General features: G+C 44.5%; 1 protein-coding gene and 3 pseudogenes across 2 annotated transcripts; 1 reads left to right on the top strand and 3 right to left on the bottom strand.

Moving 5' to 3' along the window:
- Nucleotides 1-4,741: 4,741 nt before the first annotated feature.
- On the top strand, nucleotides 4,742-5,667 carry LOC123464402 (annotated as a pseudogene).
- A 4,652-nt stretch (nucleotides 5,668-10,319) lies between these two features.
- Nucleotides 10,320-10,593, bottom strand: LOC123464394 (annotated as a pseudogene).
- Nucleotides 10,594-11,258: 665 nt separating this feature from the next.
- On the bottom strand, nucleotides 11,259-11,680 carry LOC123453330 (annotated as a pseudogene).
- Nucleotides 11,681-43,786: 32,106 nt separating this feature from the next.
- On the bottom strand, nucleotides 43,787-131,925 carry Rbm47 (RNA binding motif protein 47). Of its 2 annotated transcripts, none has more exons than XM_004658666.2 (6): nucleotides 131,856-131,925; nucleotides 88,722-88,839; nucleotides 56,775-57,961; nucleotides 55,629-55,835; nucleotides 51,495-51,706; nucleotides 43,787-46,508 (listed from the first exon to the last, which is right to left on the bottom strand). In XM_004658666.2, exons 3-6 carry the CDS (start codon nucleotides 57,928-57,930, stop codon nucleotides 46,275-46,277), a joined length of 1,809 nt encoding a protein of 602 aa, XP_004658723.2. In that variant the 5' UTR covers nucleotides 57,931-57,961; nucleotides 88,722-88,839; nucleotides 131,856-131,925; the 3' UTR covers nucleotides 43,787-46,274. The 2 variants fall into 2 exon arrangements, with proteins under 2 accessions (XP_004658723.2, XP_044986276.1); XM_045130341.1 differs by having other exon boundaries at nucleotides 55,629-55,832.
- Nucleotides 131,926-144,179: the final 12,254 nt, after the last annotated feature.

Genomic DNA, 144,179 nt, shown 5'->3' with positions numbered 1-144,179 from the left:
GAGGTTGTAATGGTGGGGTCTTAATCCAACAGGACACGTGTCCTTATAAAAACAGGCAAAAGGCAGGCAAAAGGCTCAGTGGAGAAACACTCTGTAAGCTTGCATGAGGCCCTGGGTTTCGACCCTAGCATCAAAAAAGACATGAGGGCCCAGTGTGTTGGTTTATGCCTTTAATCCCAGCACTTGGGAGGCAGAGGTAGGAGGATCACCAAGAGTTTGAGGCCACCCTGAGACTCCATAGTGAATTCCAGGTCAGCCTGGGCTAGAGTGAGACCCTACCTTGAAAAAAACAAACAAACTCATTTGCCATGGCAAGAGGTCCTGGTGTGCCCATTGTTTCCCTCTCTCTGCCTCTTTCAGTCTCCCTCTCAAATAAATAAAAAAATACAAATATTATAAAGAACAGTGATAAATAAATGTCCTTTATGCCATAGTATGTAGCACTTTGTTTTGACAGCCCTAGAAAACATACATTAGGTGAACACTATCCTCCTACATTTTTTTTTTCTTCTTTTTGTTTCTTGAGGTAGGGTCTCACTCTAGCCCAGGCTGACCTGGAATTCATTATGGAGTCTCAGGGTGGCCTCAAACTCACGGTGATCCTCCTACCTCTGCCTCCCAAGTGCTGGGATTAAAGGCGTGCACCACCACGCCGGGCCTTTTTCTTTTAAAAAACTTTATTTATTTATTTGCACATGTCAGTGGGAGGGAGTGCAAGGCGCCAGGGTCTCATACCACTGCAAATAAACACCAGACAAACATACCATTTTGTGGCCATGGGTGCTGAGGAACCAAACCTGGGCTGGCAAGCTTTGAAGCCAATGCCTTCAACCCTAGGGCCTTCTCCTCAGCCCACATTTTATCCCATCTTAACACTGAAGTTTTTCCAGTGACTCACAGAACCCTAAGTCATGGGGTCTGGGTCCTTTCCTCTAAGCTTTTTGTTGTTGTTGTCGTTTCCTTGAGGTAAGGTCTCATTCTAGCTCAGACTGATCTGGAACTCACTCTGTAGTCCCAGGCTGGCCTTGAACTTATGATGATCCTCCTACCTCATCCTCCAGAGTGCTGGGATTAAAGACACATCACCTTGCCTAGCCTCTCCCTGGCTTTTTCTTTTGTATTTTTATTATTATTATTATTATTATTATTTTGGTTTTTCGAGGTAGGGTCTCACTCTGGCTCAGGCTGACCTGGAATTCACTATGTAGTCTCAGGGTGGCCTCGAACTCTCAGAGATTCTCCTACCTCTGCCTCCTGAGTGCTGGGATTAAAGGCGTGCGCCACCACGCCCGGCTTTCTTTTGTATTTTTATCACCTAACTAACATTTTACATATTTGAAGTTCATTTTTAAAAATATTTATGATAGAAAGAGGGAGGGAGGGAGAGAATGGGTGTGCCAGGGCCTCCAGCAAACAAACTCCAGATACATGCACCACCTTGTGCATCTGGCTTACATGGGTTCTGAACCTGGTCCTTAGGCTTCACAGGTAAGTGCCTTAACCACTAAGCAATCTCTAGCCCCATGTTACATATATTTTCTGCTTCTCATACAGGAAGGGAGATTTTCCAAGAACACGAGATTTGCGTCTGCCTTTTGACTGTGGAAGTCCCAGGGTCTGAAAAATGTCTTAAGCATTGTGTCTACCCTTAACTTATTTCATGAATGAATTCAAGCACTTGTGGTGGCTTAAATCAGATGTCCCCTATAAACGTGGGTATTTTTAGTGCTTGGCCCCTGGCTGGTGACAATTTGGGAGGTGGAAACTTGCTAAAGGAGGTATGTGGCTGGAGGTGGGCTTAGGGGTGTTATAGCCAGCTCCCCCTTACCAGAGTTCAGCTCACTCTTCTGCTGCTTTCCACCTGCTGTGGCATAGGTGACGTCCAGCCTCTGCTCATGCCATGCTTTTCCCTGCCATCATGAAGCTTCCCCTTGAGAATATAAACCAGAATAAATATTTTCCTCCCGTCAGCTGCTTTGGGTTGGGTGTTTTGTCCTGGGATTGAGAAGGAAACTACAACACTTTCATAGGCAGGGAAGTTTTAAGTTTAAATTTATTGAGTTATTAATGGTGCAGAACACTTTCCCCAAAAGTATTTAGTCACATCTATTTACTCCTCTATCTTTAAAAAAAAGTTAACATGGCCTCCAGCCATTGCAAATGAATCCCAGAGGCAAGCGCCACCTTGCACATCTGGCTTATGTGGGTCCTGCGGAATCGAGCCTCGAACTGGGGTCCTTGGACTTCACAGGCAAGCGCTTAACCGCTAAGCCAGCTCTCTAGCACAAGAGGTGAACTTTTGAAGGTTAAACCTTCCCCAGGTTCCTACTTATGCTTCCTGCCCCCTGATCCACGCCACATGACTAGATCCTGCTTCAGTTACCTGCCACTGAGTCCTCCCTGCCTTGACAGGCTAAACCCCTCTGGAACAAGGAGCCAAAGTAAAGCTTTCCTCCACTAAGTTGTTTCTGTCAGGTGCTTGGTCACAAAAACACAAAAGCAATGGTGCAAGTTATGTTTTGAAGAGATTAAGCCCTAGTCTAGCATATTATGTACCATTTATGTTATTTCTCACTATCCTTTTTTAAAAATATTTTTTTTCTCTGTCACACTTGTAATTTTTGGTTTGTTTGTTTGGTGTTTCAAGGTAGGGTCTCACTCTAGCTCAGGCTGACCTGGAACTCACTATGCAGTCTCAGGGTGGCCTCAACTTCCTGTTGTAGTTACCGTCTCACTGCTGGATCAAAACACCCAACCGGAAGCAGTTTACGGGAGGAAAGGGTTGATTTCAGAAGTCTTCCAGGTTAGAGGAGAAGATTTGTGATAGCAGAGCAGAGGCAACACAGTTTGCCACAGCAGCGAGCAGGCGGCAGCAAAGGTAAGCTGCACTCTGGTGAGGAGCAGCTGAGCTATAAAACCTCAAAGCAAGCTGGGCGTGGTGGCGCGCGCCTTTAATCCCAGCACTCGGGAGGCAGAGGTAGGAGGATCGCCATGAGTTCAAGGCCACCCTGAGACTACAAGGTGAATTCCAGGTCAGTCTGGGCTAGAGACCCTACCTCATAAAACAAAACAAACAAACAAATAAAAAAATCTCAAAACATGTCTTCTCTAACAAGGCTTTACCTCCCAAATTGTCGCCAGCTAGGGATTGTGGGGTTTAATCCCAAACACATGAGGGTACAGAGTAACATTTCACATCCGAAACACTACAGACCACCTCTGGTTCTCATTGAGTCACAGCTATCTTATGATACAAAATACATTTAGTACAGCCACAGACATATACACACCTCTGTATGATGTGATTTTAAGATGGTATTTTCTTAATTAATGGACTAGTAAGAACATTGCTAATACCTGATATGGACACATCAGAAAACCAGAGGAAGGTGTCAGAACATCATTTTCAGGGGCTGTGGTATAGCTTGGTTGGTAGATTGCTTGCCTAGCATGCATGAAGCCCTGAGTTCAGTTCCCAGCACCTCATAAAACCAGTGGTGTGGGCCGGAGAGATGGCTTAGCAGTTCAGGTGTTTGCCTGCAAAGCTAAAGGATCTTAGTTGGATTCTTCAGGACCCAGGTAAGCCAGATGTACAAGGTGACGCAGGCTTCTGGAATTCATTTGCAGTGGCTGGAGGCCCTGGCATGCTTATTCTCTCCCTCTCTTTCTCAAATAAATAAATAAAATATATTTAAAAAAAACCACAGGAGTGGCAGTACATGCCTATCTATAATCCCAGCCTGAGAGGTAGAGGCAGGAGGAACAGAAGTACAAGGTCAGCTTTAGCTACATATCACATTTGAAATCAGACTGGGATTCATAAGACCTTGTCTCAAAAACAAACAAACAAAAACCACACATCATTTTCAGGGTTGGACAGAGTCGTAGCTGTGGTTCAGACACTTAGAAATTAAATGACCTAGGAGCTCGGGAGAGAGTTCAGGTGTTAAAGTGTTTGTTCCCAAGGTCTGTTGGCCAGGGTTCAATTGCCTAATACCCATGTAAACCAGGTGCCAAAAAAAAAAAAAAAAAAAAGGCACATGTATCTGGAGTTTGTTTGCAGAAGTAAGAGGTCCTGTTGTGTGTGCATATGCACAAAATAATTAACAATTTTAAAAAAAAACTGCTTAGAAATTAAGTGAGCTAGAGTCAGAGCAAGAACATTCCAGAGGTGAGTCCGCGGGCCACCGGCGGGGATGGGCAGGCTGCACCTGTCTGCCCACCCAGTCACTTTGGACCCAGTTTCCAGCGCCTCTTCCTCCCTCCCAGTCCCGGGGTTTATGTCTTTATTTGACATATTTGTTGCACAGCCATTGGTACCTGTATTGGGGAAATAGCATAAAAGCAAGAAGCTTACAGCCTTAGTGGTGAAAATTTTTTCTTATCAGAGATCGAGAATTCTTCCAGTTGTTCATGTCATTCCCTTCTTTTCTTGACAGAAGATACCAAAAAGTTGCAATCAAAGGTCTCTTCATCTTGTGCTGGAGAAGTGGCTTAGCAGTTAAGGCACTTGCCTGTGAAGCCTAGGAACCCAGGTTCAATTCCCCAGTACCCACATAAGCCAGATGTACAAGGGAGCACGTGCATCTGGAATTCATTTGCAGTGGCTGGAGGCCCTGGCATGCCCATTCTCTCTGTCTCTCTTTCAAAAGAAATAAAGAAAAAAAAGTGAAAAAAATTAAAAAAAAAAAAAAAAAGAAAGATCTCTTCATCTTATTGGTAAGGTCACTAATAAGACAAAATGTCTGTTAACGTCAACCACAGCATGTCAGACCAGGTCTATTGTTACGAGAGAACCCATCTGATTGTCAAGGTTGAGGGCAAAGGAAATGGAATCAAGACAGTTATAGTCAACATGGTTGATGTTGCAAAGGTGCTTAGGTGGCCTCCAACGTATCCCACCAAATACTTTGGTTGTGAGCTGGAAGCTCACAGTTTGATGTTAAGAGTGATGGTTGCATTATCAGTGGATCTCATGAGGCAAATAAGCTGCGAGACATGTTGGATGGGTTCATTAAAAAATCTGTTCTCAGCTGGGCGTGGTGGTGCATACCTTCGATCCCAGCACTCAGGAGGCAGAGGGAGGAGGATTGCCGTGAATTCAAGGCCACCCTGAGACTACATAGTTAATTCCAAGTCAGCCTGGGTCAGAGTGAGACCCTACCTGGAAAAAAATAAAATAAAATCTGTTCTTAGAGCCAGCCATGGTGGCACACACCTTTAACCCCAGCACTTGGGAGGCAGAGGTAGGAGAACCGTCATGAGTTCAAAGCCACTCTGAGACTATTGACTGAATTTCAGGTCAGCCTGGGCTACAGCGAGACCCTACCTTGATAAACAAAAACAAACAAACAAAATATGTTCTCTGTGCTGAGTGTGAGAATCCTGAAACAGATCTGCATGTCAATACAAAGAAGCAAACAACAGGCAATTCTCATAAAACTTGTGGCTATTGAGGCGTGCTTGACACATATCATAAACTCTGTACGTTCATTCTCAAAAACCCACCCCAAAACCGTGACAGCGGTGCAGGAAAGAAAGAGAAAGAAAAGAAAAATAGAAAGGGCAAAGACAAGGAAAATGGCTGTTTCCAGCAGTGAGACACCACCACCTCCACCATTAAATGAAATCAGTCCTCCTTCACTTGCTATGGGAGAGGAGGACTGAGAGATAGGAAGTCCAGAGGAGCAGAATGGATGAAATCCGTGACCATGTGATGATTTGGAAAGAACGGTGGAAGAGTGTGTCAAAATCCTATTTGAGGGCTGGAGAGATGGCTTAGCGGTTAAGCGCTTGCCTGTGAAGCCTAAGGACCCCAGTTCGAGGCTCGGTTCCCCAGGTCCCACGTTAGCCAGATGCACAAGGGGGCGCATGCGTCTGGAGTTCGTTTGCAGAGGCTGGAAGCCCTGGCGCGCCCATTCTCTCTCTCTCCCTCTATCTGTCTTTCTCTGTGTCTGTTGCTCTCAAATAAAAATAAATTAAAAAAAAAAAGATTACAGAGAAAATTAAGAAATACAGGCATAGCTGGGCGTGGTAGCTCACGCCTTTCATCCCAGCACTCAGGAGGCAGAGAGGTAGAAGGATCGCCATGAGTTCAAAGCCAGCCTGAGACTCCATAGTGAATTCCAGGTCAGCCTGGGCTAGAGTGAGACCCTACCTCGAAAAAACAACAACAACAAAAAGAAATACAGGTACCATTCCCTAAGATTTTGTCGCAACAACAAAGAGGCTCAGCGGCACCTTCTGTAAGGTTTGGAGTGTGTGGTTGCAATGCATCAAGCTCAGCTCATCTACAAGATTCGACACATCTTGAAGGAGGTGTACGATGCAGACCTTTTAGAGGAAGACGTCATCATCGGCTGGTCAGAAAAGGCCTCTAAAAATATGTCTCAAAAGAACTTGCCAAAGAGATGCTAAAGCTTGTGCTTTAAAGTTTGGTTATGGGTTGGAGGGATGGCTTAGCAGTTAATGGCGTGTACCTGCAAAGCCAAAGGACCCAGGTTCGATTCCCCAGGACCCATGTTAGCCAGATGCATAAGGGGTGCACATGTCTGGAGTTCATAAGTGGCTGGAGGCCCTGGCATGCCCATTCTCTCTCTCCCTTCCTCTTTTTCTGTCAAATAAATAAATAAATAAATAATTTAAAAAATTTGGTTGCTATCTTACCAAAATAGTTGTTACTATGTTTCAAGCTTGACTTTTCCCTCCTTCATTGTCTTATTTAAAGATAAAGTTAAAAATCATTCAGAAAAGCCAGGTGTGGTGGCATACGCCTTTAATCCCAGGTCTTGGGAGGCAGAGGTAGGAGGATCTCTGTGAGTTCAAGGCCACCCCGAGACTACGTAGTGAATTCCAGGTCAGCCTGAGCTAGAGTGAGAGCCTACCTTGAAAAACAAAACAAAACAAAAAAATAAATAAATAAGTCATTAAGAAAAGAAACTAAGTGAACTAAATATTTCTCTTTAATCTGGAAAGTCTCTTTATACTGTAAAGTCCCTTTAATCTGTAAAATGAGTATAATTGTAGTGTCTACTCCCTAGGTCATGTGTGCGGCTTAATAGGAAGCACACTGTGTCCAGCTGCTCACTGTGAATGGAACGTCCCATTAGTCAGTGTTGGGTGTTGGTACAGAAGTAGATGTCCTTCCTTTCATCATCCCTGTGACCCGGAAAGCACCAAGTTCTTAAAAACACAGAATCAAAGCCGGGTGTGGTGGTGCACGCCTTTAATCCCAGCACTCGGAAGACAGAGGTAGGAGAATCACCATGAGTTTGAGGCCATCCTCAGACTACATAGTGAATTCCAGGTCAGCTTGGGCTAGAGCGAGGCCCTACCTCAAAAACAAAACAAAACAAAACAAAACAAAACAAAAACCAGAGTCAAAATCCAAGCTAGGGAGCTAGGCGTGGTGGCGCACGCCTTTAATCCCAGCACTTGGGAGGCAGAGGTAGGAGGATTGCCATGAGTTCGAGGCCACCCTAAGACAACATAGTGAATTCCAGGTCAACCTGAGGTAGAGTGAGATGCTACCTCGACAAAATAAAATAAAATAAATGCAAACTAGGAGTGATTGCATATTTCCTCCTAATCTCCAACAGACAGAGGAAAAGATAGCAATGTTGCAAATCAGGAATGGGAGCATATGGAGCTCCCACAGGCTCTCTTCCAAGTTATTCCATATTACATAGAAGTATATTTCAGGCTCTGCCTTGCCCTGAGTAACTCCATTTTATTACACAGCAGTAGAAGGCACCATTCTGAATTCAAATAGTAACAGCAGGACTCAACATCTTCTCTGTGAAGAAAACAAAACAAAACAAAAACAAACAACAACAACAAAAAACCCACCACCTCTGTCCAACACAAACGATGGCACAGGCTGGTAACTAACTTATTCAAGCAAATAAAGCGTGACTACCATGAACTTACCATGTGGACGTATAGGAATACCAAAGCCATATCAGAACGGCTAGGAAAACACCAGCCCGATGAAGGCTGCAACCCCCTCACCTAGACTATGTAAAAACAGGGACACCTAATATGAATATGGTGACACCAACATCCATTAGGCCATCCGTTGATGGACAGGTGATGAACTCGACAGATCTCAGCATGATCCACCTGGCTGACCCAACCCACTGGAATTGCTGCTGTTCTATCAGAGCAGATCTGGACCTTGAACCAGCTCTACCTTTGTTTTGTTTTTCGAGGTAGGGTCTCACTCTAGCTCAGGCTGACCTGGAATTCACTATGTAGTCTCAGGGTGGCCTCAAATTTATGGCAATCTTCCTACCTCTGCCTCCTGAGTGCTGGGATTAAAGGTGTGCGCCACCACACCTGGGATCACAAACAGGTGCCAGCACATCTAGCTGATTTAATCTTTTTGTGAAGTATTCTGATTTCAAGATTTCCTAGGTGGTTTGGGTAAGTGAGACTATTTTGAACTCTGAAGCATCTTTAAATCTTTTTAAAAATTTTATTTATCTATTTTCAAGGAGAGAGAGGGGGAGTGAGGAAACGGGCACACCAGGGCTTCTAGTCACTGCAAATGAATTCCAGATTCACAGACCATTTGTGCATCTGGCCTTATGTGGGTACTAGGAAATCAAACCTGGGTTGTCAGGTTTTTCAGGCAAGCACCTTAACTGCTGAGCCATCTCTCCAGCCCCTTTTTAAACTTTTATATCCATTCTGTAACCTAAATATATCTGTAGTCTATGAACTGAGACAGAAATAAAAAGAAACTGTGATTGCCAGTGACCACTCTCCCCAGTGAAATGAATACCTGCTTAATTACAGCCAACAAAATTGCTGTAACTTGTGATGTTATTGTTATTCTATAAATCTTTATATTATAGGAAAACACAAATATTGCTAGTTTCTGACAGCGCACTTATGACAGAGAGGCCAAATCAAAGGTCATGGGCAGGATAATGTCTTGTTAAACTCTAGGGATTCCCAGGGTTAACACATGGAAGTTAACACAAGAAAGAGGTAGCTGCATTTGGCTTCCGGAGGAAGAAAATAGAAGCCTCAGTGCAGGGATTTGATTATCCATTGATGTGATTGCAAGATATTTGGAGAGGTTAACAATAATAATAAAATATTAGGGGCTGGAGAGATGGCTTAGCGGTTAAGCGCTTGCCTGTGAAGCCTAAGGACCCCGGTTCGAGGCCGGTTCCCCAGGTCCCACGTTAGCCAGATGCACAAGGGGGCGCATGCGTCTGGAGTTCGTTTGCAGAGGCTGGAAGCCCTGGCGCGCCCATTCTCTCTCTCTCCCTCTATCTGTCTTTCTCTCTGTGTCTGTCGCTCTCAAATAAATAAATAAAACAAAAAAAATTTAAAAAAAATAATAATAAAATATTAATTAAGACCTGTGTTCAGAAGCCCACATTTAGAGTAAGTCTAAAAGTCCAAGTCAAATTTTATCCCTGGCTTTCCCATCACCTCTCTGTGAAGTTTAAGAGGGTCAAAGTAGTAGTGGTTGATTTCAGGATATATAATTTTTATTTTTGGGTTTTTCGAGGTAAGACCTCACTCCAGCCCAGGCTGATCTGGAATTCATTATGTAGTCTTAGGTTGGCCTTGATCTCGTGGCAATCTTCCTACCTCTGCCTCCCAAGTGTTAGGACTAAAGGCATGTACTGTACCACTCCAGGAGGTTTCAGGTTTTTGTTTAATAATTTTTTTTTTTTGAGGCAAGCCCAACAGACTGGTCTTTTTTTTTTTTTTATTTATTAAATGATAGAGAGAGAGAGAGAGAGAGAGAGAAGAGAGAATTGGCACACCAGGGCATCCAGCCACTGCAATTGAACTCCAGACGTGCGCGCCCCCTTGCGTGCATGTGTGACATTGCATGCTTGTATCACTCAGCATCTGGCTTAGAGAGTTGAACATGAGTCCTTAGGCTTCGCAGGCAAGCACCTTATCTGCTAAGCCATCTCTCCAGCCCCCGTTTAATGATTTATCATTAGATTTGAGGCAATGTCTCACTCACTATGTAGCCAAGGCTGGCCTCAAACTCAGGGTCCTTCTGTCTCAGCCTCCTGAGTGATGGGATCACAGACATGTACCAGCACATCTAGCTGATTTAATCTTTTTGTGAAGTATTCTGATTTCAAGGTTTCCTAGGTGGTTTGGGTCAGGGCTGGTGAGGCCAAGGCAGGCCAGGTCAGTGAGGCCAGGCCCAGGACGTGCGCTCATGCTGTGCTGCAGAGAATGTCAACAAGAACAACCTCTTTGGAAAGCAACTCGGCAATGTTCTCACAGTTCCCTGAAAACGGTCATCCATTTGGGTGCTGGAGAACTGACATGCAATGTCAAGAGGCTGTGTTGTGCACTGCCACTGTGAAGCCATCAGGACTCTGGATCTTAATATTTCCATGCTCTGATTCCAGACAACACAGGACTATCAATGGGGCCATAGGTTAGCTTAGCTGCTCACTGGGCTAGGAGAGATAGCACTCCAGCATGCTCTCTAGACAGAGCACCGTAGCAGATGAGACCAAGTCCTTGTGAATCTGTGTACAGGGCTCCTGCAATGGATGGATTCTCCACTATGCCTTCCAGGTGCTGCTTGAAGGTCATCTCCATCTCACTTGCTCATGAGCTCCAGTCCAGGACCTCACACTGCGGAGTGTCCTTCCTTTTCCACCACAAGTCTTGGTCACATAACTATGCCATTTTCCTTATTTTTTTTTTCATTTGAAAATGTAAATTTATTGCTTTTCCTTCCAAAGCTTTGAATTTACAAAGCAGTGGTTCAAAATTTACAGAGTTGGGCTGGAGAGATGGCTTAGCGGTTAAGCGCTTGCCTGTGAAGCCTAAGGACCCTGGTTCGAGGCTCGGTTCCCCAGGTCCCACGTTAGCCAGATGCACAAGGGGGCGCACGCGTCTGGAGTTAGTTTGCAGAGGCTGGAAGCCCTGGCGCGCCCATTCCCTCTCTTTCCCTCTATCTGTCTTTCTCTCTGGGTCTGTCGCTCTCAAATAAATAAATAAATAATTTAAAAAAATTTACAGAGTGTTTAGTTCATACTGAGATTGCCCAGGTGAGGTGGAGGCTGCCTTGCAGGGGCCGTGCACTGATTTAGTTCCAGCGCCCCAGGCTCGGGACCGCCGCGTCCTGAATGCCGCGCTCCGCCACTGACAACGTGCTTGAGTTGTTAGTGAAGTCACTGGAACGATATAGAGGTTTGGTGGTGGTTTTGAGTGCGTGTGTGTTGGGGGGGGGTGCTTTTTTGCCTTTCTGCTATAAAAAATAAAATTTTCAGTTCATTTCTGAAAAACAAACTGGTCAATAAATTCATTTTGTTCTGCTTCTACTTTACACAAAGCTTCATATTCAACCCGATACCTTTTACAGCTGCATTTTCTTTTCCGCTACCAGAGCTTGCAGTTGCTGCTGTTGGGTTTCTCTCTGCTTCGCTATGGATTTGAGCAAGTTCTGGGTACCAATGGCCTTCATCTTCTCGTTTTCTGCTTCTTTTGCTAGTTGGTCAACAAGTTCAATTAGACCACCAACTATTTTCTGAAACTGGCCAATTTTGTCCACAAAGTCCTTGCCCTCTTCCTTGAGCTCTATGGTCTGCTGGGTAACCTCTGGGTCCAACACCCGCAGCTTGTTCAGCTCCTCAAAGTGCAGCCCTGCTTCCCCCAGCATGTCCTTGGCCATAGCTGTTTCCCTTCCACGTTCCCTAGAGAAGTTTTGCTCTGAAGGGGTGACAGTGGCAGTCAGATGTGTCACAGAAGCAAGGGTCAGGAAAGAATAAAGTCCAGTTGCTTGTCATAGGCATCGTTCATTCAACATACATTCTTTTTTTTTTTGTTTTTCGAGGTAGGGTCTCACTCTGTTCAGGCTGACCTGGAATTAACTCTGTAGTCTCAGGGTGGCCTTGAACTCATGGCGATCCTCCTACCTCTGCCTCCCGAGTGCTGGGATTAAAGGCGTGAGCCACCACGCCCAGCTCAACATACATTCTTGAGTGCCTACCACATGCCAACACGGTTGGATGCTGAGGGTACAAAGCTAAGTACAACACGGCGCCTACCCTGGAGGAGCACATAGTTTAGCTGCCGACCCGTCCTAGGATGCTGTCTGCAGGAGCTTCCCTCTCCTCATGCTCCATCACCAGCCCATTTTCCTTATTTTTTAAAAATATTATTTATGAGCCGGGCGTGGTGGCGCTCGCCTTTAATCCCAGCACTTGGGAGGCAGAGGTAGGAGGATCTCCATGAGTTCGAGGCCACCCTGAGACTCCATAGTGAATTCCAGGTCAGCCTGGGCTAGAGTGAGACCCTACCTCAAACCCCCCCCCAAAATTATTTATTTCAGAATGCATGACCCATGTACCTCAACAAGGAGGGGTCAAGGGAGGGGGTAGGTAATGGATGAGCTTAATAATGGTACCAAATTGACTGTATTCGCTGAGTACAAAACTAATTAATAAAAAAATAAAATAAAATAAAACAAAAAAAATATTACTTATTTATTTCAGACACAGAGAGATAGAGAGAATGGTGTTCCAGGGCGTCTAGCCACTGCAAATGAACTCCAGACACATGCGCCACTACCTTGTGCATCTGGCTTATGTGGGTCCTGGGGAATTGAATCTGGGTCCTTAGGCTTCACAGGCAAGCGCCTTAACTGCTAAGCCATCCCTCCAGCCCAACTATGCCATTTTCTATAAGGAACATGAACATCCTTGCCTGCAGGTGTTCTCAAGAATCCTGAAGCCTGTGGATACCTAAGCTTGGCATACTATACTATACTACTTTTGAAAAGATCACTAGAAAGAAATGAATAGAAATTACCTAGAACCGAGGGAAGAAATGAGGAGAGGGGACAAGGAAGAAAGTGAACACTACACAAATTAAGTTTAAAGGGAGAGCATCTTGGGATAGACAGATGGCTTAGTGGTTAACAGCACTTGTCTGCAAAGTCTGATGGCTCAGGCTCAATTCCCCAGTACCCATGTAAAGCCAGATGCACATAGTGGCACGTGTATCTGGAGTTTGTTTACAGTGGCAAGAGGCCTTGGCATGCCATACTCACTCTCTGTCTGCCCCCCCCCTCAAATTAATTAAAAACATTTTTTTAAAAGAGTATCTTGGGCTGGAGAGATGGCTTAGCATTTAAGGCGCTTGCCTGCAAAGCCAAAGGATTCAGGTTTGATTCCCCAGGATCCACGTAAGCCAGATGTGCACAGTTGTTCATGCATCTGGAGGTCGTTTGCAGTGGCTGGAGGCCCTAGTGTGCCCATTCTCTCTCTTTCTCTCTCTCAAATACAATTTAAAAATAAATAAATAAATAAGAGCATCTTGAGCTAGGGAGATGGCTCAGCAGTTAAAGGCAAAGACTGTCAGCCTGGATTTGATTCCCCAGCACCCACTTAAAGCTGGATGCAAAAAGCGGTGATGTGTCTGGCATTCATTTGCAGTGGCAAGAGGTCCTGGCCAGACATACACACACATAAATAATAAATAAATAAAAATTTAAAAGAGAATTCAAAGCCAGGCATGGTGGCGCATGCCTTTAATCTCAGCACTTGGGAGGCAGAAGTAGGAGGATCGCCATGAGTTCAAGACCACCCTGAGACTACAGGGTGAATTCCAGGTCAGCCTGGACTAGAGTGAGACCCTACCTCAAAAAACCAAAAAGAAAAAAGAAAAGAACAGAACAGAAAGCAGTGATGTGTCTGGCATTCGTTTGCAGTGGCAAGAGATCCTGGCCAGCAATACACACACATAAATAATAAATAAATAAAAATTTAAAAGAGTATTCAAAGCCAGGAGTGGTAGTGCATGCCCTTAATCCCAGCACTTGGGAGGCAGAGGTAGGAGGATCACTGTGAGTTCGAGGCCACCCTGAGACTACAGAATGAATTACAGGTCAGCCTGAGCTAGAGTGAGACCCTACCTGGAAACACAAAAAAATAAAAATAAATTAATTAATTTAAAAAAGAGTATCCAATATAGAGTCAGCCAGATATGGGTTATGAAATAACACTTACTAGAACTACCAAGCCCAGTGCCCAGTAAGTAATGAACGCCTAGGTGCCTATAACCAGGGTTGTCATGGGGCAGCAAGACTCATGACCATGTGATGTGTAACTTCTAAGATTCTTGAGTTTTGCAACATGCCCTTTGTGTTTTTCCTATTCCCTTCTTTGTTTTCCTGGAATGCTTAAGCAAAGAATCACTAAAGCAGTAGAGATGTATGTCTTTAGAGGCAGCTTGAATGAGATCTTACTCTGTAGCCATTTGGGGTAGGATAAAGAAGCAATACGAACTCAGGGTAGGGGGGTAGGGACCTCTGGAGAGATGGGTCAGTGGTTAAAGCTCTTGTCTGCAAAGCCTAACAACTGGGTTTGGCTCCCCAGTACCCACGTAAAGCCAGATGCATGAAGAGGTGCATGCATCTGGAGTTTGTTTGCAGTGGCTAGAGGCCCTGGCACATCCATTTTCTCTCTGTGCCTCTATCTGTCTCTCTTCCCTGTCTCTTTCTGCTTGCAAATAAATAAATAAATAAATTGGAGGGGGAGAACTCCAGATAGCACAGTAGATGGGGGAAAAAATGGAATTGGGATGAGTCCCTTGAAAGGGAATGCCAGGGCTTAGGAAATAGACATTTCCCCCAATTCACCACCTTTTAAGATTAGCAGGGAGAGCACAGTTCTGTAAATTTCTCAGTCCGATTTATAAACCTCAAGGTTGCTTGCTTCCAACCAGGAAGCAGCTTGAAAACTCTCTTATTCTCAGTCAATGGCCTATTGTGTATGGAATTGAGGAAGTCTTTGGAGCGGGGTTTTATAATCCAGGTAAGATCTTCCACATGTCAGACCTCTGCAAAGAAACCATCACCCCTTTTCTTCACATTTCAAACCCCAGCTGACCCCATTGTTTGGGAGCATTCTGCCGTTTGGCTACCTGGGTGACCGTGGCCCCACATCTAAACTTCAGAGTTGAGCATGGGTCTGTCCTTAGCAGAGCACAGAAGCAGAAAGATTGGTCAAATCTGTCTCTCAGCGTTACGTAAGCTGTTTGTCCATGCTTCCAGCACATGTTCTTTGATGAACTCTTTCATCTTCCATCTCAGGCTCTTTCCCCTTCTGCCTTTGCAAGATTTAACATCAAAGTCCTGAGAGGCCTTACCTTCTCCCATTGCGGGTAAGAATAGAGTCCGTGTTAATTAGCCAGGTAGCTATTACTTGATGCTGGCCAGTAGTGGCTGAAAAAGTATTTACTTAAGGGCTGGAGGGATGGCTTAGCAGTTAAGGCATTTGCCTGCAATGCCAAAGGACCCAGGCTTGATTCCCCAGGAACCACGTTAGCCAGATGCACGAGGGGACACATGCGTCTGGAGTTTGTTTGCAGTGGCTGGAGGCCCTGGCATGCCCATTCTCTCTCCACGGCCCTTTCTCTGTCAAATAGATAAATAAAATATTTTTTTAAAGAGTATTTATTTAAAGGCTGCTCTTAGCATCAGTATGAAGACACAAGAAATAGACTTAAATAACAGAGGGGAGGCAACAATGTACCCAGGATGCACCACCATTGTCAATGTGGTTACCATCAGTGGTGGTCTGATTCAGGTGCCCCCATAAACTTAGGTGTTCTGGATGCTAGGTTCCTCAGCTGATGGCAACTGGTAATTAGAGCCTCCTAGAGGCAGTGTATTGTTGGGGGCGGGCTTATGGGTGTTATAGCCAGTTTCCCCATGCTGGTGTTTGGCACATTCTCCTGTTGCTATTGTCCACCTTATGTTGGCCAGGGGGTGATGTCCACCCTCTGCTCATTCCATCATTTCCCCTGCCATCATGGAGCTTCCCCTCGAGCCTGTAAGCTAAAATAAACCTCTTTTTCCCAGAAGCTGCTCTTGGTTAGGTGATTTCTACCAGCAATGCGAACCTGACTGCAACACCATCCTTATTATTATTACTTTTAGAGAAAGAGAGAGAGAGAGAATGTAGTGCCAGGGCCTCAGCCACTGAAATCGAACTCCAGGTGATTGCACCACCTAGTGGAAATGTGTGACCTGATTGCCTCACCTTTGTATGTCTGGCTTATATGGGATCTAGAGAGTAAAACATGGGTCCTTAGACTTCGCAGGCAAGCATCTTAACTGCTAAGCTATCTCTCCAGCCCCACTGATTTATTTTTTATTTTAAGGCAGCATCCTGCTGTGCAGCCCAGGCTGCTGGCCATTGGTCTTCATGTTAGATCACTTCAGCCTCTCCCACAGACCCAAAATCATGGGCTCTATGACTTTGCATGGTTCAGAGTCACGGGTAGTGATGCCCTATAACCTGTGTGGTCTCATTGGCAGCCCGTGTGTGTTGGATGTCAAGTTGAAGATATACAATGTGACAGCAGGTTCATCAGCCTTTCGGATTTTTGTTGTTGTTTGGATGGTTTATGTGACCCACTGAGTTTAATTAGGGTTGCTTACAGGAACATGGGGGAGGAGTTACTTATAGGAACATAGGCAATTCATTAGTAGCTATTCCACTGAGGAAAATCTCTCCCTTCCCATGCAACCATTAATTTCCTGTAAGTCCTCAGTGAAGGACAGGGCTCTGATCATTCATAGGACCCTGATGATGAAGGATATTTTGCTTGGGTTTAGCAGTTAAGGCGCTTGCCTGTGAAGCCTAAAGACCTAGGTTCCATTCCCCAGGACCCACGGATACCAGACGCACAAGGTGGCGCATGTGTCTGGAGTTCATTTGCAGTGGCTGGAGGCCCTGATGTGCCCATTCTCCATCTGCCTCTTTCTTAAATAAATGAAATTATATATATATATAGTTGTTGCTGGTTTTTTTTTTTTTTTTTTTTTGGTTTTTCAAGGTAGGGTCTCATTCTAGACCTGGAATTCACTCTGCATTCTCAGGGTGGCCTTGAACTCACGGTGATACTTCTACCTTTGCTTCCTGAGTGCTGGGATTAAAGGTGTGCACCACCACGCCTAGCCTAATATATATATTTGTTGTTGTTGTTGTTTTTCTTTTTCGAGGTAGGGTCTCTGGCCCAGGCTGACCTAGAATTCACTATGTAGTCTCAGGGTGGCCTCGAACTCATGACAATCCTCCTACCTCTGCCTCCCAAGTGCTGGGATTAAAGGCATGCACCACCACGCCCAGCCTAAAAAATAATTTTTTTAAAAGCAAGATTTTGCTCACACTGGAAGTCTCCTCTAAGTGAAGAATGGGGTTTAAGTCCTGAGCAGCAGGGAGGAGAGAGAATATGCAGGGTCATGTTGGAAACCGGCCGCAGTCACTCCACCCCAGCGAGCTTCTTCAGTTAACCCTTTGATTCGCCCTCCTCCCTCTTCTCTCCAGGGGGGGTCAGGCTTGCTCCAGTCTCGTCAGGCTTGGGTACCTGAGCAGGTGCATTTGCTCCCCGCCTCTGCCTGGAGTCTTGCCATCCGTTGCTCAACTCCAACCTCTTGTTGTTTTAACACTTGGCCTCCATCCCCAGGGTTTCTCTGGTGGCAGTTCTTGGAGTCAGGTTTCCTTTCATTTCATGAATCTGCCCAGGGCCAGCTAAGCCAATCACAGCTCCTGAGACGTGGATAGAAAGTGACCTTTTATTTCTCCTCCTACTTGGCTCTTCCCTCTGAATCCTAGGTATGGAAAGAGGGTTGAATTGAAGCCAGGAGACCCAGATTCATCAACCAACCGTGAATTTAGGCAAGTAATCTACCTTCATGATCCTCGGTGTCTTTATCTGAAAGTAGGGTACTGTCAGCAAAGATTCCTCCAGCTGCTGAATCGGTGATCAAGATTCCAACTTTCACTGCCTTTTCCCCACTCTGATCCGTTGGTTCCTAAGCCTATGGATCTCTAGCTCCTGAGTCTGGTCTGCTTTCTTTCTATTTGTTTTGTTCATTCTAACATACTAATTAGAGAGCTAAAATAAAATTAAAATACACCGGGCATGGTGGCACAATGCCTTTAATCCCAGCACTCAGAGGCAGAGGTAGGAGGATTGCTATGAGTTTGAAGCAAGCCCGGGACTACACAGTGAATTCCAGGTCAGTCTGGACTAGAATGAGACACTACTTGGAAAAACCAGATAAATAAATTAAATTTAAATCAAAATTAAAAATCTGACCGGTTGTGGTGGTGCATGCTTTTAATCCCAGCACTAGGGAGGCAGAGATAGGAGGATTGCTGTGAGTTCAAGGCCACCCTGAGACTACGTAATGAATTCCAGGTTGGCCTGGGCTACAGTGAAAGCCTGCCTTGAGAAAAATCAAACAATAAAACAAAACAAAATTAAAAATCTCCCATTCTTTGCTCAAACAGAGCCTTCTCACTCAGCACCATGCACATATTTCCCTCGATCACTCTGCCCCAGCTGGAAGTCAGACTTTTCTGGCCTTATAAGTGATCAGTGGTGGGGCGGGGGGGGGGGGGGGGGGGGGCTGGGCCCTAGCATGGGAGATGAACATCCCCGTCATTTTCTCAGTAGAAACCCAGAAGTCCCTGGTCACACTATGTTCCTTCCTGGCAACCTGGACTGCAACCTTAGAACTGAGTCTGCTTTTTATCCAGAAGGAGGAAAAAAGGCATACAAAGTGACCTTTTGTCTAACTTACATACAGGAGGATATTGCAAGTTTTCCTACTGTTTTTCCTGGGTTGTTTGTTTCTTTGGAGCTTTTGTTTTTGAAAAGGTGATCATAGGCTGGAGAGATGGTTTAGCAGTTAAGTGCTTGCCTGCAAAGCCTAAGGACCCAGATTCGATTTCCCAGTACTCACATAAGCCAGATGCACAGGGTGGCGCATGCATCTGGAGTTTGCTTGCAGTGACTAGAGGCCTTGGTGTGCCCATTCTCTCTCTGCCTCTTTCTCACTCTCTCCTCTCAAATGAATAAATAAAATAAAACAATGTTTTTTAGGCCTTTAATTCTAGCCTTTGGGAGGCAGAGGCAGGAGGATCATAATGAGTTCCAGGCCACCCTGAGACTACATAGTGAATTCCAGGCCTAGAGTGAGACCTTACCTTGAAAAAAAAATAATTAAAAATTTAAATTTAAAAAAGGTGATCAGCCGGGCGTGGTGGCGCACACCTTTAATCCCAGCACTCGGGAGGCAAAGATAGGAGGATGGCCGTGAGTTCGAGGCCACCCTGAGACTACGTAGTTAATTTCAGGTCAGCCTGAGCCAGAGCAAGACCCTACCTCAAAAAACCAAACAAAAATAAATAAATAAATAAAAAAAATTAAAAAAATAAAAAAGGTGATCATAAAAATAGATGCCATTTATTATTAGGCCTGTTGTAGTTACCATCTCATGGCTGGGACCAAGCATCTGACCAAAAGCAGCTTACAGTTTCAAGGGAAAGCTTCATGATGGCAGGAAGCTATAAAGCAGTGGAGGTAAACGCATGTGCCGACTCTTCTGGAGGCTTGTGGGAAGAGAAGCTCATGAACAGGTAGGTGGCCGCTGAAGGAATGACACTAGAGGTTGTCCTCTGTCCTCCACATACACACTCACACACACGTGTATACACATATACACACGTATCCACATACAGACTCAGAAATGTGATCTTGACAATTGATCACAGGACAAGCTATGAAGGGGAATATGTCAGGAAGTTGGTTGTTTATCAGAAACATTCCAGCTGGAAAGGTGACAGAAACCCTGTGACTTGTCATCTAAAAGCGTGAAGGTCTCAGAGCATTCTTAGTGAGCAGTGCTTTCTCCTAGCTGCAACCAGTTACTTGACTGACATCTAGAAATTATTAATGGAAATTAGGGGAGGCCCTGAACAAGTCATGCTCTGGGAAAACATACGTCATAGAATAGAAAATATGTCCTATACATAACCCTAAATTTATATTCAAAAAATTATATATGTATGTGGTGTGTGTGTGTGTATGTATATCAGGACTGGAAAAATGGCTTAGTGGTTAAGGCGCTTGCCTGCAAAGCCAAAGGACTCAGGTTCAATTTCCCAGGACTCATGTAAGCCAGATGCACAAGGGGTGCACATGTCTGGAGTTCGTTTGCAGCGGCTGGAGGCCCTGACACATCGATTCTCTTTCTTTCTCCCTGCCTATTTCTCTCTCTCTCTCTCAAATAAAAAAAAAATAAATATAAAAAAAAACCCAACAAGCCAGGCATGGTGGCGCATGCCTTTAATCCCAGCACCCATGAGGCAGAGGTAGGAGGATCATTTTGAGTTCGAGGCCAGCCCAAGACTACATAGTGAATTCCAGCTCAGCCTGTGCTAGAGTGAAACCCTACCTTGAAAAACCAAAAATAAATAAATATAAAATAAAATAAATGTTAACCTGGTGTGGTGGTGCACGCCTTTAATCATAGCACTCGGGAGGCAGAGGTAGATGGATCTTGGTAAGTTCGAGGCCACCCTGAGACTACATAGTGAATCCCAGGTCATCCTGGGCTAGCTCAAGACCCTACCTTGAAAGACAAAACAAAAATATCTTCTGGGCTAGAAAGAGATGGTTCAGTGGTTAAGGCACTTGCCTGTAAAGCCCAGCAACTGGGGTTCAATTCCCCAGAACCCACACGGCACAGCCAGATGCACAAGGTGGTGCATGCACCTCGAGTTCATTTGCAGTGGCCAGAAGCCCTCATGTGTCCATTCTTCCCTGTGTGTCTGTCTCTCTTCTCTCTATCTCTCTGCTCACAAGTAAATAAATTAACTTAGCCGGGCGTGGTGGCGCACACCTTTAATCCCAGCACTTGGGAGGCAGAGGTAGGAGGATCACCGTGAGTTCAAGGCCACCCTGAGACTCCATAGTGAATTCCAGGTCAGCCTGGGCTAGAATGAGACCCTACCTCGAAAAACAACAACAACAAAAAATAATAATAAAAATAAATAAATTAATTAACTTAAAAATCTTTTATGGAGGTAGGTTGACTTAATATACTATGGGAATTGAGCCAACCTTGAGTGTGTCCCATTGGCCCTGGAGACTCTGGTCTGGAAGAAATAGTGCTTACTCCTGCATTATACTGAAGGTATTCATTATTCCTCAGCCTTTAAAAAAAAAAAAATTTATTTATTTATTTATTTGAGAGCGACAGACACAGAGAGAAAGACAGATAGAGGGAGAGAGAGAGAATGGGCGCGCCAGGGCTTCCAGCCTCTGCAAACGAACTCGAGACACATGCGCCCCCTTGTGCATCTGGCTAACGTAGGACCTGGGGAACCGAGCCTCGAACCGGGGTCCTTAGGTTTCACAGGCAAGCACTTAACCGCTAAGCCATCTCTCTAGCCCTCAGCCTTTTGACTAAGAGCGTTTGAAAGGTTTCACCAGGCTTCAATCTACTCCTCATCTCCAAACCAAGAGACCCACAAGTTTGTCTTTACCTACACATCTGTCTCTAATTATTCATAGGGCCTCCTTTGGAGGAAAAAACAAACAAACAAGCAAAAAACTTCTGCCTTATTCAACCATCATCCAGAAGGAATTGTCATTTGAAAGTGGGGATCTGTCTCATCCTCTCTGCCCCTTCATATTTGAAGTAGAACCCGGGGAAAAAGTGTTGGGACACTCTGAGAAACGATTAGCACGTCTGCATGTCCTTACCCCTTAAATCACATCTCTTCCCCCAGCCAAGGAACCACACCCGGTTCCTGCCACATCGTAACTTAACCTCTTTTCTGATCCTGTGCACCTTGTCCCACAGCCTTGGAACTCAGTTCAAGGGGAGGGAGTAAACGAGCCTTTTCACTGTCAAAGGTCTTCGCTATCTGAGCATTGCAAAAGCAAATGGCTTAATCTTCTGGAGATAGGCAAAGAATCTTGTTTGTCGTAGAAGGAGAGAATGCTAGAATCAGAAGGCCCTTCCGAGATCACCAGGCCCAGGACATACAAAAGAGGAAATCGAGACCCAGAAAGATGAAAAAAAACTTGCTCAAGGTCACATGGGCAGTCGTCAGAACTCCAGCTGCTCAATACACCAAGCTACTTAACCCTCAACCACCTACAAGAGTAGGCGTCATAATCTCTGATTCATAGGGGACTTGTCCAAGGCCTCCATCTGAGCACAAAGCCAGCTTTCCAATATATTCTTAGCTAAACGTTCCCCTAAAGCCGAGCCTGTGGGACAGTTGTTAGCTTGCTGGGTTTTCCATGGCTAAAACATGATTGGCAGGTTGCAAATGGTGTTTCGTCAGTGACCAGTACATGAAGGGGGAACAAAAGCCCCACCTGGCCTGCCTAAGGCGAGAGGATTATACAGTTCACCTCCTCCTTCCACGGGCCTCTCCAAAGAGGCTCCGAAATGTTGACAAACGGGTTGAGGTTGGCAGGAGTGCCAGCCACTGCACATTTACTTCCTTGTTCGCTGTGTCCCTGGCATTTGGAGGGCACAGAAAAAGTAAAGAGGATGTTAGCTTTCTCACGGGATGGTCTGAAATCAGAGGCTGCCCCAGCTCTGGGGAGGCAGGGCAGAGCTGGCACTGGGTCTCAGTTAGCCCCTTCCCATTCCCTGATGCTTCCTTCACTTCCCATCTGACTGTCCCCCAAAGGCCAAACTCCACACCAGAACCTTTGCCCCACCTTCCCTTCCCCTGCCCATAAATGTGGTATTTCCACAGACCGCTGCTCTTTGCCCCAGAGGCTCCCTGATAAGCCGATTCCTGTGAGGTGCTCAGTGCTGGGTGGGGGAAGACCCTTGCTCCCTTTAAGTAACACTTTTGAAATGTAGAGGTCGGACAGTCAGGTTTGTGCACAGCCTGCTTGGCCATCTATTCCGAGAGCCAGAACAGAGCCAGGCCAATCAGCGGCTAATGTCCCTGTGTCTATGGGGTTGGTTGTAGGGAGTCAAGTCTCTTTCTCCTCCTCCAACCCCCTTAGGGGTGAGTTTTCCAGAGGCCTGCTCATGCAAAGTGTAGAAGTGAAATGTATTTGCATCTGTTCCTCAAACAAATGCTCTAGTTAGTGGGGCCTTGGTCACTTTCATTTGTATCTTGGGTAATTCCCAATTGTACACAGAAACGCTGCAGGTGTGCTTAAAGCTATGGCAAAGTCATAATGATAAGCTAGTGTGTTTTTTTTTTCTTTTTTGAGCACCTGTATGTATATAAACATATACGGATGTATATATTTTTCTGTCAGCTTCATAAACACCTGGAGAGATAGAGTTCATCATCTTATCCCACTGCTAAAGAAACTCAGATCCAGTGACTTACCTGGATTCCCTCCCATAGGCAGGAAATCTGAGAGCTTTGCCTGACCCACGGCCAGCATCTGCCTTTTTGCTTAGATCATGAGTCCCTTAGCTCACAGCGTCAGCTGGCCCTGGCTGGGGATGACTGGTCCTGCCTCGTGACAGATGATTGTATTTTTTTAAGACACAGAGAGGGAGTAAAAGAGAGAGAGAGAGAGAGAGAATGGGCACACCAGGGCCTCCAGCCACTGCGAACGAACTCCAGATGCATGTGGCACCATGTGCATCTGGCTTACATGGGACCTGGGGAATCAAACCTGGGTACTTAGGCTTCCCAGGCAAGTGACTTAACTGCTAAGCCATCTCTGCAGCCCAGATGATTGTTAAATTTGCAGAAATTTTTGTTAAACAGGTTGGTAAACACAACCATTATTTCAAAATCAAATCCTATAAACTTGAAGTGACATATACCGTACTAAAAACAAGGTAATAAATACTTAAAACTCATCACAATTGCCTATACTGAGTTTGTTTGGTTTTGTTTTGCAATTTTGAGGCAGGGTCTCTAGCGTAGGCTGACCTCACAACCTGGAACTGACACTGTAGCCAAGGCTAGCCTCTAAGTCACAGTAATTCTCCTACCTAAGCCTTCTGTGAATCGCCTGTTAAGGTTTTTTTTTTTTTTTTTTTTTTGAGGTAGAGTCTCATGTTAATCCAGGCTGACCTGGAATTCACTATATAGTCTCAGGGTAGCCTCAAACTCATAGCAATCCTCCTACCTCTGCCTCCCAAGGTGTATGCCACCATGCCCAATCATTAAGGTAATTTTCATTGATCACATTCATGTGGTGGCAACTGTGTAATGATGGGCTGTTGAACATCCTGCCTACCTTTACTTAGGGTTTTTTGTGTCTGGAAAGCTTACTTGTTAAGTATTTACTAGCAAACAATAGTTCAAGGCCTTTATTCTCTCATCAGACACACACAGAACATTAAATCTTAGAGCTAAGGAAAAAGAAAAACAGAGGAGCCTCAAACCCAGCTATTCAGGAGGTTCTTGAGTATAAGGTGTACTTGCATTACAGAGTAAATTCAAGGCCAGCCTGATTAATTTAGGAAGACTCTGTCTCAAAAAAAGTGGTGGAAGGCTGGGCATGGTGGTGCACACCTTTAATCCCAGCACTTGGGAGGCAGAGGTAGAAGGATTGCCATGAGTTCGAGGCCACCCTGAGACTCCATAGTGAATTCCAGGTCAGCCTGGGCTACAGTGAGACCTGCCTTGAAAAACAAACAAACAAACAAAAAAAAAAAAGGTGGAAGCCATGTATGGTGGCAGAGGTAGGAGGATCACTGTGAGTTCGAGGCCAGTGTGGAACTAGAGTAAGTGCCAGGCCAGCCTGGGCTAGAGTGAGACCCTGCCTCGAAAATACCAAAAAACAAAAATAAAATAAAATAATAATAATGATAATGACAAGGTGTTGGAGGAGCTAGAGAGATGGTGCAATGATGAAGATACTTGCCTACAAAGCCCGGTTCGATTCCCTAGTACCCACGTAAAGCCAGATGCACAAAGTTACAAATGGAGCTTTGTTTACAGTGGCTGGAGGCCCTGGTGCACCCATTCTCTCTTTCATCTTTCTTTCTCCCCCTCCTTCCCTCTCTCTTTGCCTCTCTCTCAAATAAATAAAATAAAATAAAAAGCTGTTGGAGGTTGGGGCTATAACTCAGTGGTAGAGCACTTCCCCAATACCAAGCAAGCGAACGAACAACACCATTGAGGAGATTTATGCAGAGGAAAACTGTTTTATCAAATGTTGGACAGCAGCTTAGCACATGAAACAAGAGGGCAGAGTTGGCCATGTTATTGTTTTAACTATTTAAGCCTCAGGGGGGAAGCTTTTCCTTGTGGTGTTGGGGATAGATCCCAAGGTCCTATACATGCTGGGCCAGTTTCATGCCACTGAGCTATACCCCCAGCATGATGGAGCAATGAAAAATTGGAGCACATAGTTTTCCTCTCAGATACCTGCATGGTCACCTTTGCTTCTAATGCCCCTCATCATTGGTGTTCCCAAAGTCATTGGCACTCCATTTTGTCCCACTTCCTCTGTCACCTGCACTTGCTTCCTGTCCTATCTTCTTCATTTCCGTATCCTCACCCACAACATGCATGTATATCAAGTACTGCTTCTTAGAGTCTAAAACATAGTGCCTCAGGGCTGGAGATATGGCTCGGCTGTTAAGGTGCTTGCCTGCAAAGCCTAAGGACCTCGGTTTGATTCTCCAGTATGCACGTTTGATTTCCCAGTACCCATGTGAGCCAGATGCACAAGGTAGTACACGCGTCTGGAGTTTGTTTGCAGTGGCTGGAGGCCCTGGTGCACCCATTCTCTCTTTCTCTATCTGCTGTCTTCCCCCCCCCTCTCTCCCACACACACCCTGAAATAAATAAATAAGTAAATAAATAAATGTAACTATTTAACTAACAAATAAAAATAAATAAAACACAGTGCCTCACTTCCCTATCCACATTCGGAATAAACTGAGTAGCCTGGCGTGGTGGTGCACACCTTTAATCCCAGCACTCGGGAGGCTGAGGTAGGAGACTCACTGTGAGTTCAAGAACTACAGAGTAAATTCTACGTCATCCTGGGCTACCACAAGACCCTGCCTTAGAAGACCAAAATAATAATGATGATGGTGATGATGATGATAAAAACATACAGAAACCAAGTGTGGCTCTCAATGTTAGTATTGAACAACTCAAAGCTGAGATAACAATTCCATTTACCAGAGCATTAGAAAGAATAAAGCCAAGATATGTAAGACATGTCCACCAGAGCTATAAAACATTGTCGAAACAAATTAAAGACCTAAGTAAGAAAGATATTTTGTGTTCATAGAACACAGTATTTAATTTTGTTGAGGTAACAAAAGGCTGGTGTCTAAAGACCTAGAGATTCAGTGCAATACTTAGAAAGATCTCACTAATCTTTTCTGCAGAAATGGAAATGCTGATTCTAAAATTCCTACAAAATTGCAACAGGCTCCAAATAGTCAAGATGGCTTTGAAAAAGAACAAGGCTGGAGCTGGTGAGATAGATCAGCGGTTAAGGTACTTGCTTGGCCTGGGTTCGATTCCTCAGTACTCATGTAAATCCAGATGTGCAAAGTAGGATATGCGTCTGGAGTTGTTTGCAGTGGCAAGAGGCCATGGTATGCCCATTTCACACCTCCCTCCCTGCAAATAAATTTAAAAATGAATATTTTATTAAAAAAAAAAAAAAGAATGCTGGGTGCGGTGGCGCACGCCTTTAATCCCAGCACTCGGGAGGCAGGGGTAGGAGGATCACCATGGGATCAAGGCCACCCTGAGACTCCATAGTGAATTCCATGTCAGCCTGGGCTAGAGTGAGACCCCACCTCAAAACAACAACAACAAAAAAACAGAACCAGAGGGTTCACTTGTCCAGATTTCAGAACTGTGTACTAAGCTACAATGGTCAAGGCAGGAGTGATGGAAAAAAAGTCATCTTGTGTCACTTGATGGCAGGAGGGAAATAATAATCTTCAATAACCTGTGCTGGGACAAAGAGAAGTTAGGCTCTACTAAGATTTGAAAATGGTTTGTCCTCACAGTGACATAGGTTGGTTTTGTTTGTTCGTTTGTTTGTTTTGAGGTAGCGTCTCACTCTGGTCCAGGCTGACCTGGAATTAACTCTGTAGTCTCAGGGTGGCCTTGAACTCATGGCGATCCTCCTACCTCTGCCTCCCAAGGGCTGGAGAGATGGCTTAGCGGTTAAGCGCTTGCCTGTGAAGCCTAAGGACCCCGGTTCAAGGCTCGGTTCCCCAGGTCCCACGTTAGCCAGATGCACAAGGGGGCGCATGCGTCTGGAGTTCATTTGCAGTGGCTGGAAGCCCTGGCTCGCCCATTCTCTCTCTCTCCCTCTATCTGTCTTTCTCTCTGTGTCTGTCGCTCTCAAATAAATAAATAAATAATGACCAAAAAAAAAATTAAAAAAAAAAAAAAAAGAAAACAGACTAAGAGAGACCCTTATGTCACACCATATATAAAAGTTAGTTGAAATGGGGGCCTGAGATATAGCTCTATGGTAGAAGGCTTATTTAGCACGTAGGTTCCATTGCAAGCATAGCAAAGAAAAGAAAAATAGGTCTAAACAGAGCAAAGATCTAAATGTAAAATTCAGAATAATACATGACCTTGAAATAGATTCTCAGATAGGATACCAAAAGCAGAAGCAGCAACAGCAAGTGAACATCAAATTAAAATCTTTTGTGCCTCTAAGAACACAGTTAAGAAGATGAAAAGGGGCTGGAGAGATGGCTTAGCAGTTAAGTCACCTGTCCACAAAGCCTAAGGATCCAGGTTTGATTCCCCAGTAGCCATATAAGCCAGATGCACAAAGTGACGCATACATTTGGAGTTTGTTTGCAGTAGTTACAGGCCCTGGTGTGCCCATTCTCTCTCAAATAAATAAAAAAAATTAAAAATTTTTGTTTATTTTTATTTATTTATTTGAGAGCGACAGACAGACACAGAGAGAAAGAGGCACAGAGAGAGAGAGAGAGAATGGGCGCGCCAGGGCCTCCAGCCACTGCAAACTCCAGACGCTTGCGACCCTTGTGCATCTGGCTAATGTGGGTTCTGGGGAATTGAACCTGGGTCATTTGGCTTTGCAGGCAAACGCCTTAACCACTAAACCATCCCTCCAGTCCCTCATGGGGTATGGAAAACATTTGTCACTCCATTGTCTGACACAAGCTTACAAAGCCCAGCATAGAGGCACATGTCTATAATCCGGGCACTTGGGAGCTAAGAGAGGATAGGTAGTTTAAGGTCATCCTCACCTATATAGTGAGTTTGAGGCCAGCCTGGGTGTAGTGGCTCATGCCTTTAATCCCAGCATCTGGGAGACAGAGGTAGGAGGATCGCCTTGAGTTTGAGACTCAGAGACTACATAGTGAATTCCAGGTCAGCCTGGGCTAGGGCGAGACTCTACCTTGAAAAACCACAAATGAACAAGTAAGTATGGAGAGTAGATACATAGTGTTTGCAACTCAACCACAAGCTAAGTAAAACCCAAATGTGAGTAGACGCATCTCCAGAGAAACACAGAAGCAGCCAACATGCCCATAAAAGCATTCTGATGATCATTAGTCATTAAGGAAATGCAAATCAAAACCACAATGAGGCATCACTCCATACCGACTAAGAAGGAAAAACCAAGGAGAGAGAAAGAGAGAGAGCAGTTCTTTTCTTAAATTTTTTTTAAAAATTTTATTTATTTATTTGAGGGTGACAGACAGAGAGAGAAAGAGGCAGAGAGAGAGACTGGGCACCAGGGCCTCCAGCCACTGCAAACGAACTCCAGATGCGTGAGCCACCCTGCGCATCTGGCTTACATGGGTCCTGGGGAGTCGAGCCTCGAACGGGGGTCCTTAGGCTTCCCAGGCCAGGGCTTAACTGCTAAGCCATCTCTCCAGGCCTTTCTTTTGTTTTATCTACTTTTCCATTTTTGATTCAGCCAGCCAAGGCACTGGCCAATTAGAGGGACACCAGCAATGAAGATCAAAGCCTTTGTAGCCTTGGTGCTAGTTGGATAGCAATCAGCTCCACCTGAAGGTGACTGGCAGGATGCTATTCCAATTCTAGAGTAATGCAGAAGGCTTCCTTGCCATGAACTAATTGTCTGAACATCAAACACTCAGCAGCGAAAGGCCCTTGAAGATTTTTTGATGCGAAGTTATATCCAAGATGACTCAGCTCCTGTGTCAAGGATGAATGGAAGAGAAGCAAGGATGGAGATATTGAGGGACCCTTGAGAAGGCTGCCGGCACCAACACTTTACGAGTCAACATGGTGCTAGGTGCTGCTGATACTCCCTGGGGAAAACAGTATCTGTGGGCGTGAGTTCTTTAAGGCACAATGAGCCGTCTACCCACGGCGGTGGTTCATGTTTAGTGTCAACTTGACTGGATTTAGAATCACCTGGGAGACACCTCTGGGTATTTCCACAGAGATCTAACTGAGGAAGAAAGACTCACCCTGAATGGCCAGGGGGGGCACCATCCTCTAATGTGGGGTCCCAAAAGGAAAAGAGGAGCAAGCAAATGAGCTGAGCAGGAGCATCCGTCTATCTCTGCTTCCTGACCGCAGACAGCGGGTCTGTTTCCTGCTCTGGCTGTCATGGTCAGCCGTACCCTCAGACCGTGAGCCAGGATAAACCTTTCCTTCCTTAAGTTGCATTGGTCAGGTGTTTTTGTTACAGCAACCAGAAAGTAACTAATTGATACAACTCACACCCCCCACGCCCACAATTGTCCATTGTAGGACTAACTAGGGGAGGGAAGCGCAGACTGCTTGACTTCCATTGTCAGGAGACCATTCTGTTTTCTCCCATTGCTTCTCTGATAATGAATTCAGAAATAGGCACAAATGTCCCCTCTCTCCCTTCTCCTCTCCTCCCTGCTTCTCTCTTCTTCCCACTCATTCTACCTTTCTTCTTTCCTTCCCTTCTTTTTTTTTTTTTCTTTCTAGGGTGTCATGCAGCCAAGGCTGGTCTCAAACTTGCTATATAGTCAAGATGCCTTTAAATTCTTGATCCTCCTGCTTCCATTCCCAATTGCCAGGATCACAGATCTGTGCCGCCACACCCAGCTGATGCATACTTTTAAAACTTCAAATTGCCAGGCCTTTTGTTTAAATGGACACATTTGATGGTGGGGTTAATGCTGTTTTGTAAGAGCTGTGCTAAAATGCCTGCTTAACTTAGGGAGGAAGGCTTGTGTTGAGCCACCAAGTCATGTTAAAGACTCCTCAGAACCTCATCGCTGTGACCCTTAGGTTAATTGCATCGGAGTTCCTTTTAGGTTCCAGGTTGGTTATTCTCGATAAAACACGTCATGCTTAAGTTTCCTTGTTTCTGGACTTCAGACCAAGGAGGGTAGAAATGCTGGTTCTGCCATCAGCTGTGAGAACTTAGGCAGTCATTTGGTTTCTTTATATGTAAAATAGGGATACATAATACTAATATATTATAGTGCTGTGGAGAAGTGATGAAATTTGGCGTTTAATGGGCTTGACACAAGCTGGCCATAGAGGCTTATAACCATAACCCTGGTGTTCAGGAGGCAGAGCTTGGTGAATTTAGGTCAGTCTGGGATATATGCAGGGGTCATCAGTGAGTTTGGGACAGGGTAAACAATCACACCTTCCTTAATTTACAGGATCATAGTGATTGGGCCGGGTGTGGTGGCACACGCCTTTAATCCCAGCACTCGGGAGGCAAAGGTAGGAGGATTGCCATGAGTTTGAGACCACCCTGAGACTCCATAGTGAATTCCAGGTCAGCCTGGGCTAGAGTGAGACCCTACCTCGAAAAACCCAAAAAAAAAAAAAAAAAGACAGGATCATAGTGATTGTGAGCAAGTTATTCATCCTGTTTGGATCTCAATTTCATCATTGTATCTTTTTAAAAATTTATTTTGTTTATTTTTATTTATTTATTTGAGAGTGACAGAGAGAGAGAGGGAGAGAGAGAGAGAATGGGTGCACCATGGGGCAATGCCATTTCTTTCTTTTTTTTTTTTTTAAATTTTTTTTGTTCATTTTTATTTATTTATTTGAGAGCAACAGGCAGAGAGAGAAAGAGCCAGATAGAGAGAGAATGGGTACACCAGGGCCTCCAGCCACTGAAAACGAGCTCCAGATGCATGCGCCCCCTTGTGCATCTGGCTAACGTGGGTCCTGGGGAGTCGAGCCTTGAACCGGGGTCCTAAGGCTTCACAGGCAAGCGCTTAACCACTAAGCCATCTCTCCAGCCCTCATCATTGTATCTTTAGTCCCCTCAACAAAGCCTGGTACATTATAGATACTTGAGAAATTATTTGTTTCATGAACAAATGAAGGAATGGAGTTTTGTAAGAGGTGTGCTAAAATGAATTCTGTACGTATACAACAGGCTTAGGTGAGAGACAGCCTGAGAAAGGCCACTGTGGGAGGTGACATGCCATTCCAAGGTAAGCTGATCATACTCGTGTCTTAGAAGAAAGAGCATTTCTTCTTTGGCACGGCTGCCTTGCATTTTATACAGCGTGTCTCAGACCTGGGACACTATTCCTTGACATTGTTCTATGGACTCTTTAGAAGACCTAATTATTTGACCCCCTTGGATACTCAGAATTCCTCCTAAGCTGCCATGATTATACTGCCTGTATGGTACAAAACCCTGGGCTATTGGAGGACCTGCTGAAACTTGATAATATTTTCTTTGTTTTATTGGGTATGTCCTTAAATTCCAAAATAAAGGCTTTTTTCCTCAGTTTATTGGGCAAGGGATTTATCTTTATGGGGAAAATAAAAAGCATAGAACTTGCCTTAGTATGTATTAGTTTCTTCCTTCCCTTCCTGTGAGTAAAATCTGATCAAAGGAACGTCAGTGTGCAAGAAATTTGCAGGCCACCAGGACAAAAAGAATGTGAAATGATAATACACGGACCTGGAGATGCTGTATCTTATGTTTTGCCACGTGTCATGGCTTAGATCGTTCCCTCCTACTTGCTCCAGTGATCCCTATGGTGAAGTGACTCTTGTTAGAAGTTCAGTGTAGAACAAAAAACACACACACTTCTAATAAGTTTAGCGTGGCCCAGACTTGGTGGCTCAGGCCTGTATTTTCAACACTAGGAGGTCGAGGCAGGAGGATTGCCACAAGTTGTTTGAGGCCAACCTGAGGCCTCTCTAAAAAAAAAAGAAAATAATTAATGTAGAACAGATGATTCTACATCTTTATAATCACCCTGACCCGTTTTCCAGTTCCCACTCTGGTCAGGGCTTGTCTATGTTTTCTCTTCACAACTCCTTATCGCCACAGAAGGTTATATGTGCCTCTGCATGGCTCACACATATAATCCCAGCATTTGGAAGGCTGAGGTTGGAGGATCATTGTGAGTTCAAGGCCAGCCTGGACTAGAGGAAGACCTTACTCAAAAAAAGAATGAAAGGAAGCCGGGCGTGGTGGTGCACGCCTTTAATCCCAGCATTTGGAGGCAGAGGTAGGAAGATTGCTGTGAGTTCAAGGCTACCCTGAGACTACAGAGTGAATTCTAAATCAGCCTGGACTAGAGTGAAACTATCTTGAAAATAAAAAAAGAAAAAGAAAGAAAGAAAGAGAAAAAAGGAAAGAAAAAATAAACAGGGCTGGAGAGATGGCATAGTGGTTAAGGCACTTGTCTGCAAAACCTAATGACCCAGGTTTGATTCCCCAGTACCCATGTAAAGCCAGATGTACAAAGTGGCACATACATCTGAAGTTCATTTGCAGTGGCTGGAGGCCTTGGTGCTTCCATTCTCTCTGTTTCTCTTTTCTCTATCTCTCTGCTTGCAAATAAATAAATAAAGATATTTTTTAAAAAAACAAAGTTTATATGTAGGGGCTAGGGAGATGGCTCCGTGGTTAAAGGCACTTGTCTGCAAAACCTGCCAGTCCAGGATTCAATTCCTCAACCACCAATGTAAAGCTGGACAAGTTTTGAAATATTTGAAATAATTGTATATATGTAAGTACAATGATTGAGATGGGGAGGTAATATGATGGAGAATGGAATTTCAAAGGGGAAAGTGTCGGGGGGGGAGAGGGAGGGAATTACCATGGGATATTTTTTTATAATCATGGAAAATGTTAATAAAAATTTAAAAATTAAAAAAAAATATTTGAAATAGCAAGAGACCCCAGCAGGTCCTTCCCCCTACACACTCACATGCACATACATGTGCAAATAAATAAATGCATATACAATAAATACAGAAGTCAAACATTTGTTGATAATCATAAAGAAATGTATTTAAACCGGGCGTGGTGGCGTACGCCTTTAATCCCAGCACTTGGGAGGCAGAGGTAGGAGGATCGCCATGAGTTCGAGGCCACCCTGAGACTACATAGTGAATTCCGGGTCAGCCTGGGCTAGAGTGAGACCCTATCTCAAAAAACCAAACAACAAACAAACAAAAAAAAAGAAATGTATTTAAAAATAATTGGTTGGCAGGAACCCTCATGGAAGGGAGGGCTTTTATAGTATTTAAACACTGTAGTTGATCAAGTTCAGCCCCTGGAATTTGGCACCAGGGCTAGCCTCTGCCTGAGACAGCCCTTAGCCTTAACCAATCAGCTGTCCCTCTGGTTCACCTGAACCAGAAGACAGCCCACCACTATAAGGTTATAAATGCCTTTGCAAGGGGAGGGTGGGCTCTCTGACCACTTGCGAACTTCCAGCTGTGGATGAGTTTTCCCTCAGCTGGGAATGGACTGGCTTAGCCCAGGCACCCAGGCCCCGTCAGGAGGGTCCTCTAGCCCTTAGTCTCCACATGGGCTCCTTACCCCCTCCAGCTTGCAGGAACCGCCTGCACTTTCTTCGCTCTCCCTTTTTTCCATGGTTTTCCCAGGCCCCTCACGTGGGATCTCTAGCCATGTAGGTGTCTTTCCTTGGTCTGCATTTCCCTCATAAATATAATAATTTAATAATGAAACAATTAGTCGGTGTACATGTAATTTTACCACTTACTAAAGGTGAAAGCAAATTTGAATACTAATGACATGGATGTATTTGCTTCTACATAAAATAGTAAAACCAGGCATGGGGGAGTCCTCTAATCCCAGCATTCAGGAGGCAGGAGTAGAAAGATCAATGTGAGTTCAAGGTCAGCCTGGGACTACAGAGTGCGCAGTTTAACCTCAAAATAAATAAATAAATAAATCTTGTTGCAAAAGATCAGAAATGTTTAAGGTCATTTCAGAAACTGTTGGAAATTCTGTCCTAATCCCAAACTAAAATTCACTGAACATTTTTTTTTATGAAACTCAAGTCAGCAACTCAAATAGTAAATTTTATTTCACATTTATCTATCTATCTATCATCTATCAATCTATCATCTATCTAATAATTATCTATCATCTATATATCTATGTCTATTTATCATTTATCTCTCTATCATCTATCTAATAATTATCTACCATATATATATCTATCTGTCTATCATTTATCTCTCTCTATCTATCTATCTATCTATCTATCTATCTATCTATCTATCTATCATCTATCTATGTAGTCCCAGGCTGGCCTCAAACACATGGTGATCTCCTACCTCAGCCTCCCAAGTGCTGGGATTATAGGTGTAAACCATGGTGCCGGTCCACAAATTTTAAAATCAAATATTTTTTATTTAAATTTTAAGCTTTAACTTAATTTCTTTTTTCTTTCTTTTGGAGACAGTCTCATGTAGCCCAGGTTGGCCTTGAACTCACTATGAAATCTGATCCCCCAGCTACCTCCCAAGTGCTGGGGTTACAGGAATGAACCAACATATTGAGCTCTGCGCTCCTCTTCATAAGGGGGAAGTCACTGCAAAAGACCAGCGGGAAGGCTTACGTGGGCTTGCTCAGTCTGTGGAAATGTCTGTATATGTAATTGTGAACTATTCTATGTTGTTTATTTTTTAAAAATATTTTATTTATTTATTTATTGGTGAGGAGAGATAGATAGAGGGGGGAGAGAGACAGACAGACAGACAGTCAATGGGCACACCAGGGCTTCTAGCTGCTGCAAACAAACTCCAGAATAATGTGCCACTTTGTGCATCTGGCTTTATGTGAGTTCTGTGGAATCAAACCTAGGCCTTCAGGCTTTGGAGGCAAGTGCCTTAATTGCTGAGTCACCTCTCTAGCCTGCTATGTTATTTTTAAATAAAAGTAATTCATGTAAAATACTGCTCAATATATAGTGAGTCAACTGGCATATAGGTTACCATGAGCTCCTAAGATTTTAACATTACTCCCAAACATAGGGAAAAGAGGACCAAGAAAAATAAATACTCCAGAGGGTAGCCTTGACTGAGCACTCAGTGATTTGGATATTTGTACCCAAGGGCTGAAAAGTTATGTTAAATTATTTTTGCCATTGTCTTTTATACCTAGAAAGTTTTCTTCTGCTGTAAAGGCTAGAAAACATTTCGAATCAATTTCACTTCCAGAATTTCTCTTCTTTGGGGAGCATTTCATTTGGAAAGGGGAGTATGGAGGACTTGTCACAATGCTGAGTCAGGATGGTACTTGCTAAGACTGACAAAGTGTCCGATGGCATAGTCAGATTAGAATTGGGGTGGAGGTCAAGGTAGTGAAGTTGATAGAAATGGCATTGCCCTTGGGCTGGAGAGATGGCTTAGCGGTTAAGCGCTTGCCTGTGAAGCCTAAGGACCCCGGTTCGAGGCTCGGTTCCCCAGGACTCACATCAGCCAGATGCACAAGGGGGCGCACGCATCTGGAGTTTGTTTAAAGTGGCTGGAGGCCCTGGTGCTCCCATTCTCTCTCTATCTGGCTCTTTCTCTCTCTGCCTGTTGCTCTCAAATAAATAAATAAAAATGAACAAAAAAAATTGAAAAAAAAAAGAAAGAAATGGCATTGCCCCATGGTCCTCCTACAGCTTGGGAGAAAGGTCCTGCAAAAGAAAAGGAAAAATCCCAGCCAAACTGAACTGGCCTGACCCCATGTTATCATAATACCAGAGCTCAAAACGTCTTCATCCTGTACCCCCAGCAAGGTCGTTTCAGGAACAATTAGGCTCCAGTGACACGTCTTACCTGCCTCAGAATGACTAAGGCCTATTTAAAACTCGTGGTTGGTTAATCAGTAATGAAGATTTTTGACAAACAAAGTAGAACAAGCCAAGAAATAAGGGTGGCTAAAATCCTAGCTTGGGAAAGGTCGTATTTCTTGCAAATACAGGACCTGGTATTGCTTTCGTGGCGGGTATAATCATGTGCAATGGAGCTCATGGGAACATGACATTGTTGGTGAGGGCCAGTGTGCCTCAAGATTTTCCCTGGACCCTCCTCCACCCTCAGTCAGGGGGAGGGCCACAGACCTTTGCCATCTCTAATGTGGGGATGCCCAGGCAAATAACAGGTGTTGCCATAGATCCCAGAGAGAAGAGCTTATCCTAGAGGCTAGAACCTGCAGAAGGAAGAAAAGGGCACCAAAGAGCCCTGGACACCCTTGCAAAGTTCTGGGCAAAGTCAGGATTGGCAGATGTCTCCCAGGGCCCAGGAAGCAGCAAGCAAGCACCCTGTCTGACAGAGGGAGCTCTCAGATGCACCATGATGAAAGACATGCCCACAGCTTTCCCCACGTGGAGGACTGCAAGGCCCTATCATTTCTTTAGCTGGGAGGGGAGCTGAGGCAGGGTCTTACTATATGGGCCGGTTGGCCTGGAACTCACTGTGTAGCCAAGACTGGTCTGAAAGTCTCGGTGATCTTTCTGTCTCAGTCTCCTGAGTGTTGCTGTGATTACACAATGCACCCCCATGCTTGGCTGGAGCTCTACCATTCCACCCTGCCCCCTCAGGTTTTTTTTTAAAAAGTATTTTTATGGGCTGGAGGGATTGCTTAGTTGTTAAGGCGTTTGCCTACAAAGCGAAAGGACCCAGGTTCAATTCCCTAGGACCCACGTTAGCCAGATGCACAAAGGGGCACACACATCTGGAGTTCGTTTGCAGTGGCTGGAGGCCCTGGTGCGCCCATTGTCTCTCTCTCTCTGTCTGCCAAATATATAAATAAAAATAAAATATTAAAAAATATTTTTAGGGCTGAAGAGATGGCTTAGCGGTTAAGTGCTTGCCTGTGAAGCCTAAGAACCCTGGTTCGAGGCTTGATTCCCCAGGACCCATGTTAGCCAGATGCACAAGGGGGCACACGCGTCTGGAATTTGTTTGCAGTGGCTGGAGGCCCTGGAGCTCCCATTCTCTCTCGCTCTCTCTCCCTCCCTCTTTCTCTGTTTGTCTGTTGCTCTCAAATAAATAAATAAAAATAAACAAAAAATTAAAAAAAATATTTTTATGCCAGGTATGGTGGCACATGCCTTTAAACCCAACACTCAGGAGGCCAAGGTAGGATTGCCATGAGGTTGAGCCAACCTGAGACTACATAGTGAATTCCAGGTCAGCCCTGACTAGAGTGAAACTCTACCTCAGGGAAAAAAAAAAAAAAAAATATATATATATATATATGTGTGTGTGTGTGTGTGTGTGTGTTGTTAAGCATAGAGAGAGAGAGAATGGGAGTAGACACTCCAGGGTCTCGTGCCACTGCAAACAAACTCCAGACACATGTGCCACTTTGTGAATCTGGCTTTCCATGGGCCATCAGACTTTGCAAACAAGTGTCTTTAACCACTGAGCCATCTCTCCAAACCTCTCCCAGTTTTTGTTGGTCCGTTGGTTTGTTTTGAGGTAGGATCTTTCTCTAGCCCAGGCTGACCTAGAATTCACTATGTAGTCCCACGGTGGCCTCGAACTCACAGTGATTTTCCTACTTCTGCCTACCAAGTGCTAGGATTAAAGGTACGTGCCACCATACCTGGCTCTCCCATTTAAAAAAAAATATTTAGTCATTTATTTAAGAGAGAAACAGGCAAGTAGAATGGGTGCACCAGGGCCTCCAGCCACTGCAAACAAACTCCAGACGCATGTACCATCATGTGTATCTGATTTACATGGGTACTGGAGAACTGAACCTGGGCCCTTTGAAGGCAAACACCTTAACCACTAAGCAATCCCTCCAGCCTTCTCCCAGCTTTTCAATGTGGGTGCTGTGGCTCAAACTCAGGAGCTCATGATTGCACAAGCACTGAGCCGGCCAGCCTGAGTGCCACAATTTCTGAAAGGTCCGGAGGTGGAATGAATGGCTAAGTGATCTTCCTACTTGACTGTTGGGTCTCAGCCTCCTTGGGCTAAGACCTCTTCCTTCCTCAGAGAATGCAGGACACGAGAGTCTGCCTGCATGTTCTCCTCAGAGGCATGTAACACACCACCAGTTTGCTTTTCTTACCTCCTATTCGTCCTGCATCTCACAGGGCAGCTTTCTCCAAAGGCTTTCTGGAAGGCAGGGAGGGTCATCTTTATTGTCTGTTTTTTTCTCTAAAGTCTCCTGCTTTACCAGAACAAGATTGACACTCAACAAATGAATACAAGAATTAAAAGGAAGCTGGGTGCAGCGGTGCACTTTTTTTTTTGTTGAATTTTTTGTTTTTTTTGAGATAGGGTCTCACTCTAACCCAGGCTGACCTGGAATTCACTCGGTAGTCTCAGGGTGGCCTCGAACTCACGGCGATCCTCCTACCTCTGCCTCCCGAGTGCTGGGATTAAAGGCGTGTGCCACCACGCCCGGCTAGTGGCGCACATCTTTAATTCCAGCATTTGAGAGGCAGATATAGAACTGCCATGAGTCCAAAACCACCCTGAGACTACATAATGAATTTCACATCAGCCTGGGCTCTAGAGCAAAATCCTACCTTAAAAAACCAACACCAACAACAAAAAGGAAAAGAAAATTAAAAGGAGACTGGAATGATAGCTCAGAAGTTAAGGTGTTGGCCTGCAAAGTCTAACAACCTGTGTTTGATTCCCCAGTGCCCAGGAAAAGCCAGATGCACAAAGTGATACATGCATCTGGAGTTCATTGGCAGAGGCTAGAGGCCCTGGTGCACCCATTCTCACGCCCCCCCCAACCCAATCTGTCTCTCTTTGCTTGCAAATAAATAACATTTAAAGTGACAGATTGCTTACCTGGCACGTGTGAGATCCCAAGTCCCTTCTGAATAGTGCAAAAAACAACAAATCCCACAACAAAATACAAACAAGAAACCAAAAAACAAAGCAAGAGGAAACAAAAAACGATCTGAAGGTTAAAATGGAAAGGCTTCTTGGAGTAAATACACAGCAATACATTTACATGACAGCTCAAAACAGGAAGGAAGGGAGCCAGGCCTGGTGGCACAAACCTGTAATCCTAGCTACTGGGAGAGGTTGAGGTAGGAGGATTGAATTTTTCAGACCTATCTGGACCAAAGAGTAAGTTCAAGGCCGGCCTGGGCAATTCAGTGAGACTATCTCAAAATTAAAATAGAAAAAGCGCCAGGCGTGGTGGCGCACGCCTTCAATCCTAGCACTCGGGAGGCAGAGGTAGGAGGATCGTTGTGAGTTCGAGGTCACCCTGAGACTCCATAGTGAATGCCACGTCAGTCTGGGCTAGAGCAAGACCCTACCTCAAAAAAGCAAATAAATAAAAGAAAAGGACAAAGAGCTATGGTGTAGGTCAGTGTTAGAGCACTTGCCTAGTGTGAGGCCCTACATTCCATCCCCAGTGCTGTTAAAAAAAAACAAGGGCTGGAGAGATGGCTTAGCGGTTAAGCGCTTGCCTGTGAAGCCTAAGGACCCCGGTTCGAGGCTCGGTTCCCCAGGTCCCACATTGGCCAGATGCACAAGGGGGATCACGTGTCTGGAGTTCGCTTGCAGAGGCTGGAAGCCCTGGCGTGCCCATCCTCTCTCTCTCCCTCTATCTGCCTTTCTCTCTGTGTCTGTTGCTCTCAAATTTAAACAAACAAACAAACAAACAAACAAAAAACAACAGCAATGTGGGGCGGGAAATGACTTTTTGGAAAAGTGCCTATAATGTCAGGCTTTTCAGATTTATGAACTCATCTGATTTTCATAATAACCTTATGAGGTCAGAGTTATTATTGTTGTCAAAAGATCAGAGAGCTCAGCACTTGGGAGGCAGAGGTAGGAGGATCACTGTTCAAGGCAAGCCTGAAGAGTGAGTTCCAGTCAGCCTATGCTCGAGTGAGACACTATCTTGAAAAAAATATTAGAGAGATGGGGCTGGAGAAATGCTTCTGTTGTTAAAGAATTTACCTACAAAGCCTAATGACCCAAGTTTGATTCACCAGTACCCATGTAAAGTCAGATGCACAGGGTGGTGCATGGGTCTGGAGTCCATTGGCAGTGGCCCAAGGCCCTGGCATGCCCATTCTGGCTGTCTGTCTCTTTTCTATCTCTTTCTGCTTGCAGATAAATAAATAACAAGATTTTAAAAGTTAAAAAAAAAAGTCAGTGAGATGGAGTGTGTTCTCCGAGGTCACGTGACTGGCAAGCAGCAAAGCTGGGATTTCCTTCAGCATCCAGACTGTAAATTTTGGATGCTAGTCTGGATGCTCTGTGGTTTAGAAAGGCCTTAAACTTTGAATCCCCCTACCTTGGCCTCCCCGGTAGCTGGGGTTAAAGGTATGTACCACCAGGGCTAGCTCCTTCCTGTGCATGTTGATGTCCACTGAAAAATGGTTATGGAAGCTTCTTTTTAAAGACGGTGGTGAAAACTAAGGACACCCAGGACTCATGAAGGTGACATAAAGGAGGAAAAGGCCAGTGCTCTATTACACCCACAGGCGCTCAGGGAACATTGTAGGGGACGAGGAAGAAAGACTATTAAGGCTGCTCTCATTGGGCGCCATTCTCCATGGAGGTAGACACTGAGGAGACTCAAAATGCATCAGTTTAAATAGGAGGCCATTGAGAGATTTAACACTAAACAAGACATCCTTATCACACCCGCCAAGGCTTGTGGAATGTCCTGGAAGAGGGAGTGAAAAGAATGTAAAAGCCAGAGTGAGAGGAGTGCTTTGGGGCACCACCCTCCAGGCATGAACTGATTAGTGCATTCATTACCTCACAGCAGTTGTGGGTATCCACACTCAACCTGCACAATTCAGAGCCCATGTATGTATATATATATGTGTATTTGGTTTTGTGAGGTAGGGTCTCCCTTTAACCCTGGTGTGCCTAATCTCTCCCTCTCTCTCTCTCTCTCTCTGTCTTTCTCTCTCTCTCTCAATAAATAAAATTTTCCAACAAAGGGGACTGGAGAGATGACTCAGAGATTATAGGCACTTGCCTGCAATGCCTAACAACCTGGGTTCAATCCCCCAGTGCCCACATAAAGCCAGATGCACAAAGTGTTGCATGTTGTATGGAGTTTGCTTGCAGTGGCAAGAGGCCCTGGCATGCCCATTCTTAACTAAATAAATAATAAATAGAATCAGCGCAAGAAGAATGGAAGGAAATATACAGTGTTCACCTCCAGCCACTGCAGGCAAGTTCACAGGGCACTACGTAGATACAAACATGTGCATACACAACACACACAGACACACACACACACCACACTGCATGCATGCATGCGAGTGCTCACACTCACATGCTTTAAAAAAGCTGAAATGTTGGGCTGGAGAGATGGCTTAGAGGTTAAGCCCTTGCCTGTGAAGCCTAAGGATCCCGGTTCATGGCTCCATTCCCCAGGACCCATGTTAGCCAGATGCACAAGGGGGCACATGCATCTGGAGTTTGTTTGCAGTGGCTGGATGCCCTGGTGCGCCCATTCTCATTCTCTCTCTCTCTCTCTCTCTCTCTCTCTCTCTCTCTCTCTCTCTCTCTCCCCCTTTCTCTGTCTGTCGCTCTCAAATAAAAATAAACAAAAAAATATTTAAAAAAAGAAGCTGAAATGTGGACTGGAGAGATGGCTTAGCAGTTAAGTGCTTGCCTGTGAAACCTAAGGACCCCAGTTTGAGGTTCAACTCCCCAGGACCCACCTTAGCCAGATGCACAAGGGGGTGCACGTGGTGGCAATCACCTTTAATCCCAGCACTTGGAAGGCAGAGGTAAGAGGATCACTGTGAGTTCGAGGACATCCTGAGACAGCAAGACCTTACCTTGAGAAACCAAAAATGAAAAAAAAAAAAAACTTAAAAAAAAAAAAAGTCAGCCACGGGCTGCAGAGATGGCTTAGTGGTTAAGGCTTCCTGCAAAGCCAAAGGACCCAGGTTTGATTCCTCAGTACCCACCTAAAGGCAGATGCACAAGGTGGTGCATGTGTCTGGAGTTTATTTGAAGTGGCTAGAGGTCTTGGTGTACCCATTATTTCTATCTGTCCCTTACTCTCTCATTCAAATAGATAAATAATAAAATATTTTAATTAAAAAACATGTCAGCCAGGTGTGGTGGTATATGCCTTGGGAGGCAGAGGTAGGAGGATCGCTGAGAGTTCGAGGCCACCCTGAGACTACCTAGTGAATTCCAGGTCAGCCTGGGCTAGAGTGAAACCCTACCTCAAAACACCAAATTGTCATTTCATTGAAATAGCCATGCCAAAATGTCACATGTACAAAAACCTGCCATTGCCTAATCTGTCTTCTAGTGCTAAAGAGTGAAGATTCTAGTTACAAAGTGAAGAAGGTATAAGTCAAACCAACATGGTAGGGTGTGTGTCTATAATTCTAGCTCTCAGGAAGGCAGCTGAGGCGAGAAGAGTGCCTTGAACCGGGGTCCTTAGGCTTCACAGGCAAGCGTTTAACCACTAAGCCATCTCTCCAGCCCAAGAACCTCTTCTTTTAAGCAGTATTTTCAAGAACAAGATCAAGTGCATCCTTGTTCAGGGGGAAGCATACTAATGCTTGCAAAGCCTGATGGCCTGGGTTCAATTCCCCAGTACCCACGTAAAGCCAGATGTACAAAATGGCACATGGGTCTGGAGTTCATTCGCAGTGGCCTCTGGTGGGACTTCTGTCTTCTCTCTCCCCTTGCAAATAAATAAATATATATAATTTGGGGGAAAAAAATGCTTGAGATAGGTTTTCACATACCCCAGGTCATTCCTTAACTGATTCTCTTGCCTTTATCTCCCCAGTGGTGGAATTACACAAATGCAACACTATGCCCAGCTAATCAATATTTTTAAAAAAATATTTATTTGAGAGGGGGGGGCAGATAAGAGAGAAATGGGCATGGCAGGGCCTTTAGCCATTGCAACCAAACTCTAGATGCATGAGCCATCTGGCTTGCATGGGTACTGGGGAATGGCATCCGGGTCCTTAAGTTTTGTAGGCAAGCACTTTAAATACTGAGCCATCTCTCCAGCCCCAGAAATATTTTAATGAAGGAAAGCCTTGTTCAACACACAGAATGTTACCTTCTCTGGTCCTTTCTCCCCATCACCTTCCATTGAACTCCCTCCAACCCCCTCATTTTATTTTATTTTTTTTTTAGGCTCTCTCACTCTAGCCCAGGCTGACCTAGAACTCACTCTAGTCTAGGTTGCCCCTGGACTCATGACAATCCTACTTTCAGCTTCCTTTCTGCGTGCTGGGATTAAAGGCGTGCACCACCATGCCTGGCCCAAGTACGGCAATTCTGAGAAATAAACTCAATTGACAACTTATCTCTTTCTCTCCAAGCACTTGGTGGCCTTTGCTGTAGACACTGTCTGAAGTTAGTGGTGATCTCTACAGAAAAGGGAAGGAAGGAAATGTGTGAAGAACCTGGCTGTGCACTGTGAAAACGAGAAATAAGAAGTCTGTGGTGGTGATAGACATCCAGGTCACCCAGCACTTGCAGGAGATTACCAGAGGACTCAATGTCACAGCCACCTCATTTCTCACTCGGAGTATGACACTCTTGGAATCAGAAACTCCAGCACCATCAGCAGTGACTGGCTTTGTCACATCCTAATTTACCCAAAGCCTGAGGTCATATCTGAGGGTTTGAAATGCTCCTGTCTAAGCCTAAATTTTCAGCTAATTCACAATCCAAAGACATGACAAAAACATGCCCTTCTCACCAACTGAAAAATCCCAAATTATCAAACCCTTCGATGCCGTAACGCCTTCTCTTAAATTTTGTTGAAAACAAGAGCAATAACAACACAACACACAAACTGGAAAATAAAGTCTTGAAAGTCTGCTTTAAAGAAAGCTTTATTTACTACATACATCCTCAGAATGTACTGTAAATGGAGCAAGATCTAAAAAGCGTTTCCAATACAAAGCTAAAGATAACTCCACTATTAGCATGTCTGCAAACAGAACTCTAAAACTTTTTAAAACATTTATATAGTTTGTTCTTAACCCTAAAAAAAAAAAAAAAAGTTCACATTTCAAGTTATAAACTCACCTCAGTAGTGTACATGAAATGGTTTTGAGACAGTAGGAACAGGCAAGACCACAGACAGGAGATAAGTGACACTGACCTGGCGGTCACCAACACTTGGGTGAAGGTAGATTGGTGGTTGCCAGGTTACGACATATTGTATTAAATTTTCCAGGCACATGTAAAATACAGTAAGAACACAGGGTCAGTTTCATCCATGATCCTCTATGACAGTCTTCCGTGAGAAGGACAGTGTATTTCCTTCACACAGGTCAAGGGACAAGGGTGTGACCCGAGCTGCATTTTGTGGGATTATTCATTCCAACACCTCTGTGCGTGGACGCAGCTTGCTGGGTGCATCTCACAACATTGCACAACTACTCTGTCTCACTGAACGATAGAAAGGAATGTCAATGTCAGGAATGGATAAAGGCCTTATCAGGTACTCACAGAATAGTTAAAATAAATATTCCTTATATATAAAAACTCATGCCCCCAAGAGGAGGGAGAAAGAAGGCATTTGGGAATCTCTTAATTTAAAAAAAAAAAAAACAAAAACAAAAAACCAGCAAAAAAGACCCTGAAAGTATTTGCTAAGGGCATGGTCCTATTATTAACCCACAAACCAAAATTCAGCCATCAACAAAAAAATCCAGTGAGTGGGAAGATTTGACAGACTCTCATGGGACAGGAAAACACAGCCATGAATTTGCTACCATACTGCACACCTCACTCACTTCCTTGATGGATACTTATTAAAAAAAAAAAAAATTCCAAGTTAAAAGTAATTCTTAAGATCAATGACAACCTTAACATTTTACTGTATTTTACATTCACTCTGTTGAACAGAAGCCTTTGAGAGGCAGGAAACACTGCACTGATGTATCGACTTCCTGATGAAGCAAACTTTTTTTTTTTTTAACAACATTGAAATAAAATGGTTGCATTCTGTATTCAACTACACACCATGAATTTTGGCAATGTGAAAGGACCAAAAGTAAGCATTAGAAGATATTTACACACTGTCTTAATTTCTACAGGTCTCTCCTCCTCTTGGAGGTACACGCCCCAAGTTCACTTGCCAAGTGTGCAAGGAAGGAGGAAAGCCTTGTTCAACACGCAGAATGTTTCTGACATTCCAGACATGTTCACGAAACATGGTAAGGCATCTAGAAGCTTAGCTTTCTGGTGACAAGTCTCGAGGGTCTTGTCTACCATAAAATACATTCTCTGTCTCTAAGAACTCATACTTCAAAAGTGAATTAAAATAAAAGCACTAGGAGGAACTAAATAGCTATGCCAAGATGTCTTACACAAACACGTCCAAACCTTGTGCTTAATGTGTATTCTGCTACTGAAAACAGCACACAGAGAAGATAATACCTCCCAAACCGAAACAAAGATTACGACAGCAAACAAACCAACCCACCCCAACAAAACCCCAGGAAGAAGTATTAAAAGCCACGGGCTGTTTTCTCTACCAGAATTAACCACTTTTCCTACACTTGCCAAACTTGAAAGTTGGACTGGGGATAAGGTAGCAGGGGATGGGGGATGGGGGGCAGGTAATGGTGGCAGGTGGGAGCTTTCCAGTGTTGGGACTCAGGGGTGACCAGTGTGCCCCATGTTGGCTTAGGAGAGACTGCTTAACTTCGCTTAGACAGAAAGCCTCATGGGCACATGGGAACTCCGTCAACCCTTAATGCCAGAGGAAATACAGCAGAGGTTTTACTCATTTTAAAATTGCACTTTCCAGTATCACCTTTAAAATAACATTTTATGTAGTATTTTAAAGCACTTAATAGTTTTGTATCTTTAAATATTGAATATATTTCTCAAAATAGTTCCCTAACTGCTCAAGTGTGCTTTTTTTTTTTTTCTTGCTAGATCGCTGATATATTATTGAAAGTACTACAAAATAGACATCTCTGGAGTGCAGAAGTTACGAAAATAACCTTCATACTGAAAATATATCCTTAAAAAAAAAACACAAAACCTCTATACAAATTTCAGTACAGCAGACAAATTTTTCAAAAGATGGTTATTAAGGCACGAACCATTGCAAGTCTCTTTAGAAATGTATGAACACGGGCCTGCTAAGTTGAAAACAGTCTTTTAAAAAAAACTTCATGTATATAAAATATTTCCATGGGATAATATTGGATAACATTCTTCGCGTTCAGATTTCACGCGTGCGTGAATCTGACACGTTCTTTCTTCATAAATAGTAAAGTGTTCCTTCAGTGGTATTTTTTTTTTTTTTTTTTTGGTGGCTTGTCTCTTTTTGTCACAGCAGCCTCAGTAAGTCTGGTAGACGTCGTGAATAGGCACCTGAATAGCAGCAGCGGGGAAGGCCTGAGGTATGTAGCCGGCGTACCCTCCGTACACGGCGGCGGCCGCGTTCTTCTGTAGTGTGGCGATCGTGGCCGTGGCCGGGGCCGCGAAGGGAACATAACTGGCCCCATAGATGCCGGCAGTGGGAATTCTCTGGACGTTTGGAGCCACGGTATATACTGGAGTTATTGGGCGGCCCTGAAGAGGAGAGACAAGAAGAGTTCCTTCTTGATCGCATGCGCGGAGTGATTATCAGTTCATTCAATCCCATGGGAGCAAAGAGGAAATGCAAAGGTTTCTACTATGCTCAGGTCGAGAGACAGAGGGGGTAAGAAAGTTGACAGCTGCTGCCAGGGAATGGGACGGTGGCAAGAGTACAGTGTTATAGGCTCAGTGGTGAAAGGTGCTTGGCTAAGTCTAGTGGCGTGGGACTGAGTCCCCAGTGCCCATGTAAGTTAGCCTGATGTACAAAGTGGCGTATGCATCTGGAGTTTGTTTGTGGTGGCAAGAGGCCCTGGTGCAGTAGAGGGCTGGAGAGATGGCTTAGCAGCAAGGCACTTGCCCGAGAAGCCTCAGAACCCAGGTTCGACTCTCCAGAACCCACGTAAGCCAGACACAAAAGGTGACAATGTGCCCAAGGTGGCGCACACGTCTGGATTTCGACTGCAGTGGCTAGAGGCCCTGGTGTGCCAATTCTCTCTCTCTTTCACTCATAAGAAAAAATAAAAGCATAGGGTGTCATTTTTCACATACTTAAAACATTCAAATTCAATGCTGTGACCTTGTTCAAAGTGAACGATGCTGGGAGGCAGAGAGAAAGCTGGAATACCCTGGAATCTTCTACCCATTTCTCCATTTAGTCAGTCAAAGCCTCAGAGGGAGATAAGAAGGGTGCCGAGCCTGCCATCCACATGGTAATAAATTCTTCTTTTTCCCTCTCCCATAGAACATAACATGGTCCCAGGCATGGTGGCATATATGCTCATATACAAAGTCAAAATATGGTCTACGGCCATACCACCCTGAACGCGCCTGATCTCGTCTGATCTCTGAAGCTAAGCAGGGTTGGGCCTGGTTAGTACTTGGATGGGAGACAAAGTCAAAATATGTTTAGGGTATATGAAATGAAAAATTATATTTAAAAAGGCAATTCTTACCCTCCACCCTGTTTTTTTTAAATTAATTAATTCATTCATTCATTTGAGAGCGACAGACACAGAGAGAAAGACAGATAGAGGGAGAGAGAGAGAATGGGCGCGCCAGGGCTTCCAGCCTCTGCAAACGAACTCCAGACGCATGCGCCCCCTTGTGCATCTGGCTAACGTGGGACCTGGGGAACCGAGCCTCGAACCGGGGTCCTTAGGCTTCACAGGCAAGTGCTTAACCGCTAAGCCATCTCTCCAGCCCTCCACCCTGTTTTTTGAGACATGGTCTCACTATGTAGCTCAGGCTAGTCTGGAGCTCTCCATTTGCCTGCCTCAGCCTCCTGAATGCTAGGATTACAGGCCTGTGCCACCATGGATGCCAAGCAAATTGTTTGTAAAATCCTCATCACTGGGCTGGAGAGACAGCTCAGTGGTTAGAGGTACTTGCTTGCAAAGCCTGTCAGTTCAGGTTCAATTAATTCCCCAGTGCCCATGTAAAGCCAGAAGCACAAAAATGACTCGTGTCTGGAGTTCATTCTGGCACTCCCATGAATTTCTTCTCTCACAAATAATCTTTCTCTCATTCAAGTAAATAAATAAAAAATAAATAAAAAATAAAAGGGCTGGAGAGATGGCTTAGCAGTTACAGCATTTGCCTGTGAAGCCAAAGGACCTAAATTTGATTCCCCAGGATCCATAGAAGCCAGATGCACAAGGGGGCGCACGCGTCTGGAGTTCATTTGCAGTGGCTGGAAGCCCTGACGCGCCCATTCTCTCTCTCTCTCTCTCAAGTAAATAAATGAAAATAAAGTAAAAAAATTTTTTTAAAAAATACAAATAAAATAAAAAATAAAAAGGGCTAGAGAGATGGCTTAGTGGTTAAGGTTTTGCCTACAAAGCCAAAGGACCCAGGTACAATTCCCCAGGACCCACATGCATCTGGAGTTCCCTGGCACACCCATTCTCTATTTGCCTTTTTCTCTCTCTCTCACTTAAGTAAATAAAAACTTATCTCTGAGACTGGTATAGCTGGGCGCCCTGGCAGTGGGCATCTCTCTATGGAGAGGGTGGTACCCATGAGAGCACTCTTACTGTCTCAGTGAGAGGAAGGAAAGATCAGCAGGTTTGAGGGCAGCATCCAAAGAGCGCAGATGTGTGTTTTCTGTTCAAAGATGTCTTCATGATGTGTTACACAGTGAAGATACAAATAACTCAAAGACCACTGGCTGCAGGAGATTCCTTCCAGAAAGAACATATCGGTTCTCCATGCTAGGGAATAACCTCTTTTTTTTTTTTTTTTTTGGTTGGGGTATGGGTTCAAGGTAGGGTTCCCCTCTAGCCCAGGCTGACCTGAAATTCACTATGTAGTCTCAGGGTGGCCTCAAACTCATGACAATCCTATTTCTGCCTCCTGAGTGCTGGGATTAAAGGTGTGTGCCACCATGCCTGGCTAGAGAATATCATCTTAATAAGAAGGTTGTCTAGGGCTGGAGAGATGGCTTAGTGGTTAAACGCTTGCCTGTGAAGCCTAAGGACCCTGGTTCAAGGCTCCATTCCCCAGGACCCACATTAGCCAGATGCACAAGGGGGCGCATGCGTCTGGAGTTTGTTTGCAGTAGCTGGCATGCCCATTTTCTCTCTGCCTCTTTCTCTCTCTCTCTGTCACTCTCAAATAAAATAAAAATGAACAAAAAAAAATTTTAAAAAAGAAGGTTGTCTAGAATATGTGGAGGGAGGAGACTCTGTGGACGAGACGAGGGGAAGAAATGGCAGGAATGAAAACACCAGAAGTGGCAGAAAAACAAAACAAAACAAAACATTAGAAGCAAAGAAGGGAGAATTGGAGCAAAAAGACCAGTTTAGGAAATAAGGACGATAATGTGAGGCACACTTGGAGGAAGGTGTAGCTTTGTAAGATTTTAGGTATCTCTATCCACACAGGCTCTCTTTTTCTTCAAAGATGTACATTATATACTATATATGTATGTATTTTTAGCCATACACACACTCACACATATATGGGTAACCTTTAAAAAAAATAACCTTTGGGCTGGAGAGATGGTTTAGCAGTTAAGGTCTTTGCCTGAGAAGCCAAAGGACCCAGGTTCAATTCCCCAGGATCCATGTAAGCCAGATGCACAAGGGGCACATGCATCTGGAGTCTGTTTGCAGTGGCTACAGGCCTTGGTGCGCCCATTCTCTCTGTCTGTCTGTCTCTCTTCTCTTTTTCTCTCTGCTTGCAAATAAATAAATAAAAAATTGAAAAAAAATAACCTTCATGAAGCTGAAATTTGGGATATGGAAATATAAAGTATCTCCCTGGTCTTTCTGTGGCCACGCTCTCATAGCCTGAACTCAACAATTTCAATACCATTTAAAAACTGACGTGTATGGGCTGGAGAGATGGCTCAGCAGTCAAGGTGCTTGCCTGCAAAACCAAAGGACCTTGGTTCAATTCCCCAGGGTGCACGTAATGCAGATACACAAGGGAGTGCATACCACTGGAGTTTGTTTGCAGTGGCTGGAGGCCCTAGCGTACCCATTCTCTCTTTTTCTCTCTCAATAAATTAATAAAATTTTTAAAAATTTAATTAAAAAAACCTAACATGTAGCCGAGCCTGGTGGCACACACCTTTAATCCCAACACTTGGGAGGCAAAGGTTGGAGGATCACCATGAGTTCAAGGCCACCCTGAAACTACATAGTGAATTCCAGGACAGCCTGGACCCAGAGCAAGGCCTTACCTCAGAAAACAAAACAAAACAAAACAAAACAAAACAAAACAACCAAAACCAAAATAAAACCCTGACATGTACAATATGATGACACTGAAAAAAAAAAAAAAGCACACTTTCTTTTTTTGAAGCAGGGTTCACTCTAGTCCAGGCTGACCTGGAACTCACTATGTAACCCCGGGCTGGCCTTGAAGTCATGAAGATTCTCCTACTTCAGCCAACCGTGTGTTGGGATTTAAAGGTGTGTACCACCACATCTGGTACCACAAATCATTTTTTAAAAAGTAATTTATTTGCAAGAAGAAGAAGAAGAGAGAAAGAGAATATGAATATGGGCATACCAAGACTTTTGCCACTGCAAATGAATTCCAGACACATGTACCACTTTGTGCACCTGACTTTATGTGGGTACTGGGGAATTGAACCCAGGCCATCAGGCTTGTTGGCAAACAGTACCTTTAACACCCGAGCCATCTCTCAGCCTTACACACATCATTTTTGTGTACTGTTTCCCATCCTTAATACAATGATAATACTCTTTTTTGTGTGTATTTATTTGCTTTTTTGAGGTAGGGTCTCACTTTAGCCCAGGCTGACCTGGAACTCACTCTGTAGTTCCAGGCTGGCCTCATAGTGATCCTCCTACCTCTGCCTCTGGGATTAAAGACATGAACTACCACACCTAGATACTGACATTAGATATATTTTAAAAAATATTTTATCTTTATTTATTTATTTATTTGACAGAAAAAGAGGGAGAGAGAGAATGGGCGCGCCAGGGCCTCCAGCCACTGCAAATGCACTCCAGGCACATGTGCCCCCTTGTGCATCTGGCTAATGTGGGTCCTGGGGAATTGAACCTGGGTCCTTTGCCTATGCAGGCAAGCACCTTAACCGCCAAGCCATCCCTCCAGCCCTAGATATTTTTTTAAGACAAAAATTTAGTTCAAGGATCTAGATCTGATCCTCAATACTGCAAAAAAGAAAAATGAAGTTGGTTTTTTTTTTTTTTTTTTGATTTTTCGAGGTAGAGTCTCACTGTAGCCCAGGCTGACCTGGAATTCACTATGGGGTCCCAGAGTGGCCTTGAACTCGTGACGATCCTCCTACCTCTGCCTCCCGAGTGATTAAAGGCGTTGTGCCATCATGCCCGGCTCAGAAAAAAAAAAAAAAAAAAAAAGTTTTAAACTATCACACCCAATCTCACCAACAGACACACACAGCGGTATTCTCAGTGCTGAAAACTGAGTCCACGATAAAGCCACGCTGCACGTGCAAATTCCCATGACCGTAGCAGGAGCTACCTGGAAAGGCGGTGGTGTGGATACGGCGGGGATCACGGCGGCTGCGGCGGCTGCAGCAGCGGCGGCGGCCGCAGCAGCGCTGGCCGGGTCTGGCTGCACCGCGATGGGGCTGATCATGTGTTCCATGGCGTGGATCTTCCCATCTTCGATGATTTTAGGGGCCGGGGCTGCTTGAAACATGGAATACTGGGGCCCGATGGCAGGGATGGCCACTGCAAGAGAAGCAGGAGGGACAAGAGGTGCGTCACTCGTGTCGGTGAGGGGTCCCTGCGCTTGCTCTCATACTCTTAAAAGCCACGTAAGGTGTTTTCCACAGGGAATGGCTCCTGCTCGGAAAATCATCTATGGGGCCTCTATATATAGATGATCATGGGAGGAGAGCAGAGAGCGAGGATTCTCCATCAACTTTTCTTTTCTTTTTTTTTTTTTTTTGAGGTAGGGTCTCACTCTAGCCCAGGCTGACCTGGAATTCACCATGTAGTCTCAGGGTGGCCTCGAACTCACAGCGATCCTCCTACCTCAGCAGTTCTACAGAAAGATCTCCTGACTCTTACTCTTGACGTTCTAACGACTGTGAACGTGAATTCCACGCGTTCATGCTCACGCACCTCGCTCACCACGGGACCTGCCCTCTTCACTTTCTCCAGGTTTTAAGATACAGGTCCTTCCCACCCATGAGGTTTCATTCTGAAATCAGCATAAATCCTCTCCACCCTGTATTGCAAATTTCCACATTGCCAATTCAAGGGGAGGAAAAAAAGAATAGAAAATGGGAAAGCCTCCAATTTTTAATTTTATTTATTTGAGAGAGAATGGGTGCGTAGGGCCTCTAGCCACTGCAAACAAACTTCCAACACATGTGCCCCCTTGCGTATCTGGCTTACATGGGTACTGGGAATCGATCCTGGGTCCTCAGGCTTCATAGAGAAGCATCTTAACTGCTCAGCCATCTCTCCAGCGCCATTTTTTTTCTTTTTAAAATGTATGTGAATGTATTGTTCGTGTGCACATGCACATGTGTGTGGAGGCAAGAGGAGAACCTCCAGGATTGTCCCCAGAAATACCCTCCCCTTCCTTTTTAAGAAACAGTCTCTCATTGGCCTGGAGCTCACCAGTTAGGCTACACTGGCTGGCCAGTGAGTGTCAGGGATTCTCCTGTCTCTCTTTCCCCATTGTTAGGATCATGGGCTCCCACACCTGATATTTTCACATGGGTTCTGGACATCTAACTTGTGAGGCAAGCACATCACCAGTTTTCCCAGCCCCCAGTTTTCTAATATGCAGTAGAGACATTTTTTTGGGGGGGGTGAGTTGCCAACTCAAATAATTTGTGTAAGTCCAAAGGAGTGATTTCAAGCGGATTCAAATAGATACAGCTGCTGCACATCAATATATCATGAGGAGAGAGTCAAAGGAAGACATGTTAGCCCCACCTGGGAGTTTGTGTGTGTGCATGCTGATGCAAGAATATGAAAGGTACAAAGAAATCTTGCATTTGTGTTTTTTTCCTTCTCCTAACTGTAGGTACATTTATTCTAACAAAGATGGACTTGATCAAAGGCAGAGCGACAACCATAAGCTAAACAATAATATGGTTATTTAATTTAAAAAAATCTAAAATTTTAACCAAATTTATTTATTTACTTGAGAGAAAGATAGGTAAGCCAGGAGCTACTGCAACTGCAAACAAACTCCAGGTGCATGTATCACTTTGTGTGTCTGGCTTTACATGGGTGCTGGGGAACTGAACCCGGGCCTTCAGCCTTTGTCAGCAAGCGTCTTAACCACTGAGCAATCGCCACAGCCCCTTTAACCAAGTATGTCAGCTGGCTTCCCAATCAAACCTCCTAATGGATTTGAACTCAAAGACCTCACCAGTGCCTTGGTGCTTTCCCTGAAAGACAAAGTTCTACTTTTCCAAATGGAGAAAAAAAAAAAAACAAACAACAAATAAAAATAAATAACACACAAATAATTCTGCAGCTGATTAGACATAGAGGTGAAACAGATGGGGTTCAAAGAGGGCTATGAGTTTAAGCCACATAGGATTGTATTGAGTAACTGCATTGTTGTGACTTCCAACCTGTAGCAACCTCTACCTCAAGAGACAGGTGGTCACATAATTAAAGACTGCTTAACTTTTTTTTTCTACTTAAGCCTAAAGCTACTACATCTTTCCAACAAGAGTCCTATTCTGAACAAGTGAATAACATCTCCTGTATACAGGCTCCATTATGGAATTGGTCTCACAGTGCTACTGGCAATATAAAGAAACCCAGAATGCCGGGCGTGGTGATGCACACCTTTAATCCCAGCACTTGGGAGGCAGAGGTAGGAGGATCGCCATGAGTTCAAGACCACCCTGAGATGACAGAGTTAATTCCAGGTCAGCCTGAACTAGAGTGAGACTCTACCTCGAAAAACCGAAAAAAAAAATAAAATAAAATAAAGAAAGAAAGAAAGAAAACAAAGAAACCCAGAGACAAGAGTCACTTCACTGAGTGAAAGCAGGATTCCTACCCTGCTCCCCATCATCATTGGATTCCTTAATATGAAGGCTGTGCTGGACACATGTTTTGCTTTGTTTTGTTTGTTTGTTTGTTTACTTTTTAGCCCAGCAAGACAAAAGTTCAAAACACACAGTTTCCTTCCTTGACTCTAGGGGAAGGCTAATGTGCAGTCTTCAAAAAAGCAAATGGAAGCAGGTAAGCTTTGCACACTCTTCATCCGACCTTGCATGACACCAGGAGGAAATCACCCCAGTTACCAGTGGACTGACTTCTTCAGGGGTTCAGACGCTTTACCTGCCCTTCCTGCCACTGGGTGAACAAGGGACCAACAATGTTGGTCAACAAGTCTGTGGTCACTGGAGGTGAAAGCAAACTTCAAGGTCTCTGGCTCAATGGACTTGAGGATCGTGCTAAATCTACCGAAGGAGAAAAATGAGTGCTGAAAATCAGAATCCCGGGAAATTAGCTAGCAGATGTTCATGTCTTCTCTGATCACGACAGAGGAGCCACCTGCTCTTCTACCTTTCTCAGCAACTCTCAGAGCTGGTATAAGAGGAATCCTGCAGCTGCAGACGGCCAAGGGAGAGCGGGGCATCTAGTTCCATGTTAGCGCACTTGCCTAGCATTTGCAAGTAACAGACAGATGAGAGAACCTAGGGCTAAGAAGACGGTTTAGAGATTAAGGGCACTTGTTTGCAAAGCCTGCTGGCCCCAATTCCATTCCCAAGCCATCTGAGTAAGCCTGTTGAAAAGATTGGTGCAAGTGCCTGGTGTTTGTTTGCAATGGCAAGAGTCCTTGGCACGTGCGTGCACGCACACATTGAAAAAACACAAAACAGGAAACCGCACACTCTTCCATTCCTTCCTCATCTCACCCTTAACTCTGAAAAATAGCCTACCAATTGGTGATATTGAAAGACCCAGAAACCAGACTGGCACCATGACAGGCTTCAGTAAGGCGCTGCCCCGGCTAGGCCTAAGTTTTGAATTCCTGCTTAGGCAGAGGACCTGAGTCAGCCCCTAGACGTGTCCAGGCGTGCCCAAGACTGGTCCCTTCTGCCTCTTTGCCCCAGCCAATCAAAAGAAGACAAGTACAGTTACTGTTTCAACCAACCAATCAGGTGACCGCCCCCTACTTCTTCGTTCAAATCCCTATAAAAACCCTGCCCTCCCGCTACTTGGGGCTCTTGTGCTGGTGAAGTCGGAGCTTAAGCCCGAAATAAAGCTCTTTGCCTTTGTATGCGTGTTTGGTTCTCCTTGGTGGTTGCTGGAGGCTCCGAGAACTGGGTATAACAATATCCATTTTTTGTCATGTATGCAAGCGCATGCGTGTGCACATGTGCATGCAGAGGCCAGAGGTCAATGTCTTCCTGTATCACTCTCCACCTGAGATGGGGTCTCTTCATGAATTGGCTAGACAAACTAGCCAGCAAGCTCCAGGGGGGTTCTCTTGTCTTTACCACCCTAGCGCTGGGATCACAGGCTCCCCCCCCCATCTTTTTTTTGCCAATGGGAAGAAGAATCCATGAGCTGACAGATCTAAGAGAGCCAAGAAAGTTATAAAAATCTTACAAGAGGTTTGGGGTTTAAGCCAAATGATACATTCTCACTGGTTTATACTAACCTGTTGCGGGTTTAATGGCAACTGGATTGACAGCCGATATTTCCAAGTTCGGCACAAGTTCATATCCTTTTTCTTGTTGTTTTCCTTTCCCTTCGTGGTATCGACTATATATACCACGGCCAGCAGAATATCCCCCGAGGTAGGAACCCCTGGGCCCTGGGGCTCTGTTGCCAGCTGCACCTCGGCCTCGGCCTCTTACGCTGCCTGCTTATAGTAACAACACAAAAAAATGATGAGCATGCACCAGCAATACAGGAGGCAGACAGCCTGAGACTCTTGGTCCTTAATGGGCTGACATTGGCACTTTCCGTCTGTCCCCTAAATACAAGATACAAATTAGCACTGTGATTCCAACTTCAGTCAAGAAACACATTCACAGAACGCTGCAAAGTTAAACTCGGAAAGGAAACTGCCCATCTACCTTTCCCTCATCAGAGAAAAGAGGCCTGAGGATACGAACTCACAGACCCAGTTATTGGGGAGAGCAGGCTCAGGATGTAGGTTATGTGGTATTTATTTTTATTTTTTAAAAATTTTTACTGTCATGATTGATTCCATTACATCCTCATCAATCATTCTAAAGTATGGACCACTGTCCCAGACTAATACCTCTTTTTTTTGGGGGGGGGGATTTGTTTTTCAAGGTAGGATCTCCCTGTAACCCAGGCTGACCTGGAATTCACTATGTAGTCTCAGGGTGGCATCGCACTCATGGTGACCCTCCAACCTCTGCCTCCCAAGTGTTGGGATTAAAGGCATGCCTCACCACGCCTGGGTCCAAACCATTATCCCAAAGGATTTAACTTCAGAAGCAGAATTTCTGGAGTCAGAAATTTCATTATGCACCCAAGGCTGGCCTTGAACTGAGGATCCTCTTACCACAGTCTCAGGAGGGCTGCCATTATAGGTCTCCCCCCCCCCCCCACCCGCACCCCCATGCCTGACTACAGAGGTAGATTTTAAGGCAAGTTCCAAGTGACAGGATGACCCTGCTCAGAGAAAGGACAGGCCCTGGCAGAGGATAACTGGTCCCATGGATACCCACTGCTCAGCAAATTTTAACCCTAAGCCAAGTGAACAGGACTCGGTAAGAATTACAGCCATTGGGGCGGGAGTGGAGGGAGAGGGGAAGGAGTTTCCACTAACCTTTCACGAAGTAGTCCCGGTTGGGCCCGATGAGCGCATTGTAGGGGTATCCGTAGTAGGCCAGCGTGTAGGGGTCGCAGGAGTACACGTAGCTGGGCTGCTGGGGGGACACGTCGGCTGCTCCACCGCCCTTGGCCGCCTTCTGGTAGCGAGAGTACTGCTCCTTGTCCACGGGCTTGGCCAGCGTGACCTCGAGGCAGGAGCCGTCCAGCTCGGTGCCATTGAGGTTGTTCATGGCGTGCACGGCATCCTCGCGGCTGGCGAAGTGCACGAAGGCGTAGTCTCGGATCTTCTTGACGCGCTCCACGCAGCCCGGGTTGAACTGGCCGAAGCTCTTCTTGATGGTGTCCTCGGTGGTCTCGATCATGAGGTTGCGCACGTAGAGGATCTTCACGGTCTCCATGACGTCCTCGTCCACGTCGATCTCGGGCTCGGCCCAGTCCACGGCGATCTGATGACCCCACAGCTGGATGCGCCCGGGCATGAGTTTGCGCCGCGCCATGGCCGCGGCGCGGTGGCTCTCGTACTCCACGAAGGCGAAGCCCCGGTTCTTCATCTTGTCTGCGGCGCTGGCGTACACGATCACGTCCAGCACGCCCTCCGTGACCTTGGCGATCTCCTCCAGGATCTCCTCGCGCTTCTTCATCTTGGGGATGCCGCCGATGAAGAGGCGGCAGTTGTCCACGCTGCAGCACACGCCCAGCAGGCGCCCCGGGCGGATCTCGTAGTTGTTGAGCTCCCGCACGGCGCGCTTGGCGTCCTGCTTGTGGCAGTACATGACGAAGGCGTAGCCGCGGTTCTTGCCGTCGAAATCCATCATGAGGCGCAGCTCGTAGATGCGGCCCACGGACTCGAACACGGGCACCAGCTCGTCCTCGTACACGTCTCGGGGGATCTTGCCCACGAAGACCTCGCAGCCGCGCTGCGGATGCGCGCCCTCCCAGCCCGGCGGCGGACCGCCGTACTTGCGCTGCCCGTTCTCCTGCACCATGCTGTAGCCCGTGCGCTCCATCAGCGCCAGCAGCGCCGCCTCGTTGGGGGCCCCCGCCACGCCCTCGGGCACCTTGGCCGAGGACCCCGCCGCCGCCGCCGCCGCCGCCGCCGCCGCCGCAGGGTCGCTGCTCATGGCTGCCGCCGTGGAATCCTCTGCGGTCATAATGTTAGTGGCATCCACGGCTGCTGGCAACCTAGGGGTGTAAGAGAGAGAGAGAGGGAGAGGGAGAGTGAGTTGGAGAGAGGGCTTGCTTGCAAGGCCTCATGCTTGCACTTGGCTCCTGGGTTTCATGCTCACACGCGTGTGAGGCACGCGTGTGGACAGGCAGGCAGTGCGGTGAAGTGATGATGAGATGGAGGGTGCTGTGGAAATTCAGCAGCCTCGCCAACAGTGGTGCTGTACAGGAAAAGCCAGAAGTGACTAGGGTTTGGGGGTGACGGGAGAAGCGAATGAACGTGTACTTCCTACTTAATCAGTTCACAGAGGCTCTGCTGCATTCACTGGCGAAGATCTTAGTCTTTGCAATAAAATAACGAGGTCTATGTTTATTTAATTCCTGCAGAGTCAACTCGGATTGTTTTCTTTTAGCTATAGCACTTCGTACTCTATTTGTTTCTTTATTCTTTTTTTTTTCTTTTGGAGGTACGGTCTCACTGTAGGCCAGGCTGACCTGAAATTCACTAAGTCTCAAGGTGGCCTCCAACTCCCAGATTCTCCTATCTCTGTTTCCCAAGTGCTGGGATTAAAGGCATATGCCACCACGCCTGGCTTATTCATTTCTTTCTTTAAAAAAAAAAAAAAATTTAGGGCCGGGTATGGTGGCACACACCTTCAATCCCAACACTTGGGAGGCAGAGGTAGGAGAATCACTGTGAGTTCAAGGCCACCCTGAAACTACACAGTGAATTCCAGGTCAGCCTGGACTACAGCAAGACCCTACCTTGAAAAAAAAATAGGGCTGATGCTCAACAATAATCATCAAAATGGCAAGGCCAAAGGACCCAGGTTCGATTCTCCAGTATACACATAGCCAGGTGCACAAGGTAGGGCATAGGTCTGGAGTTCATTTACAGTAGCTGAAGGCCCTGCCCATTCTCTCTCTCTCTTTCTGTCTCTCTCTCCTTGCAAACAAATAAAAATATTTTTAAAAACTACATTTTTTAAAATTTCAATTTTATTTTATTTTTTTTCTTTTCATAATTTTCATTAACGTTTTCCATGATGATAAAAAATATCCTGTGGTAATACCCTCCTTCCCCCCCCTCACACTTTCCCTTTGAAATTCCATTCTCCATCATATTACCTCCCCATCTCAATCGTTGTACTTACATATATACAATACCAACCTATTAAGTTCCCTCTTCCCTTCCTGTCTCTTCCCTTTATATCTCCTTTTTAACGTACTGTCCTCTGCTACTAAGTATTTTCCTTCTCAAGCAGAAGCCCAATCATCTGTAAAAAGTACATTTTTTATGGTGGGGGGGAGAGAGGGAGAGGGAGAGAGAATATAAGTGAGAATAGACATAACAGGGCCTCTTGGCACTGAAAACGAACTCCGTATGCATGCACCACTTTGTGCATTTTACATGGGTACAGGGGAATCAAACCAGCCCTGGAAGGCTTTGCAAGCAAGCACCTTTAACCACTGTCATTTCCCCAGCCTGACTACTCATTTCTTTGGTGTACATAGTCTTTTTCATCACAGAAATGGAACTAAACCAATGTTTTGTTGGTGGTAGTGTTGGTTTCGTTAAGGTATTAGGGCTTAAACCCAAGGTCTAACCTAAAAAAAGATTTTTATTTCATTTATTTTTCAAGCAGAGGTGGGGGGGGATGGGTGCACCAGAGCCTCTTGCCACTGCAAACCAACTCCAGATGTATGTACCACTTTGTGCATCTGGCTTAATGTGGGTACTGGGGAATCGAACCCAGGCTATTAAGAAAGTGCCTTTAACCAATGAGCCATCTCCCCAGCCCCCAGGGTCTTGCATACACTAAGCAAGGGCTTTGCCACTGAGGTACATCTCCAGACCTAAAGCCATGTAATTATTACAGAAAACTCTGAAGAGATGCTGTAAGTGGAATACAGAGCTGTGTCCTGAAGAAAATGGAATGTCCACCATTTCCTGGGATTTGACCTAGGAATGAGTCAGATTTTCATGAGGTCAGGCAAAACCGTGGTAGGAATATTAACTATGGTGGCTAGGGATAGGAAGGTCACTGGAGAGGACCTGCTGAGCTTGTGTGAGGCCCTGGGTTCAATTCCCAGTACTGCCATAAATAGGTAGATGAAAAGCAGATAAATAGGTAGGCACATGAATGAATGAATGAATGAATAAATATTGAAGATGAAAGCAGAATGATCATGGGTGCAAGGTCAGCCAAGGCTATAGAATGAAACCTTAAGTGAAAAAGAAAATAAAATTGTAAGTTTAACTTAATCATTTAAAAAAAAAAATCAAGCCAGGTGTGGTGGTGCACGTCTTTAATCCCAGCACTTGGGAGGCAGAGGTAGGAAGATTGCCGTAAGTTTGAGGCTACCCTGAGACTACAGAGTGAATTCCAGGTCAGCCTGGGCTGGAATGAGGCCCTACCTCAAAAAACCAAACAATAAAAAAATAAATAAATAAAATGGGCTTAGAGAGATGGCTTAGTGGTTAAAGATGTTGCTTACAAAGCCAGATGGCCTAGATTCAAATCCCCAGTACCCACGTAAAAGCTGCATGCACAAAGTGGGACATGCATCTGGAGTTTGTTTGCAGTGGTAGAAGGTCCTGGCATGCCCATTCATTTTCTGTCTCTCTCTCTGCTTACAAATAAATATTATTTAAAAAAAAAAAAACAGGGCTGGAAAGATGTCTCAGTGGTTAAGGCACATGCCTGTAAAGCCTAATGACCCTAGTTTGATTAGCCAGTAACTACATAAAGCCAGATGCACAAGGTGGTGCATACATCTGAAGTTTGTTCCCAGTGGCTAGAGGTCCTGACACACCCATTCTCTCTATCTGCCTCTTTCTCTCACTCTCTTTCAAATAAATAAATTAGATAAATTAAAAAAAAAAATCAGTGCTGGAGAGATGGCTAAGTGGTCTTTAAGGCACATGCCTGCAAAGCCTAACAACCTGAGCTTGATTCCTCAATACCCACTTAAAGCCAAATGCAGAAAGCGTCACATGCATCTGAAGTTTGTAGCAGTTAGAGGCCCTGGTGTGCCCATATTCTTTCTCTCTCTTTCCTGTCTTTCTCTGTTTGCAAATGAAATTCTTTTTTTAAAAATCAAACAAAACTGTAATGACATAAAACTGACATGTTTTGCAGTCGGCCAAAATAGTTTTCTGCTCTCTGGTGCCAAGTTCTGTGGTTGAATCCCAGCTCCAACATTTCCTGGTTGTATGACCCAGAGTGAGGACACTTAGCTATTCCATGAGTTAGTTTCCATAGATATAACATGGGAATGCTAGTGATGGCATATACCTCATTAAGATTCGCAGAATGGGGCTGGAGAGATGGCTTAGTGGTTAAAGCGCTTGCCTGTGAAGCCAAACGACCTAGGTTCGATTCCCTAGGGCCCACGTAAGTCAGATGCACAAGGGGCACATGCATCTGGAGTTCATTTGCAGTGGCTAGAGGCCATGCCCATTCTCTCTCTCTCACTGTCTCTCTTCTCTCTCTCTGCTTACAAATAAATAAACAAGTAAAAACATTGAAAAAGATTCTCAGAATAACCACCCTGAGACTACACAGTCAGCCTGGGCTAAAGTGAAACCCTACCCTGAAAAACCAAAAAAAAAAAAAAAAAAAAAAAAAAAAATTGCAGACTAAATAAGTTAAAATGTACAAAGCCCTCCATCCTATTTTGGAGTATCATGATATATCCCAGGCTGGCTTTGAATTCATATACCCCCTCCCTCAGCCTCCTGAGGGCTGGGATTTCAGGTGTGTGGCACCATGTCCAGCTTGTACAAAGTACTGTGAGCTGCATCTAGAGCACCGGGAATAGCCAAGAAATGAAATGTTATCCTTATTCAAATTTCTGAGAATTCAGACTAGCTCCCTGAATTTTAAAGTAATCTTATAGCTAGGCGTGTGGCTCACGCCTTTAATCCCAGCACTTGGGAGGCAGAGGTAGGTGAGTTCAAGTCCACCTTGAGACTAATTCCAGGTCAGCCTGAGCTAGAATGAAACCCTACCTTGAAAAACCAAAATAATAAAATTAAAACAAAGTAATCTCTAGGACACATTTTCTCATTTCTTTAAAAATTATCTTTGGGCTGGAGAGAGGGCTTAGCAGTTAAAGTGCTTGCCTGCAAAGCCTATGGACCTGGGTTCGATACTCCAGGCCCCATGTAAGCCAGATGCACAAGGTGGCGCATGTGTCTAGAGTACCTTTGCTGTGGCTGAAGGCCCTGGTGCACCCATTCTCTCTATCTGCCTCTTCCTCTCTCTCAAATAAAAATAAATTTAAAAATATAAAAAGATAAAAATATCTTTAAATGTAGCTTGCACACTTTTGTTTTTGTTAGTATTGTTAGAGAGAGAATGAATATGGGTATGTCAGGACCTCTTGCGACTGCAAACCAACTTCAGATGCATGCACTACTTTATGCATCTGGCTTTACATGGGTACTGGGGAATTGATCTCAGGCTGTTAGGTTTTATAAACAAAAAACCTTTAACTGCTGAGTCATCTCTCCAGCCCCACTTTTGTTTTTTAATTCAGTTTTCTTTACTCTTCAAATGCATGCAAGTTGGCTTAACAATAGCCCCATTTGTATTTTCTAGTATACATTTAAAAGATACATTAGTTCTGTTAAATTTAAGTTGAAGCAGTTGTGTCAGATTTAATATGAAGATCTTTCTTTCCAATGGAATAAAGATGATCATATATATCTAGATAACCATTTACGCAAATGCACAGGTATTTATAGTCAGTGACCTGGGAAGGAAACTGCTTTGTGTGTGTATAAACATACGTAAGGCCATTCAAGATTCTACCCTTTGTAGTACAGAAAACATTAGTAGGCAGGAGTCAACAGGAAAAGAACTTACACTTTAACAAAGACACATCCTAAAAAAATGTGAGAAGGGGGGCTGGAGAGATGGCTTAGTGGTTAAGGTGCATGTCTGCGAGACCTAAGGACCCAGGTTCAATTCTCCAGGTACCATGTAAGCCATGTGCACATGGTGGCATATGTGTCTGGAGTTCGTTTGCAGTGGCTAGAGGTCCTGATGTGCCATTCTCTCTCTCTCCCCCTCTGTCTCTAATAAATAAAAATAAAACTTTTTTAAAATATGAGAAGATTCAGGCATGTAAAAAGAACAAAAAAATTGAGATGCTTGTTAGAAGACTTTAAAAATAGTATATTTGGGCTGGAGAGATGGCTTGGTGGTTAAGCGCTTGCCTGTGAAGCCTCAGGACTCGGGTTCGAGGCTCGACTCCCCAGGACCCACGTTAGCCAGATGCACAAGGGGGCGCACGCGTCTGGAATTTGTTTGCAGTGGCTGGAAGCCCTGGTGTGCCCATTCTCTCTCCCCCTCTGCCTCTTTCTCTTTCTCTGTCGCTCTCAAAGGAATAAATAAAAATGAATAAAAAAAATAAAAAATAGTATATTTGCCTAGCATGTACAAGGCCATAGGTTTGATCCCCAGCACAAAACCACAAAATTAATTATAATAATAATAATGATACTGGGTCACACATTTAAGAAACTCTCAGTCTACAAAACCTATTCTCTTTATTTATTTATTTTTTTAATCTTTTTGTTCATTTTTATTTGTTTATTTGAGAGTGACAGAGACAGAAAGAGCCAGATAGAGAGAGAGAGTGAGAATGGGCGCCCCAGGGCTTCCAGCCACTGCAAACGAACTCCAGACGCGTGCGCCCCTTGTGCATCTGGCTCACATGGGTCCTGGGGAATCGAGCCTCGAACCAGGGTCCTTAGGCTTCACAGGCAAGCGCTTAACTGCTAAGTCATCTCTCCAGTCCCCATTCTCTTTATTACCAATGAACTTGATCAGCGAGCTTGAGGCTGTTGTGTAGGAGATTCCTCAGAACTGAAGAGAGAAAGGAGGCTTTGGTGAGTCAGGAACTCAAGTCTGGAGAATCTTAAGTCACATTATGGCTCAGCAAGGTTCTGTTAGTTGGAAACTGAAATACCCCTTGGGGGTGGGGGAGGAAGGAAGTTCCAGAGACTCAGGAAGTCAGCAAGTCTGGGAAAAGGTTGCAAGACACTCCTTAAGGCTAAGAAAAGTGAAAACAGCTGCTTGGGGAGGACAGAGTCGCAGATTGGAGCTTCCTGCAAATGGGGCCGACTCTTCGATGGAGCTGCCTGCCAGTGGGCAGCGATCACCTACGCCCAGGTGGCCTTTCTGGTGATGTAGCTGCCTTTGACCCAGGTTTGATTCTTCAGGTCCCAGTAAGCCAGATGCACATGGTGGTACATGCATCTGGAATTCGTTTACAGTGGCTAGAGGCCCTGATGCGCCCATTCGCACCCATGCACTCTATCTCTGTCCCTAATAAATAAATGTTTTTAAAAATCAGAAAAAAAAAGTTAAATTATGAGCCAGGTGTGGTGGCACACACCTTTAATCCCAGCATTTGGGAAGCAGAGGTAGGAGAATCACTGTGGGTTTGAGGCCACCCTGAGACTACAGACTGAATTCCAGGTCAGCCTGGGCTAGGGTGAGACCCTCAAAAAAATAAAACAATTAAAACAAAACAATTAAACAAAAAAATTATAGATGTGTACCACCATGCCCAGGTTATAAAAATCTTCAATAAAAGCACACTGTTAAAAATTATGTGTTGGTGAGTTAATTCCAGGTCAGCCTGGACCAGAGTGAGACCCTACCTCGAAAAACCAAAAAAAAAAAAAAAAAAAATTATGTGTTGGGTTGGAGGTATGGCTAAGTGGTTAAGGTGTTTGCCTGCAAAGCCAAAGGACCCAGGTTCCATTCCCCAGGACACGCATTAGCCAGATGCGCAAGGGGGCTGGGCACACGCATCTGGAGCTCGTTTACTGTGGCTGGAGGCCCTGGCACACCCATTCTCTCTCTCTCTCTCTCTTAATCCCTCTTCCTCTGTCAAATAAATAAATAAAATATTTTTTAAAAAATTAAAACAACAAGTTAAATTATGTACTCAGTGTCTTGAAAAAGGCAACTATGTGGCTAACATGCTCCTCCTTTTCAAGGCCCGATAGGAGGTTGAACTCATGACTGTTGTACGTGTGTCAAACGGGGCTCAGCCAATTACAGCCATGGACCCAATATGGTCTTTCATCTGTTCAGAGTTACAATGTGTTTAGAAATCCCTAACTTCAGTTTCACAAGGACTGAGTGAAATAGATGGGGTACAGACTGTGTGGTCCACAAAGCTTCCTATCCTGTCACCTCTGATCTTAGTATGCAGAGCTCATCACTGATGCTAAGTGACATGGATTCCACTTGTAAGTATGACCTTCACTTTCCTCTGTTTCCCAGGCTGAGCAATGGTTTAATTTCAGGACCATCTTAAAAAATTCTAACAAAGCCAGGCGTGGTGGCGCACACCTTTAATTCCAGCACTCAGGAGGCAGAGGTAGGAGGATCTCCATGAGTTCAAGGCCACCCTGAGACTACGTAGTGAATTCCAGGTCAGCCTGGCCTAGAGGAGACCCTATCTTGAAAAAACAAACAAACAGGGCTGGAGAGATGGCTTAGCGGTTAGGCGCTTGCCTGTGAAGCCTGAGGACCCCGGTTCGAGGCTCGGTTCCCCAGGTCCCACGTTAGCCAGATGCACAAGGGGGCGCACGCGCCTGGAGTTCGTTTGCAGAGGCTGGAAGCCCTCGCGCGCCCATTCTCTCTCTCTCCCTCTATCTGTCTTTCTCTCTGTGTCTGTCACTCTCAAATAAATAAATTAAAAAAAAAAAAACTCAAACAAATTTTGAAGATAGTCTTTACTATTAAAATTACTGTTGTAAAAAGGAGACATAAAGGGAAGAGAAAGGAAGGGAGGAGGGTACTTAATAGGTTGATATTGTATATATGTAAATACAATGATTGTTAAGGGAAGGTAATATGATGGAGAATGGAATTTCAAAGGAGAAAGTGTGGGGGTGGGGGAGGGAGGGAATTAACATGGGAATTTTTTATAATTATGGAAAATGCTAATAAAAATTTAAAAAAATAAAATAAAATTACTGTTGTTATCTTAAACAAACAACAAATATATATATATACATATATATATACAAATATATATATATGTTTGTTTTTCAAGATAGGGTCTCCCTCTAGGCCAGGCTGACCTGAAATTCACTACAAAGTCTCAGGGTGACCTTGAACTCATGGTGATCCTCCTACCTCTGCCTCCTGAGTGCTGGAATTAAAGATGTGTGCCACCACACCTGGCCCTTTTTAAAAAATATTAACTCCAGGTCAGCCTGGACCAGAGTGAGACCCTACCTCGAAAAACCAAAAAAAAAAAAAAAAAATTTTTATTTGTTTATGAGAGAGAAAGAAAGAACGGGTGTGCCAGGGCTTTTAGCCACTGCAAATGAATCCAGATGCATGTACTACTTGTTCATGTGGCTTTTATGTGGGTGCTGGGGAATCGAACTTCGGTCCTTAGGCTTTGCAGGTAAGAGCCTTAACCAGTGAGCCACCTCCAGCCTTGTTTTTGTTTTCTGGAGACAGCTCACCCTGACCCAGGCTGGCCTTGATGTCATGGCACACCTCTGGCATCAGCCTCTGAGCACTGGGGGAGACAGGTGTGTGCCACCGCACTCAGAGTAATTTTTTAAAAGCCTCTTCCTTATCCTATTATACACTGTATGCCATTTAACTCCAGTAGCCATCCTTATGAGACCTGGAAGAAGATGAATCAGGTGAATGAGATTGGCTCAGCTCATGACATGTAATATGTGAACGATGATGTCTTAAAGATTTCAAAACAGACACAGGGTTTGCCTTCACTCACTCACTCACTCACTCATCAAATATTTACTGAGCATCCACTACATGCCAGGCTGTGCCAGCTGCCCATGGACCTTATACTTGGAATTTATCTTCTAGTTGGCTGAATTATGCTGACAACAGAAAGTTGAAAATTAAGTCCTGCTGTACTTGTGCCCACTGACCAGGAACTGTTTTCAAAGAGCCCAGGCCTTCATGTTGTTAAGACTTAGGTTCTAACGAGTGTATTGTTCCCCAAAGATCAAGGTCTAGCCAATGTCAGAATTTTGCTTTTTCAAAATTAGCCTTGGTGCCGGGCATGGTGGCGCACGCCTTTAATCCCAGCACTCGGGAGGCAGAGGTAGGAGGATCGCCGTGAGTTCGAGGCCACCCTGAGACGACATAGTGAATTCCAGGTCAGCCTGAGCTACAGTGAGACCCTACCTCGAAAAACTAAAAAAAGTAAAACAAAAATTAGTCTTAGAAACCACAGATGTTAACACAAGCCTATAAATCCCAGCACTTGGAAGGTAGAGGCAGCGGGGTTGGGACTTCCAGGTCATCCCCAGCAAGTACTAGGCCAGCCTGGACTATGTGAAAAACAAAAGAAAAGAAAAAACCCAAACAAGGGAGATTCCAAGTGGTTTAAATGCTCTTGCTTGCTGCAAATCCTGCAGGCCCAGTTTGATTCCCAGTGCCTATGTAAAGCCAGATGCACAAAGTGGTGCATGCATCTGGAGTTCTTCTGCAGTGGCAGGAGGTCCTAGTAAATCCATTCTCTCCCTCTTTGTGTTAGCAAATGAAGAACACTTACTTAAAAACAAAGAACAATCTTAGAGGGCGTGGCGTGGTGGTAGAGCCCTTGACTAGCATGGGTAAGGCACTGGATTCATAAAAAATCAATAAGCCTTGGGCTGGTATTGCGGCACGCTCCTGTAATCCCAGCACTTGGGAAACTTGAGGCAGGAAGATCCTAAGTTTCATACAAACCATACACAGTGAGTCCTGACCTCAAAACAAATCAGCAACAGAATAGAATATTCTCTCTCTCTCTCTTTTTTTTTTTTTTTTTTTGTTTGGTTTTTCATGGTAGGTTCTCACGTTAGCTCAGGCTGACCTGGAATTCTCCATGTAGTCTCAGGGTGGCCTCCAACTCACGGCGATCCTCCTACCTCTGCCTCCCGAGCACTGGGATTAAAGGCGTGCGCCATCTCGCCTGGCTAGAATCCTCTCTTTAAAGAGGCAAGAACATGCACATGTGTGCTTGCACATGTATACACACACATGCACACAAACATGAGAAGAGGCAGGTGTCTGAGGATTTGTGTTAAATACTGAATGTTGAATGCTAATGAAATTCTTGCTTGAAAAGGATGTGTAAACAACACTATCTGGATTTCAGCCATTAAACTTTGGCCATAAATTACACAAAGAATCTAGATAAATAGCATAGGCTGGGTGTGGTGGCGCACGCCTTCAATCCCAGCACTCGGGAGGCAGAGGTAGGAGGATTGCCATAAGTTCGAGGCTACCCTGAGACTACATAGTACATTCCGGGTCAGCCTGGGCTAAACTGAGACCCTACTTTGAAACACCAAAATAAATAAATAAATAAGTAAATAACCAAAACCACACAGAGTTTCACAATTTCATCCAGTCAGCAGTAAATAGTTTGTACCCTTGGATTTCACAGAGAACCACAGGCCCAAACTTTGGCTTTACCACATGACAGAACTGTGAACCACGGGGGAAGCCACATGACCTCTGAGTCTCAAAAGTCTCATCTTTTTGGGCTGGGGAAATGGCTTAGCGGTTAAGGAGTCTGCCTGTGAAGCCTAAGGACGATGGTTCAATTCCCTGGGACCCACGGAAGCCAGATGCACAAGGGGGCGCATGCGTCTGGAGTTCGTTTGCAGTGGCTGGAGGCCCTGGTGTGCCCATTCTCTCTCTCTCTCTCTCTCAAATAAAAATACATTTTTTTAAATTATTTTTATTTATTTATTTGAGAGCGACAGACAGAGAGAAAGAAGCAGAGAGAGAGAGAGAGAGAGAGAGAGAGAGAGAGAGAATGGGCACACCAGGGCCACAATCCACTGCAAACAAACTCCAGACGTGCACACTCCCTTGTGCATCTGGCTAACGTGGGTCCTGGGGAATCGAGCCTCGAACTGGGGTCCTTAGGCTTCACAGGCAAGTGCTTAACCACTAAGCCATCTCTCCAGCCCTAAAAATACATTTTAAGAAAAAGTCTCATATTTTCAATGCGTATTGAACGTCTATCATGTGGCAGTAAGAGGCTCTGTGTGCATTCCCTCACTCCGATCCTCACAATGTCTATCAGAGCGACTACTGAGATCCCCACTTGGTGGACAAGGAACGTGAGGCCCAGAGAGATTAGACAGTGAGTGTCACGGCTGGTGTCCTTATTCCAGCTGACTCTCATCGTAGGATGAGGTTAGAATGAAATTATACCTGCACGGTAGTGTGTCAGTGTGAGAAACAGGAAAGTGAAAAGACAACGACAAAGATGTTCAACCAGAGGCAAGGATCGTGACTCTGAAGATTCTTGTGTTTCCAGAAAAGCAAGCAAATGGTTAGCTGAGCCAGCTTGAAACCGGTTGCTGTGAGCAGCCCAGCCGGTGAGTTCCGGAGGAGACTGGTGTGTCCAGTCTCCCAGATCCCATGCTTCACAGGGAAGCTAGCTGGCTGGGTCATTCTCCCCTGGTGATGTGGCCCAGGCAGCCCAGTCCTCGCTGGTTTCTTCCCTAACCTTTGGCTTTAGCAAACCTTACGAAGGCTGTTTAGGAAAGACCCAAAGAGACTTGCCTCACCGGGTCCAAGCACCCAGATGGATGTACATCCCTGTGTACACCCTTTATACACATAGAAAACACGTTACTCCCCAATGAAGGCTGCTGGCATTAAGAACAAATGGCAGGGCTGGAGAGATGGCTTAGCGGTTATGCACCTGCCTGTGAAGCCTAAGGGCCCTGGTTCGAGGCTTGATTCCCCAGGACCCACATTAGCCAGATGCACAAGGGGGTGCACACATCTGGAGTTCGTTAGCAGTGCCTGGAAGCCCTGGCACACCCATTCTCTCTCTCTCTCTCTGTGTTTCTTTCTCTCTCTCTGTCACACTCAAATAAATAAATAAAAATGAACAACAACAACAACAAAGAACAAATGGCAATGCACTTGAAAAATCATTCTTCCAGCTTGACATACGTAACTGGCATAAAAAATACTACACTTGAGGAGCTGGAAATATGGTTCAGATGGTAGTGTTGCTTGCCTACCACACATGAAAACCTCTGTTTGTTCTCCAGCACCCAGTAAAACCAGATGAGGTTACAATAACCCCAGCACTCGGGAGCTACAGTCAGGAGAATAAATTCAAGGTCACCCTCAGCTACACTGTGAACTCATGGTCAGCCTGGGCTGTATGACACCCTGTCCCTCTCCTTTCTCTCTCCTTTTCTCCTTTCTTTCCCCTTCTCTCCTTTCTTCTTTCTTTATCTCACCCTCGCCCACACTTTCCAATCAAGTTTTTTATTTTTATTTTTATTTTTATTTATTTATTTATTTGAGAGTGACAGAGAGAAAAAGAGGCAGATTGAGAGAGGGAGAGAATGGGCACGCCAGGGCTTCCAGCCACTGCAAACGAACTCCAGATGCACACGCCCCCTCGTGCATCTGGCTAATGTGGGTCCTGGGGAATCGAGCCTCGAACCGGTGTCCTTAGGCTTCTCAGGCAAGCTTAACCGCTAAGCCATCTCTCCAGCCCTTTGTTTTGTTTTATGAAGTAGGGTCTTGCTGTAGCACAGACGGACCTGGGAATTCACTATCTAGACTCAGGCTGGCCTTGACAGCAGTTCTCCTATCTCTGCTTTCTGAGTGCTGGGATTAAAGGTGTGCATCACCACACCTGGCCAACTCAGGTTATGATAATGAGCTATAAACTAGATTTTTCTTTCCGGTTACATTTGAATTCATTGGGTCAACATAAAATTTCAAAGTAAATTCAAACCAGAAATCCTTAAAGACTTGAATTACCTTTTTAGTATGGCGCAGAGTATCTTATATTCAGATTTTAACTTTGAACTAATACATCTCTAAGAGTAAAGGTTTCCACTGTGCCTGCAAAGATTTGCCAGTGTTTACAACCTGGTCTTTACCTGGAATCAGAAACAGGCATGAGTTCACAGGAGAATTGTCCAGCTTGCAAGCTTGTTAACTTTGGCTCCCAGCTCTGTGTGTATGTGTTTGGGATGAATACACAATTTGGAATTCTCTGGAGAGTTTTATTTGCTACCCAACCAACAAACTGCAATTCCAAGTGCATCCAGAGGGACACAGTGTCCCCTACCACTAGCTACAATTAAGTTAGTGGAAAATTTGTCCCTATTTATGGTCAGATTTCTAATTTTGTGGTCTTAACTCATACCATAAAATTTTTGTTTACTAATAAATAGTCATTAGCCACTGCAAATGAACTTCCACACATACGCACTACTTTGTGGACTAAGAGAGTCAATCCCAGGTCATTAGGCTTCCCAAGCAAGCGCCTTAAGCTCTGATCCATCTCTCCAGCCCTAATCGTTACTTTTAAAAAATATATATATTTGCTTGATACAGAAAAAGAGGCAGAGAGAGAGTGAGAGAGAAAGAATGGGCATGCCGTGGCCTTCAGCCACTGTAAATGAACTTCAGATACATGCGCCCCCTTGTGCATCTGGCTTATGTGGGTCCTGGAGAATCGAACCAGGATCCTTTGGCTTTGCAGGCAAATGTCTTAATGGCTAAGTCATCTCTCCAGTCTTCTTTTTTTTAATTATTTGAGAGACTGAGAGAGAAAGAAAGAAAGAAAGAAAGAAAGAAAGAAAGAAAGAAAGAAAGAAAGAAAGAAAGAGCACACCAGGGCTTTCAGCCACCGCAAATGGACTCCAGACGCCTACACCACCTTGTGCGTATGGCGTACGTGGGTCTTGGGGAATCAAACCAAGGTCCTTTGGCTTTGCAGGCAGACATCTTAGCCTCTGAGCCATCTGTCTCCAGACCTAATAGTCACTTCCTAAGCGAGACCTAACACATATAATAATACAGGTATAATAAAATACACAACATATTTGTGAAGAGCAAAGTCTTTGAAGTAAAAGAAATACGAGCTTGAATCCTGGCTGTGTTAAGTTACTTTCTATGAGTTCCCCTCATGTGTGGGCCACTTCCTGGCCCCGCCCCATGACTCAGGTCACCTCAATTCCATTTCTACACACACCTCTACAGTAGTTCTGAAGTGTTTGTCACAAAAGGTTGTGAATATCCTCATGGTGTACAAAGATATTTTTTTGTGAAGGAAACGTTGCCACGCATCAGAAAAGGAAATAAAGGGGAAAAAGATGAATCTGTGTAGAAGGTTTTCACGATGTGACCTTTATCTTCATGCCCAGTGCCAAGTCACAACCACCCACTAGAGTAAACACTGCCAAGGGTACTCCCACTAGCCCGAGGACATTTCTGTTAGCCCAAAGCTTGAAAGGGTAAAAGGAGTTTCACTAAAATCAGGGCCTTGGCCAGGCATGGTGGCGCATTCCTTTAATTCCAGCACTGGGGTGGCTGAGGTAGAGGCTCGCTGTGAGTTCGAGACTACCTGAGCCACCCTGAGACTACAGAGTGAATGCCAGGTCTGCCTGGGCTAGATTGAGACCCTACCTAAAAACAAAAACAAAACAAAACAAACAAACAAAAATAAAATAAAATAAAATAACAGGGCCAGAAGACTAGATAAATTTACCTGTGGGCCCAAACAATTGACCAAGATTTTTTTGTATTCTCTTTCCTTAAAAGGCCCTTGGGTAAAACAAGCACTTTTTTCATGATTTAAGCAAAACCCTCAAATGATGACGCCACAGAAGGCCGTGCTACATACAGGGGCCACACTTGGCTGTCCCTGGCTGAGCCGAGGAGGAATTCCTCTTCATTGCTAAGGCAATGAGCAGCCTTCAGTGAATGGTTTGATAAACAGATGCACAAGAGCCAAGAGGCTCACTGCTCCCAGGCACTTCTATCAACACATCCCTGAAAATGAGGCATTTGCTGTGGGTTCCCAGGGGCCCTGGCGGCATGTCACAAGAAGGGCAAAGCCACCTACCAGAAAGGGGAGGGGTGGGGGGATTTTCTACCCAGCTGTTTGGCACCACACCAATGCCTGAAAGATTTTGCTGTCTTTCATAAGCATTACACACGTATACTTTTCTCAACTGCTTTGCCAGGCGATGCTAAAGAAAATAAAACAATACAAATTACCAGGCGATAAAGTGCATGCCTTTAATCCCAGCACTCGGGGGACAGGAGTAGGAGGATTGCCATGAGTTCGAGGCCACCCTGAGACTATATAGTTAATTCCAGGACAGCCTGGGCCAGAGTGAGACCCTACCTTGAAAAACCAAGATAATAACAATAATAAAATAAACCCCACACAGTCAGCACACATATGCCTCCAAGGCTAACAGGCTCCAGCAAATAGTTATAGGGACATCTAGTTTCCCTCCTTATCTTGGCTCCACTGACCTAAGGCCTGAGAGATCTGGTGAGGAACAGAAAGGCTTATGGGCAAGGAAGATGCCAGCAAGGAGGAGCGACAGCATAGTTATTATCCTACAGCGTAGCCAGATACGATGTGTTTGCTTTTCTATAAAGTCCTTTCACAAAAGCAAAACCCCACAATGTAGGGCTGGGAAGGGAGATCAGTGGTTATAGGTGCTTACTTGCAAAACCTGCTTGCCTGGCTTCGATTCCACAGTACCCAGATGCACAAAGTGGCACCTGACATGCGCAATCTCTCCCTCTCCCTTTCTCTCTCTGCTTGCAAATAAAAACGAAAGCTTTATATATGTGTGTGTGTAAATACAGACAGAGGGGCATACTGGGGCCATTTGCCACTGCAAATGAACTCCAGATACATGCACCATTTTGTGTATCTGCCTCTATATGGGCACTGGGGAATTAAACTCAGCCTGTCAGGCCTTGCAAGCAAATGCCTTTAACTGCTGAGCCATCCCTCCAGCCCTATTTTTAAAAAATATTTTCATTATATAGTGTATTTAAAAAAACAAGGCTGGAGAGATGGTTCAGCGGTTAAGCACTTGCCTATGAAGCCTAAGGACCCTGGTTCGAGGCTCGATTCCCCAGGACCCACGTTAGCCAGATGCACAAGGGGGCGAACGGGTCTGGAGTTCGTTTGCAGTGGCTGGAGGCCCTGGCTTGCCCATTCTCTCTCTCTCTCTCTCTATCTGCCTCATTCTCTCTCTGTCTGTCGCTCTCAAGTAAATAAATAAAAATAAAATTTAAAAAAAGAAGAAAAAAAAAAAAACCAGAATGTGAGCTGAAGAGAACCCAAGATATCATGTAGTCCAGGATCTGAGCTTTCCTCAACTCTATCAATAACCTGGGTATTACAAGGTGATATCTTTTAGCACCTAGGATGTTTCCAAACATCTGTCCTCTACACCCTAGATGCACAAACACTTGACTACTGTAGTGCTGTAACAACCAGAAATGTCTTCACACATTGCACAGGTTGGGTGGTGGGAAATGTACAAGATTGCTCTCTGTCAAGAATTACTGGGGGGCTCTATCTTGGAATAACTAAGATTGTCTCTATCATTAGTAAAAGTTATTACTTCATATTGTCTACTCCCAATGTAGGCCTTTTATTTTATTATTTTTTCTTTTAAAATTTTCCCCAGTCCCTTGCTTGAGACAGGGTATCACGCTGAAGCCTAGGCTGGCCTGGAACTCATGTTCTTGCTTGCTTTGCCTCCTGAGGGCTGGGATTACAGATGCGTGCCACCCCATCCGGACAGGGGTGGCATCTTGATTTGTATCTTTTTTTGTTGTTTGTTTATTTTATTTATTTATTTGAGAGCAACAGACAGAGAGAGAGAGAAAGAATGGGCACGCCAGGGCTTCCAGCCACTGCAAACAAACTCCAGACGTGTGTGCCCTCTTGTGCATCTGGCTAACGTGGGTCCTGGGGAATCGAGCCTCGAACCGGGGTCCTTAGGCTTCATAGGCAAGCACTTAACCGCTAAGCCATCTCTCCAGCCCTTGATTTGTATCTTGATCTGGTTCCTATTGTCAAAGCTGTCCAGCCTGAGACAGGTACGACAGTGTCCAAGGGTCAGGTCAGCACCTGTGAGACGTGGCTTATTTAATATGGCTGAAACGCTACCCATTTAATTGTTCAATGGAAACAACCACCATCACACAATGCTGTCAGCCTTTGCTACTACCACAGACTGACAGGTCACAAGTACCACTTCTGAAGTCAGGCTAATGACCTGCCATCCCAGTGTCTTATTTAAATTCAGACCCTCTGCTTCCAGGACGCTGTGAGAACTGCTGACAATTTGGCTTTCAAGACTTGGGTCATTGTCAAATGTCACTACTGACTTCTTTAATCGTGTAATAAGCCTCACTTAAGAGACACTTTTTTTAAGGCATACGATGAACCATCACTAAAAACATGGTCTTCGAACACAGACATTTATTCACGGGCACTAAGTCAGCCCTGCCCTGAACACAATGGATGGACTAGATGAGAAAACAATATCTGCACATGCAGTCAGTCACTAATTGAGCACTTGTTGTATGCAAGGCTGGGCTGGGTGGTTGGGCATACAGTGGTGACCACCACACAGTCCTTGACTTCATAGTCTAGCAAGAAGAAGAGAGTGAAAGAGCAGAGGGAACACCATAAGCAATAACGAGCATTTGCCAAAATGACAGAATCTTCCAGAAAGGCTGCAATGCAGGAGGGAGTTAAGGAACAGAAGACAGGACTCAGAAAGAAAACAGAGCTGGGGGCTGAGCTGCTGGCCTGGGTTCAAGACCTCAGAACTCATGTAAAGCTAGATGCACAAAACAACACGTGTGTCTGTCCGGAGTTTGTAGTGGCAAGAGGTCCTATACACATTCTCTCACTCAAATACATCGTTTTTAAAAAGAGAAAATAGAGGCCAGGTGTGGTGCGCATGCCTTTAATCCCAGCACTCTGGGAGGCAGAGGTAGGAGGTTCGCCATGAGTTCAAGGCCACCCTGAGACTACATAGTGAATTCTAGTCAGCTTGGGCTAGAGTGAGATCCTACCTTGAAAAAAAAGACAAGAAAAAGAAACAGAAAAAGAAAAAAGAGGAGACTGCAGAGATGGCTCAGTGTATGAAGGTGCTTGCTTGCAAAGCCTGACAGCCCAGGTTCAATTCCTCAGTACCCACGTAAAGCTACATGCACAAAGAGGTGCATGATTCTGGAGTTTATCTGCAGTGGCAGGAGGTTCTATTGTACCCATACTCACTCTCTCTTTTATATGAATAAATAAAAATACATAAATAATGATTTTTTTTTCAAAAAACAAAGACAAGAGTAAAAAAGCTGGGCATGGCGGTGCACACTAATCCCAGCACTTGAGAGGCAGAGGTAGGAGGATTGCTACAGGTTCGAGGCCAGCCTGGGACTACAGAGTAAGTTCCAGGTCAACCTGAGACTACAGTGAAGACTGCACCTTGAAGGAAAAAACAAACAAACAAAAACACCCAGAAGCTGGCTGGATGTGGTGGTATATGCCTTTAATCCCAGCACTGGGGAGGCTGAGGCAGGAGGAGTGCTGTGAGTTTGAGGCTAAGTTCCAGGTCAGCTTGGGCTAGAATGAGATCCTGTCTCAACAACAACAACAAAAAAGAATAATAATAAGAAGAAAGATGAGCTAGACAGTAGAAGGGCCAAACTCCACATTATGTGGGGCAGACAATAGACAGCAAAAGGCCAAAGAATTTGAGCATGGCTAGAAAACGTCAGAAAAAAAGGAGTGGCTCTTGCACAGCAGGTTTACTTAGAAATATAAAGGATTTCAGCAGAATAGTTCCTAAACGCAGGTAAGCACTCAGGAGTTATGAGGGACACTCACAAGGCAATGGAGACCCCAAGCCCAAGAATGAAAGGTACACGCGACAAACCCAAACTCTCTGTTTTGACAACCACAGTGTAGCGTTAGCGAGGCTAAGTCACTGTAAATGCCCCTTTCATAAGACAAGGCGTGACTGTCATTTTTCCTCAGTCCTTTTCTCAACAACTAAAATGTGAAGTCAAGAGGCCAGAGAGTATGTCTCATCCGGACCTTCAAAGTCTGACACTTAAAAGACAATAGATTTGTCAAGAAAATGGTTTGTGATTTCCTTCCCTTTTTAAAAAATAAACTTTTTATTCACAGCTTTCATCAGTACAGATGATAATTCCCTCCCTCACCCCCATTCTTACCCTCTCAGCCCCTCTTAAATCTACCCTCCATTGAATCCCTTTCTTCGTTCCAATTAGTCTCTCTTCTGTGTTAAAGATAGTGGTTGTCACTGCCAGTAATTAATACACACACACACACACGTATATTTCTTTGCTAGCTAATAACATATGTGTTTAAAAAAGAGATCGAGAATATGGGCAGAGGTATCCTATGGATGTGATTTCCTTCATAAACAGCTAACCCTTATCAATAGATATTTGAAGATTAGCTATTTTTAGTTATTTATTTTATTTATTTGAGAGATGGGGCAGAGAATAGGCACACCAAGGCCATCAGCTACTGTAAATGAACTCCAGACACATACGCCTCCTAATGCATCTGGTTTATGTGGGTCCCGGGGAATCGAACACGGGTCCTTTGGCTTTGCAGGCAAACACCTTAACTGCTAGGCCATCTCTCCAGCCCTGCGCTGCAACAATGACAGCAGGGTGAGGTGACAGCGAGGGCACATGAGTACTCAGCACTGGGGTCACATGTACGCACTGTGCCAACTTTATTTATTTACAGAGAGAGAGAGCGAGTGCGAAACAGAGATAAAGAGAGAGAGGGAGTATTGGTGCACCAAGGCCTCCAGCCGCTGCAATCAAACTCCAGACACGTGCGGCACCTTGTGCGCATGCATGACCTTGCGCGCTTGTATCACCTTGTATGTCTGGCTTATGTGGGACCTGGAAAGTCAAACATGGGTCCTCAGGCTTCACAGGCGAGCGTCTTAACTGCTAAGCCATCCCTCCAGCCCCTGAGTTGACTTGTACTGGGTGAACACTAACATTGAGTGAGCTGTATGCCCAACAGTGGGTCACGAAGTCACGCAAAACCCAAGGCACAGTCCAGCGATACCAACTAGATGAGAACTCGAAATGTACGCATTTTGAGTTTGATTATGGAGACAGCTGAAAATTCTTGAAGAGAAGGCATCTTCCTTATCCCCCCCCACACTGATGGTGTGGATCATCTATCACTTTAGTAAGTAATACATTTACAAGGACACTATGGAACTAACTGACATCATGAAACCCCAAGTCCATATTATACGTATTTCTGTGGACATTTGCTGATGGCCGACACTCAGCACCATGACACGGGTTTCAGGGGACCCCGGGCGACTGTGTATCCAGTAGTTCTGGAGAAGTGGCTATAGAGGGTGTTTTGTTTACATGTGGGACAGCAATAAAAGAGGGTAGGTGGCTTCAAGGCAATCCGCCCTGTCAGAAAGAAGATGGGCTAGAAAGGATCTTGTGAATAACTTTCTTACCATATGGTTCAAAAATCCCTTGAGTCAGTGAAAGCTCACATCTTCTGAACTCATATTACAAGTACTGGACAGATAAAGGGTTAATGTTTTCAAATTTATTTTATTTTTATCTTTATTTGAGGCAGAGCTAGAAAGAGGCAGACAGAGACAGTACGAGAAAGGATGGGCATGCCAAGGCCTCTGGCCACTGCAACCAAACTGCAGATTCATGCTCCACAAACTTTACCTGGGTATGGGGGATTGAACTCAGTCCACCAGGCTTTGCAAGCAAAGGCATTTAACCACTGAGCCATCCCTCCAGTCCCAGGGTTAATTTTTATATTTTATTTATATATTTAAGAGAGAGAGAGAGAGAGAGAGAGAGATTTTGGGTGTGCCATGGCCTCTAGGCACTGCAAATGAACTCCAGACACGTGCATTGCCACCTGGTGCGTCGGGCTTACATGGGTACTGGGGAATCAAACCTGGATCCTTAGCTTTCACAAGTACCTTAACCGCTAAAACATCTCTCCAGCCCATCAGGGTTAATTTTTGTCTGTTTGGTTTGGTTTTTTGAGGGAGGGTCTTACTCTAGCCCAGACTAACCTGGAATTCACTATGTAGTCTCAATCCCCCAAGTGCTGGGATTAAAGGTGTATACCATCATGCCCAGCCAGGGTTGATTTTATTTTTTTTGGATTTTCAAGGTAGGGTCTCACTCTAGCCCAGGCTGACCCAGAATTCACTATGTAGTCTCAGGCTGGCTTTGAACTCATGGCGATCCTCCTACTTCTGCCTCCCCGAGTGCTGGGATTGAAGGTGTGCGCCACCACGCCCAACCAGGGTTAATTTTTTTTTTTAAAGACATGTCTATGAATAGAAATTTAAAGGTGGACTCTAGAGAAGATGTCAGTGTGCCACAGCCAGCCTTTCTGGCTGTTTTGCCCCGTTTTCCTGTTAACATAGCCATGGCCATTGGCTTAGGTACTGTCTATGGCTTCTTCATGCAACAGAGGCAGAGCTGAATCTAGCAGATTGTAGCAGACAGCCTAAGACTTGCAAATTCTAAACCTTGACTGTTAAAGTCTACCAAACTCGAGTCTAATTCCCCAAGTTCAGACCCAGCTTGTCCATGGCGTGGCTATGTAATATTGTTAACTCGTTTAGAATCCTGGCTCTTCATGACTCTGATCTGCAAAACAGAATCCCAGCAACGACAACCCCTATCTCCAAGAACAATAAAGGAGAAGCTGGGGCCAAGTGCTCAGACCCAAATCGAGTCTGATAAACATTAGCCATGGACTCTCTTCTTTTCAAACAATTAGGAGACGGAAGCTCAGAGGATCCAATAACCTGAACAAGGTCACAGAATCAAAGTGTAGACGGGTCTGATCACAAAACCCATGCGCCTTCTACTAGAACATTCCTTCTTTGCTTCTTCCTCACATAAACCAGGGTTAGCCGCACAGGTAGTGTTAATAGACTAAAATACCACCAGTGCGAAAAGGAAAAGAGGACCACAGGTTCATGATAAAGTTATTGGAGGGCTGGAGAGTTGGCTTAGTGGTTAAGTGCTTGCCTGTAAAGCCTAAGGACCCTGGTTCGAGGCTTGATTCCCCAGGACCCATGTTAGCCAGATGCACAAGGGGGCACATGCATCTGGAAGCCCTGGCATGCCCATTCTCTCTCTTGCTCTCTGCCTCTTTCTCTCTCTCTCTCTCTGTAGCTCTCAAATAAATAAAAATAATAATAAAGGCATGTGCCACCAGGCCTGGCCAAATTTATATAAAAAAAAAAAAAGTTATTGGAGAATTATTCCTTACCATCACACCATAGCTACTTCTGAATCTGTGTAGACTTGTTGACATATCCAAATTATATATATTTTTAATTTTTTTAGTTTTCGAGGTAGGGTCTCCCTCTAGTCCAGGCTGACCTGGAATTCACTATGTTATCTCAGGGTAGCCTCGAACTCACAGTGAGCCTCCTACCTCTGCCTTCCAAGTGCTGAGATGAAAGGCGTGCTCCACCACGCCCGGCTCAAATTATATTTTTTCCAAATTAACAACCTATACAATTCTTTTTTATATAGATTGGGACTCATATTGCCTAGACAGGAGTGGAGAGCCTTTCAGCTCCCTGTGTATCTGAATTCCTGATCTTCCCGTCTCTACCTTCACAGTGCTGGGATTATAATTGTATAAACCCACATCTGACTGGAATTAAGTTCTTTTTTTTAAATTTTTTTTTTTAATTTATTTGAGAGCGACAGACACAGAGAGAAAGACAGATAGAGGGAGAGAGAGAGAATGGGCACGTCAGGGCTTCCAGCCTCTGCAAACGAACTCCAGACGCATGCGCCCCCTTGTGCATCTGGCTAACGTGGGACCTGGGGAACCAAGCCTCGAACCGGGGTCCTTAGGCTTCACAGGCAAGCGCTTAACCGCTAAGCCATCTCTCCAGACCCTGGAATTAAGTTCTTAAATGGAAACTACACAATCCAAATATTTGACTGGGGCCACGGGGCTTTAGGTGGTGACTACAAACCCAGGATCTGGGGCCATGTTGTGTGGTTTCATATTCTGGTTCCACCCCTTGAGAAACAAATATTTTCATATAGTCACTTGCTTCCCTGGGCCACAGTTTCACTATAAAATGATGACAGGAAGGCTGGAGAGGTGGCTTAGTGGTTAATGTGCTTGCCCAGGAAGCTTAAGGACTCCAGTACACACGTGAGCCAGATGCACAAGGTGGTGCATGTGTCTGGAGTTTCGTTTGCAGTGGCTAGAGGCCCTGGCTCACCCATTCCTTATCTGCCTCTCTTTCCTTCCTTCCTTCCTCTTCTTTCTTTTTCCGTCTCTCTCAATTTTTTTTTGCTTTTTTTTTTTTTTTCAAGGTAGGCTCTTACTCTAGCTCAGGATGACCTGGAATTCACTATGTAGTCTCAGGGTGGCCTCGAACTCACAGCGATCCTCCTATCTCTGCCTCCCGAGTGCTGGGATTAAAGGCGTGTACCACTATGCCCAGCCCCCCCCCAAAAAAAAATTTTTTTAAAGGAGGTGTGCAGTACAAGGCATTTAAAAAAAAATAGTGCTAGTGATTGACCCTAAGGTCTTAAATATGCAAGGCAACACTCTACCACTGAGCTATATCCTCAGATAAATTTCTGATTACAATTTAATAAAGAGGCATTTTTTGCAATAATGTTTTTTTTTTTTTTACTCTGTGTGTGTAGGGATAGGTATGTGTGGGTATGTTATGTGTGCTGTGGTGTGTATGTACAGTGCTCATATGCATGTGTGCACAGATGAATGTGCCCTGTGTACCTGAGTTAGGGGTGTTCATGTGTCTGATATATATATATATATATGTCCCTTGAGACAGAAGCTCTCACTGACATCTAGAGTAGCTATTTTTGTCATTCAGACGGGCTGACCAGCAAGCCCCAGCTATTCTCTGGTCTCTGTCCACAGACCTGGGGTTACAGACAGGCACGGCCATACCCAGCTGGGTGCTGGGGGATTGAACTCAGAGTGAAACAGGGCCTCTTGCTGGTATGGTAAGTAGCCATCTCCCCCCTGCCCACCCCCCTTAGACTCATATTTCAAACAAAGCCACCCCAAGACAGTACATTTAGACATAAGGCTTTAAAATTTTTCTGAAACTGATGTGAAAAGGGTATTTTTTCAGAGTGGGGGAGGAGCAAGGAAGGGCAAGATGGGAGAAAGAAGGGAAGGAGAAGACACACACACACAAAGATTTCTTCTTTATTTTTTATTTTTGGTTTTGGTTTTGGTTTTTTGAGGTAGGGTCTCATTCTAACTCAGGCTGGCCTGGAATTCCCTATGGAGTCTCAGGGTGGCCTTGAACTCACAGAAATCCTCCTACCTCTGCCTCCCAACTGCTGCGATTAAAAGGCGTGTGCCACCATGGCTGGCATAAGGATTTTTTTTTTGTTTTTTTGCTTATTTTCAAGATTTATGGTCCCAAGAGATTCAGAAAGAGAAACTACTTCTATACCATCATAACGGTATGGGAAAGTTACTTGTCTCCCCGTCCCTTACTATTACATACTAATACATACCTATTACTATATTACAAATAGTTACATAGCAGTAACATGGACTAATGTTACACACTCATATGTGCATGAGTGCACACTCCTTGGCGCATGTCCTGTAGCAGTACACAAGAATACCACACGTCTGTTTGTAAGAAAACGACAAATTGCCTGTCCTGAAACAAAGGCTCTGAAACAGACTGACTACAGGCAAACGTTAGCTTCAGTTTTAGGTGTGACCTGATTTTGTTTGGTTAACATTAGTCATTTCAGTTACAACTAGGAAACAAGCTCTGCTACCATGGGGTGGGGATGACATAGATCCTGGTGAAGGTGGCCAACCTTGCGTTTTATTGCCCAGTATCCACAGGCAAGAATTTTTCGGGGACACTGTGCACATGAGTACTGTATGTGTGTAAATGTTTAAATTGAATGTAAAGTATTTGTGAAGTTAAAAACATTTCCAACTGCTACCGCCATGTTATATAACAATATAATCATGGGCACTGTGCTAGGAAACAATTTTAATTTTTTTTGTTTATTTTTATTTATTTATTTGCAAGTGACAGAGACAGAAAGAGGCAGAGACAGAGAGAGAGAGAGACACAGAGAGACAGAGAGAGAGAATGGGCACTCCAGGGCCTCCAGCCACTGCAGATGAACCCCAGACGTGTGCGCCCCCTTGAGCATCTGGCTAACGTGGGTCCTGGGGAATCGAGCTTTGAACCGGCATCCTTAGGCTTCACAGGCAAGCGCTTAACCGCTAAGCCATCTCTCCAGCCCAAGGAAACAATTTTAAAAGCAAGTGAATTTTGCTGGCAAGTGGGAGCCATCCTAGAGGGTAATGTGAAAGACGGAGGGGGGAGTGTTGGCACTGGGTGAGAGTGCCCTTTTCCCTGGCATGTCACTGCTGCTGGGATAGTCTTCACCACACAGTGGGTGGTCTTCCTCGAAGTAGCTCATGTTTGCCAAGTACCCCAGAGCTATACCTGGAAATACAGCTACGCTACTACATGACTCACTCCTTGTATTGATGCTGGTTTAATTAACTAATTTATTAAAAATATATTATTTATTTATTTGACAGACAGAGGGAGAGAGAGAGAATGGGCACGCCAGGGCCTCCAACCACTGTAGATGAACCCGAAGTGCGTGCGCCCCTTGTGCATCTGGCTATCGTGGATCCTGGGGAATTGAACCTCAGTCCTTTAGCTTTGCAGGCAAATGCCTTAATCACTAAGCCATCCCTCCAGCCCTAATTAATTTATTTATTTTGAGAAAGAGCTAGAGAGAAAGAGGCAGATAGAATTGGAATGCCAGGGTCTCTAGCCACTGCAAATGAAATTTCAGATGCATGCACCACCTTGTGCATCTTGCTTTATGTGGGTACCGGGGAATTGAACTTGGGTTCTTTGGCTTTGCTGGCAAGCACTTTAACCGCTAAGCTATCCCTCCAGCTCTTGATGCTGGGTTAAATACATGACAAGGAGTTCCAAAAACACATTTTAATGTGTTTTCACCACATCAACAAACGCAGTAACAGTGCATGGTCTAGAATCAGTGAAGGAACGAAATGAAATGCTAAACTTGCATATAAATACATCTGAGGTAAAACTGTAGGTATTTTGTAAAACCAACTTGTTCTAGTTAGTTCTGAGGGAAGATGTTTATGAAAAGGAGAGAAAGCAAGGAAAACCAGTTTTCCAAGTCTGTAACGGTTAGCTAGGCAGTTAAAGTTATTTGTATTGTCAACCAACTGTAGTTACAGTTCTAGAAAGCAAAACTACATTAAAGAAGTTCCTGAAATACACACTTAACATTATGGGTGGAACCGAATGGAAAATACACATTTGTAGAGTTTTGTTGAATCTAGATTAAGATGTTCAAGTGTCAGGATTTTCCAGAGATATTAAACTCTGGGAACTAATTGCCATTCATGTCTCACGTACTCTTTACTCTCACTGTGTGTACTAGGAGTTAACTAACATACCAGTAAAAATGCCCCAGGTTTGAGCTAATCATTTATTCTCAGTCCCACAGGGAAATACTGGATAGAATCTGAGCTAATAAGCATGAATTGACTTTATTGCCTAAAGGGAATACAGTACACCATTTTCACAGGTTTGTTTTAGAAAGTATGATCTCTCTTATCCCACCTCACTCCAGAAAATATAACTGGCTCAGATATTCCCTCTTTCTCCAAATCCCCTTATATGGCAAAGAGAGAACCAGAACCTGCTGTGGCCAACAGAGTTTATCCCTTGTAAACCAGTCCCTGTGAAGGAAAGAGAATGGTGGGTCAGGTCACAGGTAAATTCCGCCCTGACACAATGTCAACAGATTTAACACTCATTTATTTGGAATTCAGACGCCTCATGCGAACGCCAAGGGCTCTAATGTTGCAAGTCTAGGTTTAGGGAGATACCTCAGTGGTTAAAGGCATTCCTTGCAAAATCTTACTGACCTCGGTTTAGTTCCCCAGCACCCACTGAAAGTTGCTTGAGGGGGCCAGGAGACATGGCTCAGCGTGGTTAAGGCTCTTGCCTGCAAAGACTAAAGACCAGAGTTCAATTTCCCTGTACCCACGTGAAACCAGATGCACAAAGCGACGCATGGATCCGATGTTCATTTGCAGTGGCTAGAGGCCCTGCTGTGCCCATTCTGTCTCTTCTGTCTCTGCTTGCAAATAAACAATTAATTAATTAATTTTAAAAAGCTGGCTGAGGGCTAGACTCATACACAGCAGCAAGAGACCTTGTCTCAAAGAACGTGGCGGGCCACAGACAACTCCTCTGACCTCCAAGCATTGACACACACACACACACACACACACACACAGAGAGAGAGAGAGAGAGAGAGAGAAAGAGAGAGAGAGAGAGAGAGAGAGAATTCTGTAACTGCTGATTGTAGTAATGGCAGGTTGCAATCTCAAGCCCTTCAGAGAGCAGCCACCTCAGTGCAGACCTTTGATACTAGGTGGGGTAGTATTCCTTCTGCCTTTTCCAAGGAAGGTCAAGGGAAGATATACTGGGACCATCCCTATGCTTCATCCACAGTGAAACATATAAAACGACCATTTTGGAAACACCATACCATTGTGGTCAAGCTAGTTTTGTTTCTCTGAAATAACATGAAAAGTACTTTATTTTTTGTGTGCAAGTGATGTTTGTAGCGACTGTGGGTTCTCTGCTCACAACTATATTCAATGTGTTCTTTCTCCTTCCGTCCACTACTAAATGCATGCACATAGCCAGCTGGGCCATAGGAGACCTTTTCTCAAAAAATAAAACATAAAAAACTTGCCAGGCTTGGTGGCACATGCCTTTAGTCCCAGCACTTGAGAGGCTGAGGTAGGAGGGTCACTGTGAGTCCACGACCAGGCTGAGACTACATGGTGAAACCTTGAAAAAACAAAAATAAAAAAAAAATAAAAAAAATAAAAAAAGAGGGCTGGAACGATGGCTTGGGGTTAAGGCACTTGACCACAAAGTCAAAGGACCTTGGTTCAATTCCCCAGAACCACGTAAATCAGTTGCTCAAGGGGGGCATTCATCTGGAGTTCGTTTGCAGTGGCTGAAGGCCCTGGCGTGCCCATTCTCATTCTCTCTCTCTCTCAAATAAATAAAATATATTTTAAAATGAAAGATACTGGCAAGAGAGAGAAAATGCAACACAGAGTACAGGAGAAAATATCTGGACGATGCAACCATAAGAAAGCAGAGAGTGGGAAGATGACTTCAATAGACCATCTCTCCAAAGATGTTTCAGAGACAGACACTAAGTACCTAAAAAGGAGGTTCACTATTAGTAATTTTTTTAGGAAAAGGTAAATCAAAGCCACACTGATTTGACAGATCAATTTACACTCATTATAATAGAACTTAGCTAAACAGGAAAACGCAAGCCCAATTCTATAGCCAGTGATGTGGAGAAATTGGACCCCTCTGCGCACTGTTGGTAACAATGTAAAATGGTGGAAAGTAGTTGTTTCCATACTGTGGAAATATATATATATATATATATATATATATATATATATATATATATATATATATATATATATATATATATACACACTGGTACTTCAGGGAAAAGAAAAAAAAAAGAATAACACAGAAACAAATAATCCAGTTATGTCACTGATTGGGCTGGAGAGATGGCGCAGCAGTTAAAGACACTTGCTTGAAAAGCCTGGCGGCCTCATTCCCCAGGAGCCACGTAAAACCAGATGCACAGAGCAGCACACGTATCTGGAGTTCGTTTACAGCAGCAGGTGGCCCTGGCACACCCGAACTCTCTCTTGTCTCTGTATACCCCTTTCTCCCTGTCTCTCTCAAATAAATACATAAAAATATTAAAAGAAGCTGGGCGTGGTGGCGCACGCCTTTAATCCCAGCACTCGGGAGGCAGAGGTAGGAGGATCGCTGTGAGTTCAAGGCCACCCTGAGACTCCATAGTGAATTCCAGGTCAGCCTGGGCTAGATTAGACCCTACCTCGAAAAATCAAACAAACAAACAAAAATATTAAAAGAAAAACAGGCCAGGTATGGTGATGCATGCCTTTGATCCCAGCTCTCAGGAGGCAGAGGTAGGAGGATCACTATGAGTTTGAGATCAGTCTGGGGCTACAGAGTGAGTTCCAGGTCAGCCTGGGCTAGAGTGAGACCCAACCTTTGGGAAAGAAAAAAAACCAAAAAACCACACAATTGTATCATTGAGTAAAACCCAAAATAATTTAAGGCAGGGCTCAAACATGTTCATGGCAGTATTTTCAAGAGAGTTAAAAATGAACACGACCCAAATGTATAGATGAAGAAAATATGATTTGAAGCATACAGTAGAATATTATTCAGCCCTAAAAAGAAAAGATTCGAGGCCAGCCTGGGACTACAGAGTAACTTCCTGGTCAGCCTGGGCTAGGGTGAGACCCTACCTCGAAAAAACAACAAAACCAAATAAAACAAACAAACAAAAAAGATTCTAAAGCCAGGTGTGGTGGCACACACCTTTAGTTCCAGCACTTGGGAAGCAGAGGTAGGAGGACTGCCATGAGTTCAAGGCCACCCTGAGAATACAGAGTGAATTCCAAGTCAGCCTGGGCTACAGTGAGACCTTGAAGAACAGTAAAACAAAAAACAAACAAATAAAAAGGTTCTATGAGTCTTACAGACAGTAGGCAAACTTTGCTATGTGAACTAAGATGGTTATAAAAGGACAAGGTATTTTTACAAATATTTCAAACCATTAGATTGCCACAAATCAGAGAACCTGATATGACAATTCCTTACGTTTTATGACAGGCAAGAAAGCCAATGTTGTGTAAGAGAGACGGCTCAGTGGTTAAAGCGCTTGCCTACAAAGCCTAACCACCTGGGTCCAACTCCCCAGTACCCATGTAAACCCAGATGCATAAAGTGGCCGATGCATCTGGAGTTTGTTTACAGTGGCTGGGAAGCCCTGGAGTGCCCATTCTCTCTTTCTCTGCAAATAAATAAATAAATAAAATATTTTAAAAATTTTTTAAAGAAGGGGCTGGAGAGATGGCTTAGTGGGTAAGGTGTATGCCTGTGAAGCCTAAGGACCCAGGTTCGATTCTCCAGGTCCCACGTAAGCCAAATAAATGCACAAGGTGGCACATGTATCTGGAGTTTGTTTACAGTGGCTGGAGGCCCTGGAGCACCCGTTCTCACTCTCTCTCTCTGTCTCAAGTAAATAAATAAAAATATTTAAAAACAAACAAACAAAACCTCTCCTTCAGCTGGGCATGGTGGCACATGCCTTTAATCCTAGCACTCGGGAGGCAGAGGGAGGAGGATTGCCATGAGTTCGAAGCCACCCTGAGACTATACAATGAATTCCAGGTCAGCCTGGACTAGAGTGAAATCCTACCCTGACAAACCAAAAAAAAAAAAAAAAAAAAATTAAAGAAGGACAATATCAACAGGGCATGGGACTTGCTCAAACTTCACACAAGCTGTCATACTGAATTCTATTCTAGCTGACAGATAGGTCCTTCCTTGTACTCCACACACTGAAAGATAATGTGAAATTCTGATGACCTCTTGGTGATTAGTCACAGGTTTGTAAGCCCCACAAGTTACTGCTCACCTCTTCACTCCTGGGTCATGCATGCAGGCACACAGCAGAAGCTGTTTCCTCTTGGGCCAGAAAGAAAAAAGGACTTACATTGTGGGTTCTAAGTGATTGGTCATGCTGTGTAATATACAGCTAATGTCACCACATGAACACATACCAGTATGCAGTATTTAAGCAGCAAGCACTCTGTATCCCACTTGATAGGAAGGGAAAATTACGTTCTTACTTAAGTGGGAAAGAAAAGGATTCCAGGAGGTGGACGCACCCAAACCCACCAGTTCTGTTGGTCTGGTTCTTTAAGAGACACGGAACAAGAATGTGCAGGCAAATTCTGGCAGCTCCCTTGAGGTTTCTGTGTTCAGTTCCTCTGTTCAGTATCCTCTGAGGCAAATCCTGAAGGGTTAAAGAAAAAAAAAACAAAAGAAAAAACATTAGGAATGTGTATGATTTCAACAAAAGTCAAGGCATTTTCTTCCAAAAAGTGATCACTATTCCAATTATCATGATGTCTACAAAACCAAGAAATGGAACCTTTGTCCTGACCTTGAAGAAATGGGGAATGATTTGATGTGGTTTTCCCTTGAGAGCAGTCATGGCTTCAAGATGTGCATGGTGTTCAGGAAAAAATACCAAGCAGCCCAAATATCACAGAAACAAGAGCCCCTATCTCGTGCAGAGATGGACATCCCTATCTTGGGCCTCTCTGCCACATGTGGATTACGCTATGCATAACAGATCACCGCAGATTCCAGGAGGGTATCCAAGACACTGAAACTCAGATTCTACGTCCCCTCCTCCAAGAAACCCGGTTGCCATCAGAACAACTTAGACATGTCCTACACTGTGCAGGTAAGATTCTCCTGGGAATGCCTGGTACAAGGAGCTGCCTACGAAAAGTGAAATATTACTTAAGGCTCAAGGATACCCTTAGAAGCCATGATGTGAAAATATTCAAATGAGGGCTGGAGAGATGGCTTAGTGGTTAAGGCACTTGCCTGTGAAGCCCAAGGACTCAGGTTCAATACCCCAAGACCCATATAAGCCAGATGCACAAGGTGGCTCATGCATCTGGAGTTTGTTTACAGTAGCTGGGGTGCCCATTTTTCTCTCTTTTTCATATATACACACACACACACACACACACACACACACACACACACACACATATATATATATATTTTTTTTAAGGGCTAGAGAGATGGCTTAGTGGTTAAGCTACATGTTTGCGAAGCCTAAGGGCCCAGGTTCAATTCTCCAGATCCCATGTAAGCCAGATGCACATGGTGGCACATGCGTCTGGAGTTCATTTGCAGTGGTTAGAGGCTCTGGCATGCTCATTCTCTCTCTCTAATAAATAAATAAAAATAAATCTTTAAAGAAAGACTTTCTCATTCAAAATATTTTTTTTTATTTTTATTTATGTATTTATTTATTTTTATTTATGTATTTATTAGAGACACACACACAGAGAGAGAGAGAGAGAGAGAGGGAGAGAGGGAGGGAGATGGAGAGAGAGAGAGAATGGGCATGCCAAGGCCTCCAGCCACTGCAAACAAACTCCAGGTGCATGCTCCACCATATGCATCTGGCTTACATGGGACCTAGAGAGTTGAACCTGGTCCTTAGGCTTTGCAGGCAAGCGCCTTAGCTGCTAAGCCATTTCTCCAGCCCTTTTAAAATATTTTTATTTGAGGCTGGCATGGTGGTGCACACCTTTAATCCCAGTACTTGGGAGGCAGAGGTAGGAGGACTGCCGTGAGTTTAAGGTCACCCTGAGAGTACATAGTGAATTCCAGGTCAGCCTGAGCTAGAGTGAGAACCTACCTCGAAAAATAAACAACAACAACAAAATACTTGAGAGAGTGGGGGAGAAGGAGGAAGAGGCAGATAAAGAGAGTCAGAGGGAGAGAATGGGCACTTCCAGCTACTGCAATTGAACTCCAGATGCGTGAGTCAACCCTGTGCATCTGGCTTCACGTGTGTACTGTGGAATCATACCTGGGTCCTTAGGCTTCACAGGCAAGCAACTTAATGGCTAAGCCATCTCCGCAGGCCCTATATTTAAAATTTAGATTAACGTTTCTCTCATAGGCTTACTCAGCTTTTCTGAACCTCCAAAGTAGATATTTCAGAGGAAGTATCCACGAAGACCAAACCTCACACTACTGCTTGTGTAGAATTTTGTATTTTCCAGCTTTCTATAATGGTAAAAGTCCCCCCTGACAGTGTTGTATCACAGTAAGAGACATGTAAAATATAAAACTGAAAACAGTTTATTACCATACAATGGCACACAAGCCACCTGGAGTTATGTTCTCTACCATAATAAGGGAAGGAAGGACCACTGAGGTGTCATTCATGGCTATTCAAGAAGCAAAGCTTCCTCAAACTGAAACATTTCACCTCAGCTGTACATTTCTCAAAAACTCTGATTTTCCTCAATGATTCTAAATACAACCTGAAAGAAAGCTGGAAAAAGCTACGCTACACATAGCTCTATGGGAGAAACAGAAATCATCAGTGGAGATAAACAACAGTGGACAATGAAGCCTTCAGTTTGGACAGCCAGGGCAAATGAGCCAATGGGTGCAATAGTGACATGTTTGCTATGGGGGAAACCAACCACTCTATAATTGGACTGGAGGCCTACTCCATGGAAGGGAATACATGCCTGATATTGAAAACCTACAATGAGGGAGGTCATGAGCCCTATGGGTATAACATCTGCTGGTGTCTGGCTACATGTATATACCATGCTCACTAGACTGCCTGGTAAGCCCTTCTCTTAATGTTCATACCCATACATTAATGCCACTCTCACTTTTGGTTAGGGAAGCTTCTCTTTTCAGATGGCGGTGATCTTGGGATGACTCAGAAGGCACCATAGTGCTAAAAAGAAGTGACAGAGGAGTGCTCAGCACTGAAACATCTCTATCACACCTTCCAAGGCTTAGGGTCCATTGCGGAAGAGGCGGCAGGAGGGATGTAAGAGCCAAAGGAAGGGTAGGACCCCTTACGATACATTTTCCAGACACCAAATGGCCCGGATATCCATGACCTCACAGTGCCTGACACTACCTACACAAGACCATCATAATGGCAGGAAAAAAAATGAGGACATCCAAATAAAAGAGACACTAATTGAGAGGGGGAGGGGCTATGATGGAGAGTGGAGTTTCGAAGGGGAAGGGGGGAGGGAATTTCTCATAATTTATTGTCTATAATTATGAAAACTGTCAATAAAAATTTTAAAACAAATAAAAAAATAAATACAATCTATTCCATAAAAAATTAGTACTCTTGTACTGTCTTGTCATTCAAAACTTTCAAACAAAACCCACATGCCATATTGGTCCTGTGGCTTTCCATTTTCTCTGATAATATTGAGTTTACAAGGATACCTGGTTTGAGAAGTCTAAACTCTGGTTTGACTGCCGAGACAGTGGCCTATAGCAGTCACAAGTGGTGAGTAGGTAGGTAAGAAATATATTAACAAGGTTTGTAAGGCAGTTTCATTCATTCAGTCCAGCCTCGCCCCCCCCCCCCCATACCGCAAAACTTGGCTCACCATATCACAGTCTTGAAGAGCTAGAGAAACGGACCAGGGGTTAAAGGTACTTACCAGTCTGCCAGCCTGAGATCAATTTCCTAGTACCAGGTAAAGCTAGATGCATGTGTTTGGAGTTTGTCTGTAGCAGTAAACGGCTGTGATTCTCTCCATTCAGAAATCCCCACACACTCTTCCCACAGTCTCCCAAATAAAGTTAATGGCCTTAGCAAGACCTGAAGACTCAGTTTTCATGGTGTTCCTTGTACATATGCTTCAAATCCTCCCAGTTCCCCTACCTAGTCAGAAAATTCCAGAGGCTGCTTCCTGAGATAAATTCTCACAATACTACATAGCACTGCTGATGACACTAACCTAGGACAGAGGAAATCCCACAGTGAGGGCAAACACAGGAGAATTTTGTCTGTTTACTATGGTTTAACCTCACCTTGCTACAACACTGCTAATCTTCAGGCAAATTAAGTTTACCACGGCGGAATCAAGATCTGTCGCACGCCTACAATGAATGGCAAGGCCTTATGCCCAACGCTAGCCCATATATAAGTGCTTAGTGTTTAGTTCATGACTTGCTTTTGCTACTTCTTAATGCTGAGCACATAATTCACATAGTCCTTGGTAGCTAACATGTTTTTATTCAAAAGCTAACACAGTCCACAGAAATAAAGAAACTGAATGAAAAAAATTCACGTTAACATTTTCACTTTGGCATTTTTGCAAAGTATGAAACCAGAAAGTGTAATATATATCACCAAGGACAGGATTTTGCCCACTTGTAAGGTATCATTTGGGGGCCCCCCTTTTTTTGTTTTTTTGTTTTAAAGCTCAAAGTTTCTCGCTGCTTGGCAGCAAGAAAAGAGCTTTCAAAAAAAAAAAAAAAAGATGAGGGCTGGAAAGATGGCTTAGTGGTTAAGGCATTTGCCTGCAAAGCCAAAGGATCCCAGTTTGATTCCCCAGGACCCACGTAAGCCAGATGCACAAGGTGTTCGTCTGCAGTGGCTGAAGGCCCTGGCATGCCCATTCTCTCTCTCTCTCTCTCTCTCCCCCCTTCCTCCCTCTTTCTCTCTCTCTCTCAAAAAAAAAATCCAACTCTAAACAAAACAAAACAAAACAAAAACACAGATGAGATCTAGAGAAATGGCTTAGTGATTAAGGTGCTTGCCTGTGAAACCAAAGGACCCATGTTTGATTCCCCAGGACCCATGTGAGCCAGATGCACAAGGTGGCACATGCATCTGGAGTTTGTTTACAGTGGCTAGAGGCCCTGGCACGTCCATATGCTCTCTCTCTCTCAAATAAATAAATATTTAAAAACACACACACACACACACAAACCAGATAACTTGGATTTCTCTTGTTTTACAGCTTTTTCTTTTCTTTTTAAATTTTTTATTCATTTATTTATTTATTAGAGAGAGAGAGAGAGAGAGAGAGAATGGGCATGCCAGGGCCTCTAGCCACTGCAAATGAATTCCAGAAGCATATGCCATCATGTGCATCTGGCTTACATGGGTTGTAGGGAATCAAACCTGGGTCCTTAGGCTTCACAGGCAAGTGCCTTAACCACTACGCCATCTCTCCAACCCTTTTGAAAAAAATTTTTTTTGTTTTATTTTTATTTATTTGAGAGCGATGGAGAGAGAAAGAGGCAGAGAGAGAGAGAGAATGGGTGCACCAGGGCCTCCAGCCATTGCAAACAAACTCCAGACGCGTGCGCCCCCTTGTGCATCTGGTTAACTTGGGTCCTGGGGAACCAAGCCTCGAACCGGGGTCCTGAGGCTTCACAGGCAAGCGCTTAACCGCTAAACCATCTCTCCAGCTCTCTGAAGCTCATTTCTGCATGACAATCAGGAAGAATGCCTCCTGAAATGTTCCAAATCATCCCATTCAGAGATGTCACACTGCGGAGGGTTCCTCCTGAAATGAACAGAGCAAAGAAAGACCAAGGGGAAGCCAAACTGGGATGGTGTGCAGGACAGGTGCGGCTGGGTTACAAGTTAAGTGCCAGCGATAACAGTAAAGAAAACCAGCTCATTCTCATTCACATTCGCTGAGTGCTCACTCTACCCCAGACACGGCGCTAAGCATTTCACAGCCAGCACTTTCCTACTTAAGTGCTGCTACAAACTCAGGAATCAACTTCTAGGATTCCATTTCATTCTGGGAATGGGGAAACTGAGACACAGCAAGGCTGCCCAACTGCTAATGCCCATTAGCTGAACACCTTGGAGGTGCAATTCGAGCCCAGAATGTCGGCGAACAGAAACTGTATTTTCATCTGCTCTGGGGGAGCATCCACCCTAGCTTGGAAGAGTGGACTTTGTGTTATTTGTGCTTGCTTGTTTCGAAGGAGGGTCTCAGTGGCCTGGAATTTACTCTGTGTAGTCCCAAACTGGTCTCAAACTCACAGCAATCCCCCTGCCTCTCCTTTCTGGGTGCCAGGACTAAAGGCGTGCATCACTACGCCTGGCTCTTGTGTTATTAAAAAATTACAAATTGAGGCACACACCTTTAATCCCAGCACTCAGGAGGCAGAGGTAGGAGGATGGCCATGAGTTTGAGGCCACCCTGAGACTACATAGTTAATTCCAGGTCTGCCTGAGTCAGGGTGAGACCCTACCTCGTAAAACAAAAGAAAGAAAAAAATAATAAAATACGCCGGGTGTGGTGGCGCATGCCTTTAATCCCAGTACTCGGGAGGCAGAGGTAGGAGGATTGCCGTGAGTTCGAGGCCACCCTGAGACTCCATAGTGAATTCCAAGTCAGCCTGGGCTAGAGTGAGATCCTTCCTTGAAAAACCAAAAATAAATAAATAAATAAATAAAATTGCCTCTTTCAGTAGCTGAGAAAATGAGTATACTAAGATTCATACCTTAAAAACATGATTTTAAGAATATATACAGTAAAGGGAAGAGAAAGGAAGGGAGGAGGGTACTTAATAGGTTGATATTGTATACATGTAAGTACAATGATTGTAATGGGGAGGTAATATGATGGAGAATAGAATTTCAAAGGGGAAAGTGTGGGTGGGGGGAGGGAATTACCATGGGGTATTTTTTTATGATCATGGAAAATGCTAATAAAAATTAAAATATATATATACGGACTATTAAATCTTTATGTGTGGTTAAGAAATTGCTACTCTCACCCCCTCCATCTTTGTGCATTGACATTTGACCCTTTTTTTTTTATAACATGCACCTTGTACCCCTGAAACCCAAGGCACCAGCGAGTTACTCATTAAACCCGGGTTCCATGGCTGAGTTGTCCAAATCGCACTGTTAACTGCCCAGCCTGGCCTGTGTGCAGAAGGGAAAGACAGCAATCACCAGAGCTGTGAAATTCTGTCCTATCGACAGAATTCAACTCCAAATTGCAGCAATCTGCGCCTGACCTCTCATCTGTGAAGTGAGCCCTGAACCTTTGGACCCCAACTTGGAATTGAGAAATAGCAACTACTTGTCCAGGAGAAGATGGTTAGCAAGCCTTCTCCTCAGCCAGGTGAATCGTTAACACTGGGACTGCTGGCTGTCCCCGAAGCCCACGTCCCTGAAGGATCAATAAGAGAGCAAGAATCTTCGATGAAGGTAACCTTTTGAGATGACCTCGCAAAACAGCATTCTGAACGAATTTACTGAGAGTAGAGAGTCTCGGGATGCAAAAATCTCTTTAAATTATCTTTGCAAATTAGACAAAAATAATAAACACTAACTGCCTTAGAAATTGGTCACATTACTAGCTCTGCTAGCCTATCTTAATAAGGATACCATCTAATCTGTTATAAAATCCATATTACAAATCCATATTAAGTCACCTTTTTAAAAAATATCAATCACAGAAAACCAACTACACTTTTCTTTGTTCCCAAATTGGCCCTTTGATGCTAACAATATTAAACACTAATAAATAAATATAAGCAAACAGCATAGGCTAATAACAACAGGTGTTTCCAGTATATACCTTCTGTCCCAGTACTGACTTATCACAGCAAAGATTTTTTTTTTCCATTATGAAAGGAAACAGTTCATTAAGCCCTTGCAGGTTTTTTCTTATAATAACTAGTTTCTACTTAAAACACTATTCAAATTGTTCATTTCTAAGTAGAAAGCTGAATAAACATTCTACTCTGGACATCACAGTTAATTTTAGAATGTGGTTCATAAAATGACTAAACATGTATCATGAAGGAGAAAGTAATTTTGTACAATTTACGGCATATAAGCCACAGTCAACCAATTTCCTTTCCTAAACTTAACTTTTAACTATTAGTTTGAAAAAAAAAAAATGACTGAAACAAAACTTCTGCAAGAGAAAATGTTCTTACCGCAGGCTACCTTTTTGCATAGTACCAAAATGCTAATTCCATTCATCTCTTGTTTTTAATGACCACTTTGCCCCTGTAAGGATTGACTCTGGAAATTAAATGTAGCCATCACTGATACATTATTATTATTTTTTTTTGAAGTCTTGCTTTAGTATAGCTTAAACAGAAAGCTAGGAAATTAAAGCGCTTTCTTAAGTTCTAGATTGTTTTTCCAAACATGTAAAGGGAAAAGGTGTGAGATGAAACAATTTCTTTAAAAACCATTCCCATAATAAACTAAAGAATATGGATTTTACGGCCGCCAAGGTGGTCTATGCAGCGTTTGAAGTTCTTACTAATGTTATTAATATATGGTATGTACATGATATAGATAGAATCTGGCTCCCAACGAAAACAGACAAAACATCCTATGTTTGCTCGACCTGACCTGAACTGAACTGCCTTAACTAAATGCGACCATGTCCTCCGCTCCTCAATCAAGACAAATAAGGTTTCCCCCTACCTTGCGGGCTGGAGGTCTGGACGGGGCAGGTTCACAGGGCCACTGCCAGCTCGAGCAAAACCTTTGCTCCCAACCCGGAACTGCGCGCCGCGCCATGCCCGGCTCCTGGCTCCTCATTGGCCGCAGGGCTTGGGCCACTCAAGAGCCTTGGGAGGTATTTACTAAGGGCATCTGGAATGAGCTTTGAGGGGTGTTTCAGAAAGCAGAGAAAATGCTCAGTAGCAATCTGAAAATGAATGGAAAACCTACTCCCTAGCCAACAGACTAAAAGAAAACATGATTTTTTTTTAACCCCCCTTCCTAGAACCAACATGGATACTCACTGCCATGTATTGCTGCTGGCTACAAAATAACACCTACTTACTTCATGTGGGATATTGGGGGGGATAAATTAATATCTAGACAGTGCTCAGAAATATCTTTTGCATGTAGAAAGTACTTAAATAGGTCACTATGAGGCTAGACATGGTGGTCCACAGCACCAATCCCAGTACTCAGGAGACTAAGGCAGGAAGATTACAAATACCCCAGCCTGGGCTCGACATGGTGGCCCACGCCTTTAATCTTTAAATAGCACGGTGCAGTGGCTCCTACCTTTTATTCCATCTGAGGCTGAGGTAAGACCCAAGGGAATTCCAGGTCATCCTGGGCTGAAGTGAGACCAAGCCTCAAAAAACAAAAACCAACCAACCAACCAACAAACAAAAACCCCCAGCAGCAACAAAAGGTTACTGATTTGCTGGAAATGTATTTCTTGCAAATGTGAATTTCTCTCATTATTATGTAATACATTATGTTACATAAAGGTAGTAACTCCAATTATTGGTGCCTAATAATCTGTCTCTTCTAATCTCTACTAACGATCATGTTTATAAATCTAATATAAAAATTGGCAAAAATTCTTGAACTAAACCTCTTTTTTTGTTGTTCATTTTTTTATTAATTTATTTGAGAGTGACAGAGAGAGAGAAGGCGGGGGGCACAGATAGAGAGAGGGAGAATGGCGCGCCAGGGCTTCCAGCCACTGCAAACGAACTCCAGACACATGCGCCCCCTTGTGCATCTGGCTAACGTGGGTCCTGGGAAATCGAGTCTTGAACCAGGGTCCTTAGGCTTCACAGGCAAGTGCTTAACTGCTAAGCCATCTCTCTAACCCTAAACCTCTTTTTGTTTAGCTTGGTTTATTAATTTGAAGCTGGACATGGATTTACTGGTAAAAAGTTGAGGGGGCATAAAAAGTTCAGTGGTCAAGTGTGTTTAGCTTGTGCAAGGCCCTGGGTTCAATCTCCAGCAAAATAAACACACACAGACACACGCACGCACACACACACACATTTGGGTGTGCTGGCACATGTCTGTAATCCCAGCACTCAAAAGGTGGAGGCAGGAGGGTTATAAATTTAAGATCATTCTTGGCTACATAGCAATTTCAAGGCCATCCTGGGCTATATGAGACCCCACTTTATTAAAAAAAAAAAAAACGGAGGGGGGAATGCAAGCTTGGTTTCAATCTATTCATCTGGCCATATTTTATAAAAGAAAGGCAGTTTTATTGTTCCTAGATTTAAAAAAATGCCATCAATAGTGACTATAAACTATTAGTGACTTAATAAAGGTCAAAATCCAAAAGAAGTTGAAGATTATAATCATATCCAATATTTTATGAAACTAAATTGCTAGGTTCTGATGGAGGGAAAACAGAGCAATACTTATCACTAAGACAAGAGAAAAAAAAACAGTTGCTTTTAGACAAATTTAAGTTCCTCTTGCTTTTGGGGGTGGAGGTGAACGTTAGGAAGATAGCTCAGAGGTTAAAGGTTTGACTTCAGTGGGGCCCAGAAGATCTGCAAGCTTTAAGTATTGGAGAGAATATTTCAGATTTGGAGGTTAGTTTTGAGTTAACGAGTGTGTATGCACACAAACAAGCATGTACTAATAACAAACATCCCCCCCAATGTAAAAAACTTAAAAATGATATCAAGCTGATAAATTTTAAGAGTAAGATGGAGCCAGGGATATAATTCAGTGATAGAGTGTTTACTAATCATGTTCAAGGCCTTGCATTGAGAAAGGAAGAAGGAAGGAAAGAAGGAAGGAGGAGGGGGAAGGAAGTGGAGGGAAGGGAGGGGAGGGGAAAAATGGCTAGAGAGATGGCTCAGTGGTTAAGACACTTGCCTACAAAGCTTAACGACCCAGGTTCGGCTCCCCAGTGCTCATGCAAAGCCAGATGCACAAAGTGGCACATGCATCTGAAGTTCATTTGCAGTGGGCAGGAGGCCCTGGTATGCCCATTTTGTCTTTCTATCACTCTGTCCAAGTAAATAAATAAAAACAATTAAAAAAAAATGAGGGCTGGAGAGATGGCTTAGCGGTTAAGCGCTTGCCTATGAAGCCTAAGGACCTCGGTTCGAGGCTCGGTTCCCCAGGTCCCACGTTAGCCAGATGCACAAGGGGGCGCACGCATCTGGAGTTCGTTTGCAGTGGCTGGAAGCCCTGGCGCGCCCATCCTCTCTCTCTCCCTCTATCTGTCTTTCTCCCTGTGTCTGTCACTCTCAAATAAATAAATAAATAATGAACAAAAAATATATTTTAAAAAAAATGAGAGGCTGGAGAGATGGCTCAGTTGTTAAAGGTGCCTGCTTGCAAAGCCAGACACCCTGGTTCGATTCCCTAGTACCCAGGTAAAGCCAGGTGCACAAAGTGGCACATGCATTTGGAATGTATATGCAGTGGCAAGAGGTCGTCTTGTGTCCCATTCATTCTCTCTCAAAAAATAAACCAAAACATTAAAAAAAAAAAAAAGGACTAGAGAGGTAGTTTAGCAGTAAAGGCACTTGCCTGCAAAGCCTAAGGACCTAGGTTCGATTCCCCAGTGCCCGTGTAAGCCAGATGTACATGGTGGTGCATGCATCTGAAGTTCATTTGCAGTAGCTGGAGATCCTACTGCACCCATTCTCTCCCTCCCTCTCTCTCTCTCTCCCTACCTACCTGCTTACCTCTTCCTCCCACCACTGTCTGTCAAATAATTAAATAAAATTTCTAAAAAGAAAAATAAATAAATAAAAGAATTAGGTAGTACAGATATTAGCTTTCCACTCAGTATCTGCAAGTAATAATGAAAATTATAGCCTGTCCAAAACACAAAATAAGCAAAAATTTCCAGCTTTGGCTTTGAATAAAATTAGTTTTAATAAATTCAAACTATAGAAAAGCACTCAGGGCTGGAGAGATGGCTTAGCAGTTAAGGGGCATGCCTGAGAAGCTTAAGGACTCAAGTTTGATCCTCTGGGTCCTTCGTAAGCCAGATGCACAAGATGGCGCATACATCTGGAGTTCGTTTGCTGTGGCTAGAGGCCCTGGCGTGCCCATTCTCACTCTCCCTCTCTGTCTCTAATAAATAAATAAATTAAATAAATCATAAAAAAAAAAAAAAAGGAAAGAAAGAGAGAGAAAAGAAAAGCACCAAGAAAAAAACAGGAGCCCACAACCCACTCCACAGCCCTCTGGGAAGGCAGATGGATAAACAGACATTAAGGCATCACAGGTGATGGGGCCACAAGCCACCCTCACTTCTGGCTGACCTGGCCTGCAACAAGGTATATGTGAAAGCAGTCAGCCTTGGACTTCACAAAGCATGTTGGTTTCAGAAAGGACAGCCAGCTAATCACCATGCTGAGACTCTGAAGAAAAGGGGGAAAACCCACAGACAAAACCAAAGTTCGAAACAAAATAAGTGCCAAGGCAGACTTGGATTTGGATGAAGGAAAGAAAGAAGCAAAACTCAAGCTAGTCTGGGAAAGCAGTAGATACACGAGATGAAATGAACACGGGCTATTTTAAATGTACATGATATCTACTCACACCAACCCACATCCTACGAAGATACCATTATTGCATTCTTTAGCTGAGGTTTAAGATAGAGCCAATGTAGAGATCATGTGAGTATGTGCCTGCTTTTGCATAGAACAATAATACATGGTTTTCTAGAAACACATTTGATCCTCATACAATTTCAAAATGAATGCAAAAATTAATATTTATTCCATCAATTTATGACTTACTCAGTTTATGAATAAACTACACACACACACACACACATACACACATACACATGTAGTAGCCTGTAACTAAAAAGTTATCAAACATCAGAAATGAGCCATATAGCTGTGTTGGTAGTATCAGAAATAATAATTGGTCATGAAATTAATGAACCAAAATTGAGAAAGAGATAGCAAATATAGCAATGTCCATAGGCCTGTATGAACTTGTAAATATCCTATGACATGCAGTACCAACAGATACAGAGAAGGAAGATTTAAGAGCTAGGCATGGCTGTTTCATGTATTTTGACATTAGATTCCATGGGGGATGTAGCTCAGTCATAGAGTGCTTGCCTTGCACTTTTAAGAGCCCCGGGTTTGATCCTCAAAACAGCAAGGTTTCAAAAAACAAAAATAAAAAAGTAGAGGCAGGCTTTTAAGTTTCAAAGCTGATTCTCTTTCTCCTCGTTTTGTTTTTCTGGAGGTAGGGTCTTAAATTCCACTCTGTAGCCCCAGGAAGGCTATAAACTCAGTGATTCTCCTACCTTGGCCCACTACGTGCTAAAGACTAAAGACACGTGCCACCACCATACCAGCTTCCAAAACTGATTCTCTTAACCTTTTTTTTGGGGGGGGGGTAGGCTGACCTACAACTCCCTAAGTAGCTGAGGATGACCTTGAACACCTGATCCTCTTGTCTCTATCTCCCAAGTACTAGGATGACAGATACACATCAACCAAGCCTGGTTTTATATGGAGCTGGAGACTGACCCAGGACTTCACGCATGCTTGGTAGTGGGCACACTACCCACTGAACCACAACACCATCCTCTCAACCATTTATACCACACTGTGTATTTATGTAAAAACAAAATTCCAAGCCAGATCTGCACCTGTGATTGGGGAGTTCAAGGTCATCCTTGGTTACATAGTAAGGTTAAGGTCAGCCTGGACTACATGAAATGCTGCTCAAAACCAAGACAAACCCAAAACAAAGCAAAACACCCCCCCCCCCCAAAAATAAAATAAACCAGGCGTGGTGTCACATGCTTTTAATCCCAGCACTCGGGAGGCAGAGGCAGGAGGATCTCTATGAGCTCAAGTCCACTCTAGGACTACATAGTGAATTCCAGGTCAGCCTGGGCTAGACTGAGACCCCACCTCAAAATAGCAAAATAATAATAATAATAATAATAATAATAATAATAATAATAATAAAAACAAACAAGTCTGATGTCTAAGTAAGTGAAAAGTCTTTAAACTTAACTGATTTTAAAAAATGACATCTACTCAAGGGCTGGAGAGATGGCTTAATGATTAAGGCATTTGCCTGCAAAGCCAAAGGACCCAGATTCTATTTCCCAGGACCCATGTAAGCCAGAGGCACAAGGTGGCACATGCCTCTGGAGTTTGTTTGCAGATGCTGGATGCCTTGGAGCACCCATTCTCTCTCTCTCTCAAATAAATTTTAAAAATTAGACAAAAAAATGGTATCTACTCAATTGCATTTAAGTCTAAAATAACAATGATAAGCTAATAGGTATATGGTTCATTCGTTCTTAGTGGCAGGCACAGTTTTAGGCACTAGAGCTACGGTAGTGAGCAAACAATCCAAATCTCACTCTCATGCACCCTATTGTCTCATCAGGGTGACAAACTGAATAAATTGGTAGCATATCTAGCTATATTTGACTGTGAAAAAGCTAAGGAGAAAAAAAAAAAAAAAGCAGAGAAGAATAGCAGCGGGAACATGGTGCATCAGCAGACCCTCGGACTCTGTTTTCAGAACTTCAGAAGGTTCGAGTAGACCAGGCTGTGTCAATCTAAGACTCTACTCCCTCACTTAAAAAAAAAAAAATATGGGCTGGAGAGATGGCTTAGCGGTTAAGTACTTGCCTGTGAAGCCTAAGGACCCCGGTTCGAGGCTCGGTTCCCCAGGTCCCACGTTAGCCAGATGCACAAGGGGGAACACGCATCTGGAGTTCGTTTGCAGAGGCTGGAAGCCCTGGTGCACCCATTCTCTCTCTCTCCCTCTATCTGTCTTTCTCTCTGTGTCTGTCGCTCTCTAATAAATTAAAAAATAAAAAATATATATATGTATTTATTTAAGGGAGCGAGAATATGGGTACACTAGGACTTCCAGCCACTGCAAAAAATGGTTTTCAAGGTAGGGTCTTACTCTAGCCCAGGCTGATCTGGAATTCACTATGTGGCCTCGATCTCGCGGCGATCCTCCTACCTCTGCCTCCCAAGTGCTGGGATTAAAGGCATGCACCACCACGCCCAGCTACTCCCTCACTTTTAATCCTGGTATTTAGACCCACCTGATTCCCAGTGAACACACTGACCCAGGAAGAGGACAGAGGAACAGGGCACAGATCAGGACAAGCTCTTGTCAGGGTCTATAAAGTTGCAGTTCTTAACACTAGATACCCTGGTCCAAAGGCTCTGTAATATATGTGCAATATATATGTTATCACACCTACTGTCTAACATGCCTGCAATTCTCAGCGTCAACCAGAGAACTGCCAGTACATTAGAGCAAATAACTCCATCCCACTAACTCCTTCCCTTGGCTTACACAAGGAAGGGCCATCTCGGTTTGTATCTATATTGAGACCTGCGCCACCACACCCAGCTCACATCATCAACATAATCTTTTTGTTGCTTTCTAGAAGAGACTCTTGGGGCTGGGATTGTAGCTCAGTTAGTAGAATGCTTCCTTCTTCCCTCCTTCCCACCCTTCCTTCCTTTCTTCCTTCTCATTCATTCTTTCCAGGGCCTTGCGGTATAACCCAGGCTGGTATCAACTTCCCTGTGCAGACCAAGCTGCCCTGAAACTCTGAATCTTCCCACTTCATTCTGCCAAGTGCTGATGTTAAAGACATGTCCCATTGTGCCTGGCAGTTCTCCTTAATTTTTGAAAACATATTATTATTATTTATTTATTTATTTATTTTTGGGTATGGTCTCCCTGTAGCCCAGACTGACCTGGAATTCACTATGTAGTCTTAGGGTGGCCTAGAACTCATGGCAATCCTCCTACCTCTGCCTCCCAGTACTGGGATTAACAGGCAGGGGCCATTACACATTATACAGGGCTGAAGATGGAACCCAGGGCTTCATGCCTACTGGCAGGCACTCTACCAACTGAGTCACGTCCCTGGACTTCCTCAGAGGACATCTTTAAAAGATCACTTGCAAAGCATAGCAGTTTAAAGCTAGGCACAGTGATACATATCTATAATTCTAGCACTTTGGGTGCCAGAGCAGGGCAATCATCATTACTTCAAGACCAGCCTGGGCTACATGTTGAGTTCCAAGTCATCCTGTGTCTCAAAAATATCCCATCAGGCTGGGCGTGGTGGCGCACGCCTTTAATCACAGCACTTGGGAGGCAGAGGCAGGAGGACTGCCATGAGTACAAGGCCACCCTGAGACTACATAGTGAATTCCAGGTCAGCCTGAGCTAGAGTGAGACCCTACCTTGATAAAAAAACAAACAAAAAACAATCTCAGGGGCTGCAGAGATGGCTCAGCAGTTAAGGTGCTTGCCTGTAAGCCTAACAACCCAGGTTTGATACCTCAGTACCCAGGTAAAGCCAGATGCACACGGTGGTGCATGTATCTGGAGTTCTGTGCAGTAGCTGGAGGCCCTGTGTGCCCCTTCCTTCCCTTACTCCCTGGCTCTTCCTCTCATCTCTCTCTTCTTTTTATTTTATCTTATTTTATTTGGTTTTTCAAGGTAGGGTCTCACTCTAGCCCAGGCTGACCTGGAATTCACTATGGAGTATCACGGTGGCCTCGAACTCACAGCGATCCTCCTTACCTCTGCCTCCCGAATGCTGGGATTAAAGGCGTGCTCCACCATGCCCGGCTTCATCTCTCTCTTCTTGCAAATAAATAATTAAAAAAAATACATCTTGGCCGGGCATGTCTCTAAAAGTCAAATATAAATGAATAAATTTTCCAGAATTCAGAGAAAGGCATTTCTATTATTTCCTTAAAGCCAACTAGAGACTTACATTAGGACTAGAGATTGGAATATAATATACAGATTATAATTTTTTTCTGGTTTTCCAAAATAGGGTCTCACTCTAGCCCAGGCTGAACTGGAATTCACTATGTGGTCTCAGGGTGGCCTTGAACTTGCAGTGATCCTCCTACCTCAGCCTCCTAAATGCTGGGATTAAAGTCGTGTGCCACCACGCCCAGCTCTAGATTAGAATTTTTACTGAAGCACTTGGGAGGCAGAGGTAGGAGGATCACAGTGAGTTTGAGGCCAGCCTGAGACTACATAGAATTCCAGGTCACTGGGATGACTCAGAAGGCACCATGGTGCTAAAACGTGACAGAGGAGTGCTCAGCACTGAAACATCTCTATCACACTTTCCAAGGCTCAGGGTTCACTGTGGAAGAGGTGGCAGAAAGAATGTAAGAACCAAAGGAAGGGTAGGACTCCTTACAACATGCTCCCCCCAGACACAAAATGGCCTGGATATCCATGACCTCACAGTGCCTGACACTACCTACACAAGACCATCATAATAGGAGGAAAAGATCATGACATCAAAATAAAAGAGAGACTGATTGAAAGGGGGAGGGGATATGATGGAGAATGGAGTTTCAAAGGGGAAAGTGGAGGATGGAGGGGATTACCAGGGGATATTGTTTACAATTATGGAAGTTGTCAATAAAACCAACATCAAAAAGATATGTGTGCAAACACTTTGGCACTCTTCCTTTGAAAGGAGGAGCCTAATTCACCTCCCTTTAAATGTGAGCCAGACTTAGTCGCTTGCTGTTTTTTTTTTTTTAATTATTTATTTATTTATTTGAGAGCGACAGACACAGAGAGAAAGACAGATAGAGGGAGAGAGAGAGAATGGGCGCGTCAGGGCTTCCAGCCTCTGCAAACGAACTCCAGACGTGTGCGCCCCCTTGTGCATCTGGCTAACGTGGGACCTGGGGAACGGAGCCTCGAACCGGGGTCCTTAGGCTTCACAGGCAAGCGCTTAACCGCTAAGCCATCTCTCCAGCCCTCGCTTGCTGTTTTTAACAAAACCTATACTGGGGATCATTCTACAGCACCTTATTTGTCCTACCCTTCCAGGAATTGTCTAGTTGTACAAGTTAGCTGGTGACTTGTGATTGGTTGAGCCTAAGTTTTGTTTTTCACCTAGTTTTAGGCACTAGCCCAAGTTAAGTTTCCCTTGTGTTTGCAAATCAAGCAAGCTACAAGCCACAGGTGGGAAGCTAAGGGGATGGCAGAGGGTGTTGGGAGGCAGCGGAGATAAAGGCACTCCAGGGCCTCTTGCCACTGCACATAAACTCCAGATATATACACCACTTTGTGCATCTGGCTTTATTTGGGTACTGGGGAATCGAACCTGAGCCATCAGACTTAAAAAAGAAAAAAAAAAAGAGGGCTGGAGAGATGGCTTAGCTGTTAAGCATTTGCCTGTGAAGCCTAAGGACCCTGGTTGAAGGCTCGATTCCCCAGGACCCATGTTAGCCAGATACACAATGGGGCGCACGTGTCTGGAGTTCATTTGCAGTGGCTGGAGGCCCTGGTGTGCCCATTCTCTCTATCTCTCTATCTGCCTCTTTCTGTCTGTCGCTCTCAAATAATTAAATAAACAAAAAAAATTAAAAAAAGAAAAGAGGGGCTGGAGAGATGGCTTAGTGGTTAAGTGCTTGCCTATGAAGCCTAAGGACCCTGGTTCAAGGCTAGATTCCCCAGGACCCACGTTAGCCAGATGCACAAGGGGGCGCACGCGTCTGGAGTTTGTTTGCAGTGGCTGGAGGCCCTGGTGCGCCCATTCTCTCTATCTGCCTCTTTCTCTCTCTGTCTGTCACTCTCAACTAACTAAATAAATAAATAAAAAGAAAAGAAAAGAATTCCAGGTCAGCCTGGGCTAGAGTGAAACCCTACCTCGAACCCCCCCCCCAAAAAAAATATATATATATTTTTAAGTGAGTGCATTTTCCTAAGTATGGGACCTCCCACCCTGAGCTTGTTTCAGATGTGTTTAGGAAAATCCTTTTCCTGCCTTTGTTCCTCCACCATCATTATCCTCTGGATGGATGATCAAATAGGTGAGTCTGACATCTGTCTGAGGTAAGAGGTTCCCTGCACGGCTGCCCAGCTGAGACTGGAAACGTGTCTCAGCCGGCAGCAGACGGAGGTAAGGGGGGGTGACAAATGGGCATCACAAGTCCAGGCTTCCGGTGGAGTCAGCTCAGGCCAGGCCCAGTCTGATTTCACGCTGATAAACTTAAGAGCCGAGCAGCAACCCCTTATTGAGCTTCTGCCCTGTGTCAACTTCGTGTTGAGTGGGTGACAAATGCTAACCCATGCGATCCTCACAATAACGTAGTTACGGCCTTCTTATTTTATGGATGTGGCCACTGACGCAGAATCTGTACTTGGGCAACCAGCCCTCAGAGGCCACGTTTTGGTCTCAGGACCAGTATGACACAATGGCCCTGTCACAGTGAGAGAGCAGTGGGTCGGTTGTTCTCTGTCCCAAATGCCAAAAAAGGGGCTGGGGCGGTGGATCAGCGTCTATGAGCGGGAGCTCCACAGCACGGAGACCTCAGCTCAATCGCCGCAGCCACGTGAAAGCTGCAAGTGACCACGCACAGGCCTGGAATCCCAGCACCAAGTAGGGCAAAGACAGAGGCTCACTGGTCGGGGAAAATGACAAGATCTGGCTTGCATGAGAGACTGCCTCCTGGTAGATAAGGTGGAAGAGCAACAGAGAAGGACACCCAGTGTCCTCCCTTGGCCTCTGCCTGTGTGCCAACTGGGCGCACACTCATAAACACAACACACATGTGTGTGTGCAAATAAATAAATACCTATCCACCCTGAGACTACATAGTGCATTCCAGGTCAGCCTGGACTAGAGTGAGACCCTACCTTGAACCGCCCCCCTCCAAAATAATAAATAAATAAAAACTTCAAAAACATAGGTGACTGGAGAGATGGCTTAGCATTTAAGGCGTTTGCTTGCAAAGCCAAAGGATCCCGGTTCAATTCTCCAAAACCCAAGTAAGCCAGAGCACACAGGGTGGCATGCATCTGGAGTTTGTTTGCAGTGGCTACAGGCCCTGGCAAGCCCCTTTTCTCTCTCTCTCTCTCCCCCTCTCCTTCTCCCTTTCCCTCTTTCTCTCTCAAGTAAATAAAAAATAAATTTTAAACAATAAAATAATAATAATAATAATAGGGCCGGAGAGATGGCGCTTCCCTGCAGAGACTAATGACCCAGGTTCAAATCTCCAGTGCTCATGTAAAACGAGATGCATAATGTGGCACACGTGTCCAGAGTTCGTTTGCAGTGGCTGGAGGCCCTGGAGTGCTCATTCTCTGTCTCTCTTCTCTCTCTGCTTGAAAATAAATCAGTAAAAACATTTTATAGGTAAAATAAGAATAAGCCAGATATGGTGGCGCATGCCTTTAACCCCAACACTTGGGAGGCAGAGGTAGGAGGACCACTGTGAGTTCGAGGCCACCCTGAGACTACATAGCAAATTCTAGGTCAGCCTGGGTTAGAGTGAGACCCTACTTTGAAAAGCCGAAAATAAACAAATAAGTAAAAATAAAATAAAATAAAATTAGCCAGTGTGGTTGTACACGCCTTTGTTTGATCCCAGCACTTGGGAGGCAGAAGAAGGAGGATCACTGTGGGTTTGAGGCCAACCTGGGACTACAGAGTAAGTTTCGGTTCAGCCTGGGCTAGACACTTTACTTCAAATACATAAATACATAAATAAATGAAAATAAAATTAAAACTAGTAAGCTCAACAAGGTTGTATAGGACTAAGCCAACAGGAAAAAAAAATCAATTGTATTTCTACACATAAGCAGAACATAATCCAAAAGATAAAATTAACCAGCAAGTCATTTACAATAGCATCAGAAACAACACAATACTGCAAAAAGTACATATCATTGTTAAAAGATGAGCTAGAATAAGTAAAAAGGCGCCTCAGGTGCAAGGATGAATACGTGTAAAGATGGTAACACTCCTCAACCTGATCAAGAGTCATCATAATCATAACCCCAGTCAAAACTTCACGGCTGTGGGCTGGAGAGATGGCTTAGCGGTTAAGCACTTGCCTGTGAAGCCTAAGGACCCCGGTTCGAGGCTCGCTTCCCCAGGTCCCACGTTAGCCAGATGCACAAGGGGGCGCACGCGTCTGGAGTTCGTTTTCAGTGGCTGGAGGCCCTGGCGCGCCCATTCTCTTTTCTCTCTCTATCTGCCTCTTTCTCTCTGTGTCACTATCAAATAAATAAAAATAAAGTAAAATAAAATAAAATAAAAAACTTCATGGCTGGAGATGTCTAAGGCAAGTCCCAGGCGGCACATGTGTCTGGAGTTCATTTGCAGTGGGTAGAGGCCCTGGTGTACCCGTTCTTTCTCTCCTCTTTCTCTATCTCTCTCTCAAAAAAAAAAAAAAAAATCAGCTTCTGTGTGAAGAAATTGTCAAGGTGATCCCAAAATTCATATGCAAACTCAAAGGGCCCAGATCAGTCAACACAAGCTTGAGAAAAAGGAAGGGGAGCCAGGCGTGGTGGCACACGCCTTTAATCCCAGCACTCGGGAGGCAGAGGACTGCTGTGAGCTCGAGGCCACCCTAAGAATACAAAGTGAATTCCAAGTCAGCCTGGGCTGGAGTGAGACCCTACCTTGAAAAAAAAAAGAAAAGAAAAAAGGGGAAACTCAAGCTCTAAGAATTCCCAATTTTAAACATTATTGCAATGTGCATAAAAGAAGACCAGGAAGGAGGTACATGGTGGCTCACAGCGACACAGCACTTGACACCTGCTGGCATGGCTTCCATCGAAAGGTAGATTAATAATGATAAACGTTGACACAGATGTAAAAATTACATTTATGCACTGCTGCCACACACAGAAAATGGTGCAGCCACTTTCAAAACTGCTGTCAGTTCCTCAAAAGGTTGGAAAGTGGGTTATCATATGACAAAGAAGTTCTCTTCCCAAGTATTGACCCAAGAAAGAGTCACGACCTCCCCAGAAGTACAAAGACTCGGAGCAGCATTGCAACGGCTCAAAAGCAGAAACAACCCAAGCGCTCATCACCCATGAATAAATGTACGGATAACTTAAATGTGGTCTGTTCATACAGTGGAATACTGTTTTGCAATAAAAAGCAACGAAAGCCAGGCATGGTGGTACAAGCCTTCCATCCCAGCACTCGGGAGACAGAGGTAGGAGTTTGAGGCCAGCCTGGGACTACAGAGTGAGCTGTAGATCAATCAGCTAGGCTACAGTGAAATCCTACCTAGAAAAAAAAAGAAAAAAAGAAAAAAAAAGAAAGAGCAACAAAGTATTGATATATGTTACAACAAGGATAACCCTTAAAAATACAACACAGGGGCTGGAGGGATGGCTTAGGGGTTAAGGCATTTGCCTGCAAAGCCAAAGGACCCAGGTTCGATTCCCCAGAACACATGTTAGCCAGATGCACAAGGGGGCACATGCGTCTGGATTTTGTTTATAGTGGCTGAAGGCCTTGGCGTGCCCATTCTCTCTCTCTCCTTTCTCCCTCTTTCTCTGTCAAATAAATAAATAAATACAGCACAGCTGGCCGTGGTGGGAGGCAGAGGTAGGAGGATAGATATGAGTTCAGGGCCACCCTAAGACTACATAGTGAATTCCAGGTCAGCCTGGGCTACAGCTAGACCCTTACCTCAAAAAAAAAAAAAAAATGGGGGATGGAGGGACTAGAGATATTGCTTAGTGGTTAAGGCACTTGCCTGCAAAGCCTAAGGACCTGGGCTCAATTGCCAAGTACCCACATAAACCCAGATGCACAAGGTGATGCATGCATCTGGAGCTCATTTACAGTAGCTAGAAGCCCTGGCATGCCCATTTTTTCCTCTCTCGCTTTTTCTTTCTCAAATAAATAAATATTTAAAAATATAACATGAGGGCTGGAGAGATGGCTCAGAGGTTAAAATATCTGTAAAACCTGATGGCCCAGGTTCAATTCCCTGGTTACCACATAAAGCCAGACGCATAAAATGGGATATGCATCTGGAGTTTGTGTGCAATAGCAAAAGGAGCAAGAGCCCATGGCATGCCCATTCTCTCTCTTTCTCCCTCCCCCCACCCAGATAATTAAAATATATGAATATGAGCTGAGCTGGAGAGATGGCTTAGCGGTTAAGGTGCTTGCCTGCAAAGTCAAAGGATCCCTAAATGCTTCTCTTGCATCTCACCTTTCCCACCATTGTTTTCAAAGAACAGAGCTCAGGCATGCTGTTGTGGGAACCTAAAGGTTGGGGTTCCATACACTTCAATTTTATCTCACACTAACGGTACATGCAAACCTTCACCAAATAGAGAAGGGTTTTTGTTTTGTTTTATCTGCTTTATGAGGCAGGGTCTGGAATTCGTGGCAATCCTCTTACCTCAGCCTCCCAAATGCTAGCATTAAAGGCATGACCCACCACTCCACTCCTGAACTGGTTTTCACAATACTTTTAGGTCTGTCTGGGTCGATGGCTGAGTATTTCAGCTCTGTTATTCTCACAGTGAACAGTGAATAGCAATATAAGAAGAGGCTTTCTCCGGCCCCGTTCCAGTAGCACTACCTGGGAGGCCTGTCCCTTGTGGTGCCTGTATGAATGCGTCTTAGACTGAGAATGAGAGCCCGGGGTCAGCGCATTGCTACAAGGAGCAATGGATAATTGGCCACTCATACCAGCAACCACCCTCATCTTCTTCCTTCAGCCCTCCTCACTTCCTCTCTCACCACCCAATAGCTGCTCCAATATTCCCAAGATACTGACCAGAGCAAACAAAGACAGAAAGCAAATAGGCTCTGGAGTCTGGTTAAGGTGAGTTCAAATGCTAGTCTTATCCCTTGTCGCTTAGTAACCTGAGTGAGCCTCAGATGTCAAATCTGGCTGACAATGATCCCAAAATCCAAAATGTTAAGAACCATTTCAAAAGTCCCTACTGTGAGCTGGGTGCTGAGGGCACACGACTCAGTCAGACATGGGCTCTGCCTGAGAGGAGACAGCGAGGCGTGAATGGACAATAGATACACACTGGTATTCATAATAGCAGGCACCGAGGAGTAGGTGGTGTTGAATTCTCAATTCTCCTAATGGTGGAGGAGGAGGAACGGGCTCTCCGGGGTTACTAAAACAACTCCCCAAGACTTGTGGCACACGGCAACTACTCAGAGTGTGTGTGAGGTTCTTTTCCCACAAGAATCCCTACGAATTCAGAAGGAAATAATTACACATTCTGGGAGATGGCTCAGCAGACACAGGCACTTGCTTGCAAAGCCTGCTGAGCCACTCATTCGCCAGCCACTCATGGGAAGCTGGACAGGCATTTGTTTGCGGTAGCAAGAGACTCAGGTGTGCTGCACGCACACGTGCACATATACGCACACACACACGCTCAGGCACACATGCACACACACATGCAGATAAGTTACATGTTCTGATTAGCAAAGGGAGAAACTGGAAAAGCAGCTGGCTTCTCTGGACAGGATCATTAAGGGCTAACTCTGCAAAAGAAGCTGGACATCAGTTTCCATATCTCTTTCATCCCATCAATGACAATAATGAGAAATGTACGAATTATAATAAATGTGTATTACAACAAATTAGTGTGGATGTCCTGGGATTGATACTGTGAACTTTGGAGTTGGAGAGATGGCTCAGCAGTTAAGGCACTTGCCTGTAAAGCCCAATCAATGACTAGGGTTCAATTCCCCAGTAGCCACATAAAGCCAGATGCACAAAGTTGTGGAATGTATCCAGAGTTCATTTGCAGTGGCTAGAGGCCCTGGCTCAATCTCTCCCCCTCTGCTTGCAAATAAATTTTTTTTTTTAATTGTGAACTTCAATTATTCTAGCTCTGCTACATAAAGACGTGGTAAAATGGTCAACAAGTCCTTGGCTCCTCAGTTGACGGGTTTGTTGACCCTCCTCTCTTTGCCTTTGGAACAAAGCAACGAGGTGATAGTAACACACATTCTTTCCTGATCAAACTTCTGTTTTATTCTGTGAAATTCAGGAACTAGTCACTTGTGTATGGGCTTCCCCTAGGTGATAATGTCTCTCAGCAGAGGCAAGTCAAGCACTGTGTCCTCAGAGCACAAATGTACTGAAATGATGACCTTGCCTTGGTGAGATAAAGAAGAGAATCAAAGAAGTTACCTGGTACCAATCTCTGGCCTCTATACACATATACATTTGCATATACACTTGTGCACTTATGCTCACGTGCATGAATACCACACACACACACACACACACACGCACGCACGCACGCACGCACGCGCGCACACACACACACACACACACACACACACACACAGAAATTATAAAACCTCTGAAAGAGAACATTTTGACCGGGGCTCCTTCCTTCATCTCAGGAGATCAAAGGATGTAACCCAAAAAAGAAAGAAAGAAAGAAAGAAAGAAAGAAAGAAAGAAAGAAAGAAAGAAAGAGAGAGAAAGAGAAAGAAAAAAGAAAACTTGCTTGTCTATATAGACATCTAAGCAAATTCTCCAAACATTACCATTGTTTGGTCAGTTCTGACACTCTCAAAAATGGCCACCAGCAATGTCTAAGACAATCACCTTGTTTTCTTCTACACACCAGTGATTATAGCTATCAGGTCTAAATATTTACTGTGGGTCAGGCTGTACTTAGCACCTAACTTACACAACCTCTAATATTTACAAACACACACCTTGGAAAATAGTTCCATTCTCATTTTGAGCACATGAAAGGCAGAAATGAGCCGGGCATGGTAGCGTATGCCTTTAATCCCAGCACTCAGGAGGCAGAGGTAGGAGGATCGCTGTGACTTTGAGGCCACTCTGAGACTCCATAGTGAATTCCAGGTCAGTCTGGCCTACAGTAAGACTCTACCTTGGAACCCCCCACCCCCCCAAAAAAAAAAACTTAAAGGAAATGGATCACAGCATATGAGTCTTGCACATTAATAAGAAGATTTTCAAATATGACATTTGCTTAAGTTTTAGGGTGTTCAAAAACAGTATGGAGAAATGTGATTGGACTGTTTATTGAGATTCTTCTCTTCCTATAAACTCTACAGAGGAATAGTTACAACCTCACAATCATATCTATTTAATCATTCCTTCTGTTGTTCCCAAGCACTCTGAACCTCTCTCTATATATACATATGTGTGTGTGTGTGTGTGTGTGTGTGTGTGTGTAATTTTTCTTTATTTCTTTCTTTGAGAGAGAAAGGGAGAGAGAGAGAAAGAGAGAGAGAGTGAGGGAGAGAATCACCAGGGCCTCCAATGGCTGCAAACAAACTCCAGACGCACGTGTCATCTTGGGTCCTGGGGAATCAAACCTGGGTCCTTTGGCTTTGCAGGCAAGTGCCTTAACCCTTAAGTCATCTCTCCAGCCCTTTTTTTTTTGTTTGTTTTTGAGGTAGGGTCTCACTCTAGCACAGGCTAACCTGGAATTCACTATGGAGTCTCAGGGTGGCCTTGAACTCATGGCAATCCTCCTACCTCTGCCTCCTGAGTGCTGAGATTAAAGGCATGTGCCACCACGCCCGGCTCAACACTGAACCTTATTAAAGCAAACCGTATGCTGTGTTACATTACATAGTGAGATTATAATGTTCTTGAGGCGGAGAATTTTGCATTCATTCATTCGCTCGTTCATTCATGTGCTGAGTACTGTGCTTCACCTTGAGTGAGCCAGGATAACACACTTAGGACTGACGCCCATCACCCCACGCTTCTGTGCTGTGACCACCTTCCAGGCCAAAGGGTGCTTGCCATTCCTGGCTGTGTCCCCAGAGCTTGACATAAACTTGCGAAACTCGTGATGAACTGAACTGCGTGCCTCCAGCTTTCTAAGCCAACCTCGTGTCCTGATGAGCAACTTCTCAAAGCAAAAGAGCTCCGAGATAGCAGCGGGGCTAAGACTAAGGAGCAGATTCCTTTCCACAGACCGGGGTTCATGTAAAACTCCTCTTATGATCACCTCCAAATCAATTCAAACTCCAACTGGAGCAGGGTGAAATGGCACAGACCTATAATCTCAACACTTGAGAGGTTGAGGCAGGAGAATCACTGTGCCTCTGTGGCTAGCCTGGGCTACATAATGAGTCCCAGAATAGCCTGGGCTACAGAGAGGCCCTGTCTCAGAAACTCAAATAAGAACAATAACAAAACCATACTGTCAGGATGCAGATTTCCTTTGTAAAATGAAACTGATTCTAGTTTTAGTTGTTACTAGAAAATTTAAAAGTATACTTTAATACATCAGAATGAATTACAAACATCTATAGGACTTATAGTGGTTGTCATTCATATCATATCAGAGAAGATATTCTATTCATTAACTCATGCATGCATTCATTCAAAAAATATATGTGCTTTGTGACTGGAGGCCCTGGCGCACCCATTCTCTCTCTCTGTATCTGCCTCTTTCTCTCTGTCTGTCACTCTCAAATAAATAATAAACAAAAACAGTTTTTTTTAAATATGTGGTTTGATGTCCCTCTTTGTAAGTTTTATAGTAGTATCACAAGCCCCCTCAAACATTTTAATATAAAGGCAACACAAACCCCTAAACCAACTTTGATGGGGGAGTGCAGGATTTCAAAGCTACCAGGTATGTATTATGAATTCTAACAGTTCTGGTTGTGGCATTAACAAATATAATCAATAAAATATTAGCCCAGTTAAACCTAAAGAACATGGCTTAGTTTTTTTTTTTTTTTTTTTTTTTTTTTAGGTAGGGTCTCACTCTGGTCCAGGCTGACCTGGAATTAACTCTGTAGTCTCAGGGTGGCCTTGAACTCATGGTGATCCTCCTACCTCTGCCTCCCAAGTGCTGGGATTAAAGGCGTGCACCACCACGCCCGGCGAACATGGCTTAGTTTTGTATTAAATCAACTGACTGCAATTCAAACCAGTTCAGGTAGGTAGACCTTTCTGTGATAACCAGGTAACAGGTCAACTTCTGACTTACCAAATGAATTCGAAAATAGCTTACCCTACCTAACAAATTCTTTACTTACAAAGTCATGTACCACTGAATTCTCTAGGCTTCTTCAATATAATTAAAACAACTGGGGCTAGAGAGATTGCTGAGCAGTTAAGACACTTGCCTGCAAAGCCCAAGGATACTGGTTTGATTCCCCGGTATCCATATAAACTACGTGCAAAAGGTGGCACATGTGTTTGGAGGCCTTGGTGCACCCATTCTCTCTCTCTCCCTCTACACACACACACACACACACACACACACACACACACACACACACACACCCCTAGCTGCCTCTTTCTCTCACTCTCTCAAATAAATAAGTAAATAAAATATTTTTTAAAAACTGGGTTACCAGAATTCACCCCCCCCCTTTTTTTCAAGGTAGGGTCTCACTTTAGCCCAGGCTAACCTGGAATTCACTATGTAATTTCAGAGTGGCTTCCAACTCCTATCTCTGCTGGGATTAAAGGCATGTGCCACCAGGTAGGCTTCAGAATTCTCTCTCTCTCTCTCTCTCTCTTTTTTTTTTTTTTTTTGTTTTTGGAGGTAGGATCTCACTCTAGCTCAGACTGACCTGGAATTCACTACGTAATCTCAGTCTCAGGGTGGCCTCAAATTCATGGCGATCCTCCTACCTTTGCCTCCTGAGTGCTGGGATTTACATGTGTGGTGGTTTGATTCAGGTGTTCCCCAAAAACTTAGGTGTTCTAAATGCTAGGTTCCCAGCTGATGAAGATTTGGGAATTAATACCTCCTGGAGGCAGTGTATTGTTGGGGGTGGGCTTATGGGAGTTATAGCCAGTTTCCCCTTGCCAGTGTTTGGCACACCCTCCTGTTGCTATGGCCCACCTTATGTTGGCCAGGGGGTGATGTCCACCCTCTGCTCATGCCGTCGTTTTCCCCTGCCAACGTGGAGCTTCCCCTCGAGCCTGTAAGCCAAAATAAATCCCTTTTTCCCAGAAGCTGCTCTTGGTTGGGTGATTTCTACCAGCAATGCGAACCGGACGTGTGTCACCAGGCTCGGCTCATCATTTTTTTAAAAAAAAATATTATTTACTTATTTGCAAGCAGAGAGAACAAGAGAGAGACAGACAGAGAGAATGGGCACCCCAGGACCTCCAGCCAGTGCAAACGAACTCTGGATGCATGTACCACTTTGTGCATCAGGCTTTACATGGGTACTAGGAAACTGAACTTGAGTCATTAAGCTTCGCAGGCAAGCGCCTTAACCACTAAGCTTTCTCTCCAGCCCGCCAGGATTCCTTTTAATTACAGCCAGTGACAGTTCCCCCACAGGAAACAGAGCGGCTTTTACATGATGTCTTGTACTCAGGGTTCACTTATGAATCCAAAGCTCTAAGTTTAAAGAAATGTCTGTGAGACAATATTTAAACTGGCCTCTGGCAACGATTACAGCATCCTTTGTTCAATTCCACATCAAAAAATAACTGTAAAACATGAGCTGGAGAGATGACTTAGTGGTTAAGCGCTTGCCTGTGAAGCCTAAGGACCCCGGTTCGAGGCTTGATTCCCCAGGACCCACGTTAGCCAGATGCACAAGGGGGCGCACGCGTCTGGAGTTCGTTTGCAGTGGCTGGAGGCCTTCTCTCTCTGTCTGTCGCTCTCAAATAAATAAACAAAAAATTAAAAAAAAAACAAACGTAAAACAAGAGATGCTACTCGGCTGAAGCTTTAACTCAAGAGTCCAAACACCACATAGATGATCGACTGATGGTTTTACGTATCGCAAAATAAAAGTGGGAAAACACTTCTGGCTTTAATGTGAACGTGATCTAAACTTAATCTTCCCCACTGCAGCTTGAGACTGGATCACATGTAAAAACGTGATGATAATGGTTAGAATGAGGCAGGATGGCAAAGAAGATCTAGAAAGCAGCGGAAGAGGAGTGACATGCAAAGTGACACAGCTTCGTTTCCCACATTGTCAGACCCAGGAAGCATGTAATGGAGGTCAGTGGTACCCAGGAGAACTGACTCAGACATTGTGTCTACACCACTCCAGGCAGACAGTAGCCAAAAAGCAAGTGCTACTGAACGCTTGACATGTGTTTAGCAACATCAAGGATCTGCCTGGAGAGATGGCTTAGTGGTTAAGGCACTTGCCTGCAAAGCCAAAGGACCCAGGTTTGATTCCCTAGGTGCCACATAAGCCAAATGCACAAGGTGGCATATGCATCTGGAGTTCATCTGCAGTGGCTAAAGGTCCTGGCATGCCCATTCTCTCTCTATATATATCTGCCCCTTTCTGTCTCTCTTTCAAATAAATAAATAAATGGTATTTTAAAAGTTAAAAAAAAAATCAAGGATCTAGCTGGGCATGGTGGTGCACGCCTTTAATCCCAGCACACGGGAGGCAGAGGCAGGAGGACAGCCATGAGTTAGAGACCACCCTGAGACTACAGAGTGAATTCCTCGTCAGCTTGGGCTAGAGTGACACCCTATCTCGGGAAAAAAAAAAAAAAAATCAAGGACCTGAATTACTGAGTTTTTTATTTGTTTGTTTTGTTTTTGAAGGTAGGGTCTCACTCTAGCCCAGGCTAACCTGGAATTCACTCTGTAGTCTCAGGGTGGCCTCGAATTTAAGGCGATCCTCCCACCTCTGCCTCCTGACTGCTGGAATTAAAGGCATGCGGCACCACACCCAGCCAATTACTGACTTCTTTTAACTTGATGTTATTAGATTGAAATAGCTGAAAGCCATGTGGCTATTGGTCACCATATTGGACAACACAATACAGCGGTGGCCCTGGACAGAAGACGAGAGAGTATGGGCAGAGCTGTCTTGAAGAACAGCGCATAGTCTCTGATCAATGCCTACTTCATGCCAATGGTGACAGGATTGCATGCCTTAGAGTGCACTCCTAAAATGGTCAGTTGACTTCTCTCAAGCTTTATAGATGATCACATGAGATACAAAGCAGGGTAGGTCCAGTGATCTTGTCAGTCCTAGATTTGCCTCACCAGAGACATCATGTTCTTCCTGACCCCCACATTAACCAGCCACATAGTCACTTCCACCGGCTTCACACATGCACCAGCCTGTGGGAACCTTACTATGCACACGTGCATGTGTGCACTTGTGAGCTCTTCTCTCCCTCCCTCCCACCTCAGAAATTATCACCCACAACAAAAACCCTGATGTTGAGCCAGGCGTGGTGGCGCATGCCTTTAATCCCAGCACTGCAGAGGCTGAGGTGGGAGAGTTGCTGTGAGTTTGAGGCCAGCCTGGGACTACAGATTGAGTTCCAGGTCAGCCTGGGCTAGAGTGAAACACTACCTCAAAAAAAAAAAAAAAAAAACACCCAAAACCAAAAACACAAACCAGGGGCTGGAGAGATGGCTTAACAGTTAAGGCACTTGACTGTGAAGCCTAAGGGCCCAGGTTCGATTCCCCAGTACCCATATAAGCCAAATGCATAAGGTGACACATGTCCTTGGCGTTTGCTTGCAGTGGCTAGAGGCACTGGTGTGCCCTCCCTCCTTCCCTCTCTCTCTCTCTCTTACTCACTATCTGCCTCCTTCTCTCTCAAATAAATAATTAAATAAAATGTTTAAAAAATGTAAAAAAAAAAACACACAAATAAGAAAACATCTGATGTTAGTCACTCACCAGAATAAATTTACATGAAAATCAAATTTGGGTAATTTAGAACCATTTCTTTTTAAAAATATTTTATTTTTATTTATTTATTTGTTTGATAGAAAGAGGGAGAGAGAGAAAATGGATGTGCTAGGTCCTTTAGCCACTGCAAATGAACTCCAGATGCATGTACCACCGTGTGCATCTGGCTTATGTGAGTCCTGGGGAATTGAACCTGTGTCCTTTGGCTTTGCAGGTAAGCACCTTAACCACTAAGCCACCCTTTCAGCCCTAGAACCACTTCTGATATAAATGTGTGAAGTAAGCCTGGCCACCTCATGTCTTGGGTTATGAGGATGGACCTTCCATGTTGGACAAACCATCTGCTACTTTGTAATCATGTCAACATATTCCCCATGGCAAATTTGATATGTTCTTGTTACCTTGTCCAGAAAAAGGACTATGGCATTTCATTCAATGAAATCAATCCTGGTCAGTATTGAAGGGAAATCAGGCATGAGGAGGAAGTGAAGGGAACCGCCTGAATGTTGCTAAGAAATGTTTTGACCCAGCTAACACCACGTTTCCCCCAGCTGTTGGCAGGGAGGGTGGCTGCACGTGAATCAAAACCCTTTACAGGGTTGGGGAAGACTGCTCAGTGAGCGACAGTTCTTGCTGGGCAAGCATGAGGGCCTGAGTTTGAGCTGGGCATGAATGCCCATGCCTGTAACCCTAATGCTGAGGTGGGTAGAGACAGCATGATCCGTGGGGCTCCCTGGCCAGCCAGTCTAACTGGAAAACAGGGAGCTCCGGGCTCAGTGAGAGACTGTCCAAAAAATAAGGCAGAAGAATAGAAGCCGACACCAGAGGACACCTAATGTCTTCCTCTGGCCTCTGCACACATGCGCACTGGGTGAGCAAGTGTATACACCACACACACGCAACCACACAAATCACAAACACACACCAAAAGAAGGGAGGGAGGGAAGGAGGGAGGAAGGAAGGAAGGAAGGAATTGATAGTACAGGACTTGAAGACAGTACGTTGAGCCTGGACATAGGGTGGTGTCAGATGGACAGCGGATTCTGCCCGCGAGGTGGCCTCAAAGCAGAAGGCGGCCACAGAGGTTTGGCTGGAGCTGATGGTGAGCGGGTGGTGAGCAGTAAGGAGAGAAAATGATCTCCAGATCTTGGGTGGGATGATTACACACGAGTGGTAACTTGCAGGCTTGCCTTTGAGGGGAGAGCAGAGTGGAAGGGAAGCAGTGGATATGGTAATGTCAGTAAAGAAAAGATTGGCTGGAGAGATGGCTTAGTGGTTAAGCGCTTGCCTATGAAGCCCAAGAACCCCAGTTCGAGGCTCAATTCCCCAGGACCAACGTTAGCCAGATGCACAAGGGGGCGCATGCATCTGGAGTTCATTGGCAGTGGCTGGAGGCCCTGGTGCACTATTCTCTCTCTCTCCCTGCTTCTTTCTGTCTTTGTCTGTCGCTCTCAAATAAATTTAAAAAATAAACAAAAAAATTAAAAAAAAAAAAAAAAGAAAAGGTAAAGAGAAGACTGGAGAGATGGCTCAGCGGTTAAGGTGTCTGCTTGCAAAGCCCAATACCCTGAGTTGGATTCCTCAGTGACAGTTGCACAGGGTGACGTGTACATCTGGGGTTTGTTTGCAGTGGCAAGAGGCCATGGTGCAACCATTCTGTCTGTCTGTTTGTCTGTTTCTCTTTCTCTCCTTACAAATCAACAAAAATAATTTTTAAATATATGTTTATTTATTTGTTTGCAAGCAGAGAGAGATAGAAGAGAGACAGACAGAGAGAATGGGTGTGCCAGGGCCTACAAACTGCAAACCAGCCACTGCAAATGAACTCCAAATGCATATGCCACTTTGTGCTTCTGGCTTTACATGGGTACTGGGGAACTAAACTCAAGTTGTTATGCTCTGAAGGCAAGTGCCTTAACTGCTGAGCCATCTCTCCAGCCCAATAACAGATATTAAAAAAAAAAAAAGAATTTGGTTTGCAAAGCCTAATGACCCAGGTTCGATACTCCAGGTTCCATGTAAGCTGGATGCACAAAGTAGCACATGTGTCCAGAGTTCGTTTGCAGTGGCTAGAGGCTCTGGTGCACCCATTCTTTCTCTCTTTCAAATAAAAATAATTAAAATAGTAAAAGAAAGAAAGAAAAAGAAAGAGTTTGAAACCTAGGCATGGAGGCTCACATTTTTAATCCCAGCACTTGGGAGGCAGAGGTTGGAGGATCGCTGTGAGTTCGAGGCCACCCTGAGACTACATAGTGAATTCCAGTCTGGGCTAGAGTGAGACCCTACCTCAAAAAATAAAACAAACAAACAAACAAACAAAAAATATATATATACATACACGCACGCATAATCAACAGGGTATTAAATAATCACACACCTTTAATCCTAGCACTTGGGAGGCAGAGGTAGGAAGATCACCATAAGTTCGAGGCCCAGCCTGGGACTACAGTGTGAGTACCAGTGTGTGGTAGCCTAGGCTACCACAAAAAAAATTTTTTTTAAAGCCAGGCATGGTGGCCCTTGGAAGGCAGAGGTAGGAGGATCGCCATGAGTTCAAGGCCACCACGAAACTACATAGTGAATTCCAGGTCAGCCTGGGCAAGAGTGAGACCCTACCTCGAAAACAAAAACAAAATTAATCAATTAGGAAGAATAGTCTTGAAAAATCTTTCTTCACCAAAAAATATAGCCATTCATTTAACTTGACCACCTGTCTACTCAAATCCCCCATTGGCCGCAATGTTCATATGGCTCAGAAGTTGGCCAATAACACATTCTTTTAAAAAAATTTTTTTTTGTTTATTTTATTTATTTATTTGAGAGCTACAGACAGAAAGAGAAAGAGGCAGAAAGAGAGAGAGAGAATGAATGGGCACGCCAGGGCTTCCAGCCACTGCTAATGAACTCCAGACACGTGCGCCCCCTTGTGCATCTGGCTAATGTGGGTCCTGGGGAATCGAGCCTCGAACCAGGGTCCTTAGGCTTCAGAAGCAAGCACTTAACTGCTAGGCCAATCTCTCCAGCCCCAGATTCTTTTTTTTTTTTTTTTTTTTCTCGAGGTAGGGTCTCACTCTAGCCCAGGCTGACCTGGAATTCACTATGTAGTCTCAGGGTGGCCTCGAATTCATGGCAGATCCTCCTACCTTTGCCTTACAAGTGCTGGGATTAGAGGCATGAGCCACCACAGCAGGCAAATAACAGATTCTTAACCAAGGACTGTGTTTAGGGAGGACCAAGGTCAGACACTTCAGAGGAATTGTGAAAAATGAAGATGGCTGCTTAATAGGGGCTGGAGAAGGCTCAGGAGTAAGGGTGCATTCCATGCAAACATGAGGACCTAAGACCACCTGAGTTCGGTTCCCCAGCACCCATGTAAACACAGCCACGCATCTCCTCAGTCCGGTGGGGGACCGAGACTGAAAAAACTGCTGGGTTTGCAAAAACAGCAAGCCCCGGAAGCAGTTTGAGTCTCTGTCTTAAGCAAACACATGGACACCCAATGTTCTCTGGATTCTACCCGTGCAAGGAATGTGTGTTTCTACACACACACACACCCCAGATACTACACACAGGCACCTGCCAAATGCTCTACCACTGAGCAACAGCCCCATTCCAAGACCTGAAGCTGACAGCAAGTATCTTTTACATTTATTTATTTGCAAGCAGACAGACAGAGAAGAGAGATAGACATAGAGAATGGGCATGCCAGGGCCTCCAGCCACTGCAAACAAATTTGCAGGTGCACGTGCCCTTTTATGCATTACTCAGGCACTGGGGAATCAAACCAGGGTCGTTAGGTTTTGCAAGTAACTGCCTTAACTGCTGAGCCTTCTTGCCCCAGCTTTCTGACAGCTGGAATTATAGGCATGAGTCACCAGGCCTAACTAAGAGTATTTAAAAAAACAATGCCAGACTAGTATTCACAAGCCAGAAGCTCCTGATATTCAATTTCTCTATATAATAATGATACAATAGCGAAATCCATATTATTTCCTAGAATAAAAAAAAAATCAACTGTATAAACAATCGATTGCCAGCTCGCACAGCAGCAAGCATGACAAGTGTCCCAGGTCACATTTGCCTGGGGGTAAATCCACTCCCTGATCCCCAGACTACGTTCTTTCTTTTTTTTTGTTTTGTTTTGTTTTGTTTTGTTTTGTTTTGTTTTGTTTTGTTTTTCGAGGTAGGGTCTCACTCTGGCTCAGGCTGACCTGGAATTCACTATGTAGTCTCAGGGTGGCCTCGAACTCTCAGCAATTCTCCTACCTCTGCCTCCCGAGTGCTGGGATTAAAGGCGTGCGCCACCACGCCCGGCCAGACTACGTTCTTTCAACAGAGGGCACTTCCTGCTCACTTTTTTCTATTAAATTATATTTAATTTTAAATGCTAAATGTAAATTTCAAGTTCTTACTCGGCAATTTAGGTCGCAGTTAAGCACTTCATCAACTAAGCGAGATCTAGTCAATCCCGGAGGTCCATGTGTCTGTCACCTTTACTACGCATTACTTTTTCTAACATATTTATCGTCAAACAAAAGTGCTGAATATTAGTTAAAAAAACAAACCAAGAGAACAACACTTGTGAGGCTGAGACAGGAGGATCACAATTCTGAGGCCAGCCTGGGCTGCATAGCAGGTTCCTGGGCTGTCACCAAAAAAAAAAAAAAAAAAAAATTAAAAATTGGGCCTAGTAGCTAACTCCTATAACCCTAGCACTTATAAAGACTTGAGGCTGAGGTGGAAGGGTCACCATGAGTTCAGGGGCAGCCTGGGGCAACAGAGTGAGCTAGACATCAGCCTGGGCTAGAGTGAAAGACTGCCTCAAAAATGAAAAAAAGAAGCTGGGCGTGGTGGCCCACACTTTTAATCCCAGCACTCGGGAGACAGAGATAGGAGGATCACCATGAGTTTGAGGCCACCCTAGACTACATAGTGAATTCTAGGTCAGCCAGAGTTAGAGTGAGACTCTACCTTGAAAAACAAAAACAAACAAACAAAAAAAAAAAAAAGAGAGAGAGAGAGAGAGAGAAAGAGAGGGGGAAGGAGGAAGGAAGTGGAAGGGAAGGGAGACAAGAAAAGAGTAGGCAGCTAAGCTTCTTCCTTTGGTTTCACAATAAAAATCCATTTGGGTTAAGGTGCTTGCCTGCAAAGCCAAAGGACTCATGTTCAGTTCCCCAGTATCTACGTAAAAAGCCAGATACACAAGGTGGCACATGTGTCTAGAGTTTGTTTGCAAGGCTATGGGGCCTTGCCAGTTCATTGTCTCCCTTCTTCTCTCTCTCTCAAATAAATAAATAAATAAACTATTAAAAAAAAAAACAGGAGCCGGGCGTGGTGGCGCATGCCTTTAATCCCAGCACTCGGGAGGCAGAGGTAGGAGGATCGCTGTGAGTTCGAGGCCACCCTGAGACTCCATAGTGAATTCCAGGTCAGCCTGGGCTAGAGTGAGACCCTACCTCGAAAAACAAAAAACAAAAAACAAAACAAAACAAAAAAAAACAGAAATACAAAACAAAAATTATAATAAATAAATAAGAATCCATTTTATAGGCTGGAGAGATGGCTCAGCTATTAAAGGCCTTGCCTGCAAAGGCTAAGGACCGAGGTTCAATTCCTTAGTACCCACATAAAGCCCAATGCACAAGATGGCACATGTGTCTGGAGTTCTTTTATAGTGGCTAGAGGCCCTGGCATGGCCATTCTCAATTCTCTCCCACCCCCATCTATGTCTGCCTCTTTCCCATTCAAACAAATACATAAAAATATGTTTAAAAATCCATTTTAGTAGAAAAGCAGAATGAAAGATGTATTTATTATTTATTTACTGTTCAAAGTCCAAGTTCAAATTTACAACTGACATAGAGCAGGCTCTCATTTAAAGGTGGGCTAATTTCAGGGTTAAGGTTTCACAATCCTTAAAAGGGAGGTGGGGGAGCAATATTCAGTCTCCTGGATTCACAATGAAGAGTCCAGCTCATTCATGTGCGAAGCTTCCTTCCAGGAAAGCTGAATGGAAGGAAATTGAAGAGAAACTAGTTGGAGAGAAGAGATTTGGTGGAGAGGGGATGTGGGAGGAGGAAAGGTAGGTTGGGTGGGCAAGGATTATGATCATGATATATTGTCTATATCTATGGAAGCTATTAATTAAAAGTTAAAAAAAAAAATAAGCTGGGCGTGGTAGCACACGCCTTTAGCCCCAGCACTCAGGAGGCAGAGGTAGGAGGATCACAGTGAGTTCGAGACCAGCCTGAGACTCCATAGTGAATTCCAGGTCAGCCTGGACTAGTTGCAAGATGGCACCTCAAAAAAAAAAACAAAAATAGGGGGCTGGAGAGATGGCTTAGCGGTTAAGCGCTTGCCTGTGAAGCCTAAGGACCCCGGTTCGAGGCTCGGTTCCCCAGGTCCCACGTTAGCCAGATGCACAAGGGGGCGCACGCGTCTGGAGTTCGTTTGCAGAGGCTGGAAGCCCTGGCGCGCCCATTCTCTCTCTCTCCCTCTACCTGTCTTTCTCTCTGTGTCTGTCTCTCTCAAATAAATAAATAAAATAAAATAAAAAACAAAAAAAACAAAAATAAAAATAAATAAAAAGGGCTGGAGAGGTTGCTTAGCAGTTAAGGCATTTGCCTGCAAAGTCAAAGGACCCTGGTTTGATTCCCCAGGACCCATGTAAATCAGATGCACAAGGGGCACGCACATGTGTCTGGAGTTCATTTGCGATGCCTGGACGCCCTGGCATGCCCATTCTCTCTGTCTCTCTTCTAGCTCTATCTCTCTCTGCTTGCAAATAAATAATAATAATAATAAAAATAAAAATGAATAAAAGGTTTAAAAATAAAAAGTATTAAAACACTGAATCTAACCTAGTATATGTCTTTGTCTAGTTATAAAGAAAATACCTATTTATCAGGAGGGTGTGGGAAGTTAAGAACTGTGAACAATTTGTTTAAGGCCTCCTCATTGATTTCAACTCTAATGGAGCAGACATGAAAAGACATTGCTTTCTGCCCGGTAGGGGGATGACATGGGAATGAGTAGAAAGGCAGGCTCTGACATTTACTAAACCATGTGGCTTTGTACAAATCCCTTGACCTCAAAGTACCTCAGTTTCCCCATTTGTAAGAGGGTAAATGATTCCTAGCTAGCAGAGTTGTCTGAGAACTGGGGTGATACACCATACAAAGAGCTTGCTATAATGCTTGCTTGACACGTAGTAAGCACACAGTAAACTGTGTGACTGGAGAAGCTATCCCAGACCACAGTGGTTGGAAGAGCTGTCATTAGTAGCTGCCTGAGTTCACTACACTCTGCCCGGGTGGCCATGCTGGCCAGTGGGAAGATGGACAATGGAGGTCAGCTCTTTCCTTCACCAGATAATTGATCACAATTTTCTCTATTTTAACTTTTTCATGTATAAGATGCACATGTTTATTATCACAGGACTTTTAAAAAAAGTAAATAATGAAAATAATTTCAGAAAGTATTTTTAGGTACACAAACATAAAGAATTAACCCTGTTGCAAAGAATGTAGGCACAGCCGGGCATGGTGGCACACGCCTTTAACTCCAACACTCGGGAGGCAGAGGTAGGAGGACAGACGTGAGTTTGAGGCCAGTCTGAGATTACATAGTGAATTCCAGGTCAGCCTCAGCTAGAGTGAGACCCTACTGACCAACTGACCATACTGAAATGACCAACTGACCACACAAGCTTATATAATATTAATGTAAATATTCAAAACATAACCCCTTTCACATGCAATTAGAAAAAGAAAAGATATTGTGAGGATCCATGCTCCTTTTTGTTCTACCAAGTGAAGGACACTCCAGGTCAATTTCTGATAACATTTCCCCAGTATGTTTTTGTTGGTTTTGTTTTTGTTTTGAGATAGGATCTCATGAATCCCAGGCTGGCCTCAAACTCACAGTGCATCTGAGAATGACCTTGAACTCCTGAGGGCCCTGCGTCCACATCCGAGTGATGGGATCATACGAGTGGGCACCATGCCCAGTTGATGTGGTACTAGAGATCAAATCCAGAGCTTTGTGCATGCGAGACAAGCATTCCACCAGCTGAGCTACATCCCCAGCTCCCCAAGACTCATTTTTGATTGTATGTCTTTGGAAAATGGAAATTTTAGGAAGGTAATACTGGAACGTTGGGCCCTCAATTCTGCTCTCATCCAAGATGGGCAGTTCAGACTGAAACTAACCGCCACTAAGGGACCTCGCAAGACCTTTTGTGAGTTAGCCTGGTAAGCACATTCTCAAATTCCACCTTCAAGCACATAGTCTTTGGCCCCCAGGAAATTTCTCACCAATTTGGACTAGAAAGTCACCTAGCTTTCTACTGATTATATTTCTTAAGCAGACAAACTGAAATCTGATCTTAGAAAAACAAACAAACAAGCAAAAAACCTCAAAAGCCCAGTGTGGTGGTTCATGCCTTTAATCCGAGCACTCGGTAGGAGAACTGCTGTGAGTTCAAGGCCATCCTGAGATTACAAAGTGAATTTCAGGTCAGCCTGGGTTAGAGTGAGACCCTACCTTGAAAAACAAAAAACAAAACAAAACAAAAAAAAGCCCCTCAAAAATTATTGAATATGGGTTTTAGATTATAGAATGCATATATGAAAATTAAAATCCATAAGCTAAACAAACAAAAAAGTCCTATTTTCGGAACAAACAAATTATGAGTGTGTGTGGGGAGGTAAATTAGGGGGTGGGGGGAGTCAGGCCAAAGGCTAACTTTCCAACAGTGGATCTATATAATCTACACTATTAAATGACAGCTGAGTCGGGCTGTGGTGCAGATCAGTGGCAGAATGCTTGGCTCGCATGCTTCCAGAAGCCCTGGGATCAACCCCTAGTGCTAATGGGGAGAAGAAAGGATGGGTCTTAGAAAACAGAGGTGGCAGAGAATGGTTCTGCCAGGGCAAGAACTGCTCTCAGATGTCACTTGACAATTTCTGTGTGCACTTGTGAAGTCACGTAACTTTTCTCAGTGTGTAAAACAGTGACGGTTGCCTCCTGGGGTGATTGCTTCAGTTAAATAAATGGCCCATGCAGAGCACTGAGCAAACACTCCCAGAAACAGGCTCTCCTTCTGCCCTATCAGGAGATAACATTTCTATCCCACCCTTTATGAGGTCACTTAAATTTAAATTGCTAGCACACACGGGGAATGACTTTCAGCTTCGGCACTCATAGGATCTCATGGAGTCTCATTTGGCCTTGAAAGCTATGAAGTGGAGGACAACCTTGAACTTCTGATCTTTCCCATTCTACCTCTGAAATGCTGCCATTATAGGAACGGGCCGCCACACTCAAGTTTTGTGTGGTGCTGGGGTCTGGACCCAAGGCTTCATACATGAGCTTTACCAACAGAGCACCATTCTCGGCTTTTGCCATATGCTCTCTTGTTCAATTCCTGAAAATTTCTTTTCTTTAAAAATTTTGTTTATTTTTATTTATTTGAGGATGACAGACGGAACCGAGCCTTGAACCAGGGTCCTTAGGCTTCACAGGCAAGTGCTTAACCACTAAGCCATCTCTCCAGCCCCAATTCCTGAAAATTTCTTAAACTGTGGTCTAGTCTTACAAAGCAATAATGAGCAGGAAACAATGAATAAATTATAGCTACAGAGAACTATACGGCTACTACAGTCACAGCAAGGGAGAAAAGCCAAAAGCATATACTGTAGGACTCCGTTTTTAGAAATTCAATAATAGCTAGACCTAAATATGTGATGATCTACAATGGTAATGTAGAGGTAGGAAGAACTAATGCTTAGGAACTGAAGAGGGAAGCCAGGCGCGGTGGTGCATGCCTGTAATCTCAGAATTGAGGAGCGTGAAGTAGGTCTGCCTTATAAGTTCAAGGTCAGCCTAGGCTACAGCGTTCCAGACCAGCGAAGGGTACGGAGTGAGACCCTGTCTCAGAAGACAAAGATACAAGCAGAACTGAGGTGAGAACCTAGCCCAGAATGAGCCCTAAATAATTTACTGAATGAGTGAATGAATGAATGAATGAATGGTCATTAGTCTAGCAAAGATGCAGACTGAGAACCAGAAATGTTGCTGAAAGCCATATAACGAAGAGTCAACTGGGTGGCTGAGGCAGGAGGATTGCTGTAAAATGGAGGTGAGCCTGAGCTACCCATTAAGTTCAGGTCAGCCTGAGCTACATTGTGAGGCCCAGGAAGGAAGGAAGGGAGGATGAGTAAGCTCTATATGGCAATGCACACCTATAATTCTAGCACTTGAAGACTGTCTTGTCTATTCAAGGTCAGCCTGGACTATATACAGACTTGCTTGCCCCACCCCAAGAAAAAGAATAACCAGTAATCTAATAACAACCTTTGTAGAGGGACATTACTGAATGAAATGCCTTACAAGCCAACTTCACATGAAGGCATTATCGTCTGACATTAAACACCAACATTTTGTAAACTCCATAGACGAGACCAAGTCATTTGGGGTTGGACTGCATGCTCAACTTGATCCATCAACAAAGCACAACGAGATCATAACAACCCTGAACAGCGGGTGAATTAACCTTTGGTGATCTCACTTTCTTACAATTCCACACGGATTCCCGGAGGTGGATCGCACAGGAACCAAATATGCCACATGCTTACTGTCTTGTGTTTTGTACTGTATTTCTCCAATGAAATAAAGGCAAAACAAGGAATAATAGGCCCATGATGACTATCTAAAATTGACGGCGTTTCGTCAGACCTCTTCCCCCGAGCCTTTCTCTGTTCTCCAAAGGACACTTCAGACTTCACCCGACCTTAGAGCGTCTGGCATGGGTGCGTAGGCTCCTCGGCTGGCCAAGTCTGCATTTTCAGATTTACGTGGTATTTAAGAAGGTCAAGCAAGCAAGATGCTTATGCAATCTAGGTGCACCTATGTGACAGTTTTAATCCTGCTTTCAAAATCTTAAAGGGGATAAGAAAAGGTGAATTCACTTGTCTAATGTTACGTAACCGCCGAGTGTTCTAGGCAGTGAAATGTCTTGCTACTGCACTCAATTTTCTGCTCCACACATAAAAAGGTCTCCCTCCGATCTGTCATCCCTCCCCAGAACTGTGTCCTTCACCCCCACAACTGTTAGTCCTATCTATCTACCTGAACGCACAAAAATCTACACGGAAGTTATAGCATAAGGAAGCATTCTATGTGTTTAAAACAGTCGCTCTCTCCCAGCCACTTTACAATGACTGGAAACTTATCACAGGACCCCCCCACACACACACACCCCTTGGTTTCATTCTGAAGCATCGTCTGGCAGAAATAACCCCCAGTCTCCTTGCAGAATGAATGAGTTTTCAAACTTCACTATCACTACCATATGGCTAAAAAAATGCCACATGTATTTTGTTCTCCAAAACTGCTTTTTGGAGCTAATAGGTTTTTTTTATAGATCTTTCAACTTACCATTTTAGATTTTAGGCACAATAACATAGCAACAGGTATTTGTACCCAGCATGACTGAGACAACTGATTGATAGTAAATAGCTAAGGCTCTGACTTTACCACATACACTCATATTTTCTACCAACACACACACACAAACAAGCCCCTCATACTATAAAGACTTAATATTCCCAAGGAATATTTATTCACCAGTCTCCAAAGCCTATACCAGCACATAAAAAGTCACCCTTAAAACTGCTGGCCTGTACAAACACAGATTTGACGATAAGATACTGTCTTTCAGGCTGACCTTTAATTTGTTGTTATCTTGTCTGAATTTAACAGAAGAGGGTGAGGGGGTGGAAATAAGGAGAACATTTAGAAGCATTTTCATGAAGCCAGATCCATCATTTACAAAACCTTTAAAGAGAATGAGTCACCGGGCAAACGGAGGTACGAGGCACAAGGTGACATTTGTCCTCACGGAATCCTGGCGCCTGGCTCCCAATATGCCCTGCTAAAGTCCACAGCAAAATTTTGGGGGACAAGGAGGTTCTTTTGTATTTTTTTTACCTCCCTCATCAAGACACAGGCACCCCTCTAGTAAAATCAAAAACATTTGTTAAAATAGAAGGTTACAATTCTCCTAGGACCATGAGTCTGTCTGTCTCTCTCTCTCTCTCTCTCTCTCTCTCTCTCTCTCTCTCTCACACACACACACACACACACACAAAGAATTTCCAAAGAAATTCCTTTTGCTTGCAACCAACCCACATGGTTCCCCCCTCACCATCCCTGCCCCCTCTGCAGACAGGACCCCAAATTGTATGCAATCATGACTTTAAATATTAATAAATACTGAAGTATGAAAAAGTACCTGCCAAACACCTGGCGCTCTCTTTTTCCTGCTCGCCCTCTTCCTACCCACGCTCTGGCAACGGAATGCCCTTCAAAACCATGGCTCAGTGCTTTTGGTAAATGTTTTACGAGACACTAAACAGCCTTGCGTCCCACCCTCAGAGCAAACACCATTGAGAGAACACAATATAATGGAAGATATCGTGTGATGTACAATAATGTCAATGAACAAGAAGACTGTTCTACACTTCCCTCTCAGGGGCGGAAAAAAAATCCCAAATTTGAAGTGTGGGGGGGGGGAAGGGGGGGAGTAAGCAGGAAGGACTTCTAGAAATGAACCTGACACTGGGAGCCTTAGAGTTTTTGTTGTGTTTGGTGTTGAAGGTGGCATTATGATAAGCTCATTGTTTTAATCCCCCCAGCAAGTCTTGGCTTGCCAAACTGAAAAGGTGTCAAAACCAAGAGGTAATAAAGGGTAGGAAATCGGCAAGAAGCAACCATACATCTACCAGGCAGTCATGGGCAAAAATGCGAGGGGAAAATTCGTCTTCCACAACAGCAAAGCGTACCCTCCCTGCTGTGGATCCCTCAAGTTATTCCCAGTTAAAAAGCAACTCTGCTCTCAACCAGAAATCTTGCATTCCATTCAGGTTAACAATTACAACGGGGGTGGGGGGGAGGGGGGTGGACTGGAAGTTGCTGGGACCCAGTGATCAGCACAAACAGCGTGTCAGCTACCTCTCCGGCAGGGTTAACTAGAGAGGGAACCAAGGCATCCCTTGCCTGCCTGCCAGGTTCCGCAGAAATCAGGGTCCTAAGGCCACGTGGGCAAGGGGTACCTACCTGCTTTTAGAGCTCTGAGTGAGACACTCTGGGAAATGAGAAAGCAGAACAATTTAGCTGCCCAAAAGGAGACCAAGGCTATCTAAGAGAAGGAAGGGTTTGTGTTGGCTTGGGTTAGGCAAATGAGAAAACCCGTTTTCCTATCCCTACCCCCAGCTCAGTCCCCAAGGGTATTTGGACTTCTGTACTCCATACCTTTAAGACGCCTAGAGGGGTGGAAGGGAAACGGGGTACATAGAAGTGAGATTGTGGCTTTTCTACACTCCAGCTGTGGGACCTTGAGCTGGTTATCCGCAAGCCGGTTTCCTGGTCTTTCACCAAAACAAACAACTGACAGCTCAACCTGTGTGTGCACACAGCAGTTCTTTACATCTTCAGAACAGGATTTGAGGGGTCCTGGCATCTCTCAGTCCCCCCCCACCATGCACGCCTGATGTCCCATTTTATTTTCCATTCCCTCGAGCTACCGAAGTTTCGGGTTAGTTCAGTGACTAAGGGCAATCAGCTTGGCCTCTCTCAGGTTGGACTGACTAATCCGCTCTGGGTGGGTATCACAAATGACCCGGTATCTGCCTGCTCAGGGGTGTGGCCACGGGGCCGGCCAGCCCCAGGCTGCCATCTTCTGGGGCTTACACAATAGTTCTGGGCTCACTGGCCTCTAACACAATTAGCTAATCAGCACAGCGCTCAGGCATATGTGTGTGTGTGCGCGTGTGCGTGTGTGTGTGTCTATCCTCCCACTTCCTTCTTTGCTTTCTCTTTTCCAAACCTCTCTCCCTGAAAGACAGGATCGGGTTCTGATAAAAGGGTGTTGATTCTCTGGCACCCAGGCAGGCTTGGAACTTGTGATCCTCCTGCCTCAGCTTCCAGAATAGCTGGGATCGTGGGACTAACCAAACCCAGTTTGATGATTTTTTTTTTTTTTAATTTGAGACTGGGGGTGAGAGGGAAAGTGACAGAGAGAGAGAGAGAGAGAGAGAGAGAGAGAGAGAGAGAGAGAGAGAGAGGGAGAGAGAGAGAGAGAGCGCGCGCGCATGGGTCCGCCAGGGCCTCTAGCCACTGCAAACAAACTCCAGACGCGTGTGCCCCCTTGTGCATCTGGCTTACGTGGGACCTGGAGAAGTGAACCTGGGTTCTTAGGCTTCACAGGCAAGTGCCTTAACAGCTTAGCCATTCCTCCATGCCCAGTTTGATGATTTCTGCCATTCCACCAGGGCAGGAGTTTAGAAACATGCTGTTACTATCCACATTCTACAGATAGGGGAACCGAGATAAAGAGTCAACTGACAGTGATACAAGCCAGGAGGTTCCTGCTGTCCCTTTAAGACATTGCTGAACTCCTCGCCCCAAAGGTACCACCTCTCAGTGGCCCCAAATTCCCATAAGGTCTAAGCTGCTCTTTGCCATGGTGGTGAATTTGTTCTTCTAATCTCCTTCCTTCCTCCCTCTGAAACAGCAAGTCTTTCATCCTAATCTTTTGGATTTATCTGGACCTTCAGGACCCTCCCTCATGGCTGTGTCTATCTTCAGACAACTCCAAAAGAATGAATCTACCTGGCCATGGTGGCACACTGGCCTTTAACCCCAGCACTTGGGAGGCAGAGTTAGGAGGATCGCTGGCCAGCTGAGACTACAGAGCGAGCTCAGGTCAAACTTGGGCTACAGTGAGACACTACCTTGAAGGGAAAAAAAGGTGAGTCTATACAGAGTCAAACATGTATGGAGGTGAATCCCAAGTTCCTTGTGCAAATTAGGAAACAAAACTCTCAAGATGAAGCTAATTACTGGCAAAGGCAAGGTGGAGCCACCAGCTCACACTAAAAAAAAAACAAAACAAAACCCTCAGTTTGTAATAATGCAGAGTTCTCAAAATGGTCGGTCTTTCTGCATACTTGCATCTCAAATCTCAGTAACCCAACCTCTGCTGTGAGTTGTACTGGGACAGCCACCGTGAAAGGCAAGGCTGTAAGTAACGTGTGTGTCTGGGACATCCGTCCAGCACTGCCATGAGCACCTGGACTTGGGACAGACATTCCCGACTGGCACTTCCCTGTGCATGACGACAGCATTTATTGTTCTGGGCTCAGAGTTCCAGTCTGGACAGCGGCGTGCGGTCACTGCTCATGACTATGCAGTGGGAGCCACTGGGAACTTCGGGCCGGGCTAGAACCAGCCTTGGGAATGCGCTAGGAATTTCTCCAAATTGGCTGGTACAAACCAACCAAAGCTGATGTTGTAAACCAAGGTCTTGTTTTCACCTGCTCGTGAGCCAAGCCACTGGGATAGAGTTAATGAGCTTGGGCTTGACAGCAGACGAATTAGAGAAACTTAATTTTTCTTTTTATGATCCAGTGTAGAAGACAGGATATTCACTCCATTGTTCCGTGACATGAGAATGCAAAAACTTGCCAGCAGCCAGTGGGGGGTGGGGGCTCCCTTAAATTACTAGTGCTGCTATATGTAATGTAGAAAGTGACATATAAAGCCGGGTGTGGTGGCACATGCCTTTAAATCCCAGCACTCGGGAGGCAGAGGTAGGAGGATCGCTGTGAGTTCGAGGCCACCCTGAGACTCCATCATGAATTCCAGGTCAGCTTGGGCTAGAGTGAGATCCCACCTCGAAAAATCAAAGAAAATAAAAGAAAAAAAGAAACTGACACACAAGGAAAGGTATCCAGACACATGTGTCACCTTGTGCATCTGGCTTACATGGGTCCTGGGGAATCAAACCTGGGCCCTTTGGTTCTGCAGGCAAGCTCCTCAACCGTTAAGCCATCTCTCCAGCCCAAATACATATTCTTAAAAACAGATCCCGTCTCCAAGAAAATAAAAAATAAAAAGAGTAGTGCAATCTGTACATGAAAGTCACTTGGTGGCAAATGCTTATTTCTGCCAAGAGCCAAATGATAAATATTTTTCGCTTTATCAGCCATTTAGTTTATATTTACATACTTTCCTCAAATTTGTTAAAAATATAAAAATGAGTGGGCCGTCGTGGTGCATGCCTTTAATCCCAGCATGTGGAAGGCAGAGGTAGGAGGAATGCCATGAATTCGAGGCCACTCTGAGACTGCATAGTGAATTCCAGGTTAGCCTGGGCTGAGACCTTACCTCAATAAATAAACAAAAGAGAGAGAGGGACACAAGAAAGAGACATCCCCAAGTGTGGACTTCTGCACGGCTTAATTGAATGCTGCATTAGACCTTGGGCAAATGTTACATCTCTTAGTCGCTGACAAGGGCTGCCTAACCTCTCATCTGTCTTGTTCAGATCTGCTGCTCTGTCCTGGAAGTCATCTCTTCTTTGTTGTGACTCTCTGCTAAGAATTCAACTATGCATCTAGAATCAAATCGTAATCTCACTTGAAAAATTAGATCAGGGCTGGAGAGATGGCTTAGCAGTTAAGCGTTTGCCTGTGAAGCCTAAGGACCCCGGTTCGAGGCTCGATTCCCCAGGACCCACGTTAGCCAGATGCACAAGGGGGCACACGTGTCTGGAGTTCGTTTGCAGTGGCTGGAGGTCCTGGCGCGCCCATTCTCTCTCTCTCTATCTGCCTTTCTCGCTCTGTCTGTCACTCTCAAATAAACAAATAAAAAATGAACAAAAAAAATTTAAAAAAAAAGAAAAATTAGATCAACTAGGTTCAACCTAAACCAGAAGGACCAAGAGGACAGTTCAGTAGCCAAACACTTGCCTAACTTGTGCAGGACCTTGTGCTCCATTCCCAGCAATGTAAGTAAATAAATTGAGAGCTGGGTGTGGTGGTGCACGCCTTTGATCCTAACACTTGGGAGGCAGAGGTAGGAGGATCGCTCTGAGTTCAAGACCAGCCTGAGAGTACATAGTAAATTCCAGGTCAGCCTGAGCTAGAGTGAGACCCTACCTTTAAAAGCCAATAATAATAATAATAATAATAATAATAAGTAAGTAAACAAATGAATAGAGCCAAGTGTGGTGAATGAGCATGCCTATAATCCCAACACTTGGGAAGTAGAGGCAGGGGGACCAGGAGCTCAGGATCTTTAACTGCCCATTGAGCACCCGCCTGGGTGACACGAGACCCTGTGTGTATGAGAAGAAAGAAAAGAAAAAAAAAATCATGACATATATCCATTACTTCTTGTGCCCATGGAAGCCATCATTACTGTCGCAGACTCTCTTACTCTAAAGGTGGACAGGACCTCAAGACGCCCCCAGCAGCCACTATCAATGACCTGGACTATGTGCATGAAATGAAACCTATTTGCCATCCAAGATAAAGGGAACCAAGAGGAGTTGGCAAAGTACTTGAACTGAGTTTTCAGCGGTAAAGAAGAGGGCTGGAGGGGTTGGGGCAATAGCTTAGCGGTTAAGGCGTTTGCCTGTGACACCTAAGGACCCCAGTTCGATTCCCCAGGACCCACATAAGCCAGATGCACAAGGGACTGCATGTGTCTGGAGTTCGTTTGCAGTGGCTGGAGGCTCTCTGCTCCTTCCTCTCTCTCAAGTAAATAAATAAATAAATAAAATATTTTTTAAAAATTTAATTAAAAAAAAAAAAAGAAGACGAAGGCTAGAGAGATGGTTTAGGAGTTAAGGCACTTGCCTGCCAAGCCGAATGACTCAGGTTCGATTCCCCAGGACCCACGTAAAGCCAGATGCACAAGGTAGCTCGTGTATCTGGAGTTCATTTGTAATGACTGGAGGCTCTGGTGTGTCCATATGCATATTCATCCCTTCTCTCTCTCCTTGCAAATGAATAAAAATTTAAAAAAAATAAAAGAGGAGAAGGACAAAGAGGAAGCGGAATGGGCCTACACTGAGACTTCTGAATTTCAGGAATTTGGCCTTGTCACATGAGCAACAGGAACAATGACGGTACAAACACATGTCCGAGGAGGGCAACTTGCAACTAGTCACAGACTGGGCTGTACACTGGAAATCCAGTAGAAGCCTTTGTCTATTCCTAGGGAAAGTAATACTTGTTTATTAAAGAGAGGCTGCAAGTCACAGAAAGGCAGATGTGAAAATACTGAAAAGAGCAGACCACCTTCCAAACCTGACCACTGATGATAGCCACTTTCATAGCTTTTGTGATAAGGGAATAAAACTTGGATTAAGAAGATGGCACAGGACTGGAGAGATTAAGATGCTTGCCTGCAAAGCCTAAGGATCCAGGTTCAACTCCCCAGAACCCAAGTAAGCATGCATACAAGGTCACGCATGGGCATAAGGTGTTTCATTGCAGCAGCTAGAGGCCCTGGTGTACCAATTTATTCTCTCTCATTAAAAGAAGAAGGTAAACCAGGCATGGTGGCACACACCTTTAATCCCAGCACTCGGGAGGCAGAGGTAGGAGCATTGCCATGAGTTTGAGGTCACCCTGAGACTACCTAGTGAATTCCAGGTCAGCCTGGGCTAGAGTGAGACCCTACCTCGAAAAACAAAAAAAGAAAAAAAATTAAATTTAATTTAAAAAAGAAGGTAGCAGGGCCAAGTGTGGTGGCACATGTCTTTAATCCCAAACAATCACCAAGAGTTCAAGGCCAGCCTGAGACTACATAGTGAATTCCAGGTCAGCCTGGGCTAGAGGGAGTCCCCACCTTGGAAACTCTACCATGCAAACATAAACAAATCAAAAGTGGCAGCCAGGGCTGGAGAGATGGCTTAGCGGTTAAGCGCTTGCCTGTGAAGCCTAAGGACCCCAGTTCGAGGCTCGGTTCCCCAGGTCCCACGTTAGCCAGATGCACAGGGGGGCGCACGCGTCTGGAGTTCGTTTGCAGTGGCTGGAGGTCCTGGCGCGCCCATTCTCTCTCCCTCCCTCTATCTGTCTTTCTCTCTGTGTCTGTCGCTCTCAAATAAATAAATTAATTAATTAATTAAAAAAAAAAGTGGCAGCCAAGTGATTGGTGGCGCACGCCTTTAATCCCAGCACTTGGGAGGCAGAGGTAGGAGGATCGCTGTGTGAGTTTGAGGCCACCCTGAGACTACATAGTGAATTCAAGAGCGAGACACTACCTTGGAAAACCAAACCAAACCAAAACAAAAAAACAACAAAAGGATGAAGAGCAAAGGCCACAAAGAAGCATTTTTACTATCAGTAGAGTGAAGAGAAGGTTGGTGGCATCAAGGGAATAATTCATAAATCTAAGCCCTAGTGATTCCATCTGGCCTCAGCCTTAGTTTCTTAAGTTTAGAACTCAGATGTTGGGCTGGAGAGATGGCTTAGTGGTTAAGCGCTTGCCTGTGAAGCCTAAGGACCCCGGTTCGAGGCTCGGTTCCCCAGGTCCCACGTTAGCCAGATGCACAAGGGGGCGCATGCGTCTGGAGTTCGTTTGCAGAGGCTGGAAGCCCTGGCGTGCCCATTCTCTCTCTCTCCCTCTATCTGTCTTTCTCTCTGTGTCTGTCGCTCTCAAATAAAAAAAAAAAAAAAAAAATTTAGAACTCAGGTGTTAATCTACACCAAGCCCTTAACCTCTTCCTCCTGATACCTAAGTAAAGACCAGATAGTTAGAGATGCCACCGCTCTTCTCGCACCCACCATGCACACACCTAGACAGTTAAAATGTGTACATGTGGGCTGGAGAGATGGCTTAGCGGTTAAGTGCTTGCCTGTGAAGCCTAAGGACCCCGGTTCGAGGCTCGGTTCCCCAGGTCCCACGTTAGCCAGATGCACAAGGGGGCGCACGCGCCTGGAGTTCGTTTGCAGAGGCTGGAAGCCCTGGCGCGCCCATTCTCTATCTGTCTCTCTCTCCCTCTGTCTGTCACTCTCAAATAAGTAAATAAAAATGAACAAAAAAAAAATGTGTACATGTTATTGTGGGTAGGGATGCGGGGGCACCATAGGGGGGTCTCATGTAGCCTAGGCTGGCCCATGAAGCCTAGGCTAGCTCTAGATGCCCCACCTTTAGCACCCTTTCATTGAGTAACCATTTTATTCTTTGCTTAAGGCATCCCTGTGCGTTGATGGCCTGATCTCAGTTTCAAAGAGACCTTGTTTATTTCTAGATATAGAAGTTTTCTGTATTTTAGAGCCTTCACCCAGCCCTCAGGTAGAAGGAAGGATTGCTGTAAATTGGAGGCCAGACTGGGACTACAGAGTGTGTTCCAGGAAAGCCTGGGCCAAAGTGGAACCCTACCTTGAAAAATCTGCCCCCACTGCATTAAAAAAAAAAAAAAAAAAAAAGCTGGAGAGATAGCTCAGTGGTTAAAGGTATTTGCACATAAAGCTGGACAGCTCCTATTCAGTTCCCAGGTACCCACATAAAGCAAATTGCACAAAGTGGCGCATGCATATGGAGTTCATTTGCAGTGATAAGAGGCCCTGGTGCGCCCATTCTCTCTATCTCACTCTGTCTGCTTCTTTCTCTCTGTCTCTAATTTAAACTCCCCTGACCCCCGCAACAAAAGCTTTTCTTTCTGAATAAAACCATTCCGGCTACTCTGTGATTGTGATTTCTTACCATCCAATCCCAGCCCAGATACCAGGGAGTGTGGCTAAAGTGAATGTCACACATTCTCCCTCCTGTCCTCACGCAAAAGCTACAAGCACATCTGGGAGAGAAAAAAAAAAAGTTTGAAACTACCGTGAAGCTCTGCATGAGGCCTTGACACTGATGCCCATCTAATGACTGGCATGAAGACACAGTTCTTGGAAACCTTCAATGCTGACATTTACAAAAACAAGACCGAATCCAGGACCTGGCACATCCTAGGAGAGCTCTCTATCACTTAGCTATACCCCTGGCCTCAGTAGTGACATTTGAATGTCAGCCATGAAATGCATCTAAAGGTTTGATGCTGACCTTAGCTGAAGATTTCAGCCTCAGAACCCTGGGAATATTCTCATTGCTTTCTGAAGCATTTAATAAATATCCTTCTACAGAGCATGCAGGCACCTTGGACCTGCTACTTTGCCAAAGGACACATCCATTGTTGATGACCAAGCTTTCCTCTCCCTTTGTAGGCAAACATCCGCTTGTCTGCCACAGTATTGGTTGAGTCACGGCTCACCTCCACCTTACTACCTTTTCAGTTTCGCAAACGGGTTATCTCATCTGACAGAGAGCAAGCCATCAAAGAGCAGGTAGCCAAGAAACTGCTGGATCTATGGAACCAGTGAATGAAATTGTGCCAGGCGTGGTGGCGCACGCCTTTAATCCCAGCACTTGGGAGGCCGAGGTGGGAGGATCGCCATGAGTTCAAGGGCAGCCTGGGATTACACAGTGAATTCCAAGTCAGCATGGGCTAGAGCGAGACCCTACCTTGAAAAACAACAACAAAATTGAGGGCTGGAAAGATGGCTTAGTGGTTAAGGCGCTTGCCTACAAAGCTTAATGACTAGAGTTCAATTCCCCAGACATGCATCTGTCGTTTGCTGTGGTTGGAGGCCCTGATGAGCCCATTTTTCTCTTTCTCATTCTCTCTCTCTGTGGGTCTCTCTCTCAAATAAGTAAAAGCTCAATACAGAGGCTAGATGCCCTGGTGTGCCCATGTTGTCTGTATCTCTGCTTGCAATTAAATAAAAAAGAATGTGACAACAATAAATAAATTAAAAAAATAAAAGCTCAAGATCCTGCTGCCTCCACCTTCCAAATGCTCGGATGACAGGTGTGTGCCACCACATGTGGCCTTTTTTGTGTGTGCGTGTGGTGGTGTCAAAGATGAAACTCGAGCGTTGTGCACATGCTTGGCAAGCATGCTACTGCGAAGCCACCTTCCCGTTCACTCTTGTCCCTAATATTCCTTATAAACTGAATACTTGCTATTTCCTTCTTGAACTCTGTTGAAAAGATAGAATGGTTTTTTAAAATTATTTTATTTGGGCTGGAGAGATGGCTTAGGGGTTAAGCACTTGCCTGTGAAGCCTAAGGACCCCAGTTTCAGGCTCGGTTCCCCAGGTCACAAGTTAGCCAGATGCACAAGGGGGCGCACGCGTCTGGAGTTCGTTTGCAGAGGCTGGAAGCCCTGGCGCGCCCATTCTCTCTCTCTCCCTCTATCTATCTTTCTCTCTGTGTCTGTCGCTCTCAAATAAATAAATAAATAAATAAATAAATAAATAAATAATTATTTTATTTATTTATTTGCAAGCAGGGAGAGACAAACAGAGAGAGAATGGGGCACCAGAACCTCTAGCTGGCACAAATGAACTCCAAATTCATGTGTCACTTTACATGTGTAGCAAGAAATCAAACCAGGTGACCAAGCACTCACTATAGGCAACTGCCTTAACTACTGAGCCATCTCTATAGCCCAAGATAGAATAATCTTTGCACCCCTCACACACCTGCCCCACCATCTTTCCCGTGGTGGCCAGAGTCAGGTTTAGTCATTTAAACCAGATTTAACTATACACCCTTTTCCTCTTTCTTTGTGGTAATAAGTTACTTGTACAAAGCAAATAGTACCAAGTCATTGGTAAGAAAATAGCTCTTCTGCGGCTGGGACGATGGCTCAATGGTTAAAAGCACTTGCTTGCAAAGCCAAAAGGCTCAGGTTCAATTCCACAGTACCCACGTAAAGCCAGCTGCTCAGAGTGCTGCGTGCATCTGGACTGGGTTTGCAGATACAACAGCCCTGCGTGTCCATGCTCTCTCGTTCTGTCTTCCTCACTAATGAAATCCAAGGTGCATATGCCCAGCACTTGAGAGGCAGAAGTAGAAGGATTGCTGTGAGTTTGCGGTCAGCCTGAGACAACATAGTGAATTCCAGGTCAGCCTGGGCTAGAGTAAAACCCTACCTCAAAATATATATATATATATATATATATATATATATATATATATATATATATTTTTTTTTTTTTTAATAGGATTGGAGAGATGGCTTAGTGGTTAAGACACTTGCCTGCAATGCCAAAGGACCCAGGTTCAATTCCCTAGGACCCATGTAAGCCAGATGCACAAGGTGGTACACGCCTCTGGAATTGGTTTGCAGTGGCTGGAGTCTGTGGTATGCCAGTTCTTTCTCTCTCTGTTCATCTGCCTCTCTCTCTCTCTAAGTAAATTTTTAAAAAAGAAAAAAGATCTCTTCTATTTTCAATTGAAGAAGAAAAGTTGGTTCTAGAACCTGTCTTCTGGGACTATCTTCAGCAACCCAGGGTCATTCTGTGGCAGGTCCTTACTAGCAGATGACTGACTAAACAGCCTATTTGAGCTCAGCTGTTTGACCTTTTTGGCTGTATTTGTTCTCCAGCAAGTTTCCTTCCTATAGGCCGAATGCACTGTGCAACTCCAAGGAGCTTCCCTTAAGTCTGCCCTCTTGAAATGAAATGAGGAGAGGGTCGTTTTCCTGAAGGATTCCCTTCTCCAGTGACTCTTGGGCAGTTAGGAGAACTTGTTTCTGAGAAATCTGGGGTTTCACTGACTGTGCTGATGGCTCACTTACCAAAAGAATGTTTTAAGCAGCTCACTTTTTCCAATACATTTTGCATTTTCAACTTGCTTTAAAAATTCCCACTTCCAGGCTAGAGGGATGGCAAAGCCAAAGGACCCACGTTCAATTCCCCAAGACCCACGGAAACCAGATGCACAAAGTGGCGCCTGTGTCTGGAGTTCATTTCCAGTGGCTAAAGGTCCTGGCATGCCCATTCTCCCTTTTTATCTGTCTACCTCTTTTTCTCTCTCAAATAAATAAAATATAGTTAAAATTTGCTTTCAATTTCCCGCTTCCTAATTTATTAACTTCCTTGGAATGGAAATCTAGACAACTATTAGTAGTAGGAAGGAGTTGGGGACTCAAAATGTTTGACTTATTCAAAGTTCCCATTAGGGAGCTCTGTGATTCTCCCACATTCCTTTCCAAGGGCTCTCTGCTTCTGTTGACACCCATATGTCAAGAAGACGTGTACTTCCCATGGCCTAAGAAAAGTTAGCTTGCGACCTGGATTCTAGCTGCAGGAAAAGCTTGGCCAGTAAAAGCACTTGCTTGCAAGCATGAGAATCTGAGTTTGATCCTCAGAACCCACACAGAAATACCCGAAATGATGACCCGTGGGCTGGAGAGATGATTTAGCAGTTAACTGTGAAGCCTAAAGACCCAGGTTCGATTCTCCAGGCCTCACATAAAAGCCAGATGCACAAGGTAGCGCATGCGTCTGGAATTCATTTGCAGTGGCTAGTGGCCCTGGCATGCACATTCTCTTGCACTTTCATAAATAAATAATTTTTTGTTTTTTAAAGAGAAGATGCCAGGCGTGGTGGTGCATGCCTTTAATCCCAGCACTCAGGAGGCAGAGATAGGAAGATCGCCATGAGTTCAAGGCCACCCTGAGACTCCATAGTGAATTCCAGGTCAGCCTGGGCTAAAGAAAAAGAAAAGGTGGCTGGCACCTGAGGAACGACACCTGAGGTTGTCCTCTGGCCTCCACACATAGAAGCACACACATGCACAAGGACACACGCATGCACTCAAGTTTTAAAAGCAAGTCCTGAGACATGTTGCACACACCTATGATCACAACACTTGGGAGGGCGAGGCAGGAATATTGCTGTGAGTTCAAGGCTAGCCTGGGCGACATAG

Source organism: Jaculus jaculus, chromosome 11 (assembly GCF_020740685.1).
Source record: "Jaculus jaculus isolate mJacJac1 chromosome 11, mJacJac1.mat.Y.cur, whole genome shotgun sequence".
NCBI lineage: Eukaryota > Metazoa > Chordata > Mammalia > Rodentia > Dipodidae > Jaculus > Jaculus jaculus.
Note: the sequence above shows the minus strand (reverse complement) of the source record. Positions and strands in the feature narration are given on the sequence as shown.

What these genes read in the sequence shown, in the direction of transcription:
- Rbm47 (XM_004658666.2), bottom strand. Translation starts at nt 57,930, where the DNA reads ATGACCGCAGAGGATTCCACGGCGGCAGCCATGAGCAGCGACCCTGCG. An exon ending in CCGGGACTACTTCGTGAAAG is followed by an intron (nt 55,836 to 56,774) that starts GTTAGTGGAAAC and finishes TGTTACTATAAG; the next exon opens with CAGGCAGCGTAAGAGGCCGA. An exon ending in TGCCATTAAACCCGCAACAG is followed by an intron (nt 51,707 to 55,628) that starts GTTAGTATAAAC and finishes CTTCTCTTGCAG; the next exon opens with TGGCCATCCCTGCCATCGGG.